The sequence below is a fragment of the Eumetopias jubatus genome, unplaced genomic scaffold (genome assembly GCF_037043125.1).
Source record: "Eumetopias jubatus isolate StellerSeaLion01/CBP00866 unplaced genomic scaffold, mEumJub1_p1.0 scaffold_2, whole genome shotgun sequence".
In the NCBI taxonomy this organism is placed as follows: domain Eukaryota; kingdom Metazoa; phylum Chordata; class Mammalia; order Carnivora; family Otariidae; genus Eumetopias; species Eumetopias jubatus.
Window position 1 is genome coordinate 53,714,543 of NW_028274808.1, and position 144,179 is coordinate 53,858,721.

General features: G+C 36.1%; 1 protein-coding gene, 1 non-coding gene and 3 pseudogenes across 2 annotated transcripts; 3 read left to right on the top strand and 2 right to left on the bottom strand.

Moving 5' to 3' along the window:
• Positions 1 to 20,400: 20,400 nt before the first annotated feature.
• Positions 20,401 to 21,180, bottom strand: LOC114217449 (guanine nucleotide-binding protein G(I)/G(S)/G(O) subunit gamma-10 pseudogene; annotated as a pseudogene).
• Positions 21,181 to 24,860: 3,680 nt separating this feature from the next.
• On the top strand, positions 24,861 to 93,285 carry LOC148164836 (disintegrin and metalloproteinase domain-containing protein 21-like; annotated as a pseudogene).
• Positions 93,286 to 103,052: 9,767 nt separating this feature from the next.
• LOC114217546 (U6 spliceosomal RNA) lies at positions 103,053 to 103,158 on the top strand. Its single transcript, XR_003610993.2, has one exon. It is a non-coding gene; the product is annotated as a U6 spliceosomal RNA (small nuclear RNA).
• Positions 103,159 to 112,954: 9,796 nt separating this feature from the next.
• Positions 112,955 to 115,374, bottom strand: LOC114217486 (zinc finger CCCH domain-containing protein 14-like; annotated as a pseudogene).
• Positions 115,375 to 140,296: 24,922 nt separating this feature from the next.
• On the top strand, positions 140,297 to 142,585 carry LOC114217415 (disintegrin and metalloproteinase domain-containing protein 20-like). Its single transcript, XM_028114249.1, has one exon. It carries the CDS (start codon positions 140,297 to 140,299, stop codon positions 142,583 to 142,585), a length of 2,289 nt encoding a protein of 762 aa, XP_027970050.1.
• Positions 142,586 to 144,179: the final 1,594 nt, after the last annotated feature.

A 144,179-nucleotide genomic window follows, 5' to 3' on the forward strand; every position in this document is an offset into this window, starting at 1 on the left:
ACTGGAAGTTTGTACTTTCTGATCCCCTTCACCCATTTTGCCCATCCCTTATCTCCCATTTTCCAGTTGTTTTACATACCAATTATATCTGCTACAGAGTTGGAAAAAACAAGACAGATATCAATTCAAATAATCTCTGAGCTATGTGTTCATTAGCTATGTCTGTCCTTTTACTAAGAAGATGCTAGATGGTATTATGATACTTTTTATAGAAAAAAGCATATAATGTTTCAAAAATGAGTTTAAATTAATATGTTATTTTATTATTATATACAAAGTTTTGAATAATTTTGAATCAGAACAATATAATACACGTTCTATGGACATTGACAATAGCATTTGGCTGTCTAAATCATAAATGGGATGCCAAGAAGGCTTACTTAAAACGCATTCTTTAGGCATTATTGGGGGTCAGTGAAACATCTTGAGTATAGATAGTGTATGTTTTTGGTTGTTATTGACAGGGCATATTTAGAGATGATACTATAGATTGCAAATATTATCCTGTAAACTTACCTGAAAGAGAAATGTGGCACTTCCATTTTGGATAAAATCACATATCTTATTACAGGAAAAAAATAAACATCGGAATACAAACTGCATGAATGCAATATTACAGTATACTTTCAAAATATTTCACTTTCAAATAACACAATAAAAGATGTGGGGCGATGGAGTAACTGGGTGATGGGTATTAAGGAGGGCACGTGTGGTGATGAGCACTGGGTGTTATACACAACTAATGAATCGTTGAACACTACAGCAAAAACTAATGATGTACTGGGGCACTTGGGTGGCTCAGTTGGTTAAGCTTCTGCCTTCAGCTCAGGTCATGATCCTAGGGTCCTGGGATTGAGTCCAGCTTTGGACTCCCTGCTCAGCTGGGAGTCTGCTTCTTCCTCTGCTCCTCCCTCCACTTGTGTGCTGTCTCTCTCTCTCTCATTCAAAAATAAATAAAAATTAAAAAAATAAGGTACTATATGCTGGCTAATTGAACATAATAATAAAAATAAATAAAGAGCCTGTATATTTAAATAATAAATATAATTAGTAAAAAAAAAAAGATATAAACTTATGCTTCCCTGAGCATCCTAAGCATTAGGCTGGCTTGATCCATGCAGTTCACAAATTGCTTTTCAAAGTGTCGTGCTAACTATAACTGTGATTTGCTTATGTCAATGAGAAAAGAAGGTGAGACTGAATGAGACAAAAAGGCCTTTTATTTGGGGTCTCAGAATTGCAATTTGGGGAGAGCAGATTCTGGGAGCAACCAGAAAAGTATCCTGCTTGTGTGGGGAAAGCAGGAGGTTTTTATGAGAAAGAAGAGGGAGGTTATATGACTTAGATAAAGAAGAGAATAAAAAAGAAAAAAACCCCACACTTATTGGTGCAATCAGTGGAGCTACTTCTGATAACTCCTGGATTCACTGTTTTATTGGCTCTAGCAAATAAGCAAATAAATAATTCTTGGCATGCATTTGTTAATTATTCTGTCTTCATAAAGTTCATACCAACAGTTTTATGGTCTGAATTCCAGCTGTTCTCTTGAATTTTAAGAGCAACTGCTTGTAAACGATGACTGCTTCTGGCCCAGTTCAGGAGTCCGTTAGAATTGAAGTTAGAATTGAAAATGGAGCTTCAAAATGGATTCTCTTATGTCCAGAAATTTTATACAATTCCACATTTGTATCTCTTTTTACACTTGGTGGATTTCTAAGTAATTCATAGATCTTTTATCAAGGTAAAGAGGAATAGTTTTTTTGTGCTTTGAGTTTAAGAAAATCCCTCACAAACACTCGTAAAATATTTTTTTATGTGTGTGAAAATTTTGGGAAGTTATATTTGTGTTTGGAAAAACAGAGTATTTTTTTCTTTCCTAAAGGGAAGGAAGGCATGGCATGGTTAAAAAGGATGTGTGAGGACATCGGCTTCTTTATATGCCCAGATGAGCCAGCAAGACTCCTGAATGTCCGAAGGTATTAAGAGTTTTAGAAGACATTACCATATGCAGTAAGAAAAAAGGCAGTGTCTTGGTGGGTAAGGGCAAATGTGGGACAAGTGCATTCTTGCCCTTCCTGAGTGTCCATGACAAATGTCATTCATTAATCTTGACTGAACTCTTTGAAGCATGCTCACCATGGTACTCCAGACAATATTCAGTTTGGTAATGATTAGCACTTTCACCTAAGAACAATGTATTGTTCATGGCTAACAGATGGCTACTGGTCTCTTCTACTTGTGCCACGATTTTATTTTTTTATTTGAGAGAGAGTGAAAGCGAGAGAGATCAGAGAGCTCTGGAGAGGGGGAAGCAGACTCGCCACTGAGCTGAGAGCCGGATGTGGGGCTTGATCCCAAGACCCTGGGATCATGACCCCAGCCGGAGACAGTCGCTTAACCAACTGAGCCACCCAGGCATCCCAGGGCTTATTTTGAAGTCAGCTCTGTTTCTCAGAAGTGAATCCTCATGACAGCCAAACATTCCTAATTTAGTTCCTTCCTTGGGTTGAAGCAGACTGTTATAGTGGCAGTTTGTCTGAGGTCAAAGTGTGATAAGACATGTAGTATAGCAACAACATAGATTTGGGAATCAGAAATTGGTTTGATCATGGCTTTGTTACTTATCATTGGGTGACTCCTGGGAAAGCATGTAAACTTATCTGATTTTCAGCTTTATAATTTCTAAAGGATAATAATAATATTATCTAACCTACCACAGTCCTGGGAAGAATAAAGAAGATAATACATGTGTAATTGCCTAATAAACACCTGAGGGTTATAAATGAACTAGAAGTAGAGTGTATCAAGATAGAAAATTCACTCGATTCAGAGCTCAAACTGATATTTCTTTTTTTAAATTAATTTATTTTTTTATGTATGATTCATTGTTTGTGTATAACACCCAGTGCTCCATGCAATACATGCTCTCTTTAATACCCATCACCAAGCTAACCCATCCCCCCACCCCTTTCTCCTCTAGAACCCTCAGTTTGTTTCTCAGAGTTCATAGTCTCTCATGGTTCGTCTCCCCCTCTGATTTTCCCCCCTTCATTTTCCCTTCCTACTATCTTTTTTTTTTAAACATATAATGTATTATTTGTTTCAGAGGTACAGGTCTGTGATTCAACAGTCTTAACACAATTCACAGCGCTCACCATAGCACATACCCTCCCCAATGTCTATCACCCAGCCACCCCAACCCTCCCACCCCCCACCACTCCCGCAACCCTCAGTTTGTTTCCTGAGATTAAGAATTCCTCATATCAGTGAGATCATATGATACATGTCTTTCTCTGATTGACTCATTTTGCTTAGCATAATACCCGCTAGTTCCATCCACGTCATCACAAATGGCAAGATTTTGTCAAACTGGTATTTCTAATTTTAATTTAACATTATTGGGAATTTAATAAACTTCTATTTTTACGTATGTTTTTCTTATACTGAAAATCGCATTTCTAATAACATTCATCTATTTCTTTATATTTGCCCTAGTCTGGTTTGGATGTGATAACAAATACCACAGACAAGCTAGCTTATAAGCAACAGAAACATTTCTCAAAATTCTGGAGCCTGGAAGTTCAAGACCAAGATGTTAGCATTGTAGGGTGGAAACTCTCTTCCTGGTTCATTGCCAGCAGCTTTTCACTGTGTTCTTACATTGTGGAAGGGACTAAGCAACTTAGTAGGATCTCTTAATAAGGACACTAATTCCATTTATGATGGCTCCAACCTTGTGACTTAATCACCTCTCAAAGGCCTTGTACTTTCTGATACCATCATCTTTGGTATTAGGATTCAACAAATGAATTTTGGGGTGACACAAATATTTAGACCATAGCCATATTTATACAGTTATATACTATAATAATTTCAAATAACGAAAACCAATGTTAGTATTAGCAGTAAAACTACTGACTAATGTATAAGACTTCTGGCTTTTAGACTATATAACATTAAAGATACATAGACAACTATGTTCAAATATCATTTGAAATAATTATATGTATATTACATTGCCAATGTGATACTCATTTAGATTCATTTGTTCCAATTTATTTTTTTACTTCAATGATTTGTTTCTTTTCATCATTTTTCTTTTTGATTGAACTCTATTTTGATAATGTAAAACATTCATATGGTTCAAAGGTCAAAACTACTTAAAAAGATAAATCCGTCTTGCTTCCATCTCTGGTCCATCTACTCCACGTTTCACTTCCCCCTCCTTTAAGTTAACCATTTTTATTTTATTTATTTCTTTGAAAGATTTGGCAAAAGCTAAGCAATTATACATATACAAACATGCTTTTCTTTTCCTTACTTATTAGACAAACATAGAGAATACACAATTCTGCCTGTTGTGTTTTTCACAGATAATAAGTGAAATCAGCAAGGTTGCAGGAGACCAGATCAACATACAAAAATTAATTATATTTCTATATGCCAATAATAGTCTGAAAATAAACTTAAGGAAAAATTCCATTTCCAATAGCATAGAAACATATCTAGGAATACATTTTTTAAAGAAATGTAAGACTTGTAAACTGAAAACTACAGAACTGGTGAGAAAAACTAAAGATCTAAATAAATGGAGACTTATTCCATGTTCATGAATCAGAACTCAGTGTGGTTAAGATGGCAGTTCTTTCCAAAATGATCTATTGATTCATTAAATCCCTATAAAAATCCCAGCAGGGTATTTTTTTCTGGAAATTGACACATTGCTCCTGATGTTTATATAGAAGCACTATTCATTTCTTTTATCATAAAATTTGAAATCTTTAGTGAAGAGTGATCTCATCTCTATCTACCTTTTTCCCTACTTTCCCCCTAGGTTACTTTGCACCAGGCACCTGTTTTTTGTTTTTTGTTTTTTTACTCCCCCCCCACCCCATTCCCTGAGTTAACTATACAACTATACAGCTTTACCTTCAGGGCCCATATGAGCTGGGTTTTTTGTTTTGTTTTGTTTTGTTTTGCTCTGCACCCTCCTGACAAAGCTCTTCAAACCCCACCAACTGCACACATTCTTTGCTTCCTTTGAAAAGACTTATTCATTCTTCACATTTTTACCTAAACCTTATTTCTAGTTTTTTCCATAACCTCCTCCATAAATTACCACTCCCTACCCTGTTATATATCCTCTTCTACTGTGAACATTTCTTTCATATACCAAATAATAATTGTTGGGAGAAAAATTCTGTACATATTTTAAGCAGAGACATGGACTGCCTTTGTTCTGATATATGTTCAGGATTTTCTTTTTTTTCCCTTTTTTTCTTTATATCGAACAGCCTTGCAAGATAGAGTTAGTGTTTTCTTTTAGAACAAAGGTCAGGTTTGTTTACTGTCTGATATAATAAAGATAATGTTTCCCTCTGGAGCAAAAGTCAGACAGACTTACTTTAGCATCCCCTAAGATTTGAGTTCTCTTGTAATAAAACCCATCATGTGTTGTAATAGCATAGGGAATCCATACTGTGCTCCCAGGGCTGCTAAACCTGAGATTAATAAAGGCCTTTATTTCAGGCTCCAACATTGTGTGTCTTCTGCTAGTATCCAAGAATCAGTGGCGGGCTAACTTGCTAGTTCTCCATAGTAACATTAAAAAGAACTAAAACTTCTAGCATTTATTATGTGCTAAATATCTTATATCAATTGGTGTGATAAATTTTCAAAGTAATTCTAGTATGTAGAAACTTTTATTTAGTACATTTGCAAATAAGAAAACTAAATTCTTAAAGATGTTAAATACTATAGCTATTTGAAGTTGTTGAGATGAGGTTTGAATGCAAACTGTCTCAAAGATCATACATTTAAACCAATGTATTATTTTGCTTTCCTCCATTTCGACTATACAACTATAAAAATATTTAATGTTGTTTAATACTTTAATGTCTATTTACTACACTCTACTATCAGCACTACTATAATCTCAATGCCCAACCATGGTTTGCCAAAACTAGAAATTAAATATTTATTTAATAAGTTGATCTCTGAAAGATTAAACATTTAAGAGTTGCTAAATTATCCCAGACCATAGTATGAAAACCAAGGGTCCAAAAATCACAAAATACTTACAATATAATGTTCCTGTTTCATAACATATTTTTAAAATTCTATTTTTTGATTGATAAAAATATATGCTATATATCCATTAGACGATCTTCTTAAATTTGAGTGTGATCACCTAATTTCAATACCTGCATTTTCACCTTTGTTAATAATTGCAAATAGTACCATGTTTATTGTGTAAGCTTATGGAGAACAGCAGAATTAATCCCATAAATTCAACATTTGTTTAAAGTGAAGACTACAAGTTGTAAGTATTTGGGGTGGGTCTGGAATTTTCACATTTACTGTAATAAAGACAAGTGATTAAATTATTGAATGGTCATAAAGATCATATAAGTTAATATTTTAAAATTAATACAATTGATATTATATCCATTCATACCAAATTCATATTTTATGCTCATTAGTCAGGAAAGCAACATTAATCATAGCATTAAAAAATGTTAATATAATTATACTGGTTTCTTAGGCTGGTTCATAATTTTTTTATTTTAAAAGTTTTATTGTTATGTTAATCACCATATATTACATCATTAGTTTTTGATATAGTGTTCCATGATTCATTGTTTGTGCATAACGCCCAGTGCTCCACGCAGAACGTGCCCTCTTTAATACCCATCACCAGGCTAACCCATCCCCCCACCCCCTCCCCTCTAGAACCCTCAGTTTGTTTTTCAGAGTCCATCATCTCTCCTGGTTCGTCTCCTCCTCCGATTTACCCCCCTTCATTCTTCCCCTCCTGCTATCTTCTTCCTCTTCTTTTTTTTTCTTAACATATATTGCATTATTTGTTTCAGAGGTACAGATCTGTGATTCAACAGTCTTGCACAAGGCTGGTTTATTATTTATTAAACTTCTTTGGTTTTATAATCTGTAAGGACGTAAATAGGAGTTAAAATTATTTTATTCTGTTAAATATTATCTTCCTTCCCAAGCAGTCTATATATAACTTCAGTTTAAGAAACCCTTATGTGCTGATTCAAAGGGACACATGTGCCCAGATGTTTATAGCAGCATTAGCAACAATAGCCAAATTATGGAAACAGTTCAAGTGTCCATCAACTGATGAATGGAAAAACAAGAGGTGGTATACACACACACACACACACACACACACACACACACACACAGTGGAATATTACTCAAGCCATCAAAAGGAATGAAATCTTGCCATTTGCAGTGACATGGATGGAGTTAGAGAGTATTGTGCAAAGTGAAATAAGTCAGTCAGAGAAAGACATACCATATGACCTCATTCATATGTGGAATTTAAGAAATGAAACAGAGAAACATGGAGAAAAAATAAAGAGACAGGCAGAACATAAAACAGACTCTTAATTATAGAGAACAAACTGAGGATTGTTGGAGGGGAGGTAGGCTGGGGAATGGGCTAAATGGGTGATGGGCATTAAGGAGGGCACTTGTGATTAGCACTGGGTGTTGTATGTAAGTGATGAACCACAAAATTCTATTCCTGAAACTAATATTACTCTATATGTTAACTAACTGGAATTTAAATAAAAACTTAAAAAAATAAATAACTGCATAATTATAAATGCAATAGAACAGGTATATAATACTATTGTTGAATTGTAATTTAAAAAGAGCTATCTAGTATAGTATCAGTATGAAGAATGGATTTGAAGATTATAATCTAGAGGTAGAGATGTCCAATAACAATCAGTTATAATATTCGTGGAAAGAGATGATAAGATGCTGAACTTTGAAAACTGCCATGTGCTAAAACTGGTGCATATAGAATTGAGGTATATTTAAGAAGATAAGATTTATAGAATACTTGGTGATTGCTATTACACGGGAGATATGTGAATTATGGAGGATTCTTGGAAAACTTGTGGGTTTCTGCCTTGATCAACTTGATACGTAGCAAAATCTTTAACTTGTCACTGAGGTACCCCTAAATTTTCTATTAAACACTTTATGTTGTTAACCCTGGAGGATCAGCCTAGAACATGCACATCTAGCCTTTCCCCAAATTTTTAAACACTAGTGTATTAGAAGTGAATTTCTGGAAAATAAAATAAAGATTACCATTTATAATGGGATATTAAAACATAAAATATGTAGGAATAAATGTAATAAATATGGGTATGTATCAGTACATTTAAAAATGCAACATGACACTGAGATGAATTAAAGAAGAACTAAATAAATGAGAGAGATATCCTATATCTAGGGGTAGAATACTGAATATTGTTGCTATGCCAATTTTGATGAAATCTATAGATCAATAAAATTAAAATCAGAATCTCAAGAGGAATCTCTCTGTAGCAACTGACAAGCTAATTTTAAGTTTATATGAAATGTAAGTACCTAAAAAAATAAAAACATTAAAAAAAACAGAGAGTTGAAGACCATACATTATCTGATTTCAAGACAATACAAATCTACAGTAATCAAAAAAAGGTGGTATTGGCTTCAGAAAATACATAGATGGGTAGACATAAATCAGTGAAATTGAGAGGTTAGAAAGAAACCCACACATATATGCTCTGTTGAATTTCATAAATGTGACAAAGTAAATCAATTGGGAAATGACTGGTATCTACATGAATTATAAACAAATAGACTTTTGACAAATTTGATTTTGTAGAAATACTTTTGCTTTTCAAAACCCACAGTGAAGAAAATACTGGTAGAAAATATTTGCAAAATATGTATCTGACTGAGGAGCCGTATCCAGAATATATAAAAAAATTTACAACCCATTAATAAGAAGACAGTCTCAAAAAAGGAACATAATTTAAACAGACACTTCATAAAATAATAAATATGTCCACTTGCCAGGTGTTGGGATGGTAAATTAGGGCAACGAGCCAAACTAAAAGTAACAATCAAGCCTTTATTTATTTCACCAACAAAAGGTGAAAGAAAAAAGATGTTTCCTGGTTGTTCTATTTTTTCCCAAATAACTGTACCAAGCAAAAGTCAAATGACACAGTGCAAATGGAAGAAAAACATCTAATTTCCAAGGGGCTGAGAAAAAGATTCTGAAATGGGGAAGTGTGAGGAGTGGAAAAATGCTGTGTCAGGCTGGAGAAAAGTATCTTAGCTAACCCAGTAGGAGGTCTCAGCCAAAAAGAGGTATCTGGGCTAGGAATATAGCTATTTCTAAGAGCACAACCAGCCAGAGGGGCCTGAGTTCTTGATTTCATCTTCTTCCAGAAAACTATAATCCATTGTCTATGCACCAAGTCTTGTGTAGGAAGGGCATAAGGCTTTATATTTCAGTATCTTTGGTGGTACTTTTTCCTGTACATTTTGACCAAGGGGCCCAAATATTCATTTTACACTGGAACTTGACAATTACCATTTCCAGCCCTGGTTTTGGGAGCTATTCTTAGAAATGTAAACTTAAGTTTATTTTTCCAGTCTTTACAAAGATTCTAAGAAGTATCCAAAATTCCTTAATTAACCCCGTTCACAAAAATTAAGAGAGGGCACTCACTTGTTTTGGCACCTAAGAACTCTCATTACATACATAAAATAAAAATAAAATAAAAATCCGATATACATAATATACACTTTAAATTCTAAGAATGCGGGAGAATTTTGAAAAAAAGATGTAAAATGTTTTGGTTATTAGTTTCAAATAAAATGAAGGGAGAATATTCTAGTTATTAATTAAACTTAATTTTCATTTCTTCAACACTCATTATGACACCCTGAAATTAATGTAACCTCATATAAACATGCAAAAGACTCACAGTTATAATTTTAACAACATATTAGAACACTGCCATTAGAAATTTTTTTTTGTAGAATGCTTTTATAAAATTGCTATTTCTAAATCAATTATGTCTCTTTTTCTAATTCTTTCAAATTTCCCCTTGTGGAATGCTAATGTTTGGCAGTGTTCTTCTATTAAAATGTTAGCATTATAACTCTGTAAACCTTTATTATCTGTTGCTTTTAATGAAATGATGGCATTATCTTTTTAAGAATTAGTAGGGAAAGTGAAATAAAATAATAATTTTTGGCTTTGTCTAAACTATGCATTGTATTTATCTCATATTCTGTAAGTCTATAAAAAAAAACACTCTTTTCTCCTCTCATTTGTCCAGAGAGAGCTAAAGATTTAGAGGAAACAAACAAACAAAAAATCTTACCATAGTCTTTTTACAAATTTGCCGTCAGATAATTAAGTATATTCTCTGCTAGATTGGAAGAGACTGAAAGTATTTAATAAGTCTAATAAATGACAAAAACACAGACTAGTCAGTGCTATCTATACTTTGCCATCATAGTTACTTTAAAAGTGTATTTTCTGGGGAGGAGCAAGATGGCAGAGGAGTAGGAGACCTAAATTTTGTCTGGTCCCAGGAATTAAGCTACAGAGTTTTCAAACCATTCAAAACACCTACAAACTCAACAGGAGATCAAAGAAAAGACTAGCAGCAACTCTATGAACAGAAAAGTGACCACTTTCTGGAAGGTAGGACGTGTGGAGAAGTGAATCCAAGGTGATATTTGGGAAGATAGACCGATATTTGGAAGATAGACCACGGGGGGAGGGAGCCTCCATCAGCTGGCTACCATAAAGTAATAGAACAGTGGAGCACAAAATCGTAACTTTTAGAAGTCTGCTCCACTGAGGGATGTCACTACAGTGGTTAAGCGGGGGTGGGTGGAAGGGGGGGGAACCCTCCCTGGGACAGTGTAGTCTCAGGACCCTTGGGGTCACAGAAAGACTGGGGGTGCGGGAGTGTGGCAGAGCTCCCAGGTATTGGAGTGGGGAAGCTGGCTACAAAGACAGAGCCGAGGAGTGGGCTTTCAGCTTGGGGTTACCATAACTGTGATCCACGGTACAATCAGGCCACTGTTGTTCGAGCTGGGACTCAACAAGCTGCAGATCTGGGGAGACTTCCCTTCCCCCCCTCAGGAGGAGTGGCACAAGAGCGCACCAGGGATCTGCTGGGTTTGGAGACTCCAAACCGGATAGTGTGCCAGAGATAGAAATGCATGGTCGCAAGCCAGTGAGAATGGAGTGAGGCTGGAGACCAGGGAGACAGGAGTGATTTACTTCTTTTCTCTGAGGGTTCACTGAGGAGTGGGGCCCTGATCTCTCAACTTCTCTGGGGCCAGACATTGGGAAGCTGCCATTTTCATTCTCATCCTCTAAAGCTGTACAGAAAGCTTTCAGGGAACAAAAGCTACTGAGAGCAAACCGGAGTGGATTACTTAGCCTGGCCCTGGCAAGGGCAGTGCAATTACACTTCAAGCAAGACATTTGAGAATCACTGCAACAGGCCCCTCTCCTGGAAGATCAGCAAGAACATCCAGCCAAGACCAAGTTTACCAATCAATGAGAACTGCAAAACTCCAGTGCTAGGGGAATACAGCACATAGAATTCATGGCTTTTTTCCCATGATTCTTCAGTCTTTCAAAGTTAATTTTTTAAATTTTCTTTTTCTATTTTTTTAGTTGAATTTTTCTTCTTTCCTTTTTCAATGAAGATCTTATCAATTTATGTATTAAAATCTTTTTTTAATTTTCATTTTTACAATCATATTCTATCCCTTCATTGTATTTAACCTTATTTTTTGTGTGTATATAAGTTTTTCTTTCTTTAGAATTTTGGGATACCATTTCTTCTAACAGACCAAAATATACCCTAAATCTACCGTTAGCTTTGTTCTAGTCTGCTGCCTGATCACATTCTCTCCTTTTTTTAAAAAATTTTTCTTCGTTCTTTTTTCAACCAATTTCTTATCAATTCCTTTTTTTTAATTTTAATCTTTTCAGTCATATTCCATCCCTTCATCGTATTTACCCTTATTTTTGTATGTATATAAGTTTTTCTTTCTTTAAAATTATGGGAGGCAGTTTCTTCTAACAACAAATACACCCAAAATCTAGTGTGTGGCTCTGTTTTATTCAGCAGCCTAAACATATTCTTTTTTTTTTTTTTCCTTTCTTTTCACCCTGGTTTCAGGTCTCTTTTGGTTTGTTTAGTGTATAATTTTCAGGGGTCATTGTTACCCTTTTAGCATTTTTTTCTCTCTTTCTTCTATTCTTCTCTGGACAAAATGACAAGATGGAAAAACTCACCTCTAAAAAAAGAGCAAGAGGCAGTAACAACTGCCAGGGATCTAATCAATACGGACAGTAGTAGGATGTTGGAACTAGAGTTCAGAATGACGATTATAAAGATACTAGCTGGGTTTGGAAAAAAGCATAGAAGATACTTGAAAAAAGCATGGAGGTTATTAGAGAAACCCTTCTGGAGAAATAAAAGAACTAAAATCTAACCAATTCGAAATCAAAAAGGCTATTAATGAGGTACAATAAAAAATGGAGACTCTAACTGCTAAGATAAATGAGGCAGAAGAGAGAATTAGTATAGAAGACCAAATGATGGAGAATAAAGAAGCTGAGAAAGAGAGAGATAAACAACTCCTGGATCACGAGGGCAGAATTCGAGAGATAAGCGATACCATAAGACAAAACAACATTAGAATAATTGAGATCCCAGAAGAAGAAGAAAGTGAGAGAGGCAGAATTATAGCAATTCCTATAGCAATATAGGAGCAAATTATAGCAGAGAACTTCCCTAATTTGGGGAAGGAAACAGGCATCAAAATTTAGGAGGCACAAGAACCCCCCTAAAATCATTACAAATAAGTCAACACCCCGAGATCTAATAGTAAAACTTACAAGTCTCAAAGACAAAGAGAAAATCCTGAAAGCAGCTCGGGACAAGAGCTCTGTAACCCACAAGGGTAGAAACATTAGATTGGCAGCAGACCTATCCACAGACACCTGGCAGACCAGAAAGGACTGGCATGATATCTTCAGAGCACTAAAGGAGAAAAATATGCAGCCAAGAATACTATATCCAGCTAGGCTGTCATTGAAAATAGAAGGAGAGATAAAAAGCTTCCAGGACAAACAAAAACTAAAAGAATTTGTAAACAACAAACCAGCCCTACAAGAAATATTGAAAGGGGTCCCCTAAACAAAGAATGAGCCAAAAAGTAATATAGACCAGAAAGAAACAGAGACAATATACAGTAACAATCACCTTACAGACAATAAAATGGCACTAAATTCATACCTTTCAATAGTTACCCTGAATGTGAATGGGCTAAATGCCCCAATCAGAAGATACAGGGTATCAGATTGGATAAAAAAACAAGATCCATCGATATGCTGTCTGCAAGAGACTCATGTTAGACCCAAAGACACCTCCAGATTGAAAGTGAGGAGGTGGAAAACCATTTACCATGCTAATGGACACCAAAAGAAAGCTGGGGTGGCAATCCTTATATCAGACAAATTAGATTTTAAACCAAAGACTAATAAGAGATGAAGAAGGACACTACATCATTCTTAATTGGTCTATCCAACAAGATCTAATAATTGTAAATATCTATGCCCCTAACATGGGAGCAGCCAATTATATAAGCCAATTAATAACAAATTCAAAGAAAAACATTGACAATAATACAATAATGGGGGGAGGGAATTTAACACCCCCCTCACTGAAATGGACAGATCCTGGAAGCAAAAGATCAACAAGGAAATAAAGGCTTTAAATGACACACTGGACCAGATGGACTTCACAGATATATTCAGAACCTTCCATCCCAAAGCAACAGAATACACATTCTTCTCTAGTGCCCATGGAACTTTCTCCAGAATAGATCACATCCTGGGTCACAAATCAGGTCTCAACTGGTACCAAAAGATTGGGATCATTCCCTGCATATTTTTGGGACCACAATGCTTTGAAACTAGAACTCAATCACAAGAGGAAAGTCGGAAAGAACTCAAATACATGGAGGCTAAAGAGCATCCTACTAAAGAATGAATGGATCAACCAGGAAATTAAAGAAGAATTAAAAAAATTCATGGAAACCAAAGAAAATGAAAACACAATTGTCCAAAATCTTTGGGATGCAGCAAGGACAGTACTAAGAGGAGAATATATAGCAATACAAACCTTTCTCAAGAAATAAGAAAGGTCTCAAATACACAACCTAACCCTACACTTAAAGGAGCTGGAGAAAGAATAGCAAATAAAGCCTCCTAAACCCAGCAGGAGAAGAGAAATAATAAACATCAGAGTGGGAATCAATGAAAGAGAAACCAGAAGAACAGTAGAACAGATCAACGAAACTAGGAGTTGGTTCTTTGAATGAATATGATTGAGAAACCATTGGCCAGACTTATCAAAAAGAAAAGAGAAAGGACCCAAATAAATAAAATCACAAATGAAAGAGGAGAGATCACAACCAACACCAAGGAAATACAAACAATTATAAGAACGTATTATGAGCAACTATATGCCAGCAAATTAGACAATCTGGAAGAAATGGATGCATACAACACTAGAGACATATAAACTACCAAAACTAAACCAGGAAGAAATAGAAAACCTAAACAGACCCATAACCAGTAAGGAAATTGAAGCAATAATTAAAAATCTCCCAACAAACAAGAGCCCAGGGCCAGATGGCTTCCTAGGGCAATTCTATCAAACATTTAAAGAAGAATTAATACCTACACTTCTGAAACTGTTCCAAAAAATAAATGGAAGGAAAACTTCCAAACTCATTTTATGAGGCCAGCATTACCTTGATTCCAAAACCAGACAAAGACCCCATCAAAAAGGAGAATCACAGGTCAATATCCCTGAAGAACATGGATGCAAAAATTCTCACCAAAGTACTAGGCAATAGGATCCAACAGTACATTAAAAGGATTATTCACCATGACCAAGTGGGATTTATCCCTGGGCTTCAAGGTTAGTTCAACATCCACAAATCAATGTGGTACAATACATTAATAAAAGAAAGAAAAAGAACCCTATGATCCTCTCAGTAGAGGCAGAAAAAGCATTTGACAAAGTACAGCAACCTTTCTTGATCAAAATTCTTCAGCGTGTAGGGATAGAGGGTACATACCTCAATATCATAAAAGCCATCTATGAAAAACCCACAGCAAATATAATTCTTAATGGGGAAAAACTGAGAGTTTTTCCCTAAGGTCAGGAACATGTCAGGGATGTCCACTTACTAGAAGTCCTAGCCTCAGCAATCAGACAACAAAAAGAAATAAAAGGCATCCGAATCAGCAAAGAAGAAGTCAAACTCTCACTCTTTGCAGATGATATGATACTTTATGTGGAAAACCCAAAAGACTCCACCCCAAAACTGCTAGAACTCATACAGGAACTCAGTAAATTGGCAGGATATAAAATCAATGCACAGGAATCATTTGCATTTCTATATACCAACAACAAGATAGAAGAAAGAGAAATTAAGGAATCGATCCCATTTACAATTGCACCCCAAACCATAAGATACCTAGGAATAAGTCTAACCAAAGAGGCAAAGCATCTGTCCTCTGAAAACTATAGAACACTCACGAAAGAAATTGAGGAAGACACAAAGAAATGGAAAAACTTTCCATGCTTATGCATTGGAAGAACAACTATTGTGAAAATGTCTATGCTACCTAGAGCAATCTACACATTTAATGCAATCCCTACCAAAATACCATCAACTTTTTTCAAAGAAATGGAATAGATAACCCCAGAATCTGTATGGAACAAGAAAAGACCCTGAATAGCCAGAAGAATGTTGAAAAAGAAAAACAGTTGGTGGCCTCACAATTCCAGACTTCAAGATCTTAATAGCTATAATCATCAAGACAATATGATACTGGCACAAAAACAGACATATATGTCAATGGAACAGAATAGAAAGCCCAGAAATGGACCCTCAACTCTATGGTCAACTGATCTTTGACAAAGCAGGAAAGAATGTCCAATGGATAAAAGACAGTCTCTTCAACAAATGGTGTTGGGAAAATTGGAGAACCACATGCAGAAGAATGGATCATTTGCTTACACCACACACAAATATAGACTCAAAATGGATGAAAGACCTAAATGTGAGACAGTAATCCACCAAAATCCTAGAGGAAGACACAGGCAGCAACCTCTTTGACCTCAGCCGCAGCAACTTCTTCCTAGACACATTGCCAAAGGCAAGGCAAGCAAGGGCAAAAATGAACTATTGAGACTTCATCAAGATAAAAACTTTTGCACAGCAGAGGAAACAGTCAACAAAACCAAAAGACAACCGACAGAATGGGAGAAGATATTTGCAAATGAGACATCAGATAAAGAGCTAGTATCCAAAATCTATAAAGAACCTCTTAAACTCAACACCCAAAGAACAAATAATCCAATCAAGAAATAGGCAGAAGACATGAATAGACATTTCTGCAAAGAAGACATCCAAATGGCCAACAGAGACATGAAAAAGTGCTAAGCATCACTTGGCATTAGGGAAATCCAAATCAAAACCTCAATGAGATATGACTTCACACCACTCAAATGGCTAAAATTAACAAGTCAGGAAATGACAGATGTTGGCGAGGGTATGGAGAAAGGAAAACCCTCCTACATTGTTGGTGGGAATGCAACCTGGTGCAATCACTCTGGAAACAGCATGGAGGTTCCTCAAAAAGTTATAAATAGAGCTACCCTATGTCCAGGAATTGCACTACTGGGTATTTATCCCAAAGATACAAATGTATTGACCCGAAGGGGCACCTGCACCCCAATATTTATAGCAGCAGTGTCCACAATAGCCAAACTATGGAAAGAGCCTAGATATCCATCAATAGATGAATGGATAAAGAAGATGTGGTGTATATATACACACAATGGAATATTATGCAGTCATCAAAAATGAAATCTTGCCATTTGCAATGTCGTGGTTGGAACTAGACTGTATTATGCTAAGCAAAGTAAGTCAATCAGAGAAAGACATGTATCATATGATCTCACTGATATGAGGAATTTGAGAAACAAGACAGAGGATCATAGGGAAACGGAGGGAGAAATGAAACAAGATGAAATCAGAGAGGGAGACAAAGTATGAGTCTCTTAATCTCAGGAAACAACCTGAGGGTTCCTCGAGTGGAGGTGCGTAGGAGGGATGGGGTGGCTGGGTGATGGACACTGGGGAGGCTATGTGCTATGGTGTGCTCTGTGAATTGTGTAAGACTGATGAATCACAGACCTGTACCCCTGAAACAAATAATACATTATATGTTAATAAAAAAAATTTGAAAAAGAAAAGAAGTGTATTTTCTTGTTTCAATAGTGATTTCAAAATCAATTTTATAGCAAAGTGGCTTATTTTAGAGTCTTTTCACTATGAGCAGCATTCCTGTAAATTATTTATACTTAATAAAACTCGATTATTGAGATTCTTGTATTTTAAATGGAGTATTTAAATTGTTTTGATTTGAAATACATTCTCAAGGAGGAGCCAGTAGAAGAAATAGTATATATATAAGTATAAAACTAGTTACAAATTTACAAATATGAAAGGAAAGTAGTTACTACTTTGGATCTTTGTGGTTCACCAATTTTTATGAACTTTTTATGAATTAAACATGATTTTCCTTTATCTTTTCAAGTTTGTGCTTAATTTTTGACTTTTTAAGTTGATTTGTTGTATTTTAAATTTTTAAGTGGTCAAGGAATGGATCATTGCTTGTATGCATAGCAAAAGTTTGACTATATGGTTCTCATTAATTATATGTAGTAAATTATTTTTTAATGTCATGCAAATATATTTGTCATGAACAATTCTATTTTTTATTTATTTATTTTTAAAGATTTTATTTATTTATTTGACAGAGACAGAGATCACAAGTAGGCAGACGGGCAGGCAGGCTGTCAGGCAGAGCGAGAGAGAGAAGCAGGCTCAATCCCAGGACTTCCAGGATCATGACCTGAGCCAAAGGCAGATGCTTAACCGACGGAGCCACCCAGGCGCCTCTGAACAATTCTTTTAAAATCATATATCAATTCAGCTAAACTTATAGTCACTTTTCTAGCATTTATAATTTAGAGTTCTTTATACTATATAAAGAAATCATTTATATGTTAAGGATGATTTAAGGTACAAAAATATATATATCAAAAATTTCTAGAATGTCCTAGAAAAATTGTCATGGTTTAAACATTTAAAAAAATTCAAACTGAAACAAAAGAATTACATAACATTTAAATGAAAAATACAAGGTTTACCTTGGAAAATAACAATGAATTTGCTTTTCTATCTGTTTAAAATTCATAAAATAGTCCTTGAATTACATGATAAGCTAACACAAATGGACAATGACCTCAGATTTTTACTTTCGGCCAGAAGGAAGATCATTCACATGTATTTCTCCTTTTGCCTTCTTTGTTGAATTGCTTGAGTGCAAAGAATATAAACAATTTGATCTAATCTAATTTTAGAGTTAACATTATTTACCAGATTGGGAAGGTCATGTTGGTGCTAGTACGTAATTAACATATGAAGCAATAGGTAGAGTACTAAGGATAAAAACAAAGGACAGAGTGGTAACCTTGTTTTAAAACATAGAATTTTTTATATATGGTCACTGAATTTATAAATTGCTGTCATCTATAGAACTTGAATTAATCTCATTTTCTAATTCTTCTATTGTGTTCTTGATATTACAAGTCTTCCCCTGCTAGTCAACTGATCATTTGCATATTACACTTCAACAATTCTTGATTTGGGGACAGATAGAGAGTTTGTGAGGCTTTGCCTGTTAGTGTAGTAAACACATATGTGGAACTTGGGATTTCAGTGTTGAATTATTTGAGATCAGCTGCGGGTACAGGACCCACATGCCAAAGTAGGACTCAAGACATGTTTGTTGAACCAGATTTATTCTCAGAAATTTCTAGTGCTTAAAACATAACCTTAAAAAGTTATACATGTGAAGTATCCATAATAATATGTTTTACACAACAAATATAGAATGCTTTTCAAACTTATAACAATCCTCTGCATTTTTAGTTTTCAAATTGATCCACTATCCATCATCTTTTCTAGGTTTTCCAAATATGCAATCAGAACAGTCACAAGTTTGTAAAGATACAATTATACACATATTATAAAAATACACAAAAGTTCAAAGCACTTTTGTGAAAGCCATTTAAAAATATGTTGATATATTTCTAAATCAGATTTTATTGTGTTAGGTTAGCAAGATTAACTTATTCTAAAATTAATCTCCAATCTTTTGCTTTAAAATAATGAAATAATGTTTGTTCTTCATTGCCCAGCTGTAGAACTTGGGCTTTTTTGTTCTGCATATAGATTGAGGCAGGTGCTTGAAATGTGTTTCAATTTTTCAACTTTGTTCTTTTATAACAGATGAGTTATTCTATACAAATATTTCATGATATTGTGAGGAAGCAGTGCACTCTGGAGAAAAGAGTTTAGAGTTAAGCTGTAATAAAATAAGATAGACGTTGTGTCTTTGAAATATGTCATTAGAAATGTGAAGAAAAACCAATTTGTTTAGAAATTTGTAGAGAATCTTATACATTAGGGTCCTCTGTCTTATGTTTATATTAACTATGATTATGATGAATAGAGAAGTTACAGTAAAAAAAGGAAACTAAGATGAAAGGAGTAATGGCATATATTTTAAATTCTTTTGTTAAACTGGAGATACATGGAAGTATTCTGACTTAAAACAGTATTCTCAGGGGAGACTCTAAACATTTATATATGTACCAAGAATTATAAAGTGTTCTGAATGCTTTCTTCAGCTTCTCCGAAGAAAGAGAAAACCTATTTGAGAAAAGATTTATATGCTAGTGAATTATAATCTCAACTCTTTTTTTTAGTCTTCCAGCTATTTATTTATTTATTTATTTAATTTTATTATGTTATGTTAACCACCATACATCATTAGTTTTTTTTTTTTGACATTAAGAATTTATTTAGGTTGTAATATTTTCACATTGTTTTTAATCATTTGCAATGTTCTGAGTAACACATTTAAACATTTTTTTAAAGACATGAGATAATGGTGTGTTTTTTTGTTTTTTGTTTTTTAAGTACAACCACAACTATAAAGTAGAGGAACTTAAGAAGACAAAGACCAAATCTGCTCATACACAAGATGGGGCAATCTAATACACAACACAACATGAATCTTTCCAAACAAGTTTGCTAAGAAACAGCTCCCATGTTTAGTGTTAAAAATAAAGCAATCTTCTCATTAGGAAAATCAAGACATCATTTGACTAATAAAGCCTATTCTTCCCCCAGTTTTACACTTGCTTGTCTTCATTTAGAAACTGTAAATTCAGGAGAAAAGAACAGTTTTGTTATGGTATAAAAATCTTAGGAGCAACAAATTACAAATATTCAATTTTTTAACAAACAAAAATGTTTGCCTTCCCAAAATGTAAACATCCAGTAAATACAACAAACATAATATTCCAGCTATAGAAACACCAGTAATTCACTTATGAAAGAGGTGTATTTGGTGGTAACATTTTTGTTTAATACAAAAGCACTTTACCAAAAGAGTCTGACCATTATTATCTAAAGTCTTCGCCCTCACCCAGTTTCCTTATCTGAGTAGAAACTCATCAATTTCTATAGAATTTTGGCTATAGGACCAGGCCAAGGAAAGGTCTGAAATATCTAAGAGTCATTTGTCTGGAGAAAAGTGTTTTCTTGAGACTTGGAGGCAGTTAGTTATTCATCACTTTGCGCTTAAAAGCATTCCTCAGTGAACTTCTTCCTTACAGCCTTTAGAATAAAGCACAGGATCTCGGCTCCCGGAAGGGGTTGCTTCCAGCTGGAACACCTACCAGCAAGGCATCCTTGCAGGCATTCTGCATGCAGTACTGTTGAAGCTCTGCAGCTGCCTGCGAGACCTTGATCCTCTCCAAGCCGGCCTCCAGCTTGAGCTGCTCCCAGGCGCTGCAGGGCGTTCACGCTGGCCCCGGAAGACAAGGCGGCGGCGCTGGGCTCCGAAGGCCATACATCATTAGTTTTTGACGTAGTGTTCCATGATTCATTGTTTGCATATAACACCCAGTGCTCCATTCAATACATTCCCTCCTTAATACCCATCACCAGGCTAACCCATCCCCCCCACCTCCCCTCTAGAACCCTCAGTTTGTTTCTCAGAGTCCATAGTCTCTCATGGTTCGTCTCCTGAGATATGTGGTGATATTTGCCTTTTACCACCTACCTTAACCCATATACAGCATACCTCAATACAAAGGCCATTGTTATCAACTCAAATCAATCATGCAAATGCTCTATATGTTACAGAAAAGCAAAAACAGAAACAAAAAAACCAAAATGCACATTTTTGAAATTAGGAGTATAAACTCGATTTTAAGAGCTTAGAATATAAAGGAATAGGAGTCCAGTTCTATTATTTAAGAGCTGTAGTACCTAGAAAAGTTGCTGAACTTCTCTAAATCTCGTATATCTTGTTTATAAAATACATTATGTGTGTCGTGAGGACACTTTGCATAAAGCCCGGTTCAGAGCAAGAATTCATTAAATGTTAATGGTTAGTCAACCAAATGCATTGTAAATAGTTTGAAAAATTAGTAATTAGTCTAATGTCTAATTTTTCTACATATGTACTTAAAATATCTTATTTTTAATTTACATATCTTTTTATTTTAAATTGATGCAGTTGATAAACAAGAGGCATTTATATAGAATTCCTCAATAGGATAAACGTGAGTGATGCACCAAATACTTTGGCCTGTGCAGTTTGTTTAGCCAGTTACTATTTCTGTGCTTTAATGATTCTAAATGCTAATTCCCTAAAATCATTTAGCTATTTTTTAATGATGATAGCAGCACACTGATAAGCTAACTTAATATAGGTCAACTGGCTTGGGTTTGAATATTTTCTATTTTTAAAATATGTTTTTAAACAATAAAGCAAAATAAGCATATGGCAAAAATGGAAAGTGTATACAAAGACAAATACGTAATCTTTCCTCTCCTGATTTTCAACTGTTTTCCTATAGCGGTAACTATTATTAGTATCTATGTATAACTCAAAAAATATATATAGATACATACTTACCTAAGTCTATAAATATTATCTTTTTGCATAAATAATATAATAAAATTTAAGTTTTTAACACAGTCCCTTGAATATATTAAGCATTTAATAAACTATTGTTGAATTGCTTTTTCATAATCTTGCCTGATTTTTCCCAAGAAAGACATTGGATATATATTTATTAACCTACTTTTTTGAAATAGCATAAGTGGTCTGTCATTTGAGATATTAGAGCATAAGTAAATATGGTTTATTAAGTAAAGAAAATAATGACAAATAATTTCACTATCTTGATTTATTTCAAGAGTTTATTGTATAACATCTTGGTTGGGCGATTTTTTCTGAAAGTAATATCAGTTATGTATGCTCCTGTACTGGCAGCAAACCACTGCTGACACATCTTTAATGCAAACATTATCCATTACAGAGCAGAGCTAAAATAGAAAAATGTGTAATTGGTTTTCCAGCAGACCAAGATCATTAACGTGAAACACACTTGAATAAGCTTTGCTGGAAAGGTTTCATGCTACTGGATGTTGATCAAAGGCAAAAGATCACTGGAAATGGTAGAATGAGTGTGAAGGAAAGTGGAAAATAGCTAAAGTTGCTTAAGCATGCTAAAAAACTAACTTAAAAAAAAAGGCAACAGATCGCTTCACTTTCAGCCACAGTATTGACTAACTTTTCTTTATGCTTTTTGGTTAAAGAAGAAAGAAGAGAGATTTATTTTTATTGGTTAGGTATTTTATATCTCAATGTAAAATAAATATATGGCTAATTTACATAAACACAATGCTTCTTTTATTTTCTTTTATTTGTTTAAGGATTTTACTTATTTATTTGAGAGGGAGAGTAAGAGAATCTCAAGCAGAGTCAGGGTGAGCAGGGACACTGACCCAGGGCTCATTCTCATGACCTTGAGAGCATAAACTGAGCCAAAATCAAGAGTCTGTTGCTTAATTGACTGAGCCACCCAGGCGCCCCCACAATGCTTCTTTTAATTTTATTTCCTAGACTATTGCCCATGAGAATGAAGGCAATGACCATGTAATTTCTATGAAATTTGAATAGTTGAGTCATTTCAATAGTATTATTTTTGGACTTTATAATTTGACAGTCATGTACTAATGCAGATTTACTATTTTTTAAAATAGACACATCATTAAATACATTAAATAGAATTAATGAAAACTATAACCATATATAAATTTCATATTTTCATAATGTTGTTTTACCAAGAGCTCAAGTAAAATTAATGTAATGATTATAATATAGATGCAGAGTGTGCTAGATAACATTTACATTTTGCACTTTAGATGTAGGAAACTTGGTAAGCAGAAAGACTAAAAGAAAATTCATGGAAAAGCAAACCTTCTCATTACAGTGACCTTAAAATATACATTTCTCAAAAGGAAAAATAATTATTTCTCATTTTTAAGGAAAAGCAATTTTTTTTTAATGGGATAGCATACCAATTCAGTATGAAATTATAACCAACTAAGGAAGAAAGCTTCTTCCCGGTAATGATGATAATTCTGTACTTTAACTCTGTAAAACTTTCCGATTTATGTATCTCACATATATTTTCTTATTTCATTTACATTAAACCTGGTGTCTTAAAATATGAATGATGTAAGTTGAAAAGAAATTGGGACTCACAATCTAGAAATGACTTCACTCAATCTAACTCTTAAAAGAAATAATATTTTATTTACTCCTTAACCCGAGTCAACTTAGAATATTTGATACTTACAAACTGAATTAAGTTTGCAAAAAATATTTAAAATCAAAATTAAACTTATATGATACTGAGGTATTAAATATGTTTGCAAATTCTTTGACCCTCCACCCATATATAAGTGAAATCTTTTTCTACTTCTCTGATATAAGAACTGATTTAGGCCTCAAGGCAGTCATACCATAAACCCAGGAGATTAGTGAGTATTCCTTTTGTTTAATGCAACAGATTATAAATTGACTCATAAAAAAACTCATAATTTTGTTTAAGGAATATATATCAGCTTGTACTGAGAAGGACAGAATGAGTCCACAATTTAAAGAGGCAATTTGATGCCTAAACTTCCATGGTCAGAGACAGGCTGGAAAATCTATAGTACTGAAAATATGGCCTATGTTTTATGGAAAAGTAAGAATGACTCAGAAAGGGGACCCCAGGCCCCAAAAGAGAGAGAGACAAGAGCCATGCTGAACAACTCATAGAAAGTAGTTTTAAGCTTTATTTAAAGAACTGGCAATATGTGTCTGATTGATTTCAGAATCACCATGGACTAGTGATTGTTATGTGCCTTCCTTCTTTAATTTTTTTTTTTCCATTTTGGACCACTATGTTTATTGTGTAGAATGAAGATAAGTCTCCTCTTTAATTCAGAGGTTTCCAGATGAAGAATAACTATACTCTAGCAGCAGTACTCAAGAAAAATACTGGAGGGATCAGAAAAAAGATGGTGGAGGAGTACGGGGCCCTATTTCAACTGGTCCCCTGAACTGAGCTGGATATCTACCGGACCATTCTGAACACCCACAAAATCAGCCTGAGATGTAAGAAGATATTTCTGGATCTCTACAAACAGAATATCTCCATGGGTTAGTCTCGAGGTATGAAGTGGGGAGCTGCCATTCTGCAGGCAGATATTGGAAGATAAACAGAAGGGGAAGGGATCCAACATGAACTTGTGCCAGGAAGGTGAGATAATACCTGAGTGCAAACTCCTCCCATGCTGGGCACCGGGCACAGACTCACAGACCAGTAGCCATGGGGAAAGGACTTTAGGGCAGTCCCCCAGACAGAAACCTGAAGCTATGGGTGCACGGTGTGAACCGGGGGTGGCTTGTGGTTTTAAAAGCACAAAGGGCAGAGATGTGCCCGGTCCTGGGAGCGGCAGCTGGGAGTGCTGCTGTAGGGCACACAACCCAGGAGACTGCGGTTTTTAGCAGCACAGACAGAAACGGAGACCATGAGGCCTGGAGAGGTCAGTGAAGAGCAGACTGCGAACTCTCTGTTCTGAGACAGAAGTTTGGATGTGGTCACTTCTGCTCTGAATCTCTGAGGAGACACAGAAAGCCACCAGGGAAAGCCGCCAGAGAACAAAAGCCCCCCAAAACCAGTTTTCACTGAGCCCATGCCCTGCCCCTGCAGGGGGCAGGGCAACTCTGCTCAAACAAAGTTGCCTGAGTAACAGCATAGCAGGCCCCTCCCCTAGAAGACAGGCTGGAAGAACAAGAGGACGACAACCCTAATGTCCCTATAAAACGGGTACAAATTGCTTGGGTTGTGGTTAATACTTTGGACTCCGTACATTCCCTCAACCACCCCTCAACAGAATGACTAAGAGGAGGAACCCCAACAAAGAAAAGAATCAGAGACTGTGGCCTCTGCCACAGAACTATTAGATATGGATATAACCAAGATGTCAGAAACAGACTTCGGAGTCACAATTATGAAGTCGATATCTAGGCTTGAGAAAAATATTAACAACAATATAGAATCTCTAAGGGCAGAAATGAGATCTAATCAGGCCGAATTTAAAAATGCTATGAATGAAATGAAGTATAAATGGGATACTCTGACTGCCAGGGTAAACGAGGCGAAAGAATGAATTAGTGAGCTAGAAGATAAGATGATAGAAAAGAAAGACACCAAAGCGTCATGGAAAAAACAGATTAAAGCCCAAGGGATCAAACTGAGAGAGATTAATAACTCAATGAAATGTTCCAATATCGGAATTATTGGGATCCCTGAGGGGATGGAGAGAGAGGTCTAGAAAATACATTTGAGCAAATCATAGCTGAGAACTTCCCTAATCTGGGAAAAGAAACAAGCATTCATGTCCAAGAGGCAGAGAGGACCCATCCCAAGATCAATGAGAACAGACCGCTGCCACAACACGTAATAGTGCAATTCACAAATCTTAGATCCAAGGAAACAATCTTTTTTTTTTTTAAGATTTTTATTTATTTATTTGACAGAGAGAGAGCCAGCGAGAGAGGGAACACAAGCGGGTGGAGTGGGAGAAGGAGAAGCAGGCTTTCCGCGGAGCAGGGAGCCTGATGCGGGGATTGATCCCAGGACCCTGGGATCATGACCTGAGTCAAAGGCAGACACTTAACACCTGAGCCACCCAGATACCCCCCAAGGAAATAATCTTGAAAGCAGTGAGGGGGAAGAAATTTCTTACGGAGAGAGGGAGGAACATCGGAATATTGTCAGACCTGTCCACAGAGACCTGGCAAGCCAGAAAGGGCTGGCAAGACATATTCAGGGTACTAAATGAGAAGAACAAGCAGCCAAGGACACTTTATCCAGCAAGGCTGTCATTCAGAATGGTTGGAGAGACAAGGAGCTTCCAAGATAGGCAGAAACTGAAAGAATATGTGACCACGAAGCCGGCCTGCAAGAAATATTAAGGGGGGTTCTATAAAAGGAGAAAGACCCCAAGAATGATATAGAATAGAAATTTACAGAGACAATCTATAAAAACAGGATGTCACAGGCAACATGATGACAATAAATTCCTATCTTTCAATAATCACTTTCAATGTGAACGGCCTAAATGCTCCTATGAAATGGCACAGGGTTGAAGATCGGATAAAAATGATGCAGACTGAACCTAAGGTACATCAGATTGAAAGTGAGGGGATGGAGAACTATTTTTCATGTCAACGGACCTCAAAAGAAAGCTGGGGTAGCAATTCTCATATCAGACAAATTAGATTTTAAGCTAAAGACTAGTAAGAGATACAGAAGGACACTATATCATTCTTAAAGGGTCTATCCAACAAGAGGATTAACAATTATAAATATTTATGCCCCCAATATGCGAGCAGCGAACTACATAAGCCAACTGCTATCCAAAATAAAGAAACATATTGATAATAATATGTTAGTAGTAGGAGACCTTAACACTCCACTTTCAGCAATAGACAGATCATCTAAGCAGAAAATCAACAAAGAAACAAGAGCTTTGAATGACACACTGGACCAGATGGACTTCATAGATATATACAGAACATTCCATCTTAAAACAATAGAATACTCATACTTCTCTAATGCACACAGAACTTTCTCCAGAATAGACCACATACTGGGTCACAAATTGGGTCTCAACTGATACCAAAAGATTGAGATTATTTCCTGCATATTCTCAGACCACAGTCCTTTGAAACTGGAACTCAATCACAAGAAAAAATTTAGAAGAAATTCAAACACTTGGAAGCTAAAGACCATCCTGCTTAAGAATGTTTGGGCCAACCAGAAAAACAAAGAAGAACTTAAAGAATTCATGTAAACCAGTGAGAATGAAAACACATCAGTCCAAAACCTATGGGATACTGCAAAGGCAGTCCTAAGGGGGAAATACATAGCCATCCAAGCCTCACTCAAAGAAACAGAAAAATCCCGAATTCACCAACTAACTTTACACCTTAAGGAACTGGAGAAACAACAACAAATAAAGCCTAAGCCAAGAAAGGAGAAGAGAAATAATTAAAATTAAAGCAGAGATCAATGAATTAGAAACCAGAAACACAGTAGAGCAGATCAATGAAACTAGAAGCTGGTTCTTTGAAAGAATTAAGATCAATCAACTACTGGCCAGACTTATCCAAAATAAAAGAGAAAGGACCCAAATTAATAAAATTATGAATGAAAGGGGAGCAATCACGACTAACACCAAGGAAATAAAATCAATTATTAGAAATAATTATCAACAACTATATGCCAATAAATTAAGCAACCTGGAAGAAAGGGATGCCTTTCTGGAAACCTATAAACTACCAAGACTGCAGGAAGAATTAACAATCTGAATAGACCAATAATCAGTAATGAGATTGAAGCAGTGATCAAAAACCTCCCAAAAAACAAGAGTCCAGGGCCTGATGGATTCCCAGGGGAATTTTACCAAACATTTAAAGAAGAAATAATACCTATTCTCCTGAAGCTGATTCAAAAAATATGAACAGGATAACTTCCAAATTCATTCTATGAGGCCAGCATTACCTTGATCCCAAAACCAGGCAAAGACCCCAAAAAAGGAGAATTACAGACGAATATCCCTGATGAATATGAATGCTAAAATTCTCAACAAGATCCTAGCTAATAGGATCCAATAATACATTAAAAGGATTATCCATCACGACCAGGTGGGAATTATTCCTGGGATGCAAGGGCGGTTCAAAATTTGCAAATTAATCAATGTGATAGAACACATTAATAAGAGAAGAGACAAGAACCATATGATCCTCTCAATTGATGCAGAAAAAGCATTTGACAAAATACAGCATACTTTCCCGATAAATCTCTTCAGAGTGTAGGGATAGAGGGAACATTCCTCAATTTCATAAAAACCATCTATGAAAAGCCCACTGCGAATATCATTCTCAATGGGGAAAAGCTGAGAGCTTTTCCCTTGAGATCAGGAACATGACAAGGATGCTCACTCTTGCCACTATTGTTCAACATAGTACTAGAAGTCCTAGCCTCAGCACTCAGACAACAGAAAGAAATAAAAGGTATTCAAATTGGCAAAGAAGAACTCAAACTCTCTCTCTTTGCAGATGACATGATACTTCATGTGGAAAACCCAAAAGACTCCACCCCCAAATTACTAGAACTCATACAGCAATTCAGTAATGTGGCAGGATACAAAATCAATTCACAGAAATCAGTTGCTTTCTTATACACTAACAATGTAAGTGTAGAAAGAGAAATTAGGGAATCGATTCCATTTACAATAGCACAAAAAACATAAGATACCTTGGAATAAACCCAACCAAAGAGGTAAAGGATCCATACTCTAGAAAATACAGAGCACTTATGAAAGAAATTGAAGGCGCAAAAGGATGGAAAAAGATTCCATGCTCATGGATTGGAAGAAAAAACACTGTTAAATTGTCTATGCTGCCCAAAGCAATCTATACTTTCAACGCCATCACGATCAAAATACCAATGGCATTTTTCAAAGTGCTGGAACAAACAATCCTAAAATTTGTATGGAATCAGAAAAGACCCTGAATTGCCAAGGAAATGTTGAAAAAGAAAAACAAAGCTGGGGGCATTACATTCCCTGATTTCGAGCTATATTACAAGGCTGTGATCACCAAGACAGCATGGTACTGGCACAAAAACAGACACATAGATTAATGGAACAGAATAGAGAGCCTAGATGTGGACCCTCAACTCTATGGTCAAATAATTTTCAACAAAGCAGGAAAAGAAAATATTATCCATGGATAATGGATCCAATGGAAAAGAGTCTCTTCAACAAATGGTGCTGGGAAAATTGGACAGCTATATACAGAAGAATGAAACTCGACCATCCTCTAACACCATACACAAAGATAAACTCAAAATGGATGAAAGACCTCAATGTGAGACAGGAATCCATCAAAATCCTAGAGGAGAATATAGGCAGTAACCTCTTTGATATTGGCCACAGCAACTTCTTTCAAAACACGTCTCCAAAGGCAAGGGAAACAAAAGCGAAAATGAACTTTTGGGACTTCATCAAGATAAAAACTTCTGCACAGCAAAGGAAACAGTCAACAAAACAAAGAGGCAACCAGTGGAATGGGAGAAGATATTTGCAAATGACACTACAGATAAAGGGCGGATATCCAAGATCTATAAAGAACTTCTCAAACTCAACACCCAAAAAACAAATAATCAAGTCAAAAAATGGGTAGAAGACTTGAACAGACACTTCTCCAGAGAAGACATACGAATGGCTGTCGGACACATGAAAAAATGTTCAACATCAATAGCCATCAGAGAAATTCAAATCAAAACTATTTTGAGATAGCACCTTACACCAGTTACAATGGCAAAAATTGACAAGGCAGGAAACAATGAATGTTGGAGAGGATGTGGAAAAAGGGGAGCTCTCTTACACTGTTGGTGGGAATACAAGTTGGTACAGTCGCTTTGGAAAACAGTATGAAGGTTCCTCAAAAAATTAAAATTAGAGCTACCTTATGACGCAGCAATTGCCCTACTGGATATTTACCCCAAAGATGTAGTGAAAAGAAGGGGCACATGCACCCCAATGTTCATAGCAGCAATGTCCACTGTGGAAGGAGCCGAGATGCCCTTCAGCAGAGGAATGGATAAAGAAGATGTGGTCCATATATACAATGGACTATTACTCAGCCATCAGAAAGGATGAATACCCAACTTTTACATCAACATGGATGGGACTGGAAGAGATGATGCTAAGTGAAATAAGTCAAGCAGAGAAAGTCAATTATCATATGGTTTCACTTACTTGTGGAACATAAGGAATAGCATGGAGGACATTAGGAGAAGGAAGGGAAAAATGAGGGGGGGGAATCGGAGGGAGAGATGAACCATGAGAGACTATGTACTACGGGAAACAAACTGAGGGTCCTAGAGGGGAGGGGGGTGGGGGGATGGGTTAGCCTGGTGATGGGTATTAAGGAGGACATGTACTGCATGGAGCACTGAGTGTTATACGCAAACAATGAATCACGAACACTACATCAAAATCTAATGATGTACTGCATGGTGACTAACATAACATAATAAAATAAAAAAAAATACTCGAGGTACACATTTACCTTATTTAGATCCTGGAACTTGAGCCTAAATCTGATACTGAATAGACAAGATGTTGGGGAGTCTTAAAAGGGAGTGAATGAATCTTGCATATGAAGGAAATATAAATAACATGTGGCGAGCCAGAGGATTTTAGTGGCTTTAGACATGCACACAAATTCTTTGAGATTCCTACCTTTAAAGAGTGATGTCGCATTTTCATCCTCCTGGATCCATGCAAATCTTATTAACTCGCATTGAATGAATAGATTACCACAGAAGTGATGGTGCATGGCTTGAAAGTCTATGTCATCAAAGACAGTGGTCCTTCTTCCTGACTCTCTTTCTCTTTGGGGTTGCTTACTCTTGGAACCTAGCCATCATGTTATGAGTAAACCAAGCAAATGGATGAAAATGTCTTGTGTAAGTACTCTAGGCACAGGCCCAGTGAAGCTGTCAGCAACAGGCAGAATCAACTACCAGGCATGTGAGTGGCTGAATCTTTAGTTACTTCCATCTTCAACCTCTTCTGCACTGCAGCTCTTACCATATGGACCATAGAAAAACTATCCTTATCAAGTCCTGCCCAAATTGCAGATTGGTGAACAAAACATATTTTATAGTTGTTTTAAGCTACTCCATTCTGGGATGATTTTCAATGCAGTAATAGATAACTGGAACATGTATCTAAAATTGTTGAATGAGGACAGAATGAGATCATTTAATTATTCAATATGTGTTGAGCAGCTACCATGGAAGTAGTCTCAGAATTGAGCCTGAAAATAGTTTACAGTCCACATGATTTAAAACAATCCTTTGAAAGTTTTATATTTTCTCATTTCAGGTTTCCTAAGACCCCTATAATAAAAATGCTTCATAATAATGTCCAATTATTTTTTTAATGCAAAAGTATATAAGAAACAAGTCACCACAATAAAATGTAGTTCACTCTATAAGAGTACTTAGAAGGCCATACCTAGAAATTCAGCTCTGAATTTCCATATGTGCATTCATGTACATTGATTGTAGAGTTCAGTGATCACGTATGTGCATTTGTCTTCCAGAAAACTCAGAACATTGTTGAAAAGCACCTGTAACTCAATAAGAATAGTGATATTTCAGAAAATCAGCAAGAGGAGAAGCTGGGCAATTCTGGGTTTTTCAAAGCTGCTTTCCATCGTGTGCAATCCATCAGAGAGACTTCATATGCAATATTAATTCAGAGATGAAGGATACAGCTTAGGAAGCAGCTGTGCATAGTTAGACTTCCTATTTTACCCCATCCCAATGCTGAATTTCATATTAGAGTTCTGAGGCAAAAGTAATTAAAACATCAATGGAAATAGGCCTACGTACAGATCCTTGTGTCTTCTAATGACAGGCACCTCTCATAATTACCCTCCCCTCCAATACTAACTGCAGCTTTTCAGGTCTATGATATCTGCTCTGGTACTATAAAAACCACTGCAGCAGGAGGTTTGTTAGGAACTCTATCCCAAAGGAAATTGCTCTCACAGGATCAATATAGAGCATGTACATTTGTTGACTTTCCTCGTAATACCCAACATTCATTATCCTCTCCCAGATCCAGTTCCCTTGTAAATTACTCACTTCTTTTCAAAAGTTCTACATTGTTGTAGAGTTTAAGCATATTAGTATATGCTGGGTCACAGTCTTTCTTAATAGAATAGCATTATTTCCTTTGAATGTTGGTCCATTAGGTGGAGCATACATTCTATATTCCCCTTAGCCCCCATCATGTGGATTTGTTTGTTTTTCCATTAAGATTTCACCTCATGTATTATACCACTCTGCTATTAGCTGAATACATGTTTAAGAATGTTATGTCTTCTTTGAGAATTTGTCTCTATTATTATATAGTATCTGCCCATACTTATCCTTGATAGTCTTCCCTGTTCCTGAAGTCTAATTTATTTGAAATAAATATAGCTACTCCAGCTGTTTTTGGTTAGTGTTTGAATGACATATATTTCTTTATCCCATTGCCTTTAATTTATAAAGGTCTTCATACTTAAAATGAGGCTTCATGTGAACATAATTGGTTTAGTTCGGATCTGACAATTTCTGTATTTTAACTGTGTTTAGACCATTAACATTGAAAGTTATTGATATAGTTGGATTATAAATCTATCTTTTTGCTTGTTTCCTATTTGTTGTATTTGTTCTTTATTTCTTTTTTCTTTCTCCACCTTTCCTTGTTTCAATTGAGATTTTTCTATTATTTGCTTTTATCTCCTCAACTGACTTAATATTTATAACTTTTAACTTTTTTAGTAGGTGCCTTAGGGTTTAAAATATGGATTTTTAAATAATCCGAATCCATCTGCAAATACTTCTATACTTCTTTAAGTGTAGTGTAGAGATATTATCACTACTTATTCCCAATTCCTTCCTCTTATCCCTGGTACCATTGTTGTCATACATTCAGTTTACATATGAATGACCAATACTTTGTTATTATTACTTGACATGGTTTATCATTTAGAAAATTAACAATAAGAAATAAAAGGGAATGTTTTACTTTCATTTATTCCATTGTGATTTTTATTATTGTCAGGTTTCTGACCTATACCATATTTTTTCTTACTGAAGAATTTCCTTTAACATTTCTTACAGAGTAAGTCTATAAGCAGTAATTTCCCTCATTATTGTTTGCTTGAGCAGCTCTTTTTTTTTTTCATTTTTGAAGGATTTTTTTTCTGAGTGTAAAATTCTGAGTTAAGATTTTTTCCCCTTCTTTTAACAACTTAAAGTTGTCACTTGATTGCCTCTTTTGCTTCTATGGTTTTTAATGAAAAGTCTGCTGTAATTCTTGTTCTGTTGCCTTTGTAAGTACACACCACTGCCACCTGCCATCTGCCTTCAAGATTTTCTCTTTACCTTTTGCATTTCTGCAGCTCAAACATGCTGTGTCAAGGTGGGCTTTGTTTGTTTGTCTTTCTGGTATTTATCCTATTTGAATTCTCAAAACATCTTGGATTGGCCTGCAAGATACATGCTTCACTGCTCTCCCCCCTGTAGATTAAGACTTTTAACGTACAGGGGAGATAGGGGCAAAGGATGCTAACAGGTTCCTGCAGTAGCTGACATTTTCTTACCTGAGTCAGTGCTTCAGGGGTATTCTCTCCCATCTTCCCCAAGAAAGCTTGATGGGTTTCCTAGAGGAAATGCTTGAAATAAGGAGACAGCAAATATGAGTGGTCTATAGACTTCTCACTTTCATGCTAGCCCACACTATGCCTTCATCAATGCATTAAAATTTATAATTTCACCTTCCTACTGACTTTTATGGTGTCCAGTGGCACATTCTGCAAGAAATCTAGGGCATGGGTTCTGTTTTACACTGCAGGCACCTGGCATTCTATTTTTCAATTTCAGATTGGTTGTTTGCCTTATGACCTCCATTCTTAGAAGAATTCAAAAAAATGTGTTAACTTGGAATATAGATCCAGCATTTTTTTTTTTTTTGGTTGCATGGGAGATGACATCCATCCAGCTCTCCACATCTTTGAGTTGAAGTTAAAAGTCCAAAGGTAAATATTTTAAAAAATGCAGAGATCAAATAAATTAAAAGAAAAATGCTAAAGTAATTTGAAAAATAAAAATTCAAGAGTACAAAATCGTCATCTAATATAATCTAAGGTCTTCTAAATTTGCATCTTTGTGCTGTGACTTGAGCTTGCCAAACTTTCAGTGCTGTAAATTGAGTATCATCATGGCAGTTTATCAGGAGTATGCTCAATAATGGAACAAAAAAAGAAAAGTAGACAGTGTCCTCTGAAGTGGAAACTTGGAAAACAGTGGGGGAGTATGAAGAATTTAGTCATTAGGGTCAAGCTGAGAAGAAAGAACTACCTAAAGATGCTACACAGAGGACAGTTTGACTTTGCAGAAAGGTTCAAGAAACTTATCTAATAGAGAATCCTGAAGAACAGAATGTATTTCAATACAGAAATTTTATGCAGATTTTATTTACTTCTTTTCCCTGTTTCATGGGTTTGGTTTTTTGAGTTCTAGAAGGTTTTAAGCTAATCAGTGACATTTTTGTTTTATCTTTGATATAGTACTCAACTTCTGTTGACAGTACTTGCTACTGGTTTTCTGATGTGGCTCAATATCAATTGACAGAATTTCTAAAATCTTTATGTGCAAACCACTCTATTTTTTTAAAGATTTTATTTATTCATTTGACAGAGAGAGAGAGACACAGCAGGAGAGGGAACACAAGCAGGGGGAGTGGGAGAGGGAGAAGCAGGCTTCCCACTGAGCAGGAAGCCTGATGCGGGGCTCAATCCCACGACCCTGGGATCATGACCTGAGCTGAAGGCAGACGCTTAATGACTGAGCCACCCAGGTGCCACCAAACCACTCTATTTTGATATTGAATGATATTGAATTGATTTCCTGAAGTGTTTTTAGGTAGAAGTCTTTAAACTTTTAACAGTATTTTCATAGACTGAGAAGAAAGGGGAAAAAAAAAATCACAAGAGTCAATTCTATCATGTCTTGGTTGTAATACTTCTTCGGCCAGTCTGTGATCTGCTGAAGAGGCCTAGTGATTCCTCTTAACAAGCTTCCATTTTCTGAGGTATTAATTAGCTACAAAGATAGGGGTTAAGAAATCAAAGATAGTAAAATCATAATGACTTGGAATCATGTGTGCTAAGTCAAGGAGTACATTAAATGGTAATATGTAAATTCAGTTAAATGATGAGTCAACTAATCTTGCCACTGTTACAAAACTAACACCTCAACCTATTTATTTAATCTGCAGAAGATTTTACCTTACTATTCTGTCTTAGTGATACATTTAGGAGATCCATGGAAGTAATACCATCAGTCACTCTGTAGTAGAAAAAAGACTTTTAAGAAAAAGTTTTATTGGTATGAAAAAGCATTACTTAGGGGGAAAAAAAAGAGTGTTGTGTTCAAACAATTTCCAGCAACTCTATAATCGTATATTAAAAGTTTCTTTTCTATTAAAATTATTAGAGCTTTTAATATACCAGTGGGCATTGTCAAATTATAAGTGTAAGAAATATGAAGAATAAATATAAAGAGTTATATGTTTCATGGGCAAAATGCATTTTTGATCATTATTGATTATGGCTATTCACGGGCACTTTGCACATATGGAAATAAACCTTTTGATCTGCTTTCAACATAATCTTGCTTCTCCTTTTTTCTTCCTTATCATCAAGATTAATAATTACCTAAAATAATGTATTATTTGGAATAGGGAACAAAGGGATGTGTATTAACTTTCCTATGATAATTTGGTTACTGAGAAGGGATTTTTCTGCTTCAGAGTTCTTGTAATTGAAGATTCTATCTAGAAATTTAAATTCTGATTTAAATCTAAAGATAATTGGTGATCTTTTGCTTAAGATCTCAAACCCTGCTAGTATTACCAAATATCTGATCATCTGTTGTCAACTGTTTTCTAGCAGATAGAATTCTTTTAAGGGATGATCTTTGACTACTCTCCGTGTCGTTACCGGCACTCTAGAAGAGATTGTGGACTAGCATTCTGGAAAGTAAAGGATACAATTTGAAACATCTCAGAATAGTTCTCACCTTCTTGGAATGTCATTTAGCCTGGTGTGGATAAAGGCCACACCGTCTGACAAAAATGATCTCAGAGATGGAGTGAGATGTGGTTTGTTTCCTGAGAGATGGTCACTTTTGGGATCTATTCCCAGCAAATATAAGCAAGGAATATTAAATGAAGTGTAAGGTTTGCTACCCCTGAACAATAAACTGTGGGATGGGGGTGGGGAAAGAAAATACTGACAAAATACCTTGATCAAACACAAAAAAGTTAATTCAGAAAACATACGAAGCATTTGGAAATTTTAATTGTACACAATAATTGCTTGAACTTGTATGTTTTTTATTGCTTTCCAGAGTCATTAAAATGAACAGAAATTGTATACATGTAATTTTTAAGCATATGTTACAATGTTGATACCTCAACTGAAATCACTTTATAAGTGTGCTATTTGTAGATACTAGAGCAAACCATTCATTTATTTTACCTTTTTAACATGCTTAATGCTAACAAGAAGATTGCAAAAATAAATAATCTATCTGAAATATCTGCATGTTTATACCCAAGCATAAAATCTATCTGAAATATCTGCATGTTTATACCAAGCAAAAAAAATTTTGAAAATAATTTTACCAATGTAGAGCATATATTAGAGAGTTAGAGAATAGTTTTTTTTTCTGTTAATGCATTGAAGTTTTTCAATAACATTTCTTGTTAACTGGTTATATTTTAGAGAAATGATTTTGACAAGCATATTAATTAGTTTTAAGTTTGACAGTTTGAAATACCTTTTTTTAAAATACTTTTTTAAGTATCCTAACATGAGTTCTAATTATCACAGGGATTAAACCATACCTAAATTTCCCCCTCAGTATTTGGCACCATGTTATTTTGTATTCTGTAAGTTCTAGGACATACATTGTAAAAAACCCAGAGTAGTCGCTTAAGTTAAACAATAGGCTGAGCCTTGTCTCTGCCACATAAATACAGTTTAAGAATTTAAAAATTAATTATTATTTAAAATTTGAATAATAGCTGTCTCAGAGGGACTTTGGCAGATTAAATTAAATATTTTTTTTAAATACCTAGAAAACAGCTTGGTACATAGGCAAAAAAAGGTTTTTTTTTTTAAGATTTATTTATTTATTTGAGAGAGAGAGAGTGAAAGAGAGAGTGGGGGGAGGGGAAGAGGGAGAGAATCTCAGGCAGACTCCCCATTGAGCACAGAGCCAACTTGGGGCTAGATCTCATGACCCATGAAATCATGACCTGAGCCAAAAACACGAGTCTGACACTTAACCAACTGAGTCACCCAGGAGCCCTTAGGTACAAAAAGTTTTTATTTAATTTCCTTCAAAGCTGTTATTGCATATTAAACTATACTCCTAAGAAATTCCCTATCTTTTTGCCTTCATATTCCCGACCACTTTTCACTCACTCTTCTTTTTACTGGTTCATTCAAAAATTATTTCTTGAGCATTATTTGAAGCTCTAGGCATATAATAATGAATGGTAAATATAAGTGTAAGCTTGTTATAGGTCAGATTGTGATTTGAGATAAGGGGGGAAAGGCTGTGAAGGGAATAGTTGAGGGCAAGGGCAATAAACAAATGCTAGGATTTGAGACAAGAACATGGCAATGCAAATGGGGAAGCTGAGGAGTGTAGCTGGAGCAAAATGAGTGGAAGAGTGTCTAACAGGACAACAGGGAGCTGGGGCTATGCCCTTTAAAGCCCATAATCATTTAGCAAATACCAACCCCGTACATATTGTTGTACTTCTCAGAGTACAAGCGTATGAGGTAGGCTCTCACTGGGTATGAGAGGATGACAAAAAAACTCGTAATGATCGTAATGATCATGGAAGGCACTAGGTGCTTTGATAGAGGAACTAAGGAATGAAAGCAAAGGGTATGCATGGGGGAATTGAAAGAATAGTTCATGGATTGAAAAAGTGGCTTAAATTGAGATATAAAGAAAGAATGAAAATTATTCAGGTGAACTGCTTGAAAGAAGGTTCTACAGAAAGGGTGGTAGTCAGTCAAAAGGAATGCCCCTCATGAAATCAAGGAATTACTGAGTTGAAAAATGCAGTTTGGCTCAGGCACAGAGGAGTTCTTCAGGCACTTTTTGACTCAAGGTTGCTGTCAACATGGTTTTGTAAATAAATGTCGGGGAGAATAAGTAAATAAATAAATAAATGGGAATAATTTTTTCCCACTGCATTGTTACAGTATTAAGTTCTTTTCTTCCAGAGATTGCCTCACTCCAATACTTCATGCCAAATTTATGTCATAGTAGTTTGATTAACTTGTCTTGTCACCAGTCCTTAGATATGTAACCCACTGTCTGCCGAATTTTGATATGGGAAAGTTGTATGTAATCTGAAGTTGCAGCATTTTCTCTGACTATAAACTGATTTATGAGTTAAAGGCAAATTTTAATCACTCTTGTTATATGTTTGAGAGGGAGTTTTCAAGGACATTAGCAAGAGGTGTTTTACTGGTCTATATATGTCACGTGGTGGAATGCTGTTATGAAGGACCTTTTTCTGTACATTTCATATTCACATGATGTCAAAACAAATGTTCAGTGTTCATAAATAAGCACAGAAGATATATTCCCTCCACACACCAGTTTATGGCACTTGATTTCTTAAGCATCTACCAAATAAGACAGATGACATAATATAGAAATGTGAAAAACTTCTTTTCTTTTAGGGTGAACTTTGACCATTTGGGAATAGAAGACTGGAGGAATCCAGGCAGATAAATTCTCTCTTTCTTTCCCCGTCTATCCTTGGGTAGATTGCCTGGAGAAATCATGGACCCAGGAATAGTCTCTTGTTGTAGCTTATTCCAGGATGCCCATTATGGCTGAGCTGTTAAACCAGCCAAGCAGCTCCCTATGTTTCTTTTGTGGCTCATTGTCAAACAGCCACTATAGTAACTCATCACTTGTATCTTGTGGGGCATCATTTCCTCTCTCACTTTTCTATTCACTCACTCTCAATGCCTTGTGATTGTACCTCTCATAAAAAGAATCACTAATTAATAACCTCATATCAAACTTTTCTTTATTGGCAAGCCAGGCTATGAAATTTTACACTAGAGATTATTCTAAAAAGAAGACATTCAGGATCAAATTTTTGAGTTTTACTTTCCACTTGTCTAAAAATAATAGATACCACATTACAATATATGTAACCTTAACCCTTTACCTATGGTCAATCTGGATGAGGTGTAGGTGAAGGGAAGATACTGGGAGATTAAATAACGCCAGCAGTGAAGCAGTATGAGCGCAATGGTAGCTCTCACACTAATGGAGAATGTGTAAAAGAAAAGGATGGGTTCAAAATTTTTGGCAGACTCTGAAGGTCAGAGGCTTCTCTTCCATATCTAGGGAACAACTTTATTTTCCTCAGACAGAACTGTTCCTATGATCTGATTTTAAGGATGGTCAACATAAACTGACTATCTTTATCAGGTAACCTGTGTAAAAGTTAGGGTCCTGACAGGAGATGAGTGGAACTTGGACACATAGAATAGGGGCAATTGGCTGAGACTGAAGGTCTTGAACACTAATTCTCCTGCATCCTACCACCTAGTAGGATTAAAATGTTAATTTCAATTAACATAAAATGTTAATTTTAATTTAATCTTCTTCCTTATTGTAAAAGGAAAGCCTCCCCTTCAGTGGATACCATGTAATGTCCTCATATGAAGGAGTACCTCACAAAGTAATAATGCTTTTTCTCCTCAGAACACACCCATATAACAACAGCTTGATAACAGAATAAAATCTAAGTACAATGTGGAAGCAAAGTTCTGATCTAGAAATGAATGACTACATATTAAAGGAATTATATGGCTTGGTTAATATGTATTGATAAAATTTGGGAACATGTACTGATAAAATCTGGGAACATGTACTTATAAAATTTGGGAACATAAAGAGTGGTACATTTTAATGAATTAGGCTAAAGTGGTATAGGATATAAAGCCAGATAGAGGAAAATTCACTGATGTGAAGGTATGTTACTTATAATAGGATTCAGTGTTTTGGCAAGGATCCTAAAAACTGGTTATAGTTTTCTGGAGTGGTTCCTTGAAGCCTGAAATCAAAGTTGGTTTATTTTTATTTTTTTTAAGATTTTATTTATTTGTCAGAGGGAGAGAGAGAGAGTGAGAGAGAGAGAGAGAGCACACAAGTAGGGGAGCGGCAGGCAGGGGGAGAAGCAGGTTCCCTGCTAAGCAGGGAGAACAATGCGGGACTTGATCCCAGGATCCTGGAATCATGACCTGAACTGAAGGCAGATGCTTGACCACCCGAGCCACCCAGGCGCCCCTCAAAGTTGGTTTAAACAATGCAGCTGATATCCTAGAAATATCTTGCTATAAGTTTTGTAAGGTTGATGGAAATATTGGACCTGGCTATCTTTCTCAAGGGTGGGCTCAGAAGATGCTTCTTATTTTACAGAAATAAAAAATTCTCTGGTGAGACTGACTATTATCTTAAAGATAATCAAACTTGGATTGATTGTAGGGGATTTTTCCATAGAACTGGATGCCTGATATCAATGGGAATGGTAGAGATTATAAGATCTAAGAATAGCAGAAGCAATGTGGCAGAATTTTATTATCAGATACATGGTGGGCATAATTATCACAGTGGGCAGGAAGGCTGAAGAGGCTTTCAAGTTTCCATTATTTGTAGGAATTGATGGTGTTGGTTAAAAACTCATGGTGCTTTTGGGGGTAAAGCAAATAAATAGTCAAATATGATGTTCCTTGTTTTCTACAGTAAGAAAAAAATCAACATCAGTGAGAAATGGCCTGGCATCACTTTTCACCGTGGAAAATCATTGTCTTTTATCCGAGTTAACAGAGCTAGGTCAGTTCACTGATCCAGAATACACTGAAGAAGAGGCTGGGACTTCTTAAATAAAGATTTTGAAATGTCACCACATGTATATGCAGTACATATTGTTTTAAACTTTTTCCAAGGAGATATCTAGGAATTTAGACAGAGGTATATGGACTGAAAGAGAGAACTACATAGAAATGACACATTTCATAGGACACAGAATGCCATTATAATCTTCTGTTTGATTCAGACATTAAGGAGGCCAGGTGATAACTGTTTTTTTTTTTTTAAGATTTTTTTTTTAATTTATTTGAGAGAGAGCAAGCAATGAGCGGGGTAAAGGGCAGAGGGAGAAGCAGGCTCTCCACCGAGTGGGGAGCCAAACGCGGGGCTCCATTCCAGGACGCCGGGATCATGAGCTAAGCCGAAGGCGGACGCTTAACTGACTGAGCCACCCAGGCGCCCCATTAACTGTAGTTTTGATTTGAGTTCATTTCATTGTGCATCCAGCGAATCTGCTGACTAACCCCATATTTTTTCTTCTATTTCCAAATGGATAATTGTGATAAATATTCTTAGCAGTTGGTATAAAATTACCTTGGTTCCCTGATCTGAATAAGAGTCATTATGGTAAGAGAGTTTGAGTACAGGCCCCTGAAACTGTGCTTCCCTTTTCATATAATCAAATGAGTAAATAAAAAGTAATACCAAATTCCTGAAGAAATTTCAGGATTAACACCCTCATCAAAGACTTGAGAAATGCAGAGATAACAGAATTATCACATTCCCATTTACTTCACCTCTCTGGCTTCTGCAAAAATATGTGGACCATGATGGGAGATGATGGACTACCATAAAATTAACCACATGGTAGTATCAATCGGTTACTGCACTAGATGTATTATTTTTATTGCAAGAGATCCACATAACTTCTGGTACGTGACATTCAACATTGATTTGGTGAATGCTTCCCTCTGGAAATCCCATCAGTGAGCATGCAAAAGCACTTCAACTTTCCATAGCCGATACAGCAATAGACCTTTACTATTTTGCTCCAGGACTATGGTAACTGCTTTGTCCATGTCAAAAAAGAATCTATACAGCTTTAAACAGCTAAACTTTCTTCAAAGTTACACCAGTCCACTAATTGATGACATTATGCTAATTGGACAAGGTGAAGAAGCATCCTAGATACCTCCCTAAAAGACATGGTTGCCAGAGAATGGAAGATACACCTCTCAAGAATTAGGACTCTGACTCACCGGGAAAAAAGTTAGGAATTCAGTAGACTTGGGCAGGACAAGGCATAACCTTTAAGGTAGAGAACAAGTTGTACCTCCTTTTCTCCTACTACCAAATAAGAAGTCCAGTGTGTGTTGTGTGGCTTTGAATTTTGGTAATAATATATACTATATTTGGGATTGCTGCTCCTGTCCATTTTATTCTCAGGACAATGGGATGATATTAGAAATAAATAACAAAGACACTTAGGAAATTATAAAATATGTGAAAATTAAACAACACACAACTAAATACCCATTGGGTTAAAAACAATCATAAAGAAACTTAGAAAATGCTTCAAGATAAGTGAAGATGAAAATTCAACATGCCAAAACATATGAGCTTCAGCAAAAGCAGTGCCTGGGGGTATATTTATAGCTATAAACCTGAATATTAAGAAGGAAGATCTCAAATCAATAATACCCCAATTTTATAAATTAAAAAAATGCTAAACACAAAGAAGGCAGGAAAAGGAGATAATATAGATTGAATGGAGAAACATGAAATAGAAAAATAATAGAGAAAATCACTAAACCAAAAGTTGATTCTTTATAAAGATTAAAAAAAAAAGACAAATCTTTAGCTACACAGATTAAAGACAAAAGGAGAGAGGACTAAAATAACTAAAACCAGGAATGAAAGGTGGGTATTCTACCAAATTTGCAGTAAAAGGATTATAGCAGGACATGGTGAACAATTGTATGCCAATATAATGGTTAACCAAAATAAAATGGGCAAATTTTTAGAAAGAACAAATTTTTAAAGCCAGCTCAAGGAGAAATAAAACATATGGATAGTCCAATAACCAGTGAAGTCATTGAAATGCAACTGATAAATTCTCTCAGTTTTTGTTGACTTAGGAATATTTTAATTTCTCTTTATATTTTGAAGAATATTTTGCTGGATATAAGATTCTTTGTTGATAAACTTTTTCTTTCAGGACTTAAATATTATCATCTCACCACCTGAAATATGTCAACCCTCCAGGATTTCTGGTGAGAATTCAGCTCTCAGTTTTATTGAGAATTCCTTGTACATGATGAGTCACCACTCTTGCTGGTTTTAAGATTTTATCTTTTCTTTTTTTTTTTTTACTTTCAATGCTTTGATTACATTGTGTCTAAGTAAGATATCTTTAAATGTATCCTATCTAGAGTTTATTGAGCTTCTTGAATCTCTCTTTTTCATCAAATTTGGGAAATTTCCAGTGATTTTTTTCAAATATTCTTTCCTTTTTTTCTTTCTCCTTTTAGCCCTCCCATTATGTGCATATTGACAATTTTGATGTTGTCCCATAGGTCTTTGAGGATCTGTTGATTTTTATTAATTTATTTTTCTCTCTGCTCCTTAGACTAGATAATTTTAATTGTGGTTATCTCTCCTCCATTCGCTCTTGAATTCTAAAAAAATAGTGTTTCTATTCCACTGCTTATCTGAAGCTGTTCTCAAAGTGGTTAATTAACATTTTAAATAAAATGGCCTAGTCTCAGTCTTTTTATTTCTCTTCTCAGCAACATCACACAGAATTGGTCATTACATTTTCCTTGAAATTTTTTCTTCACTTTACCCTGAGGATTTTCTTACTGCATCAACATCTACCTATTTATTGATCATTTTAAGTACTTTGCCTTCCATTTCTACCTTAAAGATATTCATAATCATGGCTTCAAATGCCACTTAGTGTCAACTCTGTATCAAACATGTTTTAACATGTAAACTTGATGCTTTACCATCTGCCCTACATGCATATGCTAGACACACCTCGTTGTGAGTCTCATTGCTTTGGCTTCCTGCATCCCTCATTCCCCGCTTCTTGGAAAGGAGTCCGTCATCCAGGGGTACACTTTCAAATACAATCCAACAGATACAGAGTCTACACTCTTCCCTACCTTCTATTTCAGGCTCTCACACCCTAGGCCACTATACAGTTGCTCTAATAATCCCAGTACTAAACATCAGACAACTAGAGACAGCCTGTATGTCCCAGATCCTATTGAAATTATTCAAATTAGTATTAAGTTTGCTTACCTATCTTACTTCTTCCTTCCCACAGAAACTACAATAAAGTCTCTTGCTTCCGGCTGCTCTCTTTCCCTCTGCCTCATGACTGATCCTGGTGTTTCCCCATGTAGCACCGCCCCCCCATGGCATGACAAGTATTCTCTCTCTTTTGAGATTTACCTCATAAACTACCTTGTATCCATGTATCATTTAAGTATCAATGGTAGTCACCTCCTTATCTACCATATCTAATAATGTTGGCCCTCCCATACCTAAATAATAATAAAACCTATTGAAAGAGACCCCTAAGTTTATATCAACCATCTGAGACTTTTATCTGAACTCTAGACTCACATACGCTAATTTAATACCTCCAAAGTTTAATATGCGTACCAAAGATTTTGAAAATCAAACTCTTGATATTTCACCCAAATTTACTCTATTTCTTTTCTTCTCTAACTTAGTAAGTGGCAACTCCTTCCTTCTGGTTTTGTAGACCAAATACCCTGGAGTTGTTTTTGACTCTGTTTGATTCTCCACAACCAGTTAATCAGAACGTTTTGTTGGCAATTTCTTCAAAATATATTCAGGATCCAACCACTTCTATTACCATTTATATTTTTACCATGCTGGTCCAAGCAACTATCATCTCTGAGTGCCTTATTAAGTGTTCTTTCTGTTTTTTTTTTCCCTTGTTATCTATGGTTTACACTCAATAGAGAAGTTCAAGTGATCCTTGAGAGTGAAAGAGGTAATTGTGGTTATAGAGAAATGTGGAAGAAGGCAACTTGTAGGCAAAGAGGAGATAGATACAGGAGGAATATAGTTGATGTAAGGTTTTTGATTCTTATTATGAATGAGATGAAAAGTTGATGGAGGTTTTATGGCAAAGTAATTACACAAGTTAGCATGTACTAAAAAATATAAACATACTACAATCTCCAAGTGTTTTTACTTGTTATTTCCTCATGCTAGAATTCTATTTTTCCAGATAAAATTCCTGTGAATTCTTCTACCTCTTTCAGATTTTGTGCAAAACCACTGTCTTAGTGAGTCTTTCCCAAGTAATCTAATTAAAATTGACCACCCCCCCATGAGATCCCAATTTGGCATTTTATATATTCTTTTTTTTTTTTTTTTGAGAAAGGAAGAGAGAGAGAGCACACAAGCTGGGGCAAGCAGAGGGAGAGTGAGAGAGAGAGAGAGAATCTCCAGCAGGCTCCCTGCCCAGCATGGAGTCTGATGTGGGGCTTGATCTCACAATTGGAGATCATGACCTGAGCTAAAATCTAGAGTGGGATGGTTAACCAACTGAGCCACCCAGACGCCCTGACATTTTATATATTCTATATTATTTCTTATTTTTGTGTGTATATGACTATCCCTACTAGAATATAAACCCCATTAAGACATGGACTTTTGTCTGTTTATCCATTATTTTCTCCCAAAACCTTGATTAATGACTAGCACAAAGAAGACATTAAAAATGTATTTGTTAAATGAATAAGATTTTTCAGGTCCATAATGAAATAATTAGATGGTGGTGATATCTGTGACCTGAAGAATTGTTTCCATGAATTTTGTTTGGTAACCTCCATTCAAACCTTCATTTTCCAACTGCCAGTAAGTGATAATAAACAAGTGTTTTCACCCTTAAAGGAGGACACACATCTTCAGCAATGTTTAAATTATTAGAAATAATCTACATATATTATGTATCATAGTGCTTGGCACATAATAGTTATTAAATAGATGGCATCAGTAAAAGTTTTACTTTTACTCCATTTTCCAAAGTCCAATGTTATTTTTTTCTGTTCTTCTATGCAATTTATGAAGTTTCTCAATTATTGATGAGTCTGTCATTCCCTGGATTATTATAATTTAACAATTTCAAAAACTTGGCAGATGATAAAAGATGTAGTAGTTTCATAGTGATTTTGTTTTAAAATGCTTTTTGTAACAATTATTTTTATGATGCTTCACTGCTGACAATAGCTTTGTTTCTTCCAGACTGACATGCATCTATCACCAGCACATCAATATTTAAAACAAACTTTGTGCTTTTCTTGTTAGAGATATATGCTTTAAAAAAATTTTTTTTGAAGATGAACCAGTCAATATAAGCATATCTCAATTTTATCATAAATATATAGTTATTGCAAGCATCTAGATTCATGAAATTAAAGTTATACTTCAGGAGCCTGCCAATGTAATTTCCTTTATTTTTACTCCTGAATTTTAAACAATGATGTTAGCCTTTCTTCAATATTACTAATTTAAAAGAAGATAACTAAATGAGTATTCTCCCTTTCCAGGTTCTAAAATAATGATGCCTTAGGGAATGTCATTTAATTTTACAAAGTGATGGGTTTAAAATGTTACTGAAAACAAGATATGTGAATAGAAACATTCTGAAATGTCATGCTATGCACACTGAGTACTTGACCTCATTTATATTCATCTTCCATCTAGTATAGATAAAGCACATCTGGCAATTGGTATTTTGCATATAAAAATCTTGCATTATTCTTGTTAGAGTCAAGAACATACATCTACCTCTGATGTTCAAGAATAAAATCCCTTAATACTGGGAAAAGTTTAACAATTAAAAATATTTGTACTTTGTTGCAACCACTTTTGACACATAAGCATTAAATTTTCAAATGCATATCAAAAGAAAAAACAAATATTATTTTACAACTATTTTGTTGGAGTACAAAATCAAACATATTTGTGGCTCCTTCTTCCTTAATTGGAATTATAGCTTTTTGTTTCCATATCAAGTAAAATATTTAGCACTTAACAGGTTACAGTAACATTTAATTGAAAAAAATCTGACATTTTGAACTGATTACAAAGTAGTCTTCACAGACAGAAGTTTTAACATACATAGTTTATATGAATTTCAAATGACAAATAGTAGTGTTAAATATAAAAACAAAGACTTCATTTTTTACTTGCAATGTTTCTCTTCCTAGAGCTTGGAAAATACTAATACTTTTCCCTGTTTTTGACATTTATCAGCCTGGTATACTAAAGGGGAGGGAACGTTAGGAAATGCAGTTTTAAGTAATCAAAGAAACAGACATTTTTATCATAAAAGTGAAAAAGAAACTTGCTAAAAGCAGGTGATTTTTCAGTGTAATTGGTCTCATTTTCTTGCAAATGTCCTACATACAAGTTTCTCATTTCTGTGCATCCAGACTGTGGCACTGTGGAAATAAATCATTGAAATATATTTATAGTTGTATGAGAAGGGGGAAAAATAAGCTGAATTCAGATGTATTAAGCCCAATAAAGGAAAACCAAAGAACAGATATTTGAATGTACTGATCATCACAACCAGGTAAAGCTTCGTTGAAAGCCCTGGGCTCTTTTGGGCAGGGATGGGCGAGCACATTGGAAAGCAAAAGAGGTTACATAAATAGGAGAGGGGAACTACTACTGTACAACTGATTCCCTTTGAACTTTGTAAGAACTAGAAGATACAACTCTAACCTTAAGTAGAGGACTTTTTTGTACACAGTTCTTGACCTAATCTATATGCATGATGTCATAACATTAAAGATATTCATAATAAACTGATTATATTAGAAGAAGATCTCAAATCACTAACCTAAGCTTCCCCCTGAAAAAACAAGAAAAGGACAGCAAACGAACCCAAAGCAAATAGAAGAAGAAAAATACTATGAATAGTGGGGAAATCAATAAGATATGAAATAGAAAAAGTCAAGAAAATCAAAGATTGGTTCTTTTACATTATCAGTATGACTCCAACTTGATAAGAAAATGTATGAAAAGCTTTATGTCAACAAATAAGAGAGAACTTAGAGGAAATGGACAAATTGTAGAAGGATACATGTTACTGATGTTACTGAAACTGACTTAGGAAAATGTAGGAAATATGAATAGGCCTATACAAAAAATTGAATTAATAATCAAAAGTCTTCCACAAAGAAAATCCAGGATCATAATTCTATAAAAAATTTTGAAAAATAATAACACACAATTAACTTTTTACACAATACTTTTTCTACACAATACAAAAACTTTCTAAAAAAAATAGGGTGAAAACATTGTCTATGATTAAATGGATTTATCCCATATATGCCAGGTTGATTCACCCAAAAATAAATTAATGTAATACACCATAATGCTAGATTAAAGGATGGAAAAGCACATGATCATTTCCATAGAATCAGAAAAATCATTTAACAAAATTAAACACCCATTTGTGATTTTTTAAAAAATGCTCAATCTACTTAGAATAGAATTTCCTCAGTGTGATAAATAGCATTTACAAAGCTACAACTAACTTCATACTTGGTGAAAGACTGAATGCTTCCCTTTAAGATCAAGGACAAAGCAAGAATATCTATTCTCACCATCCATTCAACATTGCACTAAAGATTTTGACGATACAATCAGGCAAGAAAAAGAAATGCAATTGTTGAGAGTGTAAAGGAAAAAGTAAAATTGCCTTTATTCACTTACAAAATAATCCCAAATGTAAAAATCATAAAAGATCCGCACATGAAAGCAACAACAACAGAAAAAGAACCTAATAAAGTGGTTTAGAACTTTACTGGATATGAGACAAATGTACAAAAATCAATTGTATCTCTACATATTATAAATGATCCAAAAATGAAATTAAGACAATTCCATTCACAATAGCAACAAAGAGAATAAAATGTTTAAGAGTGATTTTATAAAAGGGTGGCACAGTCAGTTAAGCAATCAGCTCTTGGTTTCAGCTCAGGTTGTGAACTTGGGGTCCTGGGATCAGACCCGAGACAGGCTTCACGCTGAGTCTGCTTCAGATTCTCTTTCCCTTTCCCTCTGCCCCACCCACTCCGCTTGTGCTTTCTCTTTCTCTCTCTCAAATAAATAAATAAATCTTAAAAAAAAATTAAGGTTAAATCTGTGTAAACTTACCTTTATTGCTTAATACTCAAAATCAAGTGTCTTACAGTCATCTTATGCTATGTATACTCTTATGTTTGGTGAGTAACGTACATGTTAAAATGTGAAAATACTATGATATGATTTAGATTAAAGACTTTGAAAATAAAAAAAATAAAAGCAGCACATGGCTTATGTATTCAAAACTTAAAAAAAAAAGCTGAAAGAAGTTAAAGAAAGTCTAAATAAAAGAAGACAATCCATGTTCGTGGATTGGAAGACTACTGGGTCTTAGTTTGTTGGTTATTCTATCCAAAGTTATCTATAAGTTCAATGAGATCTCTATCAACATCTCAGCAGGTTTTCTTTCTTTTCTTTTTCTGGATATTGACCAACTTCTTAAAATTTGTATGGAAATGTAAAGTACTATGAATAGGCAAAAGACCTTGATAATAAAGAATGAGGTGTGAAGGCTTAAACACTGGAGTCTCAGAGCTTTCTACACAGTTACAGTAATCAAGACATTGTGGTACTAGCAAAGGACAGACATATAAATCAAGAAAATAGAATTGAGAATAAATAAAAAATGAGTCCTCCCATTTGTGGTTATTTGATTTTAAACAGTAGCATGAAGGCAAAAAGTCTTTTCAACAAATAGTTGTGGCACAATTGGATATCCACCCATAAAATGATAAATTTAGACCCAAACCTCACATTATACACCAAATTTGTCTTGAATGGATCATAGATCTAAATGTTACAGCTAAAATTTTAAAAGGTTTACATGAAAATATAGTAAATATTCATAACCTTGGACTAAGTAAATATTTTTTAGATATAATGCCAAAAGCAAAGTGATTAAGAAATTATAATTTGGAATTCAATAAAATTTAAAAGCTTTATGCTTCACCTAGAAAATGAAAATATGAGTCCCAGACTCTGGGAAAGAAATCTACCAATCATATATCCGATTTGATAATGCACAAAATATTTAAAGAGCTCCCACCACTCAGTAATAACTATAGTAGTAATACAAGTAAAAAAAATGGGAAAATATTTGAATAATCACTTTCCCCTCCAAAATGCTAATGACCAATAATCATATGAAATTGCACTCAACATTATTAGTCGTTAGGGAAAATGTATATTAAACTACTTCATACCATTAGACTGGCTATAATAAAGAATACAGATTTAAATCTATAGGCATGGAGGGTAAAGAAGAACTTGAACCTCATACCTTATTATTGAAGATGTAAAATGATTAATCCAATGTGGAAAATGGATTAAAATTATTTTTAAAAATTAAGCATTAATTTTCCATTATGACCTAGGAACTTTTTTCTGTAGGTATCAATACAAGAAAAATAAAAAATGAAAATATATCCATACAAAGTCTTGTATACAAATATTCATTGAAAAATGATTTCTACCATCCAACCTGATACTGGATCTTATAATGAGTTAGTTTAGCTTTGTAATAAACCAAAAACTGTCTTTCAAAGTCTCTGTACCATTTTTTATTACTATCAGCAGTGAGTGAGCATGCCACCACACAGCAGCAGGATATGCATTCTTTTCAAGCTTACAGGAAACATTCTCCAAAATATAACACATGTTAGCTCACAAAAAAGGAGCCTAAGCAAATGTAAAAAATAAAATCAAACCAAGGATCTTTTCCAATTACAGTGTAATGAAACTAGAAATCAAAAGCAAAAGAAACTTGGAAAGTTCACAAATACTTGGCAATTACACAACACACTCTTGAACAACAAATGGATCAAAGAAGGAATCAAAAGAGAAATTTAAAAAAATGCAGAAACAAATGAAATTGCAAATGTAACATACCAAAACATGGAATGAAGCAAAAGCAGTTCTAAGAGAGGTCTATAGTGATAAACGTCTACACTAAGAAGAAGGAAATATCACAACAAAAGCAACTTGATACCTCAAAGAACAACAATAAAAAAACCCCAAACTAAGCCAATATTAGCTAAAGGAAGGAAATAACAAGGATCAGAGCAGAAACAAATAAGATAGAGACCAAAAAAGTCATAAGAAATATCAACAAACTAAGGCCTGGTTTTTTGAAAGAATAAATAAAATTGATAAACGTGTAGTTAAAGAAAGAAAAAGGAGAGAAGACTCAAATAAATAATATCAAAAATGAAAGAGAATACATGTGCAACTGAAAACAGGGAAATATGAAAGTTCATGAAATCCTATTATGAACAATAATATGCCAATAATTTGGATAACCTAGAAGAAGTGGATAAATTTCTGAAAACATACAACCTACCAAGACTGAATCATGAAGAAATAGAAAATTTGGACAGACAAATTACAAGTAAGGAGATTGAATCTGCAATAAAAAAACTTCCAGTAAGTTAAAACCAAAGACCACATGGTTTCCTTGGTAAATTCAACCAAACATTTAAAGAGGAATTAAGGCCAGTCCTTTTCAGACTCTTCCAAAAAATTGTAGAGAAGGGAACACTCCCAAACTCATTTTATGGCATCAGAATTACCATGATACCAAAGCCAATAAAATAAAAATACTGAAAAATATAGAGCAATATTTCTGATGACTATAGATGCAAAAATTTTCAACAAAGTACTAGCAGACCAAATTCAACAACATATTAAGAGAATCAAACACTATGATCACGTGAGATTTATCTTTGGGATACAAGGATGGCTCAAGAAATGCAAATCAATAAAAGCGATATACCACATTAATATACTTAAAGGTAAAGAGTATACGATCATCTAAGTAGATGCAGTAAAAGCATTTGACAAAAATCAACATCCTTTCATGATAAAAACTTTTAACAATTTGGGTATAAAGGGAATAAACTCAACATAATAAAAACCATATATGATAAGCCAACAGCTAACATCATACCAACAGTCAGGTGGAAAGCTTTCTGCTGAGATTAGAAACCATGAAAAAGTACTCACTTTCATTACTCCTATTCAGCACAGTAGTGGAATTCCTAGCTAGAGCAATCAGATATAAAAAACAAATAAAAGCCATCCAAATCAGAATGAAAGAAGTAAAATTGTCTCTGCTATGATGTTCTCTCTTATATAGAAATATCTTAAAACTCCACCAAAAAACCCTGAGAACTAATAAACATATTCAGTGAACAATGAGCTATCTGAAAGATAAAGAAAACAATCTTACTGATGATGTTATTAAAAACAATAAAATACTTAGGAATAAATTTAACAAGGAAGTGAAAGTCTCTTGCACTGAAAACTATTAGACTTTGGTAAAAGAAACTAGAGAAGACACAAATAAATGGAAAGGTATTTCATGATCTTGGATCCAAAGAATTAATATTGTTGAAATGTTGGTACTTCTCCAAAGCCATCTGTACATTCAATGCAATTCCAATCAAAACTTCAATGACATTTTTCATAGAAACAGAAAATTAAAAAAAATATATGTATGGAAACAAAAAAGGTCCCAGAAAGCTGGAGCAGTGCTGAGAAGGAATAACAAAATTGGAGGCAACACAATTCCTAATTTCAAATTTAATTACATATATATATTTAATTACATATATACATATGTATTTAATTACATATATACATATATATAATAAATGTAATCATTTCAGTATATATATGTGTATCAAATAATCACATTGTACACCTTAAATTTACATATATCATATTTTTTAAGATTTTATTTATTTAATTGACAGAGAGAGACAGCGAGAGAGGGAACACAAGCAGGGGGAGTGGGAGAGGGAGAAGCAGGCTTCCCGCCGAGCAGGGAGCCCGATGCAGGGCTCGATCCCAGGAACCTGGGATCATGACCTGAGCCGCAGGCAGTTGCTTAACCAACTGAGCCACCCAGGCGCCCCTATATATATCATATTTTAATAATATCTCAATAGGTTGGAAAACAATTTAAAAAATCATTTTGAATTTCATAGAACTATTTAAAAATTATTTATCTTTGTTATCACCTCATTTTATGTCTTACAGATTTAAGACAGTTATACCATAGAAAAATGCTTTAGGCCATTTCAGAATAGAAAATAAAATGAGAATTAGAAAAATAGGGGCACCTGGGTGGCTTAGTCAGTTAAGCGTCTGCCTTCAGCTCAGGTCATGATCCCAGGGTCCTGGGATCAAGCCCCACATCGGGCTCTCTGTTTATCAGGGAGCCTGCTTCTCCCTCTCCTTCTGCCACTCCCCTTGCTTGTGCACTCTCTCTCTATATATATCAAATAAATAAATAAATATTTCTTAAAGAAGAAAAACATTTATTATCACTAGATCTCAAATCAATTTTATGTTAAACACTATTGTATCTTGTGTTATTTATTGTAGAGAATTTATGTTTAATGTATCATGATACAAACTCTAGCCAAATCATATGCTGCATGTGGATTCTCTGACTCCATAAGACTTCACTGGCTTCTGCAGCTTTCCGAGGGACACTTTCTCCTGGTAAAAATCATTGTAAAATTAGCCACTTAAGACTTATATTGTATTTAGTATTGCTTCCTTTCTACAAGTTAATGATAGTATTTTATGTGTTATCATTATTTTTTAAGAGAAACATTCATAGTCATTGTGTGTATGTGACTGGGAAAGCAGTGGGGAGAATAGCTTTAAAATAACACAATTAACAATTAAGGGTATAAAAATTAAATAATTAATCTCATTGTAAGTTTTCATTTGAAATAATCAACTCTTGTTGTCTCAAAGTATGATGTTCAGAAATAGAGAAACATTGAATTCTTTTTTTCAATATTAGTTTGTGTTAATCATGGTTGTCTAGCGAAGCCAGTGCAGAAAAATTTCATTTTAATAATGACATGAAAAATTAATTGGATTACTGTAAAATACAAAAATGAAGCTGTCACCATCTAAATTTATTCTTCAACTTTCACATCCCCAAAGACAGAGCAACCAGTCTTAGTGTGCTTTCCAAGCAATTAGACCAATCTATTATGTCTCCTTGCTAAAAGACTTGGTCTGCATATAACCACAATTTGAGAGTCTAATCACATTTACATGGAAAAAGAAGTGATAGAGGAACAGTTTAATGCACACCTCAAAAAACAGATATATCCAAGGAATAATGCTTTCTTCAAGATGACTAATTTAATTTCCACAATAAATTAAAGTCATTAACAACAACAAATACAAAAATACGTAGGTAGAGGGGAAATTATCTAGAATACAAGTAACTTAAGAAACACAATTTTGAGTGCAATGTAGTGTGAACCTGGCATGGATTCTCATTTACATAAGCATGGAGAGATTTTTTTATGACAGAAAAATTGATTATTGATTATTAACTGATATCAAGAAAATACTTAAGTTTGGTATTAATATTTCATGGTGTCTTTTTTTTAAAAAAGAGTTTCAGGGGTAAAATGGCATGTGTGTTTTGCTCTAAATGCTTTAGCAAAGAAAGACAGGAAAAAAAGGAGCATGTTAAACTGCATGTGGCAAAATCTTGATAATTTGAGTATTAAAGGTTTCATTATAGTTCTTTTATACTTTCAATATATTTAAAATATTTTTTTAAGTATGATAGCTCCTGACAGATTACCTGGAGGGACAGACAGCACATTTTAATTTAGAAAAGATCTGGCCTTGGGGTGCCTGGGTGGCTCAGTGGATTAAGTGTCTGACTTCAGCTCAGGTTACAATCTCAGGGTCCTTGGATAGAGCCCCATATCGTGTTCCTGCTCAGCCGGGAGTCTACTTCTCCCTCTGCCCCTCACCCCGTTCATGCTCTTTCTCTCTCTCAATAAATAAATAAAATCTTAAAAAAAATGATCTGGCCTTACTTAAGTTTGTCTCTACAACTAACTATTGTACTCCATTAATAAGATAGCTCATGGAAAGGATATATTTAATTTGTTATATTTTTAATAAAATTTTAAATTTTCTGAAATTTATTGATTAAATATTAGTATGGACTAAAAGAGTAAATATTTTTTCTTTAAATATTTGAGTGTTTAAGATGGCAGCATCCTCTGCATCCTAGAATTCACCAAATCTAAACAAGAAACCAAAGGCATAACTCAGAAGATCAGGAAACATGAAGGAAATTGATACAAATACTTAGGAGGCCATAACTCATCTTTTACCATAAAAACTAGTTTATGGGGCAACTGGGTGGCTCAGTCAATTAAGCATCTGCTTCCAGCTCAGGTCATGATCTCAAAGCCCTGGGATGGAGCCCTATATTGAGCTCCCTGCTCAGCAGAGAGTCTGCTTCTCCCTCTCCCTCTGCCCTTCTCCCATCCTTGCTCACGCTCTCTCTCTCTCAAACAAATAAATAAATAAAATCTTTAAAAAAAAAACCCTCTTTACTATATAATAGTTGTATTTGTTGGAATAGAACTTAATTTTTCTTGGACAAATTTTGTGGCACATTAGTAAGGTATTGAACTTTTTTACAACTGAGTATATAGAAATGTAAAGGTCATACATCATTAGGGTGGTGTAACATCAGGCATTCTGTTCTCATCAACTTCAATATCGGCTACACATATTACATTATTAAGTAATTTATTTTCTAAAACAACACTACTCTCTTGTCTCAATTCAATCAACTATTTAAAACCTAACAGTGTTCCAATCTACAAACTGAGACTCAAACTTTTCCACCTTTTACTGTTTCCACTATATTTTCACCTCTCACCAATGAAATCATTGAGTAAATTCTGTTTTGTTTTGTTTTAATATATGGCCTTTAATATGGCTAAGGTAAGGATAGAGAAAAAAGAATTGCTGGAGTGATGTTACTGAATAAACTAGAGGGAGTGAAATCTGCTGCAAAATTGGAAGATTTGGGTTTGTATATAGAGTGTAAAAGACTCTATAATTACAGGAGAGAAGGTAGAATTATTTGGTACAGACATCAATAGATAGTGTAGAGTCCCTTTGATTATTTTGATTTTTCCCAGTGAAATTTGGTCTATGTCAGCAGATCAATAACTATATATATATATGTTAGTTATATATACTTATATAAAGTATATATGTGTATAAATATATAATTTATATATAATTTATATATTATATCCATAATATAAATATACAAACTTATCTTTTTTAGATAGATAGATAGATCTCTCCCATACCCAGATCAAGATATAGTCTGTTTTCAGCACCTCAGGAGGCTTCCTCATTCCTCCTACCATTGCCTTCAAGGTAATCACAATTTAAATATCTCTAACAATAGGGGCACCTGGGTGGATCAGTCTGAGTGTCAGGTTCTTGATTTCAGTTCAGGTCATGATCTCAGGGTTGTGAGATCGAGTCCTGCATCATGCTCCACGTTCACCATGGAATCTGCTTGAGATTCTCTCTCCCTCTCCCTCTACCCCTTCCCCTGCTCTCTCTCTTTCTAAAATCAATCAATCTAAATATCTCTAACAATAGATGGATTCTACCTAACTGTACTCCATATGAATGAAATCAAAACATTATTTTATTTATCCATTCTAATACTGAGGGAAATTGGGGTTATTTCTAGTTTCAATTTTAAGTAAAGCTTCTATGAGCATTCTTGTACATGCTTTTGGTCTACATAAGCACTCCCTAATGTTTAAAAATGTAGTAAATCTCAGAATATACTCACTAGAATTTGTAAACATTCTCTGAATATCTTTGTTCCCTCTGGTATTGTTAATTACATCTAACATGGTTGACAAATAAATACTTTCTTCATTTGACTTATAAGACACCATATTATTCTGCCTACTTCATATCTTTCAGTCCTTTTGTTCTCAAATATCTTTACTTTCTTTTCTTATTCATAAAATTTGAAGGGCTCTGGCCTCAGTGTTTGAAATTTTTCATTTTTCTTGCTACCTTCACTCTCTTGATGATATCACTCAGTTTCAAAGCTTTAAATATGATTATGTTATTGACTACCAAACTTATATTCCTGGCTTTGCCTCATATTCTGAACTGTAGTTTTCATATATATCAATGATCTACTGAATGCCTCCATTTAGAGTTCTAACAGTCATCATAAATTTAAGATATTATGAACTCAACTTCTATTCTTCCCTTCTCTCAATATCCTTGTTCTACAGTCTACCCCTTTCACTTAAGGTCAAACCCATCTTGTACCGCTCAGACCAATCATCTGTCATTTCATCTGTGACTGCTGCTTTTTCCTTCACTTTTTTTGGTGAGATAAGAAATCTTGTTCTTTGATGTCAAAATATGTCTAGAATCTAACTACTTTTTATCACCTTCCCTTCTATCACATTGGTCCAAAGTAACATATCTGTGTCCTTGATTTTTTCTTCAATAGTCTTCTAAACATTTTCTGATTCTGCTCTTAGTTTGATACAGATTCTTCTCAACAGAACATCCAGAGAGACTTAAAAATGTAGTCTACTTTCATTCTTTTTTCAAAATTTTCTAATCGCTTCCAGTATCACTTATAATTACTTACAATGTTGCAAAACCCCAGTATTTTTATGATTACCTGATTACCTTCCCAACTGTATCTAACTCTTCTGTTCTATTGTCCTCACTACCTTCCAGACATATTGGATTATTACAGCTCCTTGAACACACCAATGTCTATGTGTTTAATATGGAATCACTCTTTATCCCCTCTCATTAGAAACTAAGCACGACAAATCAGAAAGTTTGCCTATTTCATTCATTGCTATATGTGCCATACCAAGAATAGTACTGCTGTTATATTCAGACTATCAAAACTATTTGATAATTGTGAAATAAATAAGTGCCTTTTTAGTTTTGGAATACTGAATTCCTAAAGTACGTATGGATCTTGATTAAAAACTAATTTTTTTTGTAGTCCAAAGGTATTTCAGGGGAGCCTGGATGGCTCAGTCATTAAGCATCTGACTCTTGATTTTAGCTCAAGTCATGATCTTAGGGTCATGAGATCTACATGTCGGACTCTGCACTGAGTGTGGAGCCTGCTTAAGATTCTCTTTCTCCCTCTCCCTTTGCCCCTCCACCCTTCCCTTGTGCTGTCTCTCTCTCTCAAAAAAAAAGTATTTCATAGTATTTTGTTTAGTTCCCCTTTACTAATATGATTATTATAGCTATTTTACATACTACTTTCTAAATTGAATGCATTCCATTATCTCTCAAAATTCATACTTTCTAAACAATTTAGAACCAATATAAAATCTGGGAGATCACAGAATTATCCTTCATTATATCCATTACCCTGCACATTCTCCCGAATTAAGTTTCAGATTTCTGCTTTAGTTTCAAGCTTTGGAATTCTCAAGTGGTAGCATAAAGATGAATTCAGATATGTTGCTGGAAGTGGCTTTTCACTGATTTACTTACTATTCTCAATTCATGCAAGTTGCTTTACCATGTACCATACTACTAGTAGTACCATACTACTCTTGGTGTTACTTCATAATATTATTTTCAGTGGGTTGGGATTTAGCATATTGACATGTATTTCATCAAAAATCAGTGTTTTTTTATATCTTCTGCTTTAAATAAGGAGGTTTATACTTCATATATTCAAGTACAAACTTCATTATTTAAAGGCACAAGTCTCTATTTCATGAAGACAAAGCTTGTTTTAAACATATGTGCTTAAATAAGTTATTTATTCCTAGAGATCAGCACAGAATTGCAGTATCCCTATATGGTAGAAGACAACAATTTGGTGCAGTATAAAAATCACAATTCTGGGAATTATTCATGCTTATCAAATAACACAAATAGGTGATTTATTGGAAACTACTTCCTACTTCACATTTCCCAGTATCATTACTGTCATTAGTCAAATAAAGAGCTGTTTGTATATTTCTATACTCAATACATAAATTTTTAGATAAAATATCTCAGAACTGGTAGATAAGTTTACCCTTTTGTAACTAAAATAAGAAAGATTAACATGTGACTGATAGATAAGTTACTGAGATGTGTGAAAAAAAATACCATAGCCTGATTTATAATGGAAATAGTGTTAAGTGTTGAGGTCTCTGTCAAAAGATCGATTATAATCTCCATGTACATACATTTTTCAGAAAGACCAGAGAAATAGGAAGATTTCAAAATATTCACCCATCTGTCTTTAGAATAGGGGTATGCAGTCACCTAAATGAGTAATTGTTATACTGGATATATAGAATCTATTTTTGTACTAGGTATCTTGTAGCAAGAAGGTGTACATAGATGGCAAATAGGAGTATTCAGTTGTAAATTAGCCAGTATTCTGGTCAGTCATTTATTGTTCTGTACTGAATTACCCTCTAGCATCTTGACACATTTGTACAGGCATACCTTGGAGGTATTGCAGGTTTAGTTCTGGACCACCATAATAAAGCAAATGTTGAAATAAAGTGAATCAAGTCAGGTTTTTTTGATTTCCTAATGCATAAAAGTTATGTTCACACTATAATGTACTCTATTAAGTATGAAATAACATTATGTCTAAAAATTGTACATACCTTAATGAAAAAATATTTTATTACTAAAAAAATGCTAACCATCATCTGAATTTTCAGTAAGTCATACATATTATTTATTTATTTATTTATTTTGCTGGTGGAGGGTCTTGCTACAATGTGAATGGCTACTGACTGATTAGAGTGGTGATTGCTGAAGTTTGGGGTAGTTGTGGAAATTTCTTAAAATAAGACAACAATAAAGTTTACTGCATCAGTTGACTTCCTTTCATGAACAATTTCTATGCAGCATACATTGTTGTTTGATAGCATTTTACCCACAGCAGAATTTCTTTCAAAATTGGAGTCATTCCTCTTGAGACCTGCTACTATCTTGTTTACTATGTTTATGTAATATTCTAAATCCTTTGTTGTCATTTCAACAATCTTCACAGCATTTCACCAGAAGTAGATACCATCTCAAGAAACCACTTTCTTTGCTCATCCATAAAAAGTAATTCTTCATCTGTTAAAGTTTAGATTGCAGCAATTCAATCACATCTTCAAGTTCCGCCTTTAATTCTCTTGCTTTTTCCACCACATTTTCAGTTACTTCCACACTGAAGTCTTGAACCCTTCAAAGTCTTCAATGAGGACTGGAATCAACTTCTTCCAAACTCCTCTTCATGTTGATATTTTGAACTCTTCCCATGAATCATGAATGTTCTTAATGACATCTAAAATGATGAATACTTTCCAGGAAGTTTCCAATATGCTTGCCCAGATCCATCAGAGGGATCACAGTTTATGGCAACTATGGCCTTAAGAAATGTATTTCTCAAATAATAAGACTTAAGGTCAAAATCACTTATTGATCCATGGGTTGGAGAATAGATGTTGTGCTAGCAGACATGAAAACAGCATGAATCTAGTACAACTCCATCAGAGTTCTTGGGTGACCAGGTACATTGTCAATGAGCAGTGATATTTTGAAAGGAATATTTTTTATGAGCAGTTGGTCTCAACAGTGGACTTAAGGTATTCAATGAATCATGCTGTAAACAAATTTTTGGTCATCAGTCTTTGTTGTTTCATTTAGAGAGCACAAGGAAAATAGACTTAGCATAATTCTTAAGGGTCCTAGGATTTTCAGAATGGTAAATGAGCATAGACTTCAACTTGGCTGCATTAGCCTCTAACAAGAGAGTCAGGCTGTCCTTTAAATTTTTGAAGCCAAGTATTGACTTGTCTCTAGCTATGGCAGTCTTAGATGGCATCTTCTTCCAATAGCAGGCTGTTTCATCTACTTTGAAAATCTATTGTTCAGTGCAGCCACCTTCATTAATTATCTTAGCTAGACCTTCTCAATAACTTGCTCCAAGTTCCCACATCAACACTAGCCGCTTCACCTTCTACACTTCTGTTATGGCGATGATTTGTTTCCTTAAACCTCAAGAACAAATCTCTGCTAGCTTCCACCTTTTTTTTCTGCAGCTTCCTCACCTCTCTCAACCTCAGTAGAAGTGAAGAGAGTTAGGGGCTTGCTCTGGCTTAAGCTTTGGCTTACAGGAATGTAGTGGCTGGTTTGATCTTCTATCCAGACCACTCAAAGTTTCTCCATGACAGCAATAAGGCTGCTTTGCTTTCTTACCATTTGTGTGTTCATTGTAGTAGTACTTTAATTTCTTTCAGGAACTTTTCCTTTGCATTCACAACTTGGCTAACTATTTGGCCCAAGAAGTGCAGCCTTTGGGCCATCTCAACTTTCAACATTCCTTTCTCACTAAGCCTAATCATTTCTAGCTTTTGGTTTACAGTGAGAGATGAGTGACTCTTTCACCTGCACACTTAGAGGCCTTTATAGAGTTAGAATTGTACTAATTTCAGTGTTGTTTTGTCCCAGTGAATAGGGAGGCCCAAGGAGAGGGAGACAGATGGAGGAAGACTGGTTTGTGGAGCTGTCAGAACACACACAACTTTTACTTATTTAAGTTTGCCCTCTTGTATGGGTGTGGTTGATGGTGCCTCAAAACTATTTTAATAGTAACATCAAAAATTACTGATTACAGATCATCATAACAAATGTAATAATGAAAAAAATTGAGGGGATATCTGGGTGGCACAGTTGGTTAGAGGTCTCATCCTTGGTTTCAGCTCAGGTGATCTCAGGGTTATAAGATCGAGCCCTGCATTGGGCTCTGTGCTCAGCATGGAGTCTGCTTGGATTTCTCTCTCCCTTTCCCTCTGCTCCTCCCCCCACTCTCTCTCTCTAAAATACATAAATGAATAAATCTTTAAAAAAATGAAATATTGTGAGAATTACCAAAATGTGACATAGAGGCATTAAGTGAGCAAAATATGGAAAAATAGTGCCAATAATCTTGTCGGTTCAGGGTTGCCACAATCCTTTAATTTGTAAACAACAACAACAAAAAATGCGGTATCTGAAAAGCACAGTAAGAGGAAATGTAACAAACAAGGCATGCCTATATACTTCTTTCCTGAAAATCTAAGATCCAGATGCTGGACTGTGATCAATTATTTAACCTACCCCTACTTTTTTAAATGTGTTGGCAGTGGATAGACTTCAGTGCAAGACTATTTTCATTTCATTTTCTGTATCAGTTGTTGAGATACTCTGTGATGTGTGTATAAATTTAAATATCCCTGATACTCTCTGCCTAATTCTGCTGGCTCATTTTAATCATCTATTTTTTTCCTAATACTACACCACTATATTTCTTAATTCAAGTAAGATATTACTAACTAAATTCCCTATTTTCAAGACTATGGGAGAGAAAAAAATTTGTGTCGTAATCTCAGAGAAGAGCAAAGAGTGAATGGACTCTGATATGTCATGCATTTGCAGGATGGCACTGATGGTCGTCCTTATCTTATGATGCATTTGATGGGACTCAAAATGATTGTGGCTCTTTCTAGTCACAGATTTGGGTATGATGAGTCTGGGAGCTGTGTTTAACTCGGGTTGGTAGTGCACATAGAAACAATCTTTATTCTGATTCCCACAGTGATCATTCTGCCTCTAATCTCTCTATGTATTGGCTCTTTCAATTTAATATGGATCGATTTTCTCAAATCTGTCTTTCATATTGCTGTTTTCACATGTCTTGTGCTCTTTTTATAGCTTCCTATCTATAATTTTTTTTCTTTTCAGTGCTATATTAGCTAACTTTTTTCTTATTTATTTGCACATCTTTTATCAGCTCATTAAGCTCTTGTAGGAAAACTATGTTTTCTTAGTTTCTTAGATTTGCTTTATATCACAAAGAAATATCTTTTCTAATTTTCTCTTTTTTCAAGGTGTAATTCCTTCTTATTCCAGATGTGAGTAGAATCCATAATTTCTGGTTATCATAATTTCTTAAGTTTTTGCTTAAGAATTCTGTAAGAAAGGGGGCAGAGATGTGAGCCAAGACATCAGACAATTGTGATTTTGTCACTTTTCTGTTGTTACCTTCTTATCAACAACCCTGAGTCTATGTCCTTACTCCTGCTCAAGAGGACATCAGTCTACTAGCAACAAAACCACATAAAGTTCCCGCATCTGGTGACTTATTTATTTTCAGCCATTACAAATAGAGGCTGAAGACTTGAACCTGCCTGAATCTGTTCTATTTTTCCACACTAAACCACTATATTATAATTATATACAACATATATTTAATGGTGTATATAAATCCACTGGCTAATATGATGCATATATGCAGTTTTTTCTTTAACTCTGATGTTTATCATAACTTTGAGTAGTGCATTAGCCACTCTGCTCTCCACATACCCCCTATTTCAAATAATAGAATGTTGGTTTGGTCTCAGAATAGACCTATAATTCTGGTAGCACTTTATTTTTTTTAAAAAATGTTCACTCATAGCATTTTCCCTTAATTGGAACAAAATTTTACAGTGTTTGGTGACTATTGCCCTAGATCATTTCTTATTTCTGTATTTTTTCCCACTTTTTCAGTTATATTTTGCTACATTAAAAAAGAAAAGAAAACTCTTGGGACTGAGTGGCTTAAAATATTTATCTTGCTCATGAATCTGTATTTCAGTACAACTTGGTGAGGATAGTTTTTCTCTCTTTTACCAGGTGACAGCTTCCAAAGTAAGGAGTGAATAATCTGAAGATGCTATATTATATTTCTGATATTTGAGCTGAGAAACTAAAAAAGCTGATGGCTAGATCAGTCTGAATCTTTAAGTTTTGTCATGTCTACATGGTCTTACACATGATTTTTTTCAGCATGACAGTGTCAGGGACGTTGAACTTCTCACTTACCAGCACTGGGCTCTCATGGTCCATATGCTCAGGGAGATGACCCCGGTAGAAACTGAATCACCTTGTATAACTTACACTAGGAAGTTATGCAGGGTCACTTCAGTCAGATTGTTCATTAGAAGCTGGTTACGAATGCCAGCTAATATTCAAGGGCATATTCTCCTTGGAGGAGCATTGATATACCAGTGATAGATATAACATTGGTATATCATTGATAGAAGATAGAGGTATATTGCTGTAGCCTTCTTTGTAGAATACAATAGTGAAATTTTTGGCTTTTTTTGCAGATCCATTTATTTCATTCTCTGCCCCAAGTGAGTCCCTTACATTCCCTAGTCAAAAGTCCGCATCCAGAGAGTCTCTAAATTTGTTAACAATAATAAATGAAATAATCATAGGATTTGTGGGTACAAAGCAAAATTGGTCCGATCTTGGAAAGAAGGGAATAAAACCAAAATAGACAACTGATATTAAAGATTCATGATCAAAAATAATTCCAGGTGATGCTGTAAGCCATTGGACAAACTGAAGGATAAAATAATAAATAGACTCTCAGAACATAAATGTCCTGCTGACTTGGAATTTTCCTATCAGGTTATGATAATTTGGAGAAAGGAGGAAGATACAGAACAATGAGCACAAGCTTGGACCCAGTGTACAGTTAAAGGAAATTGAGAGCTACGGACAAAACAGTAGTATTTGCATTGCAAAACACATAGACTTCTCTTTACTGTGTTGAAGAGTTTTCTTCCCAGGATGTTGCTGATTATGGATACCCTTGAAATAACTGGTGGTTACAAAGGTTTCCTATTCTTATGGTCTTTGCATTTCTTATTTGTGAGATGGCCTCTCTATCTTAGCATCCTTGCCAGGGAACAACAAAAGCATAGAAGAGAAATCCTGAATCAAGTTAAAATTTGCCAACAAGAGAAAAGAAAATTCCTGAAGTCTTCTTTGGATAAGATTTCTACACTTTTACTTCCTTGGCTAGAGAATGAAGAGAGACCAGAGTGCCAAGTAAAGCTTCCAAGTAATTTTGCACTGGTCATGAAAGCCAAAATAGGCATGTAAGGGCTTGCAGTTAATATGGGACCTGGATTAGGAATGAGCTAAACCGTTGGAAGAGCTCTGCCAGCTCTTCCTAAAAGTGTTTATAAGTACCACAACCGAAATAAGTGGAAGCTCCATCTGCTACAGTCCAAGTGTGAGGCAGTCATCTGTAAAGCTGCCCAGGAGAGGGCAATGATTTAGGAAAGACCATGAAGCCAACATCTCCACAATACTCAAGTCACAAATAATAGGAAATAATAACAGCTGCAGTGGATATAGTTATACGCTTGTAATTTTGTTTTTTCCAGGTTTCTAGCACCCATTTTGAGGAAGCATTGGGTACATTAATCATCTAGCTTTCTCCTTTTGGCCCATCCTCAGGTAAGTGGGATGTAGGGATACACCTTGTACTACTGAAGCTATAGGTAATAGATGTTCCCGTATCTATTCTTTGGCTAAGAAATGGGTCTTTGACCTACGTCCACCAGTCAGATGCTCTTAACTACAATTGTGAGTCTTGAATAGAGAGGACTGCAGAAGCACGGAGACTGTTCGCAATTATTCCACGACTAAGAAAAAATTACTAAGATAAAGTATCTAAGGTATGTATATACATATAGATAACATACAAACACATAAATTCACATTCTCTAACTTTTATTTATCATCTATCTATTTATCTATCATCTATCTATCCCCTTTCTGAAGTTCTTGGCACTGCTGATCTTTACCTCCTGTTTGAATCCACTTTTACATTTGTAGGATTTTCTGCTTCTTTCGGGGTAGTCCTTAAAAGAGGCTTTCAAAACCACCATACCTAAAAGAGTTGTTTGCTCCATGGCATGGAAGTAAGGCATAGGTATACTTGTTTTAAAAGATTGGTAAGCTTCCATATCAAGCTTTGATTATCTGTATAATATTAATTTTGAAAGTATAAGAGTAATAAATTATATAAAGTATAATATCAATAACTTGAATTATAAAATTACCACTAATTATAATGAATTTTTACTTTAGTTTTAGCTTATTGTCATTGCATGTGAGTAGTAAACATGGAGTATGTTGATATTTATAAACACAAAATTATTGGAATATTAAAAGTAAATATCCAGACTTAAGGGATAATACTACAAGAATAAGTATTTTTGTATTCTCCTTAAATATAAAGTCATAAATCCTTGAATCTCTCTGATGTAAAATCAGAGCAGCTTAGAACATTTCTAATGCCAATTAAAGTATGGACAAAATAAAATAATATTTAAAAAGAAACTTGACTTTAATAAGTGATATTTTACCAGTGTTGTCAATACTTTCTTTAGCTTTCCAAAGAACACAATATTTGGTTATTAAAACTGAAAATTTGACAAACCATAAAAATGAGAGAGCCAATAAACTAAATAAATGAAATTGCCAAAAGATGTAGACTGTTTTACAGAATTTGGAAGTGATATACTGTTTGAAATGAAATATATTGTAACATAGACACAAGTAGAAAAATTATTAAATGGTTTAATAATTTTTTTAAAGATTTTATTTATTTATTTGAGAGAGAGAGAATGAGAGAGAGCACATGAGAAGGGTTAGGGTCAGAGGGAGAAGCAGACTCCCTGCTGAGCAGGGAGCCCGATGAGGGACTCGATCCAGGGACTCCAGGATCATGACCTGAGCCGAAGGCAGTTGCTTAACCAACTGAGCCACCAGGCGCCCTAAATGGTTTAATAATTTGAAAATATGTGAAAAAAAGGGTGAAAGCCTTTTAATTTGTTTACTTTTAATACTTGGTGGAAAATGATAAGCTGTATAGGATGAAAAAATATAATTTGTTGAAATAAAATAATATGCCATTTTAATAAACAATTCACATGATTCAGTTGCTTGTAAAAATAATGGATATATACACATAACAATTACAGATGATATCTAATAATTATGAAAAACTTAATGTTATTTCCATAAGTTCATCAGTGTCTGGATGTTCTGACTGACACACTTGAATCCAGAGTGCCCCTGGGGACAGTGTTTGAATCTTTTCTAAGTTTTGTCTGCACATATGTCCTTGGTGATCTCATTCTGTTTCATGGCTTCATTTATCATCTCATAGGTTAATAATTTCCCTGAATTCCAGTTTTTTAATTCCACCTGTAATAGACACCACCACTTGTACAGCCAAGAGATGTCTCATATTAACACATCCCAGCTGAGCTCTAATCCAGACTCCAGCACCTGAGCCTCCAGCACCTGAAACTCCAGGACCTGAGCCTCCACCACCAAACACACACACACACACACACACACACACACACACACACACACACACACACACACTCTGCCTCTCTATTTCTCTTTTCCTTTTCAATTTATGGTGTCCCTTATTTTAGTAGTCTATAATTAATCTTTTCTATTTATTCTTCTCCTTCCATCTATTTTCATAGCAACAGCCATATGGACCTGTTAAAACCCAAGCCAACTCTTTTACAATACTGCTTATTATCAAGATGTCAGTCACTGAGAATCACCACTAACTGGCCAAACTTACAGAGGTGTGCTCTCCGGCCCTGCAAAGGCTGGCTCCCTATTGATTCCTCAGAGACCTCGGATCCCACTGCTCTCACCTGTGCTCACTATGTGACCACTCACACACGCCTGACGTACTCCTACCTGAAGCCCTTGCTACCTTGGGGTTTTTGCTTCTGAGAGTGGTCTTCTCTACTCACAATGTTTACAATGTAGTACCCTTGACTCTCGGTACTCTGCTTTCCTATGTAATTTTTCTTCAGAACATTATCTCTGTCTGATTATGTATTCCTTCCTTAGTTCTGCTTAGTTTCTGTCTTCCTCACTAGACAGTAAACTCCAGAGGGGACAGAATTTGCCCTTTTGTTTAGTGCTATTCCCATTCCTAGAATAATGCCTGGAACATGTTCAGGGCTGAATATATACTAAATCAGTGAATGAACATTAGTTGTCAGCAGACATAAAAATTCACCTTGAAGGATGTCCATATCCTGACCCCTGCACCTGTTCATGTGCTATTTTACATGAGAAAAGGATTGTGCTGATATGATTAAGTTAAGGGTCTTGAGATGGGAAGATTATCCATCGTTACCCAGGATATCCACTGTAATCACAAAGATCTTCATAAAAGGAAAGCAGAGGGGTTAATATCAGAGAAGGAGATGTGACCACAGAATACAGGTTCAGAATAAGAGAGAGATTAGAAGAACTTCATTGCTGGTTTTGAAGATGGAGGAATGGATCAAAAAGCCTGGGAATGCTGATGACTTCTAGAAGCTGGAAAAGACAGAGGAAAGGCCTCCCCCTAGAGTTCTAGAGGAGCATGGCTCTGGATTTCAGCCCCAGGCAAACCCATTTCAGACTTATGACCCCCAGAACAGTAAAATTCCAAAAAAAAAAGTGTTATTTAAGTCACTAAATTTGTAAAATTTGTTATGCAGCAATAGAAAACTATTATAAGTACATTGCATAAACATCATTTTACTAGTGAGAGCGAGGAACTACTGATTTTTCTGCAAATTATGGCATTTAAAGTTGTTCATTTTATATAAATTTTATGTACATGAAATCCAGAGTTTCCAGGTTTTCCTGATCAGATAGCCACAAATAAATGTTTTATAAAAACTGTTCACTGTACATATAAAAATATCTAAACAAGTTATCTTTCTACTTAGAAGTTATCCAGCTTAAGAAGAGAACACAGGTGGGGGTTCCTGGATGGCTTTGGTTTGAGCATCTGATTCCTGATTTCAGCTCAGTTCATGATTTCAGGGTCATGGGATCAAACCACAAGTGTCAGGCTCCCCACTCAGCAGGGAGTCTGCTTCTCTCCTTCTTCCTCTCCCTCTGCGCCTCCCACCCCCTTACCTCGTGTGCACGCACTCTCTCTCTCTCAAATAAATAAATCTTAAAAAAAAAAAGAAGAGAACACAGATAATTTATATAAAGGTTAGCAATTCAAGGCAGAATTGTTGATTAGGAGATAACTTTCGTAACTTTGTTTGAAAACAGAACAACTCACTTAAACATAGTGATATGTGAATCAGGAGTAAGCAATGAAATAGGTCTGGGCCTTAGTTTCTTCATCTGCAAAATGGGAATAAAAGTAATACTTTGAATAACACTTTTAAGACCAAAAAGCCTCAGTAAGCAAAGTGTCTAGAACACTGACTTATTACAAATACCTAAAAAATCCTAGTGTTTACTATAACTATTTTTTAATATGGAAGCCCATTGTCTACCTCCTTCCCTTTTAAATATTAACAACATATAATATTTGAGTCTAAAATCAAACTCCATTTGAATGCCTATGTCTTATTTTTCATTTGCTACATTTTTTCTTTGTGACCCTAGTTAATTTACAGAAGCATAAATTTATAAGTGTAAATATTTTTTTTACTCATTAGTGAAGGCCACAGATGAATTTTTTAAAAATGTTTTACATTGCTTTATATTTACATGGGGTACAGTTCCACACATATAATAATTCCCAACTTTGGTATCATTAGAAAATTAATATTCCTCTAAATACTTTATAGTGCTTACACAATTAAGCTAAACACTAATGAGTATTTAAAAAATACTATATCTCAAATTTAATATTTATTGCACTATACAGATGGTCCCTGACTTACAATGGGTCCACTTACAATTTTTTGATTCTTCAATTGTGCAAAAGCAATACCCATTCAATAGAAACTTGACATTGAATTCTGGTCTTTCCCTGGACTAGCAATATATGGTATGACATTTTCTTGTGATGCTGTCTTGTGGCAGGCAACTGCAACTCCTCAACCATATGATTTTAAGGGTAAACAACTGATACACTTACAACCATTCTGCACCCATATAATCATTCTGTTTTTCACTTTCAGTGCAGTATTCAATAGATATTCAACACTTATCAAATAGGCTCTGTAGTAGATGATTTTTCCCAACTGCAGTCTAATCTAAGTGTTCTGAGAACATTTAAGATAGGCTTGGCTAAGTTCTGGTGTTCTGTCGGTTAGGTGTGTCAATTACATTTCAACATTTTATGTTTTTAACTTATTATGGGTTTATTATTATGCAAGCCCATGAGTAAGATCTATATTTAGTTAAAACTTCCAGAAATCTAACAACAAGCTTATTCTCTTAAATGTTTTAACATTTAAAATTACATACATTATAAAGGACATGACATAGGTCAGTTTATTTAAATGATTAATTCTGTGAATAGCCAACCATTTCCCATTTCCAGCTGGAAAGAAAAAAAAAAGGCAAAACCAAACCAAACCATATTACACTTTCATTTCTCTTTCTCTTCCTTCCTTCCTGCCTCCCTCCTTCCCTCCCCTCATCACTACCTCCTTCCCTCTTTCCCTCCCTCCATCCCTCCCTCCTTCATTCCCTTGCTTAATTCCTTTCTTTCTTCTTGTTCACACAAAATATAATTTCGGCTTAGGACATTTATATTCTGAAAGGTATTACTGATTTAACAAAGAAACGATGACTGTGTTTTCTGACTCCAAAGGCTGATACTTTAGAGAAGGCATGAAATACATGCTCTGGGAGGATATAGAAAGGAAAGATAGAGCAACTGCGGCTACTCCCAGGACTAAGGGCAGTTGCTAGAATGAGAAACACAGAAGCAGAAAGCACAGAAAGCAGTAGGCACCTTCTCCAGTCACCACATATCAAGAGCTCTGGAGCATCCCCGTTGGCAAGAAGTCACCTGACAAAGATGTGCTATTTGCAAACTACTTATAAAGGCAACACAAAGAGTGAAATAAAAGTGTAACTTTAGAACTTGAGGCAATAGTTCAATAACCATGTCATGGTTTTCTATCATTTCAACCCAATAAAGTACTTGAAAATGTGAAAGCCTCAGTACCCCTTTAAATATTTTTACATTTAACACTTTGGTATGCGCTCAATTGGATGAGTAAAGAAAAGGTCTGTCATAAAGTCAAATGAAATATAACATCTCAGAGATTTTATTAGAAATCTAGCTAGACACAGGAAGAAATGATGAGTTAGTTGATAAACTACTTTGAATGTCCTCCTAAAGGGTGAGGTAATTGGAAATAATCCTGAGAAAATGAGCCCAATTACCTAAATACTAGCATGTTTAATTGGGCTGTTATCACATTTTCAGGACTCATTTGGTACTTGCCTTCTTTTATGCCTTACTTTTGTTTCCTCTGTAAAAATGCCTAAGCAAACTGGAACATCCTGCCATATTTATCTGGTGTAGGAGACACCACTGGTGGTCTACCCCAGATCCTGGGGAAGGGGCTGGTGCACGCCTTCCCCACCAGCTGCCTACCCCTCTTCACCTAAACTGATGTGATGGTAATGCTGCTACTGATACACAGCTGTATTCTTCTCTTGAGAACTGTCCTTGAATCAACTTGAGTAAGCATCTGAGGCCGGATGGTTTTATAATCTTTTTTCTCCTTCTCTCCAACACTTGCTCACCTAAGTAGCCTGTGGCTTATGACTGATTGATGCTGAGCTACCGAGCTGGGTGAACAAAAGGCCATTCCTGCAGCCTCAACATGAAATGTACTCAGTGGTAAAATTCATGTTCCAGAAATACCTGTGTGGATGAGCTCACACTGCATTCTAGCAAAAACGCAATTTTCCTTAGAACTATTCCCTTCCCTATCAGGTTTCCTCTCTTTCTTAACACTTTTCTGTCAGAGCATCATCATTCTAAAGCTCTTGAAGCTGATTCCCCATCCCAGGATATGATTCTAGGGAATCTGATTAAGGTATTCAGAATCCAGAAATGTGACATTAGAAGAATTTCCAATAAAAGATCTTCCTTATTTTGAGAAGTGAGTGGTCACTACAATCTGCATAGTCCAGAAGTTTCTGTTACTCCTCTGGGACCATTTATCTTCCAAGTTATCATGGGAAGTTTATAAGTTTAGGATTTGCAATAAACAGCTTGATGAAGTGTCCATGAAAACTGTAGTTTCAGTGTCTGTTACCCTCTGAAGGACTTGCCCTTCTCCTGACCTTTCTAGATATCTAACCAAGACTCTTACCCTAAATGAGACATTGCCAAAAGCTGGTACATCGAGTAAAATGTTTTGAACAAGAATGTTAAGGGATCAGCCAATTAAATCACTGTTATTATTTAGACAAAAATAAATAAAATGTGTTAATTAGAAAATAATAAAAAAAGAAGAACCACTAATCACCGAAAACATACATACAAATTGTCTAGTTAGAGAAGAAGAAACCAAGACTTCTGAGTGCAAATTACTGCATCTGAGATACAGGTGTTTAGGTAAGCAGAAATAGAAATATTTTATTTTATTTTGTTTTATTTTATTTTATTTTTCAGGAGCAGAATTTTAAAAGGATACCTTGTCATTTTGTGTGTATGGTAGAGGTTAACCATTTCACAGCTGGTCAAAGAACATTAGCCATCTGAGCTAGACTTTAATCGAGGCAGAAAATAATTTGTATGCAGATTTTCAGATAGATGGTTTTGGATGTATGTTAAGTCTCTTCATGAGCACCTTTGATGAAAGGATTCCAAAGAACTGCTGCAATTATAAATTTCCATATCAATTAAGAGGTAATCCACAGTGGAAGGGCTCTGACATAAAAGAATAAACAGAGTTAAAAGTTCATAAATTCAGTTACAGAAACCATTGTCAAGCCCAGACATCTTGCATTTTAAGTCATGCCGATTGAAACTCATGTTGACCTAACTACACTTGCATTTCATGCAAGATTTGTAAGTACAGTACAATATGGCTGGGAAAATCCCAAAAAATAATTCTTAAAAATTGTTAATAAAGACATCTCATGGACACCCAAAATAGATCTTCACCTACTAAGTAATAATGGTCTGCCTGAATCTTTAGTTCAGTCATTTCCTTTTTCTTTTAGATAGAGAAGAGAACAAAGAGAAAGGTTTGATTACTGATGTTTTGTATATTACTCCTAGATAGAAACTGTTGTAACAGTTATTTATAGCTGTAAGTCTCTAGAGTGTTAAGCTTTATAGTTTCTGAATGCCAAATATCTGAAAGCAGAAGTAGGAATCACATTGGGCATGAAAATCGTGGGCTATTATATTCAACTGGATGCAATTCAGTAGTTGAATAGATACAATAGTCTAAGATACCCAGTTAAAATAGCAGGAAGCTGTAAAGCAACAGACCATTACCTGTATTAAAATATTGCTTAACCTTATGTTCACTATAGAGTGGATACTCAATAAATGTTCATCTGTAATGTATCTTTCAGGATATTCATGACACAAATGAAATAAAATTGTGAAGAAAGTACTTTCTATTGAGTTGTTTAGAAAATTTGAGAAAGATGGTCTTCCCTGTCCTGATAGCAAAATTGGTTTTCATATTTGTACAAAATCAGTTATTATATATGAAATTTGTAATTGATCTAAAGAGTAAACTACTTAAACATTGTGTGTGTGTGTGTGTGTGTGTGTGTGTGTGTGTGTGTGTGTGTGAAGAAAGAAGTAAGTTTACCCAACAAGGAAAGATACATCAGTCTTCCATATTTGGTATTGGTGATTTGTAAAGCATTTTGTTACAGATATGGAAAAATAAATTTTAGCAACTTTTTTTAAAATTTTTTATTGCTATGTTAATCACCATATATTACATCATTAGTTTTTGATGTAGTGTTCCATGATTCATTGTTTGTTCATAACACCCAGTGCTCCATGCAGAACGTGCCCTCTTTAATACCCATCACCAGGCTAATCCATCCCCCTACCCTCCTGCCCTCTAGAATCCTCAGTTTGTTTTTCAGAGACCATCATCTCTCATGGTTCATCTCCCCCTCTGACTTACTCCCCTTCATTCTCCCTCTCCTGCTATCTTCTTCTTTTTCTTTTTTCTTAAAATATGTTGCGTTGTTTCAGAAGTACAGATCTGTGATTCAACAGTCTTGCACAATTCACAGCGTTCACCGTAGCACATACCCTCCCCAATGTCTATCACCCAGCCACCCCATCCCTCCCACCCCCAACCACTCCAATAACACTCAGTTTATTTCCTGAGATTAAGAATTCCTCATATCAGTGAGGTCATATGATACATGTCTTTCTCAGATTGACTTATTTCACTAAGCATAACACCCTCCAGTTCCATCCACGTTGTTGCAAATGGCAAGATCTTATTCCTTTTGATGGCTGCATACTATTCCATTGTGTATATATACCACTTCTTCTTTATCCATTCATCTGTCGATGGACATCTTGGCTCTTTCCACAGTTTGGCTATTGTGGACATTGCTGCTATAAACATTGGGGTGCACGTACCCCTTCGGGTCCCTACATTTGTATCTTTGTGGTAAATACCCAATAGTGCAATTGCTGGATCGAATGGTAGCTCTAATTTCAACTGTTTGAGGAACCTCCACACTGTTTTCCAGAGGGGTTGCACCAGCTTGCATTCCCACCAACAGTGTAGGAGGGTTCCCCTTTCTCCACATCCCCGCCAACATCTGTTGTTCCCTGACTTGTTAATTTTAGCCATTCTGACGGGTGTGAGGTGGTATCTCATTGAGGTTTTGATTTGGATTTCCCTGATGCCGAGCGATGTTGAGCACTTTTTCATGTGCCTGTTGGCCATTTGGATGCCTTCTTTGGAAAAAAGTCTGTTCATGTCTTCTGTCCATTTCTTGATTGGATTATTTGTTCTTTGGTGTTGAGTTTGATAAGTTCTTTATAGATTTTGGATACTAGCCCTTTATCTGATATGTCATTTGTAAATATTTTCTCCCATTCTGTCGGTTGTCTTTTGGTTTTGCGGACTGTTTCTTTTGCTGTGCAAAAGCTTTTTATCTTGAGGAAATCCCAATAGTTCATTTTTGCCCTGGCTTCCCGTGCCTTTGGCGATGTTTCTAGGAAGAGGTTGCTGCAGCTGAGGTCGAAGAGGTTGCTACCTGTGTTCTCCTTTAGGATTTTGATGGACTCCTGTCTCACGTTTAGGTCTTTCAACCATTTGGAGTCTATTTTTGTGTGTGGTGTAAGGAAATGGTCCAGTTTCATTCTTCTGCATGTGGCTGTCCAATTTTCCCAACACCATTTGTTGAAGAGACTGTCTTTTTTCCATTGGACATTCTTTCCTGCTTTGTCAAAGATTACTTGACCATAGAGTTGAGGGTCCATTTCTGGGCTCTCGATTCTGTTCCATTGAGCTATATGTGTCTGTTACTGTGCCAGTACCATACTGTCTTGATGATGACAGCTTTGTAATAGAGCTGGAAGTCCGAAATTGTGATGCTGCCAGCTTTGCTTTTCTTTTTCAATATTCCTCTGGCTATTCGGGGTCTCTTCTGGTTCCATACAAATTTTAGGATTATTGGTTCCATTTCTTTGAAAAAAGTGGATGGTATTTTGATGGGGATTGCATTGAATGTGTAGATTGCTCTAGGTAGCATTGACATCTTCACAATGTTGGTTCTCCCAATCCATGAGCATGGAACGTTTTTCCATTTCTTTGTGCCTTCTTCAATTTCTTTCCTGAGGATTTTATAGTTTTCTGAGTACAGATCCTTTGCCTCTTTGGTTAAATTTATTCCTAGGTATCTTATGGTTTTGGGTGCAATTGTAAATGGGATCGACTCCTTGATTTGTCTCTCTTCTGTCTTGTTGTTGGTGTATAGGAATGCCACTGATTTCTGTGCATTGATTTTATAGCCTGCTACTTTACTGAATTCCTGTATGAGTTCTAGCAGTTTTGGGGTGGAGTCTTTTGGGTTTTCCACATACAGTATCATATCATCTGCAAAGAGTGAGAGTTTGACTTCCTCTTTGCCGATTTGGATGCCTTTGATTTCTTTTTGTTGTCTGATTGCTGTGGCTAGGACTTCTAATACTATGTTGAATAGTAGTGGTGAGAGTGGACATCCCTGCTGCGTTCCTGACCTTAGGGGAAAAGCTCTCAGCCTTTCCCTATTGAGAATGATATTCGCTGTAGGTGTTTCATAGATGGCTTTTATGATATTGAGGTATGTACCCTCTATCCCTATACTCTGAAGAGTTTTGATCAAGAAAGGATGCTGTACTTTGTCAAATGCTTTTTCTGCATCTATTGAGAGGATCCTATGATTCTTGTTCTTTCTTTTGTTAATGTATTGTATCACGTTGATTGATTTGCGGATGTTGAACCAGCCTTGCAGCCCAGGGATAAATCCCACTTGATCGTGGTGAATAATCCTTTTAATGTACTGTTGGATCCTATTGGCTAGTATTTTGGTGAGAATTTTTGCATCCATGTTCATCAAGGATATTGGTCTGTAATTCTCCTTTTTTGATGGGGTCTTTGTCTGGTTTGGGGATCAAGGTAATGCTGGCCTCATAAAATGAGTTCGGAAGTTTTCCTTCCATTTCTATTTTTTGGAACAGTTTCAGGAGAATAGGTATTAATTCTTCTTAAATGTCTGATAGAATTCCCCTGGGAAGCCATCTGGCCCTGGGCTTTTGTTTCTTGGGAGATTTTTGATGACTGCTTCAATTTCCTTAGTGGTTATAGGTCTGTTCAGGTTTTCTATTTCTTCCTGGTTCAATTTTGGTAGTTGATACAACTCTAGGAATGCACCCATTTCTTCCAGGTTATCTAATTTGCTGGCATAGAGTTGCTCATAATATGTTCTTATAATTGTTTGTATTTCTTTGGTGTTGGTTGTGATCTCTCCTCTTTCATTCATGATTTTGTTGATTTGGGTCATTTCTCTTTTCTTTTTGATAACTCTGGCCAGGGGTTTATCAGTCTTGTTAATTCTTTCAAAGAACCAGCTCCTAGTTTCGTTGATCTGTTCTACTGTTCTTTTGGTTTCTAGTTCATTGATTTCTGCTCTGATCTTTATGATTTCTCTTCTCCTGCTGGGTTGAGGCTTTATTTGCTGTTCTTTCTCCAGCTCCTTTAGGTGTAGGGTTAGGTTGTGTATTTGAGACTTTTCTTGTTTCTTGAGAAAGGCTTGTATTGCTATATACTTTCCTCTCAGGACTGCCTTTGCTGTATCACAAAGATTTTGAACAGTTGTGTTTTCATTTTCATTGGTTTCCATGAATTTTTTTAGTTCTTCTTTAATTTCCTGGTTGACCCATTCATTCTTTAGTAGGATGCTCTTTAGCCTCCATGTATTTGAGTTCTTTCCGAGTTTCCTCTTGTGATTGAGTTCTAGTTTCAAAGCACTGTGGTCTGAAAATATGCAGGGAATGATCCCAGTCTTTTGGTACCACTTGAGACCTGATTTGTGACCTAGGATGTGATCTATTCTGGAGAATGTCCCATGGGCACTAGAGAAGAATGTGTATTCTGTTGCTTTGGGATGGAATGTTCTGAATATGTCTGTGAAGTCCATTTGGTCCAGTGTGTCATTTAAAGTCTTTATTTCCTTGTTGATCTTTTGCTTAGATGATCTGTCCATTTCAGTCAGGGGGTGTTAAAGTCCCCCACTATTGTTGTATTGTTGTCAATGTGTTTCTTTGCTTTTGTTATTAATTGCCTTATATAATTGGCTGCTCCCATGTTAGGGGCATAGATATTTACAATTGTTAGATCTTCTTGTTGGATAGACCCTTTAAGTAGGATATAGTGTCCTTCCTCATCTCTTATTACAGTCTTTGTTTTAAAATCTAGTTTGTCTGATATAAGGATTGGCACCCCAGCTTTCTTTTGATGTCCATTAGCATGGTAAATGGTTTTCCACCCCCTCACTTTCAATCTGGGGGGTGTCTTTGGGTCTAAAATGAGTCTCTTGCAGACAGCATATTGATGGGTCTTGTTTTTTAATCCAATCCGATAGCCTGTGTCTTTTGATTGGGGCATTTAGCCCATTTACAGTCAGGGTAACTATTGAAAGGTATGAATTTAGTGCCATTGTATTGCCTGTAAGGTGACTGTTACTGTGTGTTGTCTGTGTTCCTTTCTGATCTTTGCTGCTTTTAGGCTCTCTCTTTGCTTAGAGGACCCCTTTCAATATTTCTTGGAGGGCTGGTTTTGTGTTTGCAAATTCCTTTAATTTTTGTTTGTCCTGGAAGCTTTTTATCTCTCCTTCTATTTTCCTTAACAGCCTAGCTAGATATAGTATTCTTGGCTGCATATTTTTCTCCTTTAGTGCTCTAAAGATATCTTGCCAGTGCTTTCTGGCCTGCCAGGTCTCTGTGGATAGGTCTGTTGCCAATCTAATGTTTCTACCATTGTAGGTTACATATCTCTTCTCCCGAGCTGCTTTCAGGATTTTCTCTTTGTCTCTGAGACTCGTAAGTTTTACTATTAGATGTCAGGGTGTTGACCTATTATTATTGATTTTGAGAGGGGTTCTCTGTGCCTCCTGGATTTTGATGCCTGTTTCCTTCCTCACATTAGGGAAGTTCTCTGCTATTATTTGCTCCAATATACCTTCTGCCCCCCTCTCTCTCTCTTCTTCTTCTGGGATCTCAATTATTCTAATGTTGTTTTGTCTTACCGTATCACTTATCTCTCGAATTCTGCCCTCGTGATCCTGTAGTTGTTTCTCTCTCTTTTTCTCAGCCTCTTTATTTTCCATCATTTGGTCTTCTATATCACTGATTCTCTCTTCTGCCTCATTTATCCGAGCAGTTAGTGCCCCCATTTTTGATTGCACCTCATCAATAGCCTTTTTGATTTTGACTTGGTTAGATTTTAGTTCTTTTATTTCTCCAGAAAGGGTTTCTCTAATAACTTCCACGCTTTTTTCAAGCCCAGCTAGTATCTTTAAAGTCATGATTCTGAACTCTAGGTCCGACATCGTACTAATGTCCGTATTGAGTAGGTCCCTGGCTGACGGTACTACGTCTTGTTCTTTTTGCTGAGGTGATTTTTTTCGTCTTGTCATTTTGTCCAGAGGAGAATGGATGAATGAGAGAACAAAATGCTAACAGGTTTACAACGTCCCCAGCAAATATACTGTATACAAATCAGAAAAGACCTGAAACCAGGGGAAAAGAAAGGGAAAGAAAGAAAAAAGAAAGAGAAAAAAAAAGAAAAAAATAAAAACAAAAACAGAACAATACAAAAAAAGCAGAATATGATCAAATATGATCAGGCTAGTGCATAGATCAGTGCCACACACTAGATTTTGGGTGTATTTTGGTCTGTTAGAAAAAAGTGCCTCCTAAAATTTTAAAGGAAGAAAGACATATATGTACAAAATAAGGGTTGATACAATGAAGGAATGGAAGATGACCGTCAATATGAAAATTATAAAAGATTTTATAAAAGGACTTGATAAGATAAGAAGTTGTTTGAAAAAAGAAAGAAGAAGATTAAAAAAAAAAAAGGAAAAAGGGAGAGAATGTGATCAGGCAGGAGACTAGAACAAAGCCATACACTAGTGATTTTGGGTATATTTTGATCTGTTAGAAGAAACCGTATCTCAAAATTTTAAAGAGAGAACAACTTATATATATATGCCAAAAATAAGGTTAACTACTATGAAGGGATAAAATATGACTCTAAAAATGAAAAATAAAAAGTTTTTTTTTAAAAAAAGGGATTGATAAGATGTTAGTTGAAAAAGGGAAAAAGAAAAATAAAAAAAAAACAGTTAACAAAAATTAACTTTGATGAACTAATGAATCATGGTAAAAAAAGGCCATGAATTCTATGTGCAGTATTCCCCTAGTGCGGGAGTTCTCCCGTTCTCCTTGATCGGTAAACTTGGTCTTGCCTTGCTGGCTGTTCGTTCTGATCTTCTGGGGGAGGGGCCTATTGCTGTGGTTTTCAAATGTCTTTGCCGGAGGCGGAATTGCCCCGCCCTTGTCCGTCCGGGCTAAGGAAGCTGCTCGGGTTTGCTCTCAGGAGCTTTTGTTCCCTGCAAGCTCTCGGTACAGCTTTGGAGGACCAGGGTGAAAATGGTGGCCTCCCAATCTCCACCCGGAGGAGCTGAGAACTCGGGGCCCCGCTCCTCAGTGCACCCCCAGAGAAAAGCAGTCACTCCCGTGTCCCCGGTCTCGGGCCGCACTCCGTGCTCACCCGGCCTGTGACCGAGCGTTGCTATCTCTGGCACCCGACCCCGTGTGGAGTCTCCAAACCCAGCAGATCCCTGCGGTGTGTTCCCGCGCTGCTCCTCCCCGGGAAGGAAGGGGAGTCTCCCCCGGCTCTGCCGCTTGTTGGGTCCCTGCTGGAGGAGCAGTGGCCGGCTGGGCCGCGGATCACAGTTTATGGCAACCCCGAGCTGAGAGCCTGCGCCTCGGCTCCATCTCTGCAGCCGGCTTCCCCCGCTCTGATACCTGGGAGCTCTGCCGCACTCAGGCACCCCCGGTCTTTCTGTGACCCCGAGGTCCTGAGACCACACTGTCCCGGGAGGATTCCACCCCCTGCTTAGCCACTGCAGCGACGTTTCTCAGCGGAGTCAACTTCTAAAAGGTCCGATTTTGTGCTCCGCGGCTCTACCACTTGCCAGAAGCGGCCGGCTGAGGCCCCTCCCCTGCCATCTATCCTTGGATTCACTTCTCTGCACGTCCTACCTTCCAGTAAGTGGTCGCTTCTCTGTTCAGAGAGTTGTTGCTACTCTCCTCTTTGATCTCCTGTTGAGTTCGTAGGTGTTCAGAATGGTTTGATCCCTATTCAGCTGAATTCCTGAGACCAGACGAAATCTAGGTCTCCTACTCCTCTGCCATCCTGCTCCGCCTTTTAGCAACTTTTAAAAAAGATTTTATTTATTTGACAGAGAGGAGAGCATGCACAAGCAGGGAGAACGGCAGGCAGAGGGAGAAACAGGCTCCCTTTCTAACAGCCTGATGCCGGGCTCAATCGCAGGACCCTGGGATCCTGGGATGGAGCCCTGCATTGGGCTGCCTGCTCTGCGGGAAGCCTGCTTCTCCCTCTCCCACTCCCCCTGCTTGTGTTCCCTCTCTCACTATGTCTCTCTCTATCAAATGAATAAAATCTTTTTTTTTAAATAATTTTCATAAAGAAGTTAAGTAATTCAACCAAATCTACTTTTTATGGAGAATTGATAGTGTGATAATATAATCTGGTGCCAGGTTTCTGGAGCTAATTACCCAAGACACGAACGCAGCAGTGTTTTCATCCACCTAATAGAGATTGTATGGGAAGAGCCATGCCCGGTACAGTCGTTAGCACCAATAACTGTTTGTCATTACTACTGATACTACTGCCACATCCAGTATATGCAAAGCACTAGGACTAAGGCAAGCTTGATGGAGAAAGACAGTCCCATCAGAGCGCAGGAGGTTGGGGCTCAGTGTAAGCAAGGTAGGCAGCCCTTGTCAGCGCCTCCTGCTGGTGGCTCTGTGTTTATGCTGAGGGATGGGGAGGGAAATGACTCCTGCCAGTGATCTTGTTCCTGGAGAGGCATCTCTGAACACTGCCTCCCAGGGATGCTCTCTGAGATGAGCAAATAATCTCCCTACTGTGTGCCCCAGGCATTCTTCAGATCACTGTCTCCATGCTGTCTGTCTCAGGGTTGTTGGCCTGCCTTCTCTGCAGGAGCAGCACAGTGCCCCCTGGGCTCTACCCCAGCCAAGCCTGATGCTTTGCAGCAACAGGCTTGAGGGCTTTTAGGCAACAGGCTTTTAGCCCAGAGGCTGCTTCTAGGCAACAGGCTTGAGGGATGGGATGTAGAAAGGGCCCACAGCAACCTCCTGGCTGAATAGAGTCATGCCCGTAGGGTGGCCCACAACCTAACATCCATAGGCCCTAACTACCCAAAGGGCTACTTACAACTAGGCACAGATACCAAAAAAGGGAAGATTCCACAAGTCACCCTACCTCTTCATCCTCCCCCTTTTAGAACAGCCTCCACCCACAGCCTCGTTGCAGACAGTCTCCTCTGCTGTCTGGCCCACTGCTCCTTTGGGGTGTATTCAATAATCTTCTATCTCTTTTGTTCTGCCTCAGGTGAATTCTTTTACCTCCAGCACCATTGGCTTCCACCCAACTGCTGACCCGCATCCAGGGGACCCCCATCTGATAGAGAGACACCCCGTTTAGACACCACATACTGACCCTTAAACTCCAGGCTTTAAGTCCCGCTGTTTGCAAGAACTCGGGAAATTCAGCCCTTCTTCTTTTCCAAGCTAATGACTTTGGGGAAACATTTTTCTTGTGTGTCCCTTTGTGCTCCTCTCTCCCTCCCTCTCTCTCCCTTCTCTCTCTCTCTCTCTCTCCCCACCTTCTCCAAGACCACAGCTCCCTCCTCTCTGCAGCACCGGTGATAGTGGGACTTTTCCTCCCCAAACCATGTCTCTGCGCTTCCTACCTTCTTGGATGTAGCCTCTTCTCTCCCTTTGGTTGTGGAGTTTGTTCTGTCAGTCTTCACGTCAATATTTCTGGGCTATATAGGATGATTTGATAGTGATCTAGTTGTGTTTGTGAGATGAGACGAACCTAGGGTCCTCCTACTTTGCCGCCATCTTGGGTTCCCCCCAATTTTAAATGTTTGCTAGAATTTGCCAAAGAAACCATCTATCTGGTCCTTGTTTTTTCTGTGTTAGGAGGTTTTTGATTACTGATTTACTTCTTTAGTCATTAGTGGTTTGTTTAGATTATCCATTTCTTTCTGATTTGGTATTGCTGGCTTGTATGTTTCTATGAATTTATTAATTTCTTCTAGATTATCTAATTTGTCAGCATATAATTGCTCATAGTAGTGTCATATGACCCTATGTATTTCTGTAGTTTCCCTTATAACATCTCTTCTTTCATTCTAACTTTACTGAGTTTCTTCTCTCTCTCTTGCTCAAGGTAAAGATTGTCAATTTTGTTTATTTTTATGAAAAACCAGGTCTTGGTTTTACTGATTGATTCTGCTTTTTTTCTTCTCTCTTTTATGTATTTTTGCTATTATCTTTATTATTTTCTTCCTTCTTTGACCTTTGATCTTAATTTGCTCTTCTCTTTTGAGTTCTTGGAGGTGTAAAGTTAGGTTCTTTATTTGAAGTCTATCTAATTTCTTAACATGTATTTATCACTAAAAACTTAACTCTTGAAGCCGCCTGTGTAGATCCCATAGATTTTGGTATGTTACATTTTCATTTCATTTATTTTGAGATTTTTTAAAATTTTGATTTCTTCTTCAATTTCTTCTTGGTTGTTATAAAGTACGTTGTTTATTTGTATTTTCCAGTTTTGTGTTGTTGTGTTAATTTCTAGTTGCATACTCTTGTGGTGTGATAAGATAGTTGGTATATTTTCAGTCTTCTTATATTTGCTAAGTCTTGTTTTGTGGTCTTTCGTATGACCTACCTTGGAGAATGTTCCGTGTGCTCTTGAGAAGAATGTGTATTCTGCTGCTATTGGTTGGAATGTTCTGTATATATCTGTTAAGTCCATCTGGTCTAAAGTAGAGTTCAATTCCTAAGTTTTTCTATGGATTTTCTGTCTGGGTGATCTATCTATTTCTGAAAGTGGGGTATTAAAGTCCCCTACTCTTACTGTATTATTGTCTGTTTCTCCCTTCAGATCTGTTCGTATGTGCTTAGTATATTTAGGTGCTCTGATGTTGGGTGCATATATATAATTGTTACGTTTTCTTGATACATTAGTCCCTTTATTATTTTATGATGTGGAAAACAAAAGGCAGAATTAAATTTCCTTACTACTTTCCTTATTACAGCCCATTGACATGTGCTGTTACAGAGCGACATTCCTCTACATGCTCAGCTGCCTTGGTGTTAATACTTTGCTAAGAACAAAAGGCAATCTTAGGCCCCACACCCAAGATTCTCTAAAGTCTACTTTAACATATAAGAATTCTTTTTGAAACTTCCTTTCTCTCAACATCCACCCCCCCCACCTCCCCCACCCTTGCCAAGATACCTGTTGGCAATCATCCTCCAAGCATATGACCCATATACATCTGAAGGCTCTCATGACTGAGGGTTTACTAAACAATAATAAATGACCTTTTCCTAAAAATAGCTAGCTCCCTCAGGATCCTGGAACCCTTGTTTCCAAAATACCTGGGAGGCTTATGCTCTCCCTAACCTCCCTGCCAACTTGAAAGTATGTAATGTGCTCATGACCCCAGCACAGCTCTTTCTGCCCTTGGGTCCTGTCCCCATTCTTCAATAAAACCACTTTTTTGCACCAAAGACTTCTCAAGAATTCTTTTTGCCAGTCTGCTTTGAACCCTAACATCTTTCCTACATCATTATATAACAACCTTCTTTGCCTCTAGTTACTGTTTTTGGCTTAAAGTCTGTTTGTTGGGATGTAAGTTTGTCTACTCCCACCTTTTGTTCATTTCCACTTGCATGGAATATCTTCTTCCATTCTTTCACTTTGAGCCTATGTGTCTTTTAAAACTAAAATGAGTCTCTTATAGACAGCATATAATTGGGACTGTTTTTGTTTTTGTTTTAATTCCATCCAGTCAGTCTGTGCCTTTTTAATTGGTGAATGCAGTCTATTTAAATTTAAAGGGAGGGTGCCTGGGTGGCTCAGTTGGTTGGGCGACTGCCTTCAGCTCAGGTCATGATCCTGGAGTCCCGGGATCGAGTCCCGCATCGGGCTCCCTGCTCGGCGGGGAGTCTGCTTCTCCCTCTGACCCTCCCCCCTCTTGTGCTCTCTTCTCTCTGTCTCATTCTCTCTCAAATAAATAAATAAAATCTTTAAATAAAATAAATAAATTTAAAGGGATTATTGATATGTAAAAAGCTCACTATGGCCATCCTATTGATTGCGTTCTATTTGTTTTCTATTTCATTGTTTTTTTCTCTCTTTTTCAGTCTACCTTTTAAATGGATGTTTTTCCGTAGTAGTGTGGTCTGTCTCCCCAATTTTTGTTTGTTTGTTTGTTTCATCAGTCTACTATAGATTTTCACTCTGCAGTTACCCTGAGGCTTACAGAAAACATCTCAAAGATAAAACAGTCCATTTTATGAAGATAGCCGCTTCTTTGCCTATAAAGCAACTACACTTTCATTATCCGTTTTTTAATTTTTGATGTCACGAGTTACCTCTTTTTATGTTATGAATTTGTTACAGATTGTAGTAGCTACAGTTATTTTTAATACTCTTTTCCTTTAACCTTTACACAATTGTTACGTTAATATACCATACTATGACATGATTGGAGTTTTCTACACCTGACCATATATTTTTCACCTTGACCAGTGTATTGTATACTTTGTATTTTTTTATCTCACTGATTAGCATTTTTGCATTTCAGCTGGAAGAACTTTCAGCATGCCTTGTATGGTCCGTCTAGTGGTGATAAATTCCCTCAGTTCTAAAGTCTTTTTTCTTCAAATCTGAAGGATAATTTTGACTGAAAGAGTACACTTAACTGGCAATTTTTATTTTTTAGCAATTTAAATACTTGTTCTTCCCTCTCCTGGCCTGAAGGGTTTCTGCTGAGAAATCCACTGACAGCCTAATAGGGGTGCCTTTCAGAATTCCTATCTAGGACGCCTGGGTGGTTCAGTTGGTTAAGCATCTGCCCTCAGCTAAGGTCATGCTGGGATCAAGCCCCCTATCGGGCTCCCTGCTCAGCGGGGAGTCTGCTTCTCCTTCTCCCTCTGCTCTCTCTGTGTCAAATAAATAAACAAAATTTAAAAAAAAAATTCCTAAGTCATCTGTTCTATCTTCTATCTTCTCTACTCCCCTCTAGATACTCTTAATTATAAAATTCATTTCATTCATTGAATTCTTTAGCTCCAGAATTTTGGTTTGTTACGGTTTTTGTCTTTTTTTGTAAAGAACTCATTCTGTTCATTCCTTTTTTTCCTCATCTCACTGAACTGTCTTTCTGAGATCTCTTATAGTTTGCTGAATTTCTTCAATACAGCTATTGTCAATTGCTTATGAGCAAGGTTATCTTCAGATGGGTACTGTTGCTTGGTGTTCTTCCCTAGGGATCCTAGGTTTGTCCTGGGTAGACCAGCTTCACTCTTATTCCCTCTTGTGGCAGAATTCATAAGCTTTGGTTTGTTTTTTTTTTCTCTTGATCTCATAACTTATCAAACTGGCTGAGAAACCTCTATTTTGTTTTTCCAGAAGGTGATACCACGGCTCCAGTTTATGATCCCCCTCACCCACAAACTGGACCATTTTTCTGAAAGCACATAGATTATCTACCTGCTCTCACTGCCACACTCAGGAGCATATACAAGGTGCCCACCACACAGTGGGGGCAAGTGTGAGTTCAGCAATTGGGGCTTTTAAGATACCTTTGGGTTGGTAAAGAGATCCGTGGGGCAATCCCAGAAGCTTGTGTGCAGACTTCTTGCTGAAGTCTTAAAGCCAGAGCATGAATCATGTTCCTATCATGAACTTTTGATATTCTTATCTGCTTTCTTCCCTTTCTTCACCCTGTGATGGTGGTTCTTCCTCAGAAACTTGGTAGCTGCTGGACACAAACAGGTTTCTCCACTTGAGACTCCCAAAACTAGGTTAGCTGAGCAGCTACACACTTTTTCCAACTCCCCCACAAGAGAAGTTGACTATTTTGACCTCTGCAGAAAATGTCTCTGCTGCCACTGCCATATAGCGTAGCCCATTGCAGTCTCACCCTCAGGAGGTGCTGTGGCTTTAGTGGAGTTCTCACTGTCCATTGCAACCAAACTTGTCCTTACCCCACTCCAATGGCATGCTAGAATCTCCCTTCTGGCAGGCTGAACTTGGATGAATTATCTCACCTATTCATTTCTACCCAGTTCAGTTCTCTCCAGGTTTGTTTGTTCCCTTGGCCAAAGCAAAGGGAGGTGGGACAGGTTTGTCAACTCCCTTGGATTTGCATCCCTTACCAATGTCTTGTTTGTTTATTTTCCCAATGCACAAAGAAGCAAGGGTCCTCCCTGGTCCCTCCCAGTGCTGAGGCACTCTTGTTCGTGTATGGATGTCTGAAAGTGGTTGTTTAAAAAAGGGGGTGAGAAGGGACAAATGTCTTATATCGCCATGGTACTGACCTCGACACCTACACTATATTCAATTCACCTCTCTCTCCTTTTAAATTTTACTTTCCTTATTCTTGCTGATGCAGTCTTCCCTAATAGATGAGCATATTTATTTGTAGATATGAAATATCCCTGAGTTATTTACTGACCTTATAGTGAAAGTCATAGATGATTACTGATGTCTGTATCTTTGTAAATGGTTTAAGTAAGGTCAAACTTCTTTCTGGAACCTAGAGTGATTCAGGTATTCCATAATGTGGTTCAATGTTGAGAAAATAATCTGGGGCCAGGACAAAAGTACTGAAGATAAAGTGTTTCTACTGTGTGCAGGGAGCACATAGAATTTGGATATAAAATATAGTCACATTTATTCATATTGAAGAGTAATTAGACATAAAGCCTGATGGAGATGATGGGGCCAGAGTGGGAGAACTATTATCCAGTTGCCATGGGCTTTAGGATTGGGAAAGTCTTGTTGCTAAGCAGTTCAATCTAGAACACAATTAAATGAGAGATGAAAGGGAGGGGATTGTTACTACTCTGTCATGTAAAGTTTCAAATAAGAATCTGTTCATAGCGATCAGTGGTCAAATTAATCTATTACAGGACTGTAGTGTGAAATGACCAGGGGGACCATTAATTCTACTGCTGGTAAGTCATTTGAGAATTTAGCAATAAAGGAGAGAAGCAGTAGTATTTGTGCATACATGAATACATACACAGGTTATACATACAAACACAGCATGATTCTTTGCCAATTTTTTAATCTTGAGGAGGATCTGTAACCTGTATTATGTCTGATTCTGGACTATTTACTCAGTGGGAACCCCAAAATTGTGTTTCTAATGGGTTGCTACTCATTGTTTGGGAAAAACTGAATTAGGCTATAAATGAAAACGAGAGGGGAGATTACCATCTCCCCTCTAGGGTAACTAGATTGATGAATTTTATTAAGCTGTAGGGAAAGAAAAGAAGAATTCATAAAAGATTATGTATGATGGTCTATTTGGAAGTGTCTGTACTATTATGGCTCTCTACCACATTAATGAAAATGTTATACTTGGGGTGCCTGGGTGGCTCAGTTGGTTAAGAGGCTGCCTTCTGCTCAGTTCATGATCCCAGAGTCCTGGGATCAAACCCCATATTGGGCTCCTTGCTCAGTGGGGAGTCTGCTTCTCCCTTCCACTCTGCCTGCCACTCTGCCTTGTTGTGCTCTCTCTCTCCATCTCTCTGTCAAATAAATAAATAAAATTAAAAAAAAAAAGAAAAGAAAATGTTATACTCTCTCAGGAGGTATGTCTTTTGTGTCATTCTATAAAAGAATGTTATGAAGACAAATTCAATCTGACAAATATTTTTGGAGTTTGTTTTCCTATTACCTGTTTACAAGCTGACGTTTTAGGAATTAATTCTGGTCGATTTAAATTGATTAAGTTCACTCTTAACACTATATTATTTAAAAATAGTTTTTTCTGTTACAATCAATACTCCAGAATAATTACCAAATATATATCAAGAGGGCCGTGGAAATCAAATCGGTATTTTAGGATTTTACTCACAATTTATAGAAATGTCCTCTAAAAAGAATTAATTTAGGGATCTTATGTCTTCTTGTGGGCTCTTGTGAAATATCCCTCCCCTTTAGTCCTAGAAAAGTATCCACACACTCTAGGCATTGAGGTCATTTTAATGATGAGGTTAATGTTCAGCCTGAAATAAGTTTCTCACCAATTTTTCTAATTCCAGAGAAAAAAGGTCAAAGACTATAGAATCAAGCAACAAGAAAGGACAAATAAAAATATCAGATCCTTATTAAATGTGCACCAATGAAAAATTCTTTTTTTTTTTACAACTTAAACTACCATTATTGAAACTTAATAATAATTACTTGTAAAAGAGAAACAATAGATTGTCAGCTGAGGGTCCTGTGTATTGATGAGGAAATTAAAAAAAAATTAAGAAACAAAGTGGACAACAAAGCTCAAATTGTTAGAAGCGTCAAGGGGTTGAAATAAACATTTGTTCCTGACTTCATCCTTTAGGCTGAAATGTCAGGCTGTCTTATCCAGTTTGTACTTTTCACTTTTCACACATTCATTCCCCTAGAGATACTCTGATTTTCTTACAGTTTGGGTAGTTTGTTGTAGGAGTATAGGAAGCAGGAAAAAGTTTAATCCTGTCTGGGTTGAGCCTACAGTGGCTGAATTGATGGAGTCTAGAGCCAGGCTATTGGGATAAGAGGTAAAATAAAGGAACTTAACAAGTGGGAAACAATGGAATGAAAAGTTATTTTTGCCCAGAAATTTGGGAAGTAAGTTCTGAATGAGAATGAGACTTGTAGTTAACTATTTAATATGTAAGAGTTAGGACAGTGGAAAGTAGTAATAGGTGATAGTAAGATACAATGTGTAGCCCTAGGTCAATTGTTGAAAATGAGTTTTAAAGCTAGAATAATCCAGGTGTTATATCAGTTGTCCACATGTTCACTAAACCCAGAATGTGGGTAAAATTACTGGTGGATAATACATTAGGAAATAAGACATCTAATTCTTTGAAGTTTGTGTAGGACTAATTTGGTAGTTGGTGTATGAATAGGAAAACAGGCTAAATAGTGGTTTAATGGGATGGCTAGCTATCAGGGTATAGAGTGAACTGCAACCAGATGTCTGGTAGTATGGCATATGGATATTTTGAGTATGGAAATTTTTTCTGCTGGTCTTTCCATGTTCTTCATCTGTCAACTGGTGGGTTTTGTGTAATAGAATTAGTCATGAATAAGGAGCTATCCATGGAGAAGTTTGATAGAGAAGTGATTATTGCTTTTTATGAAAGGGAAATTCCATAAATGACAGGAAAATAATTCCAGAGAAAAAAGGTCAAAGAACATAGAATCAAGATTTATAAAAGACAATAAGCAAAAATGGGTACAGGATCTAAGAGATGATAGGTCTTTAATAGGCATCTTTCAATTTCATATTATCAACAATGGGAAGTGGATTTGATTAGTCTGTTTTAGATCTCTTATAGCCAAATTCAATATTTTGTGTTTTTTCAACTACCCAAGAGTTTTTACTTTAAACAATCTCACTTTAATGATCTGATGAAGACTGTGGGTGTTTCCCTAGATAAATAGAAATAAAAATTTTATATGTAAAGTATTGAATTCAATTACAAATTCCTAATGTGTATCTTTGCCCCATCCCCTCTGTCTAAATTTGAGCTCGATATTATTAAATTTTCTTGACATGTATGCTCATTTATGTTTCTCACATTTGAGCACTTGTGCACATTATGTGTTTTTATAAGCACTTTATTGAAAGAAGAAAGCAACAAATCACTATCACCAGCCAGGCATTGTGCTGATATCAATTTCATTTTCACAAATATGTGATAATACATTTGTGTTATTGAGATGATTTTTTGTTTCTATATTTCACACAAAATATGTATATGTATTTTTATTTATGAAATAAATGTAGTTTATTGTCAAACCTTGGACAGTGGTTACCTTGCAATCTTATAAATGCAGGCTTTGATGCATTGCTACTATGAGACAATACTACCTTCCCCAAAGCTTTCCTCCTTCCTTCTAGGATTATTGATTTCCTTTGCATTTCTGAAGTAACTTTATTTTGCCTTCAGTATATGCTGATCTCTAGCTGTTACTCTTCCAGCTGGTTTGATTTCCTTCCATTTTACATGGCTAGAAGTTTTTAAAATGCTGTTGTTCTTAAGCGCAGAATCAAAGATAAACATGTTTGAGTAACATCCATCACCAACCCAATGTACTCCATCTTCCAATACTACCATTATGTATTGATTACAGAATGAAGATACCATTATAGTAGTTACAAACATTTGTGAAAACAACTGATGCCTTGATCCTTGCAGTTTTACAGTCTTAGATGAAAAGAGAAATGCAGGAAAGAGACGGGATAATTAATAACTTGTTACATGGAAGCATATATATCAGACAATGAGAAAAAAATATATGTGAGTAATTTTTATATCTCTCCTGAGTAATGTCACTGAATAATTCCTTGAAAAATGAAAGGAAGACATGTATTGATATTTATACCTAGCCCATATGTGTATATCAAGAATTCTTCGTCCAAACATGATAAGGTGTTCACCTTTCCATTAAGAATTTTTGTTTTATATCTTTATTGTGGAAATGTTCATACATATTCACATATTTAGAAAACAGTATAATGGATACATATGTGTCCTTCAATTAAGTCCTGTAACTGTCAATCTATGGCCAATCACCATAGTTTTGTACACCCAGTCTCACTCTGCCTTACTATTATTTAAGACAAAATGCAGTGCAGTATAGTGAGTCATGTCTTGAGCCAAACAGACACCCATTTTAACCCATAGTCATACCTTTCTCTTCCTCCTCCAGCTCATACCTCCCACCCTTGTCTCTGTCCTTCGTCTTTTTTTTTTTTCTTTTAGTGCTGCTGCTCTAATGGTGTAGCTTAGCAAAAGGACAGATTAAAGGTCAGCACCATATCCAGCTCAGAGGGAGGAAACAGAACAGTGATGTTTCCTGACCTGCCCTCTTTTGCTCTAATCAATGGCTGAATATGGTGGTTCCCCACAATAGCCGTGGAGGCCCTGGGGCATGTGAGGATCTCTTCCTATGCTCTGGCTGGGGGTGTGTCAGTTCCTTTCTGGATGGTTCCAGGTTGTGCACCCCATCACTATGATGCCCAGAAGTGTTGATTCCCTTGAGGCATGACACTGGCATGAAGCTTCCAGACTGGTTCTCTTATAGCCTCCGTTTTAGAGGCCAGAAGCACATTCTCCACATGAAGGTCAAAAAATTTTTTTCTGTCCACAAACCTCCTAGTGTTTGCCCACACAGACTAGGGTGCTCTCCTTGAGGATCAGCTTTTTGTCTTGAAGGACTGCTGCTATCATGGTTATGTGGAAGGGGACACAGAATCCTGTTTGCTCTCAGTACCTGTTCTAAGGGCCTTCAAGGAATATTACAGACAAATGACATTGCTTATGAAATCGAGCCCAAAAGACCTTCCACCACATTTGAACAACTGATATATAATATCAACAGTGAGAAAACACAATTCCAACTCATGAGATGTGCATTAACAAATGAAGAAATAGCACAACAGTTGAAATTTCTAAAAAGTTGATAGTTCCATTTTGATGCAGAGTGGGTATAAAGACTAGTGGACCACAGGTGGTTTCTTGAACTGGCAGTAGTGATCGACCACAATCAATGTTTGTGGTAATACCTCAAATGTGCAGAATACAGTGTGCCTTGTTATCAATTATGTAAATCAATTTTTTAAATCACTGGATCTTGATATAATTTTTTAAAGATTTTATTTATTTATTCATAAAAGACAGAGAGAGAGAGAGGAAGAGGGAGAAGCAGGCTCCCCGCTGAGCAGGGAGCCCAATGCGGGACTCGATCCCAGGACCCTGAGATCATGCCCTGAGGCGAAGGCAGACTCTTAACCATCTGAGCCACCCAGAGCCCTTGATATGATTTTAATAGGAATTGAGATATGGACAGCACAAAACCTCCTTTCGATTGATAACATTAAACCTCTCCTAGTAGCATGTTGCAAATGGAAGAATGGTGACTTTGGCACCCATTTGCCTCTTGATCTTGCATTTATTTTTGTAAAGAAAGCTTATGGTATTGACATTGGCATGACCTATATTGGAATAGTATGTAATATGCTCTTGATGTGGAGTCATTAGTTTCATATAAGAAAACTTGCATGATTTTGCATTTACAGTGTCACATGAGGGTGGGTCATTCTCTGGGTATGCTACATGGTGATGACACTTGTAAATGTGGGAATGAGAGGTGCATAATGTTTTCACAGAGAGTGACAACAACTAAACTCAGCAACACAATTATGCTAAGTATTGAACACTGTGGCAGAAACAAAGTGTTTGTACACTTCAGCAACTCCAGACAGAATCTTCAAGTATACACACTGTGGGAGCCATGTGGATGAAGAGGAAGAGTGTGACCGTGGTTCTTTAAATGCATGTTCAAAAGATCCATGCTGTCACTCAAACGGCACTCTGAGTCCTGGAGCTACTTGTGCTTTTAGGCTTTGTTGCAAAAACCTCAAGGTCATGCCTTCAGGTGACCTGTGTAGAGAACAGACAAATGAATATGACCTTCCTGAGTCGTGTGATGGGAAATCTATCAGGGTCCAGAAGATGTGTACGTGCAAGGTGGAGTCGAATGCACAGGAGATAGATACTGCTATGAAAAGAGATGCAGCATTCGTGATGAACAGTGACGAGAATGTTTGGCAAAGAGGCCAAGAGTGCAAATCATAGTTGCCATAAGTAATGAACATCCAAGGTGACCATTTGGGTAACTGTGGTGTAAATGGTCCTACATCTGTACAATGTAACATATCAGATATCCTGTGTGGGAAGGTTCAGTGTCAGAATGTGACAGAAATTCCTCTTCTGAGCGATCATTCTTTTCTTTAATATTTATGTATTTATATTAATAAATATTTATTTATTTCTCTTTCAGAGAAGAGAAAACGCAAGTGGGTGGAGGGGCAGAGGGGGAGGGAGACAAGCAGACTCCCTGCTGAGCGGGCAGCCTGAAGCTGGACTCAATTCCAGAACTCTGAGATTATGACCTGAGCTGAAATCAAGAGTCAGAGGCTTCACTGACTGAGCCATCCAGGGGGCCCTTCTGAGAGATCGTTCTACTGTGCATTCTACTCACCTTAATGGCATCACCTGCTGGGGTACAGACTACCACGCTGGGATATTCATACCTGATATTGGTGCAGTGATAGATGGTAGAGAGTGTGGTGCAGAGCGTATTTGCATCCAAAGGAAGTGTATCCTTATGTCACATTTGGCAAGAGCTATTCACCTGAGACCTGCAATATGAACAGGGTGTGCAACAACAGACTGCCATTGCAAGGATGAGTGGAATCCTGCTGACTGTGGAGAAGAAGGTTTTGGAGGTAGTATAGATAGTGGCCAGACCCCCCCAAGAAGAACAAGATACAAAAGAAGTTTTACATGATACTACCTGGGATAATTCTGTTTTGCTTCTTATGTGGTTTATTACTTTTGCTTTTTCTAAGAAATGAAGAAAAGGATGAGAAATAAGAGAATTGTCCACTTGTTCTAACTTTACTAGAGAAACAAAACAGAAAGCTCCACCTGCACCAACAAAATCCTCATGATTTTTTTAACATAGGGGATCATAAATATTAACCATTAAAAATTAACAAAATATATAATTCCCACCATGTTTCTACTTATTTTAAGCAATTTCAGTGGTTAATTTTTCATGAAATTAATCTCTTTATGTTCCTAAGCAAAGGCACACCTCATGGATGGTCTGTGTGTGCGCGTGTGTGTTTAATTTGCTGTCTCTCACTTACAAACCTCCTTCCTTTTTGTATTCTACTTTGTCACACAGGGAATGGGAACCTGCAAGTTGTATTTCTTCTTTGACGGACTTCTCTCTATATGTCAGCTGGGGGGACTCGAGGGACTTCGGAAACCTGGGAAATTTTTTGATTGGTCTACATGTCAGTGTTGCTTCATTAACAGCTTTCACCTTGACATCAACAGTAACTTTCTTTCTGTACAATATTTATATGATAGATAGATGATACAAAGACGTAGATAGATGATAATTAGAATACGTGTGTCTGTGTGTGTGTGTATATATATATATACATATATATATATACACAAATGCAATTTTCAGAACCAACTGATAATTATCAGAAATAGAGATATTAGCACCATTATCAAGTGTCCTTCCTTGCAGTTCTAGACCCCACGCCTCTGAGTCCTCCACCAAATCCCTGAGGCCCAGCATCATGTTGGCCAACCCTCTTCCCAGAGGTCAGAGTCCTAGATCCATGGGATCTCCTCTAGAGGTATGGGTTCCAATAAGCACACTTCTTCCTTTTGATCTCTAGTTTTCAGTGCAATAGCTACACTTCCTGTTAGGAAAGCATGATTTCTCAGAGGAGGGCTTTGCTTGTTGTGACTGAATTCTGACTGATAGAATACTTAGGCTTGGCCCAGGTGCAGGACCTCTGCTGAGGGAAAAAGAAATCCCCAGTGTCTTAGTTACTACACAGGGTTAGATAGACTCTAAACATTGACATCAAGGGCTTTAATTCACTATCAGATTTCCCCAAGTCACAAGAGCTTAATCTGAGATCTTTGTGGGATGCTGGTGAGCTCCTCTTTGAAATTTCTCAAAGTCATCTATCCCAAAAATCATGTTATATTTTGAACACAAGTCATAGTAAAAGGAGGCTTATCTCAAGCACATGATCTCTCTCCCCATAATACACTTATCTGATTTTGATGTTGCATGTGGCAAGAGGTAGAGGCTGGGTTGTGAACTTTTTGGTGATAGAGCCCAACCATCCATAAGCTTACAGAGCTGTGAAAAGAGAGTCGCATAAACTCACAATTGAAAGCCCAACAAACCCATGCCTGAACAACATAAGGAAAGGAGAATAAGCCCAAGATTTACTAAAAGCCACTCACCTTTGACCTGGCACAACGTACAATTAGCTCCTCAGCCTATCTTCTTAACAGAGGAAAGAGAAAATTCCGGAGTCACCTAGAGTTGCTATGGTTGTCTTATACACAATTCCTGCACACAATAAAAATTACCATACATGCTATGAATCACAACTCATGACTTATTACTAAGAGAAGAAAAAAAGGAAGGAAAGAAAAGAGGGAGGAACTGTACATAAGACCCAGATAGTGGAGCAAAAGTACACGAAAAACAAAAAATAAAAAACAACAATGATTATACATTTAAAATGGAAGAAAAATATACAAAATATAAGAACAAATGTAGACTATGCTCAGTATGTTGGAATCTACACAGAAATTTCAAGTGGATATTGTAGAACTAAAAAGTACAATTCATCATAGGGAATTCAGTGGATGGCCTGAATGGTAGTTATACATATCAGATTGCAGAATTACTCATCTGGAAAAGGTCAGTGGAAAAATCCCCACACTGCTGTATGCAGAAAAATAAAAGCAAAATATAAAAGCCTAAGAAATATATAGAATATATAAAAAGTTCTAACATCCCTAATATTGGAACCCAGAAAAAGTAGCAAGAGAGATGTGAATGGAAATGATATTTAACAGCTCTGTGTTGGCGATTTTTTAAAAAAGGAAGACATTGTTTCACTGTAAGTCACTTATTTCTCAGGGACCTGGTCAATTTTTCTTTCTCTTTTTTTTTCTTTTCTTTAGTTTGTGAGATTCCTAATAACCGGGCTCTTGGGTGGCTCAGTTGGTTAAGGGTCTGCCTTTGGCTTAGGTCATGATCCCAGGGTCCCGGGATTGAGTCCCACATCGGGCTCCCTGCTCAGCAGGGCGTCTGCTTCTCCCTCTGACCCTCCCCTCTCTCATGCTCTCTCTCTCTCTCTCAAATAAATAAATAAAACCTTTAAAAAAAAAAGAGATTCTTAATAACCTATCTTCAGAGCGTTCTTTATTCTGCCTGCTGAAGTCTGCTGATCTCTTCTAATAATTTTTGATATTATTTATTTCAGCTAAAGATTTTTACTTGTTTCTTCTTATCTATGCATTCTGACTTCTCTTCAACTATATGGCTTATGCTAGGACACATGTTTAATTAGAGTAGGTGGGGATTTTGTCTGTTTTAGTCCGTAGGAAGGTTTTAAACATAAAAAAATGAAATTAAAGGTGAAATGGAAAAACTAAATAAAATGGTGAAATCAACTAGGGAAGTCATTTTACAAAATGAAAGTGAACCTAACTACAGATATGTAATGGGAAGTACAGTAAGCCAATACACAAGGAAGAAGCTGGAGACTTAAAATTAAAAGCCAGGGCACCTGAGTGGCTCAGATGGTTGAGCTTCTGACTCATGATCTCAGCTCAGGTCTTGATGTCAGGGTCATGAGTTCAAGCCCCTGGTTGGGCTGCACGCTTGGGGTGGAGCTTACTGAAAAATAAAAAAATATTTAAAAAATAATTAAAATCCATGCACCGGGTTTTTTATGTAAGTGATGAAGCATTAAATCCTATACCTGTTAACTAACGGGAATTGCAATAAAAACTTGGAATAAAAACAAACATTTAAATACATACATACTGTGGGTGAAATAGTGTGACCAATAATAATAATAATGATAAAGTAAAAGCCATGCTCATTCAGCAGGAGCTTTTCCTTAATTAATACCACCAATATTTTGAACTAAAAAAAGAGGTTGACAGGTTGACTTGGGAAAGCAATTTAGTATAAAGTGTAATTTCTCTAGTGATAATGTATATGATTTAAATTTTGTTGAACTATGGGCAATGATTACCTATTATTCCAGCAATTAAGAAATCTTATTTATGTACTCTGAATTCAGTAATATTAATAAGTCATTCTTTGTACCACTAGTCAGCAACAACTTTCAGGCAACTGAGTAACGCAGTTACATAATGGAAACTTAGAAAACACGAGAGAGAAAAGGAAAGTACAGTATTTAAAATGATTATGATCAAGACTATAACTGCTAAGAAAAATTTTAAATGGCGATTTGATAACAATCTCACTGTTTGACTTACGGAGATTCTTACTTCAAAACAAAACTGCCTAACCAATATTTTGACCTGAAATTTTTCATTCATTGTTATACTAACCAAATAATAAGAAGAACAGAATTGCGAATTTTCATTTTCCTTTTTGAGACATCGATTCAATTCCTCTAGAGGTGGTGCATATACTTCCTTGAGTGATGTAACTTTGGTCTGTGACTTAGTAACATCTCTAATGGATTTTATTTACCTTTACAGTGTTAATCTTATCACTATCATTTCACTGGCTAGAATTCTATTCTTAAATATACTACCTGGTATTCAAAGGAACATAGGAACACTGATTTCTTAGGACAAACTGTCATATTCATATTAGAGCAAAATCCACCTTTTTCAGATCTTTTTAGAATTAGTTTAACACATAATTATTAAAAATCATATAAAATTTATCAATGGGTATGCATAATAAAATGATAGCTAAGAAATGATAGAGTTTAGGTTAGATCACTGGGTTATATTACATCAGCAAAAGCAGTAAATATTAAAAAGCTAAGTATATAACCAAGAAATTAGAAAATAAACCACTGAAGATACACAAACATAGAAAAGGACATGAATTAAGGTGCTACAGGAGTGTTGACAATACTGACTCCATCTTTGGCCCTCCAACTCGTTCTTGTCCTCTCTTGGGGCTACATGTTCCAGGCCCCTTGGAGATTAATATACACATACCTTAGCAAATGCCTGCCCAGGCTGTGATCGGGAAAGGCTTGCTCTGGCCCTCCATAAATTTGTTAAAGGTAACGCAGTTTCTTGCCTTCCTGACTCATAGATGGTGCCCCAAGATCTAATTAAAGGTCAGTTATCAATTAGGTGCATGTGAACCCTTTGATCTCATTACAGTGCCTTCTGCATGTCCCCTTGCTCTATAAAATCTGTGGACTAAGGTCTGGACATTGCAGAGAATAGCTGTGCTACTCTGTATTGCCATCCACCTGGTCCCCTCTGTCAGTCAGTTATCCTGAATGAAACTCTGCATGAACTGCAGGGCCTCACCCGCTTCGTGTTGTGGTCTCAAAGTGCCTTCTCAGCAAGGAGGACAGTTTCTCCTCCCCCACCTTCTAACAGGGACTGTTAAGAATTAATAACTTTTAGAGTATGAAAATCTTTGGAGAGACTAAGGAAAAATGAAAGACAAAGATGAAAAACTATAGGGCAAAAAATGAAGATAAGACAACAGATCCAAGGGAGACTAATACAATGTTGAAAATAATATGGAAACTTAACATGAGTAAATTTTAAATGTTGAGTGGACTTTTTTAAAAAATGTGACAAACACAGAAATCAATTTTAAACACTGAACATGTTAGAATAGATAAAGGAATTGGAGGGACGCCTGGGTGGCTCAGTCGGTTAAGTGGCTGCCTTCGGCTCAGGTCATGATCTCAGGGCCCTGGGATTGAGTCCCGCATCAGGCTCCTTGCTCACCTGGAAGCCTGCTTCTCCCTCTGCCTGCAGCTCCCCCTGCTTGTACTCACGCTCTCTCTCTCTCACCCATGCTCTCTCTCTCTAGCAAATTAATAAATAAAATCTTAAAAAAAAGAATATATAAAAGAATTGGATTATTATTATAAAATCTACCCACACCAAAACCAGCAGCCCCAGTAGGGTTTAGACATGTCTCCAAATATGCAAAGATTAAAAAAAATCCAAATTCAATGAGAACACTTCATATTACTATATATGACATCATATACCACTTTTTATAAGACTAGCATAACAGAATGAAACAATCATATAAGGATAGTATGAAAAAAATAAACTTAAAGGGAAAAGTGATTTCTGAGCCTACATAGTACTACAAGATAAATAAAGGCTAAGGGTTATTTTCTTCCCAAGGCAGTCATGAGTACAAAAATTATAAAATATAAAATAGTCGTCTGATTCCCTATGTTTTTACCACCTTGAGTAAATTTTGTTTATATACTTATTTATTTATGAATTTAGGTAACCTTTTTTTTTAAATAGTTGCAGATGTATAAAACTTCCATAAATACTTCAGAGAGTTTTGGCAAATCAAATTCTGCACTCAGTTTCTCCTATTGTTAAATCTTACCTTGCTATCATACATTTGTCACAAATAATGAGAAAATGTTTACACATTAGTATTAACTAATGTCCACATTTGTTCCAAATTTCTTTCATTTGTATCCAATGTTTTTTTGTTTTTTCCTCAGGTTTATGATAGTTTTTATTCTGATTTTTATTTTATTTTTAAAATTTTTTTTATTTTTTTAATTAACATATTGTTGGGGTTAATGTAGAGCATGAAATCAGCCATAATACCTAGCTTGCTAAAATGTAACACGGAGGCTGTTGGGTGTGAGGGAAGGTTTCAGAGAAGGGCGTAGGCCTTTGGAACGCCGAGGCCTAAGTGACCATGTGATATTAGCAATCATCTTGTGGCACAGGTAGTCTTTTTCAGATTGCTCAGTGTAATATCATTCCCTTCCTCCATTTCCATACTGAATTATTTGGAAAGAAGTCACTAACTGTAGCCCACAGTAAAAGAGTGAGAGTTAAGGACAGAGGGTTGACATAGAGTATTTGGAATTCTTCTGCTTTGAAAACTGTTCTCTTCCCCCTCATTTACTTCTCTCTTGAGTCCTTTATTTGTATCAGTATGGGCTGATGCTTATTTTACAATATGTTGTAAATGTACAATATGTTCAGGTTTGACCTTTGAGAGGACTTTCAGTTAGTTCCTCTGTCCCTTTGACATTCTTTTTGTCTTTTAGGAACTTCCTCATGTTCTGTGTTACAAGAAGTTCCAAGCTCATATTACGTATTTAAAGCAAAAAGTCAAACATTATTGATTAACAGATAACATGGGTGTTTTCACAGGAAATCCCAAGGGCTCCTTAAAACACACACACAAAGTATAACCTGTTTTCAGACTTGCTGCAGTGCTTCAGTAATCAAGACGAGATAGTACTGGTATAATGTTCAACAGCTAGATCAATAAACAGTGTAATGACTCTGGAAATAGGACAATATTTATATGGTCATTCATTTTTCAATAACAAGAAATGGAGGAAATGAAAGTCTTTTAAAGAGATGGTGTATATCTCTACAGAATAAAATGGACCTTAACTTCTACTGTATAACATACTAAAGACATTTGAGATAGGCTGTGGACCTGAGTGAAAAACAAAGCTCATAAAAGTTTTGCAAAAAACATGGGAAAATATCTTCATGATGGGAGCACACAAAGATTTCATAAACTACAAAAAAGAAAACATGAAAAATTGATGAATAAGGCTCATCAAAAATAAAAATTTCTCACTACACAAAGCCACTGCTAAGAAAATGAAACAGAATGGTTACAATTTACAATATTAACAAAAAAGTGGAGTCACCAGAACTTTCAACCATTATTAGTGGGAAAGTGAAAATGGTACAAGTACTGTAAAAAAAGATTTGGCTACTTCTTTTTAAAACTATGATCTAGAGTTTCCTCTCATGTTATGTTCATAGCAATTGAGTTAAATGAATATTTAAAGTGCATAGTTATGCTGTTGTGAGAATAAAATAAGGAAAATAAATTAGTCCTATACAGTCCTTTTCAAAATTTCAGAGATATGCTTTAATTTAAAAAACGAATAAATGTTTGAAAGCTCTTGACTATATAAAATCATCTTAGAGCTAAACCTACATTTTAATATTTAATAATAAAGTACATGCAAATTTACGCAGATAGATAGCACAATTAAATTTCCTGTCATTAAGGAGGACACGTATTGAATGGAGAACTGGGTGTTATATGTAAACAAGAAATCATGGAACACTATATCAAAAACGAATGATGTACCGTGTGGTGACTAACACAACATAATAAAATAAAAACAATGAAGAAACACATGCAAATTAAAGCACAGTAAAATTCTATCTTTTTTTTTTTTCCTTTAAAAAAGAAAAATAACCACTGGGCAAAGTCTGGAGTCTATCCCACTTCTGGCATCAACTTATGGCTCTGTGCCTATTTGTCCTGATTTCCGGCTTTAGGCCAGCTGTCTGTGCCCAGTGATATGGGCTTTATGGTTTGCCTGGTCTCCACTTTGATTTGTTGTTCAGACCTCCTGGCTTATATGTTAGTCTGCCTTATCACCAGCCCCAGGGCTATGGCCTTTGATTTACAGTTTACATTAATGAACTGATTTGGAGTTCAAATCAGGTGTGAAGCCTCCTGATCCAGTCATCTATGCTCCTTTGATGTAAATCTTGGCAACTAAGGTCTATTTATTCTTCTATTGACTAAGTTTGCTAGAACACTAGCCAAATGAAATGAATTCTATAATCCTAAATTCTGTCTAAAAAGCAAAAATACTACCCTGCCTTTTAGCTTTTCAAGGAATTAAAAAAATAAATGTCTAATATTTTTACTAATAAATAAATAAAGAAATAATAAATAGATAAATTTCCTGTCAAACTCATGCCCACAGTATTCAGATAAGCTATATTTGTAATAGAACACATGCAAAGGCTAAAAGACATTGACTAAAACTTGAGTTTTTCCTTTTATTGTTTCCTATCTAAAATTAGGAAATCTCTACAAATTTATAAAATTTCTTAAGTCAAAACTAAATCTCTAAATATTTATAAAAACCAAAGTAAAATCACTGGGGTAATTAATTACAACTTTTCATATCCGAATCAGAAATCCTTTTCCAGAAATTGTCATAAGGATGTTTATTATTTGCAAGTAAATGGAGAAAGATAAGTAACAGCAAAGTAAAATATTGGATTCTCATAAGAGGCTAGTTTGTTGTTGGTGTTGCTAGATAAAATAGGTCATAAATCCTACTGATCTGAACAGAGCTTTTACATTTAACAGGATATTGTTCTATTTAGAACTAACCTGAATTACCATTGCTTACTTTATTACACTTTCTAAATCTTCGAATGCTGTTACTAAATAAAGCTTTATATTATGAACTGTACTGTGAAAAACATACAGTTTTTAAGAAGTAACTTTTTCATCCTTGCTTCAATATATTTAAATAAGGCATCACCAAATATGCTGTATTTTTTAAAATATCACTCTTCAAATGTTTTTAACCCAACCAATAATAGTTGTGAGTTAATATGAGGATTTTTCTTATCTGGTATTTCATTAAGGATTATACCTTAATGAATGGTATTTAAACTGATATTTAAAAAAAAAAATCCCAGTGCGTTAAATGATGGCATATTCTATTCCTACACTCACTAATTACTTACTTCCTTTCTCTTTTTTATATCTTGGACATAAACTAAACAGTTCAGGTAGTTAATTATATATATCTTATAATATTAATATTGCATATTAGTACATATGTATTTATATACTTCCATCAAGACTCAGTAAGTTAATGAATTCAAAACTTTGTAATTAAATTAATTTTTGGTATCTTTAAAAATTGGTTAACTTAAGTTAGAAATTTCAAAACCCAGAAAATTAAAAATTATTTAAATATTATTGGAAAAGAATTTTCATAAAAGTATTTTATTTGGTAACATTTTCCAAGTATTTCATTTTCCCTTTTAAATTGGCAACAGTAAATTAACAAAATCACTGTGAAGAATTCACATTAAATTGATTTACTCAAAGCATTAAAGAGGTAAATCTCAAAAGTTGATGGTTTGGGCTCACTTCAGCAACACATGGCTAAAAGTGGAAGAATATTGAGAAGTTGAGCATGGCTCCTTTTCAGGGATGACACACAAATTCATGAAGCATTCCTTATTAAACGAACAAAAAAGTTGATGGTTCTTCTGCTTCTTCCTATCTAAATGATATAAGAGGGCAATATCCTAACTTCAGCTACCCTGAGGAGAAATCAAATGGCTTAAGAAATGAACACTTAAAATCGAATTTTTAAATCAAATATACTGGAACAATTTCCAGTAAAATAATTAGACCAATATTGGGAACATTTGGAACTTACTCATCAATTCTTCAAAGTATCTTCTAACAAGCAACTATTGCTGCATTTCTGCCACTTACCCCAGAAATCCACCAAGGACTAACAAAATAACACTGCCAAAGTACTTGCCATTGACAAAAAAAACTCCCCTTTGTCTCTATTAGCATTGTATTGTAAACAAGGGGGATGCACATGAAAAGACAGAGCCAAACCATTAAAAAAAATTAAAAACCGACTGAGAACTAGAATCCTAAATCTACATTAGATACCTTATTTCAGTATTCCCTGGCACTGTTGGAATATTTATTTTATTAAAGCATTTTAAAATTTAACTTCTTATCAAGTCTAACTTACATATCGTAAAATTCCCTCATTGTAGGTCTACAGACATTTTATTTATTTTTAGTACATTTATGGAGCTGTGCAGTTATGACTACGATCCAGTTTTAGAATACTCCCATTATCTCAAAAAGCTCTCAAATGCTACGTGAAGTTTATTCTGTTCTGACCTCCTTCCACGGCAACCACTGACTCTAAAATTACCTTTGCTTGTCATTTCATATTATGTAATCCCATTACATGTGGCCATTTGTTTATGGTTTCTTTCATTTAAAAATAACATTTTTGAGATTTATATTGTAAAATGTATTAGCAGTTCATTCATTTTTTTTACTGGTGAATTGCATTCCACTGTACAGATGTACCACATGTTGGTTATTCATTCACTGGTTCATAAACAATACATCACTTCCAGGTTTTGGCTAGTGTTTATAATTCCTCCAAAAATTTCAAGTACAAGTCTTTGTATGAACACATTTTTATTTTTCTTAGTTCTTATTGTAAGTTTCTGTGTAACTTTTAAGAAAACTATCACACTAATTTCCCTAAGTGTCTGTAGTACATTCCATTCCCACAAGTAATGTGGGGTAGTTCCAGTACTTCACATCTTTACCCACACTAAATATTTTCTTTTTTATTATATATTCCATTTCTAGTGGATTTAGTGATATTTCTTTGTGGTTTTCATTTGCATTTTCCTAATGAATAACAATGCTAAGAACCCTTTCAATTTCCTGCAAGCCATTCATATACCTTCTTCAGTACATTGTCTGTAAAAATGTCTTTTCCTGGTTTTTTTGTTGGATTTTTGTCTTCTTATTAACAAGTCTTAAGAATTCATATATTTTGAATGCAGTCTTTTAGAGATGTATGATTAGCACACTTTCTTCCAGTCTGTAGGTTTTCTCTTTAATGGTTTCTTTTAAAGCACATAGCTTTTCATTTTGATGAACCCTATTTTTTTTTCCTTCTACGAGTCATGCTTCTGCCTTCATATCTAAAACCATTTGCCCAAACGAAGGTCACACAGATTTTCTCCCCTGTTTTCTCTTAGAAGTCAAGTAGATTTGTTTCTTACATTTATGTCTACAATCTCATTTTGAGTTAGTTGTCAGATGGCATGAGGTAAGAGTTTAAGTTCTTTTTTTTGTCCATGCACATGGCTAGCCAGTTGTCCAAACAAAAATTAGAGAAAATACATGTCTATGTCCCCTAGAATTAGATGGGCATATTGTTGGAAAAGTAATTGAACATTTATGTAAGGATTAATGAATTTATCAGTCTATCTGAATGAGTCTACATCCATCTTTTTTATTCTGATCATTTGCTAAAGTTTGTCATTTTTGTTAATCTGTTTAAATTACCAACTTCTAATTTCATTGATTTTTCTATTTTGTCTGTCTTCTATTTCATTGATTTATGCTTTCATCTTAATTATCTTCTTTCTTCAGCTTGGTTTATGCTTAGCTTGCTCTTCTTTTGCTTTTTTTAAATATAGGTTATTGACACAATCTATTTTCCACTAAGCACTAATTTAGGTGCATCCCATAAACCTTATACATTGGTTTGTTTGTTTTTTAATTCAATTTCACTCAGTTCAAAATCTGATACCCTTTTGTGTTTTGCTTTTGAACCACATGGTTGCTTAGAAACAATATTTGTTTCCAAATATGGTGATGATCATCTACCATCAATAGGTTTTACAGTTAAATATATGAATAAGTGGGCTTGTATAGGATGTCATTATTAAGTTCCTTTTTACATCTGCTTATTAAAAAGGCTATATTACTAATATATATTTGAATAGTTCCCTTTTTATTTGAAAATTTATGTAATTTTATGGGACTCCTGAGTGGCTCATTCAGTTAAGCATACAACTCTTGATTTCAGCTCAGGTCGTGATCTCAGGGTCAAGAGATCGAGCCTCGCATTGGGTTCCCATGGAGCCTACTTAAGATTCTCTCTCTCTCTCTCCTTCTGCCCCCCCTCTAAGTAAAGAAAGTTCTTTAACAAATAAAAATTGCTAAAATTTATTTTTCCATATCTTTAACTAAATGCTTTACAAATCAGCAATGCGAAATATGGAAGACTGATCTATCTTTCCTTGTTGAGTATATTTCTCCTTTCTTCACACATTCACCCCCTATAGACAGACACACACAAATGTTTAAACTGTTTGTTCTTTAGATCAATTACAAGGGTTTCATATATAATAATTGATTTTGTACAAGTATAAAAGTTAATTGCACTATCAGGATAAGGAAGACCATCTTTCCCAAATCTTCTAATAACACAAAGGAAACTATTTTCCTCACAATTTTGTTTCATTTGTGCTGTGAATATCCTTAAAAGGTATGTTGCTAATGAACATCTTTTGAGTATCCATTCTGTAGTCAACATAGGACTAAGCAATAGTTCAATACAAATAATGGTCTATTACTTCTCAGCTTCCTGTTACTTTTATCTAGGTATCTTCGACTATGATTTACATCTATTCAACTACTGAATTGCATCCAGTTGGATATAATACCCCACAGATTTTCATGCCCGATATTATTCCTACTTCTGCTTTCAGATATTTGGCATTCAGAGACTGTAAAGCTTAACTCTTTAGAGACTTCCAGCTATAAATATTTAGCTGTTTGAACAGTTTCTGTCTATCTAGGAGTAAAATACAAAGCATCAGGTAATCAGACCTTTCTCCTTGCTCTCTTCTCAATCTAAAAGAAAAAGGAGGGGTGCCTGGTTGACTCAGTCCATAGAGTATGGGACTTTTGATCTCAGGATTGTGAGTTTGAGCCCCACGTTGGGTAGAGAGATTACTTAGAAATAAAATCTTAAAAAGAAAGAAAGAAAAGAAAATGACTATACTGAAGATTCAGGCAGTCCATTATTACTTAATGGGTAGAGGGCTACTTTGGGTGTCCATGAGATGTCTTTATTTACAATTTTTAAGAAAAATTTTTTGGATTTTCTCAGCTCTTTTGTACCCTATTTACAGATCTTACGATAATGCAGTTATAGCTAGGTCAACAAGAGTTTCAGTTGGCATGATTTAAAATGCAAGATATGTGGGCCTGACAATGGTTTCTGGAACTGAATTTATGAACTTTGACTCTAACTCTTTCCTTGTTTTTAGATCAGAGATTGTCCACTGTGGATTACCTCTTGATTGGTATGGAAGCTTATAATTGCAGCAGTTCTTTGGAATCCTTTCATCAAAGGTACTCATGCAGAGACTTAAAATACATCCCAAACCATCTATCCGAAAATCTGCATACATATTATTTTCTGCTTCGATTAAAGTCCAGCTCAGACGGCTAATGTTCTTTGAGTCAGCTGTGAAATGGTTAGCCCTCTACCATACACACAAAATGACAAGGCATCCTTTTAAAATTCTGCTCCTGAAAAATAAAATAATAAATAAATAAATAAATAAATAAATAAATAAATAAATAAATAAAATATTAAATAAAATAATTCTATTTCTGCTTAGCTAAACACCTGCATCTCAGGTGCAGTAATTTGCACTCAGAAGTGATGGTTTCTTCTTCTCTAACTAGACAATTTGTATGTGTGTTTTTGGTGATTAGTGGTTCTTATTTTTTATTATTTTCTAATTAACACATTTTATTTTTGTCTAAATAATAACAGTGATTTAATTGGCTGATCCCTTAACATTCTTGTTCAAAACATTTTACTCGATGTACCAGCTTTTGGCAATGTCTCATTTAGGGTGAGAGTCTTGGTTAGATAACTAGAAAGGTCAGGAGAAGGGCAAGTCCTTCAGAGGGTAACAGACACTGAAACTACAGTTTTCATGGACACTTCATCAAGCTGTTTATTGCAAATCCTAAACTTATAAACTTCTCATGATAACTTGGAAGATAAATGGTCCCGGAGGAGTAACAGAAACTTTTGGACTATGCAGGTTGTCACTCACTTCTCAAAATAAGGAAGATCTTTTATTGGAAATTCTTCTAATGTCACATTTCTGGATTCTGAATACCTTAATCAGATTCCCTAGAATCATATCTTGGGATGGGGAATCAGCTTCAAGGGCTTTAGAATAATGATGCTCTGACAGAAAAGTGTTAAGAAAGAGAGGAAACCTGATAGGGAAGGGAATAGTTCTAAGGAAAATTGCGTTTTTGCTAGAATGCAGTGTGAGCTCAATCACACAGGTATTTCTGGAACATGAATTTTACCACTGAGTACATTTCATGTTGAGGCTGCAGGAATGGCCTTTTGTTCACCCAGCTCGGTAGCTCAGCATCAATCAGTCATAAGCCACAGGCTACTTAGGTGAGCAAGTGTTGGAGAGAAGGAGGAAAAGATTATAAAACCATCCGGCCTCAGATGCTTACTCAAGTTGATTCAAGGACAGTTCTCAAGAGAGGAATGCAGCTGTGTATCAGTAGCAGCATTACCATCACGTCAGTTTAGGTGAAGAGGGGTAGGCAGCTGGTGAGGAAGGCGTGCACCAGCCCCTTCCCCAGGATCTGGGGTAGACCACCAGTGGTGTCTCCTACACTAGATAAATATGGCGGGACATTCCAGTTTGCTTAGGCATTTTTACAGAGGAAACAAAAGTAAGGAATAAAAGAAGGGAAGTACCAAATGAGTCCTGAAAATGTGATAACAGCCCAATTAAACATGCTAGTATTTAGGTAATTGGGCTCATTTTCTCAGGATTATTTCTAATTACCTCACCCTTTAGGAGGACATTCAAAGTAGTTTATCAACTAACTCATCATTTCTTCCTGTGTCTAGCTAGATTTCTAATAAAATCTCTGAGATGTTATATTTCATTTGACTTTATGACAGACTTTTTCTCTACTCATCCAATTGAGTGCATACCAAAGTGTTAAGTGTAAAAATATTTAAAGGGGTACTGAGGCTTTCACATTTTCAAGTACTTTATTGGGTTGAAATGATAGAAAACCATGACATGGTTATTGAACTATTGCCTCAAGTTCTAAAGTTACACTTTTATTTCACTCTTTGTGTTGCCTTTATAAGTAGTTTGCAAATAGCACATCTTTGTCAGGTGACTTCTTGCCAACGGGGATGCTCCAGAGCTCTTGATATGTGGTGACTGGAGAAGGTGCCTACTGCTTTCTGTGCTTTCTGCTTCTGTGTTTCTCATTCTAGCAACTGCCCTTAGTCCTGGGAGTAGCCGCAGTTGCTCTATCTTTCCTTTCTATATCCTCCCAGAGCATGTATTTCATGCCTTCTCTAAAGTATCAGCCTTTGGAGTCAGAAAACACAGTCATCGTTTCTTTGTTAAATCAGTAATACCTTTCAGAATATAAATGTCCTAAGCTGAAATTATATTTTGTGTGAACAAGAAGAAAGAAAGGAATTAAGCAAGGGAATGAAGGAGGGAGGGATGGAGGGAGGGAAAGAGGGAAGGAGGTAGTGATGAGGGGAGGGAAGGAGGGAGGAAGGAAGGAAGGAAGAGAAAGAGAAATGAAAGTGTAATATGGTTTGGTTTGGTTTTGCCTTTTTTTTTTCTTTCCAGCTGGAAATGGGAAATGGTTGGCTATTCACAGAATTAATCATTTAAATAAACTGACCTATGTCATGTCCTTTATAATGTATGTAATTTTAAATGTTAAAACATTTAAGAGAATAAGCTTATTGTTAGATTTCTGGAAGTTTTAACTAAATATAGATCTTACTCATGGGCTTGCATAATAATAAACCCATAATAAGTTAAAAACATAAAATGTTGAAATGTAATTGACACACCTAACCGACAGAACACCAGAACTTAGCCAAGCCTATCTTAAATGTTCTCAGAACACTTAGATTAGACTGCAGTTGGGAAAAATCATCTACTACAGAGCCTATTTGATAAGTGTTGAATATCTATTGAATACTGCACTGAAAGTGAAAAACAGAATGATTATATGGGTGCAGAATGGTTGTAAGTGTATCAGTTGTTTACCCTTAAAATCATATGGTTGAGGAGTTGCAGTTGCCTGCCACAAGACAGCATCACAAGAAAATGTCATACCATATATTGCTAGTCCAGGGAAAGACCAGAATTCAATGTCAAGTTTCTATTGAATGGGTATTGCTTTTGCACAATTGAAGAATCAAAAAATTGTAAATGGACCCATTGTAAGTCAGGGACCATCTGTATAGTGCAATAAATATTAAATTTGAGATATAGTATTTTTTTTTTAATTTAAAAACATTTTTTAATGTAATCTCTGGAAAATGTAAAAACCACTCTCCATACAAATACAAGCTGGCTTTGGATCCTGGGCCAACCCCTGCTCTAAACCTTCCAGAACAATCCAGTTTTTCTTTTCTGTGACTGCTCTGGGTGGCCTAATCCAGGCACAATCAGGTATACTCCTAGACACCGATGAGCAGCCCTGCATAGCCCCACCTGGGTATCTATGAGACACCTCATCAAACAGCACATTCCACACGCAGAGCAGCACCCCTGCCGCTCCCACTGCTCCCAGGCCCCCCTCAACCTAGCAGGTGCTGCCACCTTCACCCAGAGGCTGAGGCATCCTGGAATCTCCTTGGACTTCCCACTCTGACTCCCTGCCCCCGGTCCACATCACAGCCCATTCTGCCTGGATCACCGGGGCCTCCCCGCCAGAGTCCACTTCTGGCACCACAGCCAGAGCCACCTTCCTGGAACTCTCCGGACGGGTTTGCCATGCTCCTGACTCTCTCCCCCCACCCACTTACCTCCCCACCTCTCAGGCTCCCTGGCTGTTTCTCAAGCACAACCACTCATTTTGCCGCCTCAGGCTTTTAGACCCGGCCCAGGAAACCCCCGCCCCAAGACACAGGCAGGGTTCCCGCTCTCTCTCGCGGCCTCTGCCCACAAGAGGCCTCTGCCTCATGCCCTGCCTGGGCTTCCCTCACAGTGCTAAAGTCCCTCACGTATTTCTCATCTGTCCACCCATATCTCGCGAGTGCCCCGAGAGCAGACTCTGAATAAACCCCAGCGCCTGGCACAGAGGAGGTAGTCGACACCTGCTCCGTGGGTGACTAAGACACAAATATGAGAGGCGACCCACTAGGGACTCACTGAACTTCCAGATGACCCTCCCCCAGAGAGAGAACACGGCAGCCCTGCCTCTGAATGTAAACGTGCCACTTATTGGACAAGCTAAAGGTTTAACCTTCACCTGTGTTCAAGCCGGCTGTTCGTCTAGCCGGCCCTAAAGGGCCTGGCTCCCAGGAGGCAGGGGTAGCTCTGAACGGAACCTGGGAGCTGAGATTCATCACCTTCCCAACAACACAAGGTGTCTTGCTCCTCCAAAACGTGCCTGGCATGGCCCTGGGACAGGGACACAGTCGTGAACCAGACAGACAAGGGTCCTGCCTGATCTGGACTCAGTCTGCCAGGCAAGGCAGACCAAGACACATTGGATTTCTAATTTCAAACCCTGGCTTTGCAATTTTACAATATATAACACGGGGTGGCATGAGTATGACCCAGGGATGGGAGTAGAGAGCTCTCTGGGGAGTGATGCTAAAACTGAGGCCCGATGACCAGCTCCAACATGCTGCTGACTCAGGAGGCTGTAGCCCCAGCAAGAGATATAGTATTTTTTTAAATATTCATTAGTGTTTAGCTTCATTAATTGTGTAAGCACTATAAAGTATTTAGAGGAATATCAATTTTCTAGTGATACCAAAGTTGGGAATTATATGTGAGGAACTGTACCCCATGTAAATATAAAGCATTGTAAAACATTTAAAAAAATTCATCTGTGGCCTTCACTAATGAGCAAAAAAATATTTACACTTATAAATTTATGCCTCTGTAAATTAACTAGTGTCACAAAGAAAAAGTGTAGCAAATTAAAAATAAGATAGAGGCATTCAAATGGAGTTTGATTTTAGACTCAAATATTATATGTTGTTAATATTCAATAGGTAAGGAGGTAGACAATGGGCTTCCATATTAAAAAATAGTCATAGTAAACACTAGGATTTTTTAGGTATTTATTATATTATATTATATTATATTATATTATATTATTTTATTTTATTTTATTTTATTTTATTCTATATAATAACAATGTTCTAGACGTTTTGCTTACCGAGACTTTTTGGTCTCAAAAGTGTTATTCAAGGTATTACTTTTATTCCCATTTTGCTGATGAAGAAACTAAGGCACAGACCTATTTCATTGCTTACTCGTGGCTCACATATTACTATATTTAAGTGAGTTGTTCTGTTTTCAAATAAAGATACAAAAGTTATCTCCTAATCAACAATTCTGCCTTGAATTGCTAAACTTTATATAAATTATCTGTGTTCTCTTCTTTTTTTTAAAGATTTATTTATTTGAGAGAGAGAGAGTGCATGCACACGAGGTAAGGGGGTGGGAGGCGCAGAGGGAGAGGAAGAAGGAGAGAAGCGGACTCCCCACTGAGTGGGGAGCCTGACACTTGTGGTTTGATCCCATGACCCTGAAATCATGATCTGAGCCGAAATCAGGAATCAGATGCTCAAACCAAAGCCATCCAGGAACCCCTACCTGTGTTCTCTTCTTAAGCTGGATAACTTCTAAGTAGAAAGATAACTTATTCAGATATTTTTATATGTATAATGAACGGTTTTTATAAAACATTTATTTGTGGCTATCTGAGTCAGGAAAACCTGGAAACTCTTTGGAATTCATGTACATAAAATTTATATAAAATTAACAACTTTAAATGCCATAATTTGCAGGAAAATCCGTAGTTCCTGGCTTTCAATAGTAAAATGATATTTACGCAATATACTTATAATAGTTTTCTATTGCTGCATAATAAATTTTACAAATTTAGTGACTTAAAATAACACACATTTTTTTTTTAATTTTACTGTTCTGGAGGTCATAAGCCTGAAATGGGTTTGCCGGTGGCAAATGACTTACTGAATAGTATTTTTTCTAATGTATCAAATTGTTGTTTATCTTCTACCATGTAGGAATACTGAGATTCTGTGCTGGTCTCAGAGAATAGAAGTAAACTTGTTTGAGCCCATAAATTCAAACAAGCTTTGCCCTCATGAAATAGAAACTATGTATCTTTTCCTTAAACGGTCTTCTCATAGTCAAAACAAACAACAAAAAATACTGAATGTTAAAACCACTTCATAAACTTACAAACTTGAAAAATTAGACACTTCAGATAGGCAATAAACTTCCTATTATGAAAGCAATATATTCCAAGCTTCAAAGGTTTGACAAGTTCTGCAGAGTATTTTTGCCAGGAGATGGAAACTCCACAATCTTCTGCCAAGTAGGACTGTCATTCACTGGTTTGAGGTCGAATCCATTTCAAGGCATGTCGTGATGGCACAGTAATGGTAGGATGATACAATGTGCAGTCAGATCTTGTACACTGAGTGTTAAATCTGCAGTGTTTTGGATGATAGAAGGGACATTCCACTTTCTTTCTTTTTTTTTAAAGATTTTATTTGTTTATTTGAGAGAGAGAGAATGAGAGATAGCACGAGAGGGAAGAGGGTCAGAGGGAAAAGCCAACTCCCTGCTGAGCAGGGAGCCCGATGTGGGATCGATCCCGGGACTCCAGGATCATGACCTGAGCCGAAGGCAGTTGCTTAACCAACTGAGCCACCCAGGCGCCCGGGACATTCCATTTTCTTACGAGCAGGGAAATAACGGCACAGTGGACTACTAGAAGGTGAGGCTGGTGTTGCAATTGCTGGGTTTGGAGGCAGTACTGGAATTCTACTCATATGAGTGAAGGGACAATCTGGTTTAGTACATTTTGCATCATATTTACAATTTGGATGAACAAACAAACATTTTTCAGCAAATTTACAATTGGGAAGGCTTTGCAAGGTGAAACAGGATGATGGTAAGCGCACTCATCCCCATTTTTACAGGCAGGCCAGTACTTGCAACGCTCCAAAAGTTTTTCTGGTTTCTGGACCACACTCAGTTCACTCATCTCAGCATTTGAAAAGCTACCATTTGGGTCATTGAGCTGCCTGCTCATCAACTGCAAGTGCTGTGGGTGGAGGAGACCTCTGAGTCCCTTGTTTGAGGCTGCAGTTTGGTTTACAGGTTTCACTCCTTCAAAGCACATGTCCTCCTCTTGATCTGACATGTATCCTGGGGGTCTGGGGACACCATCCAGCGTCACTATAAACTTGGGACTTGCAGGTTTATCTGGTTGTACAAGATCCCATGTCTGCATAAGGTGTCCTGAAAGTACCCAAAGGGTACCTGCAGTCTTCATCCCTGACTCTTGGTTTGGTGCCACTACTATCTCCTCAGACAGCTTCGGCTTCTTCAGAATAAATGATCTTGTGTCTGCATGGACCGTGGATTCCATGTCATAGTAATCTTGACTGATCTGTAGAGTTTCTGCCATTACTGGGTCAATTTGCAGTCTGGATAACAACTGCCTCTGTTGAGTTCCTTGGCTTTTTTCTATATTATCTCCCTTTGTTTCCTCTTCTTTAATGGGGGTACTTATTCTGGGGGCCCTGCTTTGCCCTTGGACCATTTCTGCCAGCAATTCTTTTTGAGAATTTCGAGTTCTGGGAGCAACTGGAAGTGTCTGTTTCTGTGAGACTGTAGAATAGTTAGTTGTTTTTGTTACAGATTCTTGAGCTTCAGATATAGCCTTCAAAACTAGATTCTTGTTAGCTTGTTTAGAAGGTGGAAGTGAAGGTCTCCTTTCAGGCTTTGCTGGCATTGACACACTGCTGGAGATGCTTCCTGTACGAGACCCACAGTCATCATCTTCCTCCTGCTCTTCTCCATCATGAGTGAATTTTTTTACTTTAACAACTGAACTTATCACAGGCAAATTTCTCTTCCAAAAGTTTTCTTCCTCAGTACTCACTTTTCCTGAGTTGTTTCTGAAAAAAAGGACTATAAGTCTCTTCTAAGCTGTTAAGCATTTCCGGTTCACACTAACGTCCTGTTTCATATACCCGGCTGTTCTGTACATCAGGTTGCTTGGCAGCATGAATACTGTTTGGCTGCTGCTGAAATTGCAACCTGTTTAAATGAGCACCACTATCTGCATTTCCACTTGCAGGTGGTCGATAAATTTCAATAGAAGGGCGAGAAGAACCATATGCAAGTGTCACTGTAGGTTTTTTTCTGAGATAAGGGATTCTTCTGCATAAAATTGAGGTCTTCATCAATGAGATCATCTGGTTCTGGCTTAATATCAATCAAATCTTCAGAGGGTGCTGGCTCCCTCAGAGACTTCACAGTTGACATTAGTCGGGTTGCAGCTCCATCATCGTAAGTCTGTCTGACAGTAGTGGTTTTTTGCTCCTGTGAACTAGTAGAAACCCTGGAATCTCTTTTTTCAGGTCTAGTGCTAGCAACCGCAAGAGGTGGTACTGGGGCTTCATGCCTTCTCTCACCTCCCCCACCGAAACAGCTCTTGTTTGAAGACACATTACTATCAAAGATGTTAGTATCAGAAGACTTAAGACTGGAAAGGTCAGTTGTAACAGAGCGAAGTTTATCTAACACACCATGAAGCCATACGGTGAATCAAATTGTGTTGTTCCCTAGAAACAGGGACAGGTCCTCTGTCATTTGGTCCTGACTTTTCTTGTTGGCCACCATCACCACAATGTAATCAGGAAGTTCTTCATGAACATAAGCTCCTAATTCTTACAATTTCCCCTTAATGGCACTCCGAATCTTGCGGCTGATCTCGAGGCCGATTTCCATGGCTCCCAGTGGTCGGTGGGCTCCGCATTGCGCGGCGCTTCGCTTACCCAGAGCCCCAGGCGGCTCCTGGCCCGCAGCTCCGACCAGGCAGCCGCCAGCCACCATCCACCAGCGCGGCTCCCGGCCGGACGATCTGCGTGAGCCGCCCCCACCGGCCCGGCGCCAGAAACTATGTATCTTTTAAAAAAATATTTTATTTATATATTTGACAGAGAGAGAGAGAGGAGCAGAGGGAGAAGCAAAATTCTCACTGAACAGGGAGCCCGATGTGGGGCTCAATCCCAGGACCCTGGGATCATGACCTGAGCCGAAGGCAGATACTTAACTGACTGAGCCACCCAGGCGCCCCAAGCTATGTCTCTTTAAATATGATGAGAAAACTAAGATAACATATAAATCAGGAGATGCCATTAGGAACATATAGACTGTTTCTTTCATGAGTATATGTCAGTGTGCTAAATCTCAAGTCATTGCAAGTAGAGACATGATAAAGCTGCTCTTATGAATCAAGAGCAGTAAGCAAATCAGCTAAAATACAAAAGCCACTTCTGGCAACATAAAGATTTTTGTTTTGTTTTGTTTATATTTGTTTGGCTGAAGTCATCTCTATAAAAACACTTGAGAAGATTCCAAACAATGTAATTAATGGGGAAAGCTGATATTTAACTAAGGAAGATGTAAAGTGTAAATACAGAATATAATGAAATAAAATTCTGTGATCTCCCAGTTTTTATATGGGCTCTAAATTGTTTAGAATGTATGAACTTTAAGAGATAATGGGGTGCGGGGCGCCTGGGTGGCTCAGTTGGTTAAGCAACTGCCTTCGGCTCAGGTCATGATCCTGGAGTCCCGGGATCAAGTCCCGCGTCGGGCTCCCTGCTCAGCAGGGACTCTGCTTCTCCCTCTGACCCTCCCCCCTCTCATGTGCTCTCTCTCTCCCAGATAAATAAATAAGTAAATAAAATCTTTAAAAAAAAAAACAAAGAGATAATGGGATGCGTTTAATTTTGAAAGTAGCAGGTAAAATACATGTAAGAATTATATTAGTAAAAGGGAAATAGAAACACTAGTATGTGGGGCTCCTGGGTGTCTCTGTCGGTTGAATATCTGACTCTGTCGGTTGAATATCTGACTCTTGATTTCAGCTCAGGTCATGATCTTAGGGTCCTGGGATGGAGCTCCGTGTTGGGCTCAGTGCTCAGCAGGGATTCTGCTTAAAGATTCTCTCTCTCTCTGTCCTTTTGCCCCTTCCCCTGTTTGCACTCTCTCTTTCTAAAATAAATAAATCTTTAAAAAAAAGTAGTATGAAATTATTTTATAGTTCAGCAAAAATATTGAGTTTCTAATGAAGATCTAGACACATTTTAGGAATTCAATATCCAAAGATTAAAAAGCCATTTATTTATTTCACAATTATTAAATACTTTTGACAGTCCATATGACATCACAACTGTTCTTGGTACTGTGCATATTACAAAGTTTCTGGTTTGTGGAGCTCAAATTCTAATAAGAGGAGCATAGGTCTGCAACATGAGCAATTAGCCTATAGATAAAGGGTTTCAAACATGGTTAGATTTGTTCCAGATGGGGACAATTTACACAGTAAAAAACAAAGGAATTGAATAAATAGGAAAGAAAAAAAACAGCAAAATTAGACTGTGTCATTTAAATTGTACTGGGTAGATAGGGAATGGATGGCGTGCCCAGGCAAAGGTTATTCAAATGTTGATAGGATCCATGGATTGTAAGTTGTGATGGAGTTGAGTGGTTTATGGGTTTGAGGTGCTAGAGAAAATAATTCTGCCTTCAAGAAGCAGTGTGCAATAAAACCACATGCACACACACACACACACACGCTCACAGGCACACAAAGCCTAAATACAACATTTCAAGATGGTACTCTGAGAATCTTCCTTAACACAGTTGGAATGTCAGTAAAGAAAGAACATGGGAAACAAACTGAGGGTTCTAGAGGGGAGGGGGGTGGGAGGATGGGTTAGCCTGGTGATGGGGATTAAAGAGGGCATGTTCTACATGGAGCACTGGGTGTTATGCACAAACAATGAATCGTGGAACACTACATCAAAAACTAATGATGTAATGTATGGTGATTAACATAACATAATAAAATTTAAAAAAATTTAAAAAAGAAAGAACATGGGAATAGTTTAAAACAGAATACTGGAGTAGGACTGGAAGAGTTCACAACACCATCAAACTAAAAAACGTTTGAAAGACAAAGGGTGTATGGAATCATAGTATTCTAACAAGAATTTTCAGAGGAAATCCAGTCAGGCATGGAAACCATACTTCCTTTCAGAGTGTCAAAAAGTTACAGAGAAATAAAAGTAGGAATAAGATAGGAATGATGGTAATATGTATGCTGAATATCTGTAATCTGTTAATTCTATACACTCACTCCCAGTGTGAGTGAAAAAATATATACTTTGGGTTAAAACTAAGGAACTGGGTGTGGAGATTTAGGACTGTCTGCAAGGTCAGTGTCAGGATATCTAATGAGGGCATTCTGCCTTGCTGCATAATCTTGCACAATTTGGCATTTGGAGGATTCCTTATTTCGTCTATTGTTTTTCTATTCTCTATGAAAGAGATAGTTATATTTTCATGCAGATCCAATGAGCCCTTCAACTTTCTATTGTGAAATATAGAAACCTAATAGGTAAATATTGATAGAAATAATACTTTCAAGTTACCTACATTAAACTAAAGCATCCTTTATTCGTAAACGAGGACAGAGGAACTAACGATGACCAGGTAGACAAGAAAACCTGAAAATAACAAAGTGAAGGACCAAAGTGGTGACAATTAGCAATTAACACTGGATGTAATGGAAATAATTCAGAAATTTACAAAAATTCCAATGAATACAGTATGAGTTTGACCGTATATGTAAATATCAAGAAGTGTCTAGGTGGGCAAAAACATGTACGAGAATGCTTACAGAAGCTTTACTTAAAATTGCCCAAACTGGAAATAACCCAAATTTCTCTCAGTAATAGAATGGAAAAATAAAATGTAAAATTTGCACAATGGGATTCTGTGCAACAACCATAAAGTAAAACAATAATAACAAAAAACTAATTCCACCCAGTAATATGAATGCATTTCATGGACAAAAATGGGGAGTGAAAGAAGTCAGAAAAAAGACCAGACAATGTTTGATTCCTGTCGCACATAATTCAAAGTTAGGCAGAAGCCATCTACTATAACAGATATTTGAACTGTGATTACCTTTGGAGGTGTCAGGTACTCAAAGGGAAAGAGAATAAGATATATGGATATATAGGTACATAGATATAAGTATCTATCTCTCTCTCTATAATCAATCTATTTGCTTAAATTACTATCACTGGGGAAATCAAAATAATTAAAAGACACTCCCAACACCATCTATTGATATCTGTACCAAACAATTCTACCCTCTCTCTGGTAATTATAGAAGAAAGTGTGCTCAAATACAAAGCCAAATCTTCTGAGTTTGCATTGGATTTTAGTCCCTCTGATTTATTCAGAAACATCATTTCAGCAATTCTCTCTTCTCTATCCCTTCCTCAGTCACTTCCCACACTCAATTAGATAATTAACCATATTGATTCTTTCCCTATCTCATGAAAATCTTCCCTTGATCCCAATTCCCCTTCCTCTCTGAATCCATTTTATTTTCATTTGCATTTAAGATCTTTGAAATATTTTTTCTGTACTCATGGTCTCCAAGACCTTGCTTCCAAACAGCTCTTAAATTCACTTCAGTCATGCTTTCTCCTTGATCATGCCACTAAAACAGTTCTTGCTACATGAAAATATCAATTTTGGGGGTGCCTGGGTGGCTCAGTCACTTGAGCGATCGACTCTCGATTTTGGGTCAGGTCATGATCTTGGGGTCATGGGATCAAGCCCTGCCTGGAGCCTCGCTTCAGGCTCCAAGCTCAGCGGGAAATCTGCTTGACCTTCTCTCTCTCCCTCTCCCACCGCTCTTCCCCCTTGCTCGCGCAAGCTCTCCCTCTCAAATAAGTAAATAAATATATCTTTAAAATTATGTATATTTTTTCATTCTTCATCATACTTGACCTATTAGAGATTTTGACACGGTGGTTCACTCTCTTCTCTTAAGTACTTCGGTCATTTTTGTCTTGGACAAACAACTCACTTTACCTTCTGCTTCACTGGTCACTCCTACAACGAGGGATATCACATTGTATACTTGTATAATATTATTATTTATATTCATTATACTGTGCATTAGATTAATGTGGCTTATTTACCACTCATTACAATTTTTCACCCTTACACGCTCAATCTTCTCTCTCCCATCCCCTGTAATTATCATTTTACTTTCTGTTTTTTACAGGTTTAGTGTTTTAGACTCCACATTTTATATCACACAGAACTTGTCTTTCTCTGTCTGACTCATATCACTTGATATAATGTGTCCAAGGTCCACCTACATTGTCATGAATGGCAATATATTCTCCCTTCTTATGGCTGGGTTCCATTGTGCTTATGTATACCGTATTTTTTATCCCCTCATCCACTGATAGGCATTTGGTTTGTTTCTATATCTCGGCTACTGTGAATAATGCTGCAATACACGTGGAAGTGCACGTATCCTGTTGAAATCCTGTTTTCATTTTCTTTGGGCATATACTACGAAGCGAAATGGCTGGAATGTATGGTAGCTCTATTTTACATTTTTCTGAAAAATCTTCATACTGTTTTCCAGTGGTCAAACTAATTTACATCCCTATCAACAATGTATAAGGGTTCCCTTTTCCCACACCTTCACCAGCTCCGGTTGTCTCTTGTCTTCTTGATGATGACCATTCTAAAAGGTGATATCTCATTGTGATTTTGATCTCCATTTCCCTCATGGTTAGTGATGTTAAAAGTCTTTTCATGTACCTCTTGGCAATTTTGTTCTTGTCTTTGGAAAAATGTCTGTTTAGTCCTTCTGCCTATATTTTTCGTCAGATTGGTTTTTTTGTTATTAAATTGCCCGAGTTCTTTATATATTTTGGATATTAACCCCTTATCTGATATATGGTTTGCAAAAATTTTCTTTTATTCTGTAGGTTGTCTTTTCATTTTGTTGGTTTTTTTGCTGGGCAGAAACTTTTGAGTCTGATGTAGTACCATTGGTTGGTTTTTGCTTTTATTATTTGTGCTTTTGGCATCTTGTTTAAAAATAATTGCTAAGCTGGATATCAGTGAGCTTCTACCCTATGTTTTCTTCTAGAAATTTTATGATATTGGTTTTTTTGCTTCAGTCTCTGATCTATTTCAAGTTAATTTTTTTGAGTGGTGTAGCTTGGATCTAATTCCATTGTTCTGCATGCATTTCTTCAGTTTTCCCAGCACCGTTTGTTGAAAACTCTATCCTCTTCTCATTGAGTATTCTTGGCTCCTTAGTTTTCTGTATATGACAATTTAATTCTGGGCTCTCTATTCTGTTCCACTGGTTGATGTGTCTATTTTCTGCAAGTACCATACTCCTTTTATTACTATGGCTTTGCGGTGTAATTTAAAATCTGGAAGTATGATATCTCCAGCTTTGTTCTTTTTTCCCTCAGGGTTGCTTTGGCTATTCATAGTCTTTTGTGGTTCCACATGAATTTTAGAATTGCCTCTTCTATTTCTGTGAAGAATGCCTTTGGTATTTGGGGATTGTGTTGAATCTGTAGATGGCTTTGGGTAGTATGGCCATTTTAATAATATTAATTCTTCTGATCCATGAACACAGAATGTCTTTTTATTTCTTTGTGTCTTCTTTGGTTTCTTTCAGCAAAATTTTGTGGTTTTCATCGTACAGAAATTTCACTTCCTTGGTTAAATTTAACCCGAAGTGTTGTATCACTTTTTGATGCTTTCGTAAATAGGATAATTTTATTTTTTTTTTCAGATGTTTCATCATTTGTGTAAAGAAATGCAACTGATTTCATATATCGATCTTGTACCCTGCCATTTTAGCAAAATCATTGATTAATCCCAACAGTTTTTTGACTGACTCTTTGGAATTTTCTATATATAACATCATATCATCAGCAAATAACAATGATTTTACTTCTTCCTTTCTGATTTGGATGCTTTTTATTTCTGTTTTACCTAGATGTTCTAGCTAGGACTTCTGGTATTATATTAAATAGGAGTGGTGAGAGTGGGCATCCTTGCCTTGTTCTTGATTTTATAGGAAAAGCTTTCAGCTTTTCTTCCATTGAGTGTATTGTTAGTGGTAGATTTGGTAATTATGCCTTGTATTATATTGAGACATGTTCCTTCTATACCCAGTCTGTGAAAGATTTTTATCATGAAAGGATGCTGTATTTTGTCAAATGCTGCTCTGCATCTATTGAGATGGCCATGTGGTTTTTATCTTTCATTTTACTGATGTGATATGTTACATTTATTGATTTTTGTATATGGAAACACTCTTTGCATCCCAGGAAGAAATCTCACTTGGTCATGATGTACAACTTTTTTAATGTATTCTTGAATTCAGTTTTCTAAAAAATTATTGAAAAATTTTGTTTCTATATTCATCAGGGATATTGATCTATAGTTTTCTTTTCTTGTCATGTCCTTATTTGGTTTTGGTACCAGATAATACCAGCCTCATAGAATGAGTTTGGAAGTGTTCCTTCCTCTTTGGTATTTTGGAGGAGTTTGAGGATTGAAATTAATTTTTCTTTAAGTTTTATTTCTTCTTTAAATGTTAATTCTTCTAAAAAAAATGTTAATTCTTCTCCATTGAAACCTTTCGTCCCAGAGTTTTCTGTGTTGGGAATTTTTTGATCATGGAGTCAATATCTCCACTCATTATTGGTCTAATGTTTAGATTTTCTATTTTTTTCTGATTCAGTCTTAGTAGACTGTGTATCCATTTCTTCTACCTTATATAATTTTTGACATATAGTTGTTCATAGTAGTCTCTTCTGATTCTATGTACTTGTGAAGTATCAGATGTAATGTCTCCTTTTTTATTTCTAATTTTATTAGAATCTTCTCCCATTTTTTCTTAGTTAATCTAGTTAAACGGTAAATTTTGATGATCTTTTCAAAGAATCTGCTCTTAGTTTGTTGATCTTTTGTATTGTTTTTCTTGTGTCTATTTCATTTATTTCCACACTGACATCTATTATTTTCTTCTTTCAGCTACCTTTGGGCTTTTGTTCTTTTTTTTCTACTTACCTGAGGTATAAACTTAGGTTGTTTATTTGTGATCTTTCTAATTTCTTAATATATTTATTTATTTCTATTGACTTTTCCCTCAGAACTGCTTTTCCTGCATCCCACAATAATTGATATGTTATTTTCCATTTTAATTTGTTCTGAGATAATTTTTGAATTCCCTTCTAATTTGTTCTTTTATTCAATGGTTGTTTAGAAGTGTGTTATGTAGTGTATTTATAGATCTTCTCACTTTCCTCTTGTTGCTAATTTTTAGTTTCATACCACTGTGATCAGGAAAGAGAGTTGATATGAGTTCAGTCTTTTTGAATTTGCTAAGATTTGTTTTGGCCTATCATATGATCTATCCTGGAGAAAGTTCCATATGCACTTGAGAAGAATGTGTATTCCACTGCTGTTGGATGAAATGTTCTTTATATGTCTGTTAAATCCATCTTTTTTCTAATGTGTGATTCAATTCCAATGTTTTATTGTTTTTCTGTCTGGATGATCTATCCACTGTTGATCGTGGAGTCCTCCAATATTATTATATTGTCTATTTCTCCCCTAAGGTGTGTTATTATTTGCTTAATATATTCCGATGCTATGGCGTTGGGAGTGTATATATTTACAGTTGTTGTGTCCTTTTAAGGTACTGACCTCTTTGTCATTATATCATGACCTCTGTCTCCTGTTACCCTTTTTCTCTTGAAGTCCGTTTTGTCTAATATAAGTATGGCTATGCCTGCCTCCTTTTGGTTTTCATATGCTTGGAATATCATCTTCCACCCTTTCACTTTGAGGCTTTGCATGTCTTCAGAGTTGAAATGAGTCTTCTGTAGGCAGCATATAGTTTGGTCTTGCATTTGTATCCTTCCGTTCACTCTGTGCATTTTGATTTGTGAGTTTAATCCATTTACATCATGATGGTTATTGATATGTAAGGATTTAGTACTGCCTACAGCATTGTACTACAGTGATTTTTCACAGTGTTTAATGATAAATGCCTCTGTTGCCATACCACAAGTAGTGAGAATCTTTCTTATTGAAGTAAGGTTTTGTTTACTTTGATTTTAACAATTGAACCAGTTGTTAATTAGGAGCCTTCCTCTTACCTTCCAGAAGGTGGCGATATACCACAAGTTTTTTTTGTTTGTTTGTTTCTCTTACACAGGCGCACACAGCTTCTAAGATTGGGAGCACATACATGTTTAAAAAAAAGTGGCACAGAAAGGAAAATAAGAAGAAGGGGGAGGAGGAGGAGGGGGAGGAGGAGGGGGAGGAGGAGGGGGGAGGAGGGGGGAGGAGGAGCAGAGGAGGAGGTTGTGTGTGCTTGGAACTTGGGGCTTCAGGTGTGCTTTTGGCCCAGTAAGGGGATCCTCTAGTGGGATGTCTCAGAGTTCTGTGAGCAGTCCTCTTTCCAGAATCCAGAGGCAGTTGAAAGGAAATGATTTCTTTCAGTTCTTTTTGTCTACCTTCTTCCCTTCTCTTTCCTTCACTCTAAGTCACATGGGTCTCTCCTCAGAGATAGCAAATGGGTTCCTCCATCTGCAGCCCTGAGCCAGGAAGACGCCCCACCCTCTGTTTTCACCCTCTACCTCCTCTTCCAGAAAGGTCCTGAAGGCATGTTGCCTGGTCTGCCAACTGCTATATCTGCCAACACTCCTACTCTGCAGTTTCCTTCAAAAGCCAGTCTACCCAGTTTTGTGGGCACAGATGGATGGATCTCTTGGCTTTTGCTGTGCTGTGCACAGGGATTTGTTTGTTTGTTTGTTTATGAATTAGGAGTACTTGTATATCAAAAAGGATAGAGAAAAGGAACAACTCCTTTTCTGACACCATGATGCTGATGTCACTCTGTCCACTTTTTACTCTCTTCTAGTTTCTATTTATCTCCTTGTTTTCCTACCACTCTTCCTTTTTCCCTTTGTGATCTCATGACTATTAATGACATCAGTGTGCTGGCCATCTGTACCTCCAATCCATGTCTCATATCAATCCATATCTAGGTAGAACTGCATGTTGGATACTTTACATTTAACCTGTCTAAAACTGAACCTTTTCATATATCTTCCCAACTCTGCACCACTCACTTTAGATTTAGGTCATTTTATCTTTTCAGGTGTATCAGACTAAAATTCTGAAATTTTTCTTTACTTCACTTTTATTTTATCTCTCAACCACTTTGAATCAACAAACAAATATTGTGCAATATCAAGAAATCATGTTTATAATAAATCAATCTGCCCAAAAGGGGAGATATTGTGACATGAAGAAGGAATAATAAAAAATACCTAAAACTAACAACATACTTAATGGTGAGAAGTTAGGAGCTTTCCCAGTAGGACTCGGAACAAGGCAGGGATTTTCCTACCTATACTTCTTTTCAACATTGTACTGGAAATCTTACCTAATGCAATAAGAAAAGTAAGGGAAATAAAAAATGATATATGGATTTGAAAGGAAGAAATGAAAACTTCTTTGTTAGAGATGACATGATTGTCCATGTAGAAAATCCAAACAAATTGATCCTAAAAAAAATCCTGGAATTAATAATATGTGATTATATTATACAAGGTCACAAGATACAATGTTAATATACAAAATCAATTATTTGTCTAAATGCCAGAAATGAACAATTAGAGTTGTAATTTAAAAGCACACTATCATTTACATTAGCAATCCAAAAATCTAAGTACAAAAGTGTGAGTCAAAATATCAAAGATATATATGAGGAAAACTCTGAAGAAATAAATCAAAGAACAACTAGTAAGTGAAGAAATATTTCATAACTAGGAAGCCTCCATAGTGTCAAGATGTTAGTTCTTCCCAACATGATCTATACATCCAACCATACCAATCAAAATCCCAGCAAATTATTTTGTTGATATTGACAAGGTGATTCTAAAGTTTATATAGGGCAAAGTTCAGAATACAGTCAATAATACTGTTATAATTTTGTATGGTTACATATGATAATCAGACTTTTTATGGAGATAGTTTTGTAATGTGTAAAATGTATAAAAGATATCAAATAGGATGTTGTATGTCGATTATACGTCAATAAAAATACTAATTATGCTGATTAGTATCACTGAATAGATGTTTTTACTCATATATTTTCCCCAAAATTATTCTTTTTGAGGGGGAGGGAATATATTTATACAAATTTTACTGAAATTTATTGTAAATAAAGATTTTCTCAGTGGTCTAGAAAATCAACTTGAATGTCATTTGGCTTTTATTGAACAGGGAGCAAAAATTATTCTTTATATTATCCCTTATTGAAAAGTACACCAAGACCACAGGGCGCCGTGACCACACCGTGGGTGTGTCCAAGAAGAAATAAATCTGTAGGCCTTATCTGTTAATAAAATAGTTTATACACCTAAAAAAAGTGTTATTTCTTTTGACACTTTATAGTTAAGAATTTAAACTTTTCCTTTTATTTCTCACTTGAATTACTGCACTACCCTTTAACAGACATTTCTGCTCCAGGCTTCAGTGTCCCCCATCTATTCTTCACTACAGCTAGAGTTGTACATGGTAAAAGTGTAAATCTCCTCATTAACTCACCTCCTTATAATCCCTCAATCTTTCCTCAACACCTTTAAAATAATTGTAAACTAACAAATACAAGACACATTCCAGCTTTATATTCTTCTTCTCCAAACTCTTATACATAACAACAAGGCAAATGCTGAAGGTAGAAACCCCGAATGTGGAAGACTCTCTCATATCTCTGACTTCCTACTCCATGGTATCATGCATGGAGCAACCTTCCTTTTATCTCTTCCTCTCAAATCCATCCAACTGATGTGTAGTAGTGGCCCTCTATGTGTCAAGCCTTACTCTGTATATTAAATTACCATGGTTCCCCTCATGATTCACTGTACCCATCCTTAAAGACTCAAGTCACCTCTATATCCTCTGAAGTCTTCCCTAAACCCTTTTCTGATCAAGCTTATTTTCAGGATGACACATTTCCTTGTTAATACTAAATTATGACTTGTTGATGGAGGGACAGGCAGAGAGCATTAAATTCCCTCAGCATTCTGAAATATTCCAAAGAAAACACAATCTAAGTAAAATTAGCAAAACAACTAGAGAAATGCAGTTTCAAGCAAGTCTTCTAGCTCCCCACAATCACCCCTTGCCAACTTAAGCTTCTCTTATACGGAAAATCTGGAGCCACCACAGCACTGCTCACACTCTATAGTGCTTATTGGAGTCCTTTGGTTCTTAACCCAAATCATCGAATGCTTCAAGGTTACTAATTATAAAACTTTGTTCTATGTATTCAGAATCTTACCTGGCATACAGTTGATATGAAATAAATATTCCTATATTTTGCATTTAGTAAATTCTTTAGGCAAAAAGTAAGCCTCTTTGGCAGAGAGACTATGTTTTTTTAGATAAGAGTTAAATATGTAGTAGTGTGAAATTTGGAAAGCATATAGTCCAATACCCTATTTAAATGATAGGAAGGGCCTTCATCATGGCCAAGAACATAAGCTTTTTGGATGGTAAATTCTAGAAACTTTGATGTACACAACTATTTTCAGGGAAAGGGGTGTTCTAAGCTGCAGAGAATGCACAACACTAGTGTTAAATGTCTTTCTTCTAAAAGTGACCACATACAAAACTGATGCCATATCTGTACTGCATGGAGCACTGGGTGTTATACGCAAACAAAGAATCATGGAACACTACATCAAAAACTAATGATGTGATGTATGGTGATGAACATAACATAATAACAAAAAATTTTAAAAAATTATGTAGAACTGAGTAAATGATTAAGGTAGAGTTTCTAAAGAAAAATAAATATTATGAAAAAGCATTTTGTGATAATGATACACAGAAAAAATGACATTATGAGTAAAAACAAGATTACACCAAAAATAGTTTTAAAACTGTATTTATGCTTAAATTTTATTTTCTCAGAACTGTTAGTACATTTGTTAACTTTATATTCCACTTACTCAGTTTCCTGGATACATATGTCCTTTTAAGTAAACAAAGACTTATTTTTTTCCCAATCCCAGTTGTGATTATGAATTCATACTCTAGGTGAAACTAGAGTGCTTAATAAATGCAGTCACTGGATTTTTACACACACCATTGGTTTTATTTTAAGTTTCACTTACTGGTGACAACACTGAGAGTCAGCTCAAGAACCTAGTACAAAATCAGTAGTACCTGGTGGAATGAGCTAAAATCAAATTATCATTTTGATCAATTGATCAAAAATCCATTATTTTTTACTTCATTGAAACACCATCTCCTCATTGCTTCTTTATTTCTTTCGGCCTGCTTACCCTGCCATACAATTATGAACACATGCCTATAGAATTTTGCACATACAAGGAGAATTTCATAAATCCTTGTTTTATGGGATATCCATAAACTGCTGGTAAAATATTAACTTTTGTATAATAGGTTAAGGATTTTATTCTCTAATGTTTACATTCAATTTCTACGTTTCTTAGTTTATATGAACCTTTAAATTATTTTCTCTAACACTCTTTTTTAATTGGGCAAGAGATATAGGTATTACCATTTTCCCTTTGCCTCCACATATGCACAGTCCCCCCCAACCTTAACATCTCCCCTACCAGGTGGTACATTTCTTGCAATTGATAAGCCTATACTGACCTGTCATTATCACTCAAAGTCCATATTTTTTATTAGTTGTTGGGAATGTGACACTTGGTGTTACTCTTGGTGTTATATAGTCTGTAGGTTTTGACAAATGTATAATGACATATATCCGTCATATCAGTATCATATGCCCTAAAAATCCTCTATGCTCCACCTAGTTATCGCTGCCTCTCCCCAACCCCCTGGCAACCATGGATCTTTTTCCTGTGTTCCTAGTTTTGTCTTCTCAGAATGTCACATAGTTGGAATAATACAGTATGTAACCTTTTCAGATTGTCTTTTTTTTACTTAGTAATATGCATTTAAGCTTCTTCCATTCTATTCATGCCTTGATTGTTCATTTCCTCTTAGTGCTGAATAATATACCTTTGTCTGGATATTTATTTATCCATTTACCTACTGAAGGATTACTTGGTTGCTTCCAAGTTTTGTCAGTTATGAATAAAACTTCTATAAACATCTCTCTGAAGGTTTTTATGATGACCTAAATTTTCAGCTCTTCTAGGTAAATACCAAGGAGAGGGATCGTTAGATTATATGGTGAAAGTATGTTGAGTTTTATAAGAAACTGTCAAACTGTCTTCAAAAGTAGCTGTAAAATTTTGCATTCCCATCAGCAATGAATGAGAAATTCCTGTTGTTCCACACCCTTGCCAGCATTTAGTGATGTCTGGTTTTGGATTTGGGCTATCATAATAAGTTTATAGTTGCTATCTCATTGTTCTTTTAATTTACAATTCCTTAATGGCATATGATCTTTACATTTTATATAATCATTTGTAAAAACATTCAATACTATACTTTAAAATTTGAGGATCTATTCCAAAAAACACAACTGTAATATGGTAAAATCATTTTTATTGTAAAAAGGGAGTTATGACTACCTAAGTATTTGTATCAGTTTCCTTCATGTTTCCTAATTCTCTCAGTTACACTTCTGGTTTCTTGTTTTTTGGGCTTCTGTGAATTAAAAATACTTTTTTATTTTTTTAAAGATTTTATTTATTTATTTGACAGAGAGAGAGAGAGAGAGAGAGCACAAGTAGGGGAAGCAGCAGCAGAGGGAGAGCGAGAAGCAGTCTTCCTGCTGAGCAGGGAGCCCAGTGCGGGTCTCGATCCCACGCCCACAGGATCATGGACTGAGCCAAAGGCAGATGCTTAAAGACTGAGCCACCCAGAAGCCCCCAAAATATTTTTTAAATTATTGTTTTCCTTTCTATTCTGAAATAACCAAGGCATTTTTCTTTGGTATATTTGTCTTAAATTTGTAAGATATAAAATGAGATAATAAAAATACATTTTTAAAAATTTTTCTTTGAAATTTAAAATGATTTTTTGCATCTCCCCAACTTACTGAGGTTTCATTGAAGTACAAAATATACAAATTTAAGGGGTACAATATGATGATTCAATATGTGTATATATTGCAAAATAATTACCACAGTAAGATTAGTTATCACTTCCATCTTTTCACATAACTATCTTTTTATCTGTGATAATTTAACATTTAAGATCTAGTCTCTTACCAATTTTGGGGTATATAATTATGGTATTTTTTATTGAAGTATAATTAACATACAGCATTATATTAGTGTCAGGTGTACAATATAGTAATTCAACAATTCTATATGTTACTAAGTGCTCATCACAATAAGTATGATCATCATGTCACCAGTGTTATTTAAATACTATTGACTATATTTTCTATGCTGTACTTTTCCTTTCCATGACTTATTTATTTTATAACTGGAAGCTTGTACCTCTTAATCTCTCTGCCATCACTCTGCCTACCTTCCCTCTGGCAACCAACAGTTTATTCTCTATATTTAAGAATCTGATTTTTTGGGGTGCCTGGGTGGTTCAGTTGGTTAAGCGACTGCCTTCAGCTCAGGTCATGATCCCGGACTCCCATGATCAAGCCCCACATTGGGCTCCCTGCTCAGTGGGGAGTCTGCTTCTCCCTCTGACTCTCCCCCCCATACTCTCTCTCTCTTATTCTCTCTCTCTCTCAAATAAATAAATAAAAATCTTTAAAAAAAATTTTAAGAAAAGAGTCTGCTTTTTCATTTGTTTTGCTTATTTCTTTGCTTTGTTTTTTATTTTTTATTTAATTCCCCCCCCAGGGGAATTCTACCAAACATTTATTTATTTATTTTGTATTTTTTTATTAACTTATAATGCATTATTTGTTTCAGGGGTACAGGTCTGTGATTCATCAGTCTTACACAATTCACAGCGCTCACCATAGTACTTAATCTCCCCAATGTCCATCACCCAGCCACCCCATCCCTCCCACCCCCCTCCACTCTTTGCTTTGTTTTTTAGATTCCACATAAAATTATTTGATGTTTGTTTTTCTCTGTCTGACTTATTTCATTTAGCATAGCACTCACTGGATCCATCCATGTTGTTGTAAATGACAAGATCTCACTCTTTTTTATTCCATTATATACATGGATATATACATATATCACATCACATCACCTTTATCCATTCATCTATTGATGGAAATTGGGCTGCTTCCATATCTGGGCTATTGTAAATAAGGCTGCAATAAACATAAGGGTGCATATATCTTTCAAATTAGAGTTTTTGTTTTCTTTGGGTAAATACCCAATAATGGAATTATTGGATTGTATGGTATTTCTATTTTTAATTCTTTTAGGGAAACTCCATACTGTTTTTCATGGTGGCTACACCAATTTCCATTCCCACCAACAGTGTATGAGGATTTCTTTTTCCTCACATCCTTGTCAATGCTTGTTATTTCTTTGGACAGCTTGTTATATATGTTGGATATTAACTCAAGATTGCTTTGGCTATTTGGGGTCTTTTGTGGTTCCATACAAATTTTAGGATTATTTGCTCTGGTTTTGTGGAAAATGCTGTGTATTTTTATAATAAAAATATTGATTGGGGCGCCTGGGTGGCTCAGTTGGTTAAGCGACTGCCTTCGGCTCAGGTCATGATCCTGGAGTCCCGGAATCGAGTCCTGAGATGGGCTCCCTGCTCGGCGGGGGGGTCTGCTTCTCCCTCTGACCCTCTTCCCTCTCGTACTCTCTATCTCTCATTCTCTCTCTCTCAAATAAATAAATAAAATCTTTAAAAAATATTGATTGAATTGATTGAATCTGTAGATGTCAGTAGTATGGACATTTTAATGATATTCTTCCAGTCCATAAGCCCAGCATATCTTTCCATTTGTTTGTGTTGTCTTCAATTTCTTTCATCAATCAAGTCTTTCATCTCCTTGGTTAAGTTTACTTCTAGGTATTTCATTCTTTTTGGTGTAATTGTAAATGCTATTGTTTTCTTAATTTCTCTTTCTGCTATTCTGTAATTAGTGTATAAAATGCAAGATTTCTGAATACTAATTTTGTATCCTACAACTTGCTGAATTATTTATTAGTTCTAATAGATTTTTAGTGGTATCTTTAGAGTTTTCTATATATAGTATCATGACATCTGCAAATAGGACAGTTTTACTTCTCCCTTATCAATTTGGATGCTTTTATTTATTTTTCTTTTCAGATTGCTGCAACCAAAACTTCCAGTACTATGTTGAATTAAAGTGGTGAGAGTGGACATCCTTGTCTTGTTTCTGATCTTAGAGAAAAAGCTCTCAGTTTTTCACCATTAATTATGATGTAAGCTGTGCGGTTTTTATATATGGCCTTTATTATATTGAGATATATTCCCTCTAAACCCAGTTTGCTGGGAGTTTTTATCATAAATGGATATTATACTTTGTCAACTGCTTTTACTGCATCTATTGAGATGATCATACGGTTTTGATCCTTTCTCTTTTTAATGTGATATATTACATTGGTTGATTTGTGAATATTGAACAACTGTTGCATCCCTGAAATAAATTCTATTTGATCATGGTGAATGAGTTTTTAAAATGTATTGTTGAATTTGATCTGCTAATATTTTTGTTGAGGATTTTTGCATCTATGTTTATCAGAGATATTGGCCTGTAGTTTTCTTTTCTTATAGTTTTGTTTTGTCTAGTTTTGGTATCAGGGCAATGCTGGCCTTATAGAATGAATTTGGAAGTTTTTTCCTTCTTCTGTTTTTTGGAATAGTTTGAGAAGAATTAGTATTGACTCTTCTTTAAATATTTGGTAGAATTCACCTGTGAGGCCACCTGGTGTTGGACTTTTGTTTATTGGGAGTATTTTGGTTATTGATTCAATGCCATTGCTAATTATTGGTCTGTTCAAATTTTCTATTTCCTCCTGATTCAGTTTTGGAAGATTATACATTTCTAGAAATGTGTCCATTTCTCCTAGGTTTTCCAATTTGTTGGCATATAATTTTTCATAATATTCTCTTATTATCCTCTGCATTTCATTACTGATTTATTTAGTTCAGTCCTCTCTTTCTTTCTCTCTTTTTTTTCCTTGATGAGTCTGGTTAAAGGTTATTTATCTTTTCAAACAACTAGTTCCTGGTTTTGCTGAATTTTTTTGTCTTTATTTCATTTACTTCTCTGATCTTTATTATTTCCTTTCTTCTATTTGCTTTGGGCTCTGTTTGTTCTTTTTCTAGCTCTTTTACTGTAAGTTTAGGTTGTTTATTTGAGACTTTTCTTGTTTCTTGAGGTAGGCCTGTGCTGCTATAAACTTCCTTCTTAAAACTGTTATTGCTACATTGCAAAGATTTTGGATCAATGTGTTTTCATTTTTAATTATTTCGATGTATTTTTTATTCCCTCTTTGACTTTTCGGTTGACTCATTAATTGCTTATTAGCATGTTGTTTAGCCACCATGTATTTGTGTTCTTTCCAGATTTTTTTGCAATTGATTTTTAGTTTCATATAATTGTTGGAAACAACACCTGGTATAATTTCAATATTCTTGAATTTATTGAGACTTGTTTTGTGACCTAACATGATCTATCCTGAATAATATTTCATGTGCACTTATAAAGAACATGTGTTCTGCTGATTTGGGATAGAATGTTTTGAATATACCTGTTAGGTCCATCTGGTCTAATGTGTTATCCAAAGCCACTGTTCTCTTGTTGATTTTCTGTCTGGATGATCTATGCATTGATATAAGTGGGGTGTTAAGGTCCCTTCAATTGCTTTATATATTTAGGTGCATAGATATTTATCATTGCTATATTTTCTTGTTGGATTATTCCCTTTATTATTATGCAATGTCCTTATTTGTCTCTTATTGTAGTCTTTGTTTTAAAGTCTTTTTTGTCTGATATAAGTATCACTACTCGGGTTTTTTTTTTTCTTCACTTCCATTTGCGTAGTATGTATTTTACATCCATTCATTCTGAATGTGTCTTTAGGTCTGAAATGAGTCTCTTATAGGCAGCACCTAAATGGGTCTTGCATTTTATCCATTGGTTGAAGCATTCAGTCCATTTACATTTAAAGTAATTATAGATAGATATGTACTTAACTGTCATTTTATTGTTTTCCAGTTGTTTTCATAGTTCTTTGTTTCATTTTCTCTTGGTCTCTTCCCTTATGCGTTGATGGCTTTCTTTAGTGTTATGTTTGTATTCCTTTCTTTATTTTTTGTGTATCTATTTTAGGCTTTTGATTTGTGATTACCATGGGGTTTATATATAACATCTTATGCATATAGCAGTCTATATTAAGTTGATAGTCATTTAAGGTTGAACACATTCTAAAAGCAGTAAGTTTTTCCCCCTTTCTCCACATTTTATGTATAGGATGTCATATTTTACATCCTTTTTTTGTGTATCCCTTTTTTGTGTATTTTTGGTCAAGAATATCCCTAAGGCTCACTCCACAAAAATCTATTTGCAATATTTGATTGGATTCTAAGAGTCTTTTATTAGTCTTTGATGTATTCCTTGACATCTGGACATTTCACTTACTTATCACTAACAAAATATACTTTATCAACATGTATCTTGGCATTCCCAGAGCACTTAAGCACTTGGGTCACTGTTCTTAATTCCTCCCATTAGTGTCAAATATTTCTTATCTAAGACTAATTTAGGTTCAGATTTTGGTTCAAACATTGACAATTATTTGTCTTTATTAGGGACATAGGTATGGATTCTGATTTTTAATTATGTGGTACATTCACTTAGAGGTTTCTGTTGGGTAGTATATGATCTATTTTTCAAGTGGCAAATGAGAGGCAAATGAACTTGGATTTTTCATGTTGTTTGCTTATTTATATATTTCTTTAGGATTCAGATATTTTGATATTTGAGACTACATGTCACAGAAGTCATTAGTGTCTTGGCATTTCAATCACAGATAGAGCATCTATGTTTGTATTGTCTTGCATAAATGTGTGATTTTTATTTTTTAACTCACATCACTGTCTTTTCACACCAACAAAATCCCAATCCTTTTCTATCTCTACTCATATGGGCCATGTAGTTAACAATACCTACAGAAAGGAATTACTATACCAGATTATATTTATATACAATGGCTTACAGTGAACTTTTGAATCTAGTACAGTGACATATTTAAGTAGCACTTTAGAATAAAAAGAAAAATCTCAGCTTTTTTTCTTTTTCTTTTCTTTTGGTTAGCATGTAAAACAAATAGAACATAGTATTATTATCTTTTCAAGACTCTTCAAATAAGACTAAAGATGGTAGAAAAAGGAAAATCATTTCCTCAAAGTACAACAGTTATTGATTGTTGTATAAGGCATTTCTCCAAATCTAGTGGTTTAAGACAATACAAATTTAAGAGCTTATTATCTTAGAGTTTTAGTGATTCAGACATCTGGGCACAGTATAACTAGGTCTTCTATTCAGGGTCTCAGAAGGCTGTAATCAAGGTGTTCGTCAGGCTGTGTTTTCATCTGGCAGTCAACTGAGAATAAACCCACTTCTAACCTCATTCCCATTGTCAGCATGATTTGTATATTGCAGCTATATGTCTAAGAGTCTGGCTTATTACAGTTTCTCTCTTATTACAAGTGTCTCTCCACTACCCTACCAGTTGGAAAATAACTATCCTACTAGAGTCACAAGAAAATTCACAGAACTTTCATATTTTAACAGTGATGCTCCTCTGAAAGATCCAATGATGTTAATTATATTGTTTAATTCACTCACTAATCAACATTCTTAATAAAAACCAATATTTCTGTTTCAACTTTAAATCTTGCAGCTTATGACAATAAGCCCAAGAATTGATAAAAATTGTATAAACTCTTTTTAAAAAGAAATTTGCATAACTTTTCTACTTCTGGAGGTAATTAATATATCTAACTACAGATTTTCCAAAGTTTGCATGGAAGTGACTGTTTTGACTGGTTTAAATAAAGAGTATTCATATACATTATGTAAGGGAAACAAGTTTTCTAGAAAAGATGTTCAACTTATGCTTTAAAAATGCTGCTCCTCTAACTAAGGGGGAGAAAGTAGCTTAGTTTTCATAATATAATGGCCTGAATTACAACAAAATCTCCATAATGCTTGATATATGAAGTTCTTACAAAGAGACCCAAATTTTTGGCTTGGTACATATTCTACCTTGATATATTCTGATCTTGTCAGGTATTTTCAGAAAACTAGGGTATTTACCCATTGCCATACATCCAACAGAAGAGGTTTTGTGTCCAAAAGGGACATACATTCCCCACCAGTTGCTCCTATTTAATAAGAACCAAACATGTTAACTTTGATTTTACCTCTGTGTTTGAGGATTTTACCTTGGCCCAAAGTTCCTAAACTATGTTATGTGATTATAATTTTTGTGACTAAGGTCTAAATAAATGAAAAAAATTTCAGATAAAGACCCAACAAGCATATATTTTCATTGACTAAAAATAGTTCTCAATGCTTCTCATCAGTCAACACAAAATCCATAAAGTGATTTTGTCCATTCAAATTGATATAACAAAATACCACAGATTGGGTGGCTTATAAGCAAATATATATATTCAAATATATAAATATATATGTGTATATATATTTAAATATTATGTATATTGCTCATAGTTCTGGAGGCTGGTAGTCAGAGATCAGATTACCAGCACGGTTGAGGGAGGGTCCTCTTCCATGTCATATATTTCTTGTATCCTCACATGGCAGAAGGGGCTAGCTATGAATGCTCTTTTACTAGAACATTAGCTCTATTCATGAATGCTCATCCTCATGACCAATTTACCTCCCAAGCCTCACCTACTCATACAAATACCTTTGGTGGTTAGGATTTCAACATATTCAAATAATATACAAACATCTGTAAATAATACCTCTTTTATGGCTAAGTAAAACTTGTACAAAGATGAAATACATAGTCTGTTATAAAAAAATAAGGGCCACCAGTTAACTAAAGTTGACCAAACAGCACCTTTAATCTTATTCTTCTAATTAGGGTGCCTGCAGGTTGATAGGGATATCCTCCAGCAGGGTACCCCCAGAAGTTTGTGGCAAGATTTCTTGCTGAAGTCCCGAATCCACAGTAGAAAACTGTATTCCTTTCATGACCTTTGAAGTTATTGTCTGTTTTCTTTCCTTTCTTTGTCTGCCCCTAGTCATGGAGGTACGTTCTCAGAAATCAGGGTCTGCTGAAAAGAAACAGATTTCTCCAGTTTTGACCCCACAAGTAGATTCACCTGACAGTCACCCACTGCTTTCCAACTACTTCTTGGGGAGGTCACCCCTTTCCACCATCTCTGTGAGAAACATCTCTGCTGCCACTGACAGAGAGATTAGTCCTATGCAGTGTCACTTGGGGAGGGGACAGCTTTAGTAGAGTTCCTCTCTGTGCACTGCTTCCAAACTCATTTTTATTCTGCTCCAGTGGTGATGCTGAAATCTCCACTATAGCAGGCCTGGACTTTTATAAATTTTATCTCATCTGTGTGTTTCTGTCCAGGCAGCACATTCCAGGTTTTTTCCTTGACCAAAGCAAGTGGAGGTGAGACAGGTTCGCTAACTCCCTTGGATCCATTCTTACTAAAGTCTTGTTTGTTTATTTTCTGATGCACATATGAGCACAGGTTCTCTTGGATTCCTCCCAGGTGCTGAGGTCCTCTTTTTTATGTATGGATGTCTAATTCATTGTTTAAAAAAAATTGGGGGGAATAAATGAGGAATATCTATGCCACCATGTTACTGACATCACCACCCATGCTATATTTAATTCATCTCTCTTCTTTTAAATTTTGTTTTGCCTTTTCTTGCTAGCAATACTCCCTAATAGATGAAGCACTTTATTTGTAGATGTGAAATATCTCTGAGTTATTTGTTAATCTAATAAAGAAAGTTACATGTGGTTACTGATGTTTAAATACTTGTAAAATGATTTAAATAGGGTCAAACTTCTTTCTGGAACCTGAGGTAATTCAAGTATTCTGTAATATGGTTCAATGCTGAGAAAATAATCTGGGGTCAGGGCAACAGTGTGAGCAAAAGCACTGAAGGCAAAGTGCTTCTACTGTGTGCAGGGAGCACGTAAGATAGGGATAAAAAATACAGTCATCTTTATTCATACTGAAGAGTAATTAAGAGATGAAGCCTGATGGAGACGATGGAGCCAGAGTAGGAGAACTTTTATCCAGTTGCCATGGTCTTTAGAATTGAGAAAGTCTTGTTGCTAAGCAGTTAAATCTAGAACACAATCAAATGAGAGATGAAAGGGAAGGAATTGTTATTTCTCTTTGTTATGTAAAGTTTCAAATAAAAATCTTTGTACATAAAGAGGTAGTTTGTACTACCTCTATCTATGATAGGGCTATAGTTAGAAAAGATAGTGGGAGCCATTAATTCTACTGCTGGTAAGTCTTTCAAGAATTTAGCTATAAAGGAGAGAAGCACTAGTATTTGTGCATACATGAAGACACACACACATACACACCACATGACTCTTTGTCAATTTTTTAATCTTAAGGAGGATCTGTGACCTGGATTATATCTTATCCTGGTCTATTTTACTTGGTTGAATGAACAAAATTGTTGTTACTCATAGTTTGGGAAAAACTGATAGACTATAAATGAGAGTGAGAGGGGTGGTAGTAATTAGAGTAGATAGATTGCTTAATTTGATGAAGCCCTGGGGAAAGGAAAAAAACAAATTGTAAAAAGTGATGTATGGCCATCTACTTGGAAGTTTCTGTACTATTATGGCACTCTACCACATTACTAATGAAAATGGTTATTAAGAAAGGAATTAAGTTGAATTAGAATAAGAGCTGTGGTTAACTGTTTAATATGTAAGAGTCAGGACAATGGAGGGTGATAAGTGTTAGGAGTAGGGTTATGGTTAGGGTTAGGGTTAAAGTTAGAGTTTGATAATTAGATACAGGTGATACTAATATATAATGCTTCGTCATAGACCAATGGCTAAATGTTGAAAACGAGTTTGTAAAGCTCAAATAAACTAGGTGTTATATGGGTTCTCCACATGCTCACTTAAACCCAAAATGTGGGTAAAATTATTGGTGGATAATACATTAGTAAATCAGACACCTAATTTCTTGAGGTTTGTGTAGCATTTGGGTATCGGTGTATGAGTAAGAAAGAAAGCTAAATAGTGATCTGATGAGATGGCTACCAGTTTAGTGGTTTGGAAGTGGCTTTGGTAATCAATGCAAATTGGGACCAGTCATCTGTTCTGTATGCCATATGAGAGTACTGAGAATGGAAATCTTTCTCTCTGCCTGGCTTTGAATTGTTGACTGGTATGTTTAGTAAAATGAAGTAGGAATAAGTAGCTTTCCCTGAAAAAGTGAGGGTAGAGAGATCTTTGTTTTTCATGAAAGGAAGATTCCGTACATAACATGGCAATTCTGCAGAAAAGAGGTCAAGGAATGTAGAATCAAGACTTTTTTTTTAAAGATTAAGCATAATTGGGTATAAGGACTAGGAGATGATAGGTCCCTAATCATGCATCTTTTATTTTTATGTTACCTACTGTGGGAGGTGGTTTGATGAGTTTACATTAGATCCCTCATAGCTGACTTCACTTTCCTGGTTTTTCAACCAGAGGAAGAGTTCTTCGTGTTATTACTTCAAGCATTCATATGACTTTAATGATCTCATAAAGACTGTGATATTCTCACTAGATAATAAAAAAAGCAATATACATAAAATACTGAAATTTTACAAATTTCTAATGTGTTTCTTTGTCCCAAACACTCTGTCCAAATTTAAGACCATTAATATCTCCAGACCATTAATATCACAACATATATGTTCATTTATATTTCCTGAATGTGTCGTACCATTTTCTTGCTTCTATTTTTCATACAAATATATATATATATGTATTTTTATTTATGAAATAAATACATTTTACCATCAAACCCAGGAACAGATTACCTTGCAATCTTATAAATTCAGGCTTTGATGCCAATATTTGGGAAAACAACTGATGCTTTGGTCCTTGCAATTTCACAGGCTTAGATGAAAAGAGGAATGCAGGAAGGAGATAGGATAATGAATAATTTGTCACATGGAAACATATATGACAGACAATGAGAAAAAAATGATAATATATGTGAGTAATCTTTATATCTTCCCTGAGTAATGTACGTGACTAAATAATTTATCATTTGTAAGTGAAAGGAAAACCTATATAGTGATATTCATAACCAGTCCATATGTATAAATTGAGACTGTTACATTAAAACATTATAGGTGTTCATGCTTCCATTAATACCCTTTTGTTTTATATATTTACTATGAAAATGTTGATACACATTCATATATTTACAGAACAGTATAATGAAACAGTATGTGTCCTTCATCCAGGTTCTGCAAGTGTCAACCTATGGCCAATCACCATTGTTTTGTACACCCAGTCTCACTCTGCCTTACCATTATTTAAGAGAAAATGCAATGCAGTATACTGAGTCTTGAGCCAAACACCAACCCATTTTAACCCATAGCCTTTCTTCATCCTCCACCTTGACTTGCTTATATCTCCCACCCCTGTCTCTGCCCTTCTTTCTATTTTTTCTTTTAGTGTTGCTGCTCTAATGGTGTGACTACTAGAAGACAGATCTTTAAATATCAGCACTTTTTTTTATCAGCATACATCCAGCTCAGAGGGAGGAGGCAGAACAGTAATGCTTCCTGACCTGCTCTGTTTTGCTCTCACCAATGGTTGAATGTGGTGGCTCCATAATGGCTGTGGGTGAGATCCTGGTACATGTGAGGATCACTGTCCCCATTCTCTGGCTGAGGGTGTTTCTGCTCCTTTTTGGATGGTCCCATGTTGGGCATTCCTATCACCATGGTCCCCCAGAAGTGGTGATTCCTTTGAGGATAACAGGCACTAACATTGTCAAGAAACCTCCAGGCTGGATCTCTTACTGCCTGCATTTTGGAGGCCAGAGACATGTTTTCCATATGAAGGTCAAGAAGCTTTTGCTGTCCAAAAACTTCCCAGTGTTCACATACACAGACCAGGGTGCTCTTCTTGAAGACCAGCCATTTATCCAGAAGGATTGCTATTATCATGGTTATGTGGAGGGGGATCCGGATTCCCTGGTTTCTCTGAGTACCTGTTTTGGGGGCTTTCAAGGAATATTACAGATAAATCACATTGTTTATGAAATTTTGCCCAAAAGGCTTTCTACCACATTTGAACATCTGATATTTAAGATGTATGGCGAGGAGAAACAATTCTCACCCATGAAGTGTGGATTGACAGATGAAAAAATAGCCCAACAAATGAAGTTTCAAGAGAGCAATAGTTCCACTTTGCAAAGTGGGTATAAAGGTCTGTGGACGCACAAGAAATTTGTTGAAATGGCAGTGGTGGTAGACTACAATCGATATGCTTATCGTGAATATAATGTCACAACTGTGGAACTGGAAGTGATTACTACTATGAACAACGTAAATACCTTCTATCAACCACTAAATATTGACGTGAGTTTAGTTGGAATGGAGGTCTGGAATGAAGGAAACCCTGTTGAAATAAAGAACATGGATATACTCGTGGATTTATTTTGCGCCTGGAAGGAAAAAGGCTTTAGTGCCCGTGTGCCCCATGATGCTGCGCATGTTTTTGTAAAAAGAGGATATGGTACGTTTGGCATATCTTATGTTGGATCAGTATGTAACTACAATACTAATTGTGCAGTGGATGCTTTCACAAGTGATGATTTGGTTCTTTTTGCATTTGTTGTGTCACATGAACTCGGTCATTCTCTGGGTATGTGGCATGATGAGGAAACATGTAAATGTGCAGACAATGTGTGCATAATGTATGCAGCACAGTCTTGGGCAACTAAATTCAGCAACTGCAGTTATGCTCAATATTGGCACACCTCTGCAGGATCAAGATGTATCTTCCACCCACCCACTCCAGGGAGAACCTTCAAGTCTACACGCTGTGGGAACGGTGTGGTTGAAGAAGGAGAAGAGTGTGACTGTGGATCCTTAAATTTGTGTACAAAAGATCCATGCTGTCAGTTAGACTGTACTCTGAGTCCTGGGGCTACTTGTGCTTTTGGGCTTTGTTGCAAAGACTGCAAGTTCATGCCATCAGGTGATGTATGTAGAGAACAGGCAAATGAATGTGATCTTCCCGAGTGGTGTGATGGGACATCCCATCAATGCCCAGAAGATGTGCATGTGCAAGATGGAGTCGAATGCACAGGTGGTGGCTACTGCTATGAAAAGAGATGCAATAGCCGTGATGAACTGTGTAGCCAACTTTTTGGCCCAAATGCCAAGAGTGCAAGTCAGATTTGCTACAGTACAGTGAATATCCAAGGGGACCGTTTTGGTAACTGTGGTCTCAAGAACAATCAATTTATAAAATGTAATACCTCAGATACCCTGTGTGGGAGGGTGCAGTGTAAGGATGTGATAAAAATCCCCACTCTGAGATACCATTCTACTCTGCACTGGCTTCACCTCAATGATAGCATCTGTTGGGGTATAGACTTCCATTATGGGATGCCCTTGCCTGATCTTGGTGAAGTGAAAGATGGTACAGAGTGTGGTAAAGAACATATCTGTGTCCGAAGGAAGTGTATCCCTTTGGCATATTTGAAAACCAATTGTTCACCCGAGACCTGCAATAGGAATGGGGTCTGCAACAATAGACATCACTGCCATTGCAGCAATGAGTGGGATCCCCCTGACTGCCAGGTAAAAGGCAAAGGAGGTAGTGTTGATAGTGGCCCACCCCCAATAAGAAACGAGACTGAAATACCACAGAAGAAACAGCAAAAGAAGACCTACCAGCTATTATTTTGGTTGATTCCTTCTTCGGTTTTATTATGTTGTTTGTTAATTTTGTTTTTTATGAGAAGGAAAAAAAAGGATAAGAAAAAAGTGCAGAATGTTCCACCTTCATCCAATGAACAGCAGAATGCACCACCTGAACAGAATCAAGAAGTGAGTGATCCACCTGCACCTGAGAATGAAAACTAAAAAGTTACGATTTCCAAAAAGAAACCCAATCCCAAATGAATTTGCCCATTTTTTAAGTTTTAGTCCCCTGGCAGGAAAAATGTCATAGCTTGTACCACAGATCACTGACAAAAAAATCCGTGTTTTTTTTTTTTTTTTATCATTTGGGATCATAAACACTAGCCATTGAACAACAAGTAAAATATACTAATTCTCAGCGCATTTCTCTTTTCCATTATTTTAGGCAATTTTAGCAATTAATTTTTATGGAATGATTCTGTTTCCTGAGCAATGGCAGTGCCCTCAGAGGGTGTGTGTGTGTGTGTGTGTGTGTGTGTGTGTCTGTGTGTGTGTGTGTTTAACTTGCTCTCTGACAATTCCAAACATCCTTCCCCTTTGTAATCTGCTTTCATACACAGGGAATAAGAAACTACAAATCATATTTCTTCTTTGTGAGTCCTCCATTTTTAACTACCATGAATAGTGGAAACTAAAGGGAACGTGGACATGGGAAATGTTTTGGGAATGTTGTTCATCAGAGCTGCCTCACTGACTCACCCTGGCAAAGGCAGTGCCTTACAATCTTTACGTTACCACATACAGATATAAATGTAGATATAGATAAGGACAGAATGATCTGATATATGATATATATATACATATATCTGTAATATATATGCATACACATTATTTTCTTTGGTAATTCACAGACCCAATAGTACTGTCAGCTTCAGAGATATTGGCACAGCTATCAAGTGTCTTACCCTTGGAGTTCTAGACCCCAGGTCTTGGAGTCCTCCACCAAATCCCTGAGGTTGAGCACCACTTTGGCCAACCCTCTCCCCAGAGGTCAGAGTCCTAGATCCATGGGACTTACTACAAAGGTGTGGGTTCCAATAAGCACACCTCTTGCCTTTGATCTCTAGTTTTTGGTGCAATGGCTGTACTTCCTGTTAGGATATCATGGCTTCTCAGAGGAGGGCTTCACTTGTTGTGATTGAATTCTGACTGATAGAGTACTGATCTTGGAATAACAGAGAACACAGGAAGGAGTCTGACATCAAAAGCTCTTGAATTTTCCACACCACTGCCTTTACCATCTTGGGGACATATTTTATACTCTGGTAGAATTACTTCAAAATCTGAAAAGAGGAAAATGTTACTTACCACTCAACCTTTGGTAACTTCACTTGTAAAATAAGACAAAGAAGATATTTACAATTCCATTTAAGATATCTAAGTCTTAGCAGACCATGTGTCCTCTGCAAAGAAAAAAAAACCTAGGAAAAAAGCTAGAAAATCCCAATTTTATTTTAACCCATGTTTTAAGGACATCAGAGAGCTGAAGAAGTAATATGGAATAGATGAACTAAAATTTCAGGCAAGGTAAAATAATTCTGAAAAGGGCTGAATCTTGCCAGTCATTTTTCCTCTGAGCATATGCTGATGGCAAGTGTGAATTGAGCCTTAGACTTGGCCCAGATGCAGAACCTCTGCTGAGGGAAAGAGAAAACCCCAGTGTCTTAGTTACTACACAGGGTTAGATAGACTCTAAACATTGACATCAGGGGCTTTAATTCACTATCAGATTTCCCCAAGTCAAAGCTTTAATCTG

Coding starts and splice junctions, on each gene's coding strand:
- LOC114217415 (XM_028114249.1), top strand. CDS start 140,297: ATGGTTGAATGTGGTGGCTCCATAATGGCTGTGGGTGAGATCCTGGTA.